We start from the raw sequence: 121,913 nt of genomic DNA, 5'->3' as shown, positions 1-121,913 counted from the left end.
CAACGCAGGTAAATCCTGAACCATGACGGTCATATGTCAGATTATCAACGACCGTCATGTTTCAGGGCTATACATATATATGACCTCTAATTGATTGTCTGATTGATTGATTAAGTGAGTGAGTGAGTGAGTGAGTGAGTGAGTGAGTGAGTGAGTGAGTGAGTGAGTGAGCGAGTGAGCAAGGGAGCAAAGGAGCAAAGGAGTGAGCGAGCAAGTAAGAGAGTGAGCGAGTGAGTGATTGATTGATTGAGTAACCTGCAAATCTGTTGAAGACACATTCTGATCCTCTGCACCCGTGTCATCATCTTACCGTCACTCAATCTAAAATGTTCTCATTTTAGATGCTTAGTTCAGTTCTCTCTCTGCGTGTATGACTGCGGGCTTGTGTGTGTGTTGTGTGTTTGTCAGCAGGCTTTAGCCTCAGGTTTCTGTGGTGGATCGGTTTCATACAAGGTTTCATCCCGTCTGGAATGTTCTGGAATGTTGTGTAATTCAGCCTGCTGATTGAGACACCGAACCAGACACTCTGCCTGGTTATTAGCGGCTTGGAAACGGACCAGCACATTATTGCTGGTGGGTCCACTATTACCCAGCGCCATTACACGGCTTATTTGAGTCCTCGATCCCAATTGGTCAGTCCCTGAAACCAACGGTGTATTTTGGAATAATGACCGCTGAGCAGAGCTCAATAACAGGCCCCGCTCTAATCAAAGGCTCAGAGCACCTGGCGAATATCCACTGTGTCGCTTGAATTTTGTTGCCGTATCCAAAATGGCAGCCATGTAAACAAACACACAATGTAATTTACAGCTAAACAGTGCCGTCAAGAATGTTTCTGAGGTCTTGGGTTCGAATCCCACCGGGGACGCTGTGGGCGCTGCAGGCGTGTTCTTTCCTCCGCGTCATCAGTGCCCACATCCTAGGTGGGGTTGGCGAAAGGGTCTTTCTGTGTGGAATTTACATGTTCTCTCCGTGTCTTCTATAGGGTAGGTACCCTCACAAAAAACATGCAGTAATCCTGGTCTCTATACTGCCTCCCCTTGGCCAGCCGGGGCGCCTGATGGAGGGGAAAGGAACTGGTTGGAATAACGTGTTTCTTCCACGCGCTACGTCCAACGGGACCGTACCTATGTTCCCCAGGTTCTATGTTCCCCACTTTCTTACCACCTAACCCTACCCCTAACCCTAACCCTAACCATAACCTCACTAAACTAATGCTGTGAGGTGGGGAACATAGAACCTGGGGAACATAGGTTGGACCCCCGTCCAACCAGGGAAGCTCAAATGTTTCTGAATCTAGAACACATCACTGATCATGACCTATGATCATGGGTTGTGATAAAAGATAATCATTTTTGTAGTTGCAAGCTCCAGTTGTCCTGTAGACACCTAAACAACCTCTGGTGAGTGTGAGGCCGGTGAAGATATGGCTGAGGAGCACCTCACCAATGTGATGCCTGCACCCAGACCAGAGCAGTGGCCTACCAAGTGAGAGCTGGATGGCAACGCAGGCTTGATTGAGTTGAATGAGATGGCTTGTGTTTGATGCAGTGGTGTGTCGAATACCATGTTGACAACCTGGTCCGCACAGCACCAGCCCTGCAGTATAGCTTGCATGTCAGCCGGGCATCCATCTCTCCGCACGCCTCGTCTTTCCCCTTTGTGGATGGTGGCACGCAAAGCAGTTTGAGCTGCTCCGCATCTCCAACCACCACAGTCAAATGCTCCTCCAACTGACGTACATTGCTGAGCATCACCGTCAACTTGCCGTCACAGTGCAGAGTGCACATGGGAGCTGGTGTCCACTGCATAGGATGCTGAAATGTTTGCACAATTACCACCCGATTCTGTAAGCAGGCCACGCGTGAAGGCAGCCTGCTGCATCGGGGTGATCTTCAACCGACTAGCCAGTGACATGAGACTCTGTGGATGGCGGCTGGAATAAAGGCTGTGGTGCCAGTCTTCTTACTAATAATCAAAATCTACAAAGTATCCTAGTAAGCAGTGGTGTAAAGTAACTACTTAATTACTTAACTATGTAATTGACTTAAAGGGGAAGACCACCCATTTTCAATATTGAAAATGGGTGGTCTTCCCCTTTAAGCAATGTACTCAAGTACAATTTTGAGGTATTTGTAGGCCTACTTTACTTGAACAATATGTCCAACTTCCAATACATTTACTTCTACTCCACTACTGGTCCACTACATCTCGGATCCAAATATTGTACATTTATTTGAACACTTTAGTTAGTAGTTACTTTGCAGATATAAATTACAATATTGTAAAACATATATTTTACTTTAGCCCTATTTTACTGTGGTCTCCAGTCAGACTATAGAGGGTATGCATGTCCACTGGGACCCGCCCCCCTAATCTAGACTGAGTGGCAAAACATTGAGCAGCATGGAGCATTGGAGTTTGTAAGTGCTAGTTGCAAATCACCCAACGGCCCTGCATACCACCTGTTTCTAAATTGCACATAATGCAGGAGGCAGCTGGATGTTGTGTTGTTGAAAACGAGTGCTTCCAAACTCTGACACTTAGAAAAATCAAAATCTGCACAGAATGTATTGACAGAAAGTAGCTCATAACATGCCTATGGTGGATTTTTATGAAACAAACACTTTGCAGATAGAAAGAGGACAATTCAAGCTTTCAGTACTGCCGCAATGTTGGTGAGTTTAACTTAGTTTAAACAATCAGATAGGACTTTTCTGTTTGGATGTATGGGCTGTCAATGGCATAAATTAGTTTTTTGCCACTCAGTAGGCGTTCCCACATAACTTCCAGCAACAGTGATATCATGCGCATACCCTCTATTGCTATTTTATACCATGGCTATATCATGTCCAGCCACCAGGTGGCAGTAAAGCGACACTAAGGACGCAAGCTGCCCTCTGACGCCAAAGAAGTCTGTCGCCAAAGAAGCTTGACCCGGATGTTGTTCCTTCCAGTAGCTTCTTGAACACGAAGCCGCGCGTCCATGGTGAGTGTTGTGTTTTATATTTACATTATTGACTTCTAAATGAATGAATTCACGCAATTATGAATGAATGGACGTCTCGTGCGTGTCACCGAACACCTTAACTCTTATTTAATGGTTGTCAGAGCAGTTCAACGAGGGAACAAAGCAACTGGAACCAACTGCGTTACGTTAGCTAGCACGTTAGCTTAGCTTATAGGTAGACTGAATTCATTTCAATGAGAAACTACATTTAAAGTCGTTTTCATGTTAAACATAGGAGTGTCGAGGTACTTGAGTTAATAAATGACACGCCTGTTAATGTTGAATTGTGTAAAAGTTTGATAGAATGCATGGTTTATTTGAGCCATTAACTGTTCTCATGCTGTGTTTACATCACTCTGCTACATTGATTGATTGATTGATTGATTGATTAGAAGTTTGCATAGGAAAAGGTACAGTTTCATCACAGTACAGTTCACTGATACAAGGCAGGGTTCCCACGGTCATGAAATTCCTGGCAATATTTTGAAATTAGAACAAATATTTTTCCAGTACTGGAAAAGTTTTGGAATTAATCAATCCTGGAAAAAATAGCTATGCATCGTCTCTGGTTATTGATTTTGTTAATACCTCTGAAATGACAAATTAAACATGGGCCAAATTGTCAAATATTAGAGGCAGAAATTGTGAAAATAGCAGATCTACATGCTCACAACGAGGCATTGTGAGCATGTAGATCTGCTATTTTCACAATAAAACTGTGTTGTACAAAATTCCTCTACTCTTAGTGCTCGTCAGGGTGCCCGGGTCCCCAGTTCAAATATGATTATTTCGGGGGCCAAGGCCTGAAAAGGTTGAGAACCACTGTCTGGCATACACTACCTGTCTTTGGGCATTGCACATAGGAGTAAGCGACTCGTTATTGAGCTGAATTATTGTTATATAGTCCTGGAAAATGGGTTAAATATTCTGGAAAAGTTTTGGAACTTAAATTAATTGGTAAAGATGTGTGGGAACCCTGCAAGGTCAACTAAAGGGAAACCCGTTGAGATCCTTCTCATTAACTCAAAACATTGAATGACAGACGGATAGAACACAGTACAATACAGTAGATATCTTCAGCAAAAAAAGGAAGCACTTGTAAACAGAAGAAGAAAAATAAACTGAGATCTATACTCTCTGCGTCGCCTACAAATGACTTCATCTTTTTTAACACAGGTTCCACTGATCTAAAGCTATAATTATATTGTTTTCCTCTCTTCACATTTTTTTTTTTATTACAAATTTGGAGTAGCCAAGATATAAATGCATTTGTGTCTCCATCCCGAATCAATGGAGATGGAGACACAAATATAAAACAGCAATAATAATTAAAAACAAATGTAGGTAAACAAAAAAATTAAGGGACCCAATAAAAATGCGCCCCGGAAAACAGGGCTCTACCTCAACTTACGTTGTTGCTAAAAACGAAATTCTTTCTTTTCAAGATGTGCTAGTTAATACAGGCAGGTTCTACACCTCAATAGCAGCCACACATATTCTCAGAGAGGTTATGTGAAAATGTAAAACAAATACCATTGAACTGAACCCTAATGATGACCTCTGACCTCCCCAGAACCATGGAACCTGCAGAGACCACAGCAGAGGAGAAAGGAGTGAAGAACAGGAGGACCGATGAAGATGAGGAGGACTCACCTACAAAGAAACCTGTAAGTAGAGGACACTGTGTGTGTGTGTGTGTGTGTGTGTGTGTGTGTGTGTGTGTGTGTGTGTGTGTGTGTGTGTGTGCGCACCAGTGTTATTATTGTAGACGAAAATTATGACAATTTTATCAACAAATAAAAACTAGAACATGTTAGGGAGGGTCTAGTGGAGAGGAAATCCAGTAGACAAGTTATGTTTGGTTGTGCTCGGGTGTGGCACTGAGTATTTTATTAGACAAAAGTAGAGAACAAAACAAGTATAGTCAATACATTAAAAGAATGTGGTACAGTACAAGTACAGTTAAACACCCTGCCTAAAAGGAGCATCCCATATAAGTCCATTTACAGTCTTTTTTGCATCGGAAGTCCTTGGTATTCAACTCATGGATATAACAAAAATAGAAAATAGCAGATCTAAGAGCGCAACGTGTTGTGAGCTTGTCGGTCGTCTATTTTCAGCATGCAAATAAGTGTAAAAGTAAGCAATTTACCCCGAGTGAGAGGACATTATGCTCTCATAATGTCCGCAGTGAGGTTGCGCCGAGTCCGATAACAACCTCACTCAGGACATTATGAGAGCATAATGTCCGACCCCGAGTGGTAAATAGCTTTTCTACCACTTTTTCCCGTATACATGAAAGAAAACACATAGTTGTAACTTGCAAGGATCTTAAGTTACAATCATTATTGCCTATAAAACTTCCGCGAGACAGCAGATAGTTCCACAAACAACATCTTCTACTCACCAACAGATGGCGCCAACTCCATACTAATCCATGCGTCTAGCTTACAGCTAAGCTAACGTCAGTTAGAAGTACCGTTCCGGCCGTAAATAGAGGCTGTTCGCTTCCAGAAAGGCATAGGTTCAGAGAAAAGGGGCTTTAACGTTGGCGGATTGCATTGGATCCAAATAAATCGGCGACTATAGCATGCACGTTAGTAAACATAGGACCGTTGCCACCGTCATTTGTTGGTTGGGGGAAGTCCCCGGATGTACACTGAGGCGCATTGATCTCGGACACACAACTTTGCGGCAGTTGTCCTCTGATAACCTCCGGAATTTAGCCAATCAGAATCCAGTATTTGAACACGTGACTCGAAAAAGTGGTAGAATCAGGCATTACGACGCCACCAAGGCCTGCCAAAATACATTTTTGTATATATTGATCGATTAACCTCTCTCTCTCTGTACCTTTCTGTCTGTGTGTCAGTATACAGGTCACAGTGAGAAAGTTGCCAGTCATTATAACAGCCTACAGGAGACAGGGTTGGCGGTTCGAAGCCACAGTCGAATCTTTCACATGAGAAACTTCAACAACTGGCTCAAGAGCGTCCTGATTGGTGAGTAGCAAACTTCACAAACATCACAAGAGTCTAGGACGTGTGGAGCGTTGTCCAAGGTGTTTTAGAGAAGGGAGAAGAGTCTAGGATTTGTGTAGCGTTGTCTAGGGTGTTTTAGGGAAGGGAGAAGAGTCTGGGACGTGTGGAGCGTTGTCCATGGTGTTTTAGGGAAGGCAGAAGAGTCTTGGATTTGTGTAGCGTTATCCAGGGTGTTTTAGGGAAGGGAGAAGAGTCTAGGATGTGTGGAGCGTTATCCAGGGTGTTTTAGGGAAGGGAGAAGAGTCTAGGATGTGTGGAGTGTTATCCAGGGTGTTTTAGGGAAGGGAGAAGAGTCTAGGACGTGTGGAGCGTTATCCAGGGTGTTTTAGGGAATGGAGAAGAGTCTAGGACGTGTGGAGCGTTATCCAGGGTGTTTTAGGGAATGGAGAAGAGTCTAGAATTTGTGGAGCGTTGTCCAGGGTGTTTTAGGGAAGGGAGAAGAGTCTAGGACGTGTGGAGCGTTATCCAGGGTGTTTTAGGGAATGGAGAAGAGTCTAGGACGTGTGGAGCGTTATCCAGGGTGTTTTAGGGAAGGGAGAAGAGTCTGGGACTAGGCCTGGGGCGGTATCGACATTTTGTTACCGCGATTACCGTCTTCCCATTTACCGCCGGTACTGCGGTAATTACCGCACCCCCGTATCTATTAATTAAGGTTCGGCGATAAGCCAAAATATTGCAATCATCTTCCCAAAAGTCGCCTCTCCACAGCCTGACTGCCCGAGTTATACTTCTCCGTACAGCACAGCGGGTCTGGCTTTAAAAGGAGCAGATCTACAAGCTCAGAACGCGTCGCGGATGCGACGTGTTTTAGATCTGTGCCCTGTCGGGTTACCATAGTAACATAGGCTCCGTACTTTTCACACAGCTGCGTGTGAACAGGGGCGTCAATTGGGTATGGCAGGGATATGCAGCTGCCTTACCCTGGGTCCAGGGGGGGGGAAGATAAAAGTTAGTTCTAAATGTAAATCCATAAATGTCTCTTTGTCTATCTGTACTGGTTATTATGTTGGTAAATTACAGTAAAATAACTACAAATGCAAAATGTAACAAAATGGTCACTTTAACAAGGTATTATAATTATATTATAGGTATATATATAATTATATATTATATGTACTTCTTAAAATAAATATATCATGCCTGTTGCTAAGGTATGGCAACACCAGTCATGTTGCCATACCTTAGCTTTTTCTGAACTGACGCTACTGTGTGTGTGAACAAACCAGAAGAGAGAGACGGGTAGTCAGGATCGTGTAGGCTACAGTGATTCTGTAAACTCCATAACTCTATGGTAAACTCACGTCTCAAAACGCAGTGATTGAGTGCTGATACAGGTTTTAGTTACAAGACTTGACAGAAAAGGTTATAAAATCGCCGACGGGGCTCATCGCGCGTCGCGGTTGAAAAAGTAAAATAGTTTCGTTTTAGTCCACGCGGCCCGCGCTTATGGGATTAGATTCATGCCAATAGTCCAAACCTTGAAAGTAGTATTTCAAGACTGTAAAATGTTTTTGAATCTCTGAAAAAAAAGATTGAATCTCTGAAAAATATTTTTGAGTCTCTGAAAAATGATTTCGAAACTCTGTACAATGTCTTGGCAGAATTTCTTCAGAGATACAACACATTTTTTCAGAGATTCAAATCGGTTTTCAGAGTTTCGCCAACACATTTTCAGAGTGTCAACTTCATCAGAAACACAGTTTCAGAATATGCATTTTGGCACTTTTCTCCCTCTGTGTTTCATGTTTGAAACCTTGTAAACTCCTAAGGTTTCAAAACCTTGAGAGTTATTTTCAATCTCTGAAAATATTTTTTGCAAGACTGAAAAATGATTTAGAAACTGAAAAAATGTGTTGTATCTCTGAAGAAATTCTTCCAAGACATTGTGCAGTGTTTCACTTTTTTGCCAGACCCATGAAATGGGTAGGCCTACATAAGCAAATGTCGGTCCGGGTTTTCTATATAAAGGGTATATATGATGATGACATGATGATGACATGCCTACAAAAGGCATGATGTCATAAATGATGATGACAGACAGGGGGTCTGGCACAACCAGGTTGACCTGGTCTAGTTTTTTTTTCAGGTATTATTTTCTGAGATCTTATTTTTACAGATTCAAATAATTTTTTTTCGGTTTCAGATTATTATTATTTTTTTGTGCTTCTTACTTTTTCAGTTTCAACATGAAAAGTTTCAAGTCTCAAGTTTCAAGGTCCAGTTCTGGCAGTGTTTATGGCAACCATGCAGGGTTGCCATGTTTGCTCTTACTTTTTCAGTTTCAACTTGAAAAGTTTCAGAGTCTCAAATCTCAAAGTGCACTTCTGGCAGTGTTGGCATGGCAACCAGCTAGGGTTGCCATGTTTGCTAGAAGTGAGTTATCTGGGCTTTCCTATCCATAAGTTTAGCTAAATCCATCACCAGTCCCTGTCCCTATGGAAGAGATATACATGTTCTATAGATCTATGGAGTCATCATATGTTTTACAGATCTACAGGCCCATCCCCATGTTCTATAGATCCATGTTTCTAAGGTCCCATCCATATGTTTCACAGATCTATGGGCTCATTCCTAGGCCCATCCCTATATCCTACAGATCTACAGATTTACTAATACATTCTATAGATCTATGGAGTCTTCCCTATGTTTTACATATGTTTTACAGTTCTACAGGCCCAACACCATGTTCTATAGATCTATGGAGTCATCATATGTTTTACAGATACAGGCCCATCCTTATGTTCTATAGATATATTGAGTCATCCATGTTTTCAGATCTACAGGGCCATCCCCATGTTCTATAGATCTATGGAGTCATCTTTTTGTTTTCAGATCTACATGCCCATCCCCATGTTCTATAGATCTATGGAGTCATCCATATGTTTTCAGATCTACAGATCCATCCCCATGTTCTATAGGGCCAATCCATGTTTCTAAGGTCCCATCCATATGTTTTTTAGATCTATGAGCTCATTCCAAGGCCCATCCGTCCCTATATGCTACAGATCTACAAATGTACCCATACATTCTTTAGATCTATGGAGTCATCCATATGTTTTCAGATCTAAAGGCCCATCCCCATGTTCTATAGATCTATGGAGTGTAATAAGTGCAATAGTGTAATAAGTGTAATAGTGTAATAGGTGTAAAAGTGTAATAGTGTAATAGGGCAATAAGTGTAATAGTGCATTAAGTGTAATAGTGTAATAAGTGTAATAGGTGACAAATGTAATAGTGTAATAAGTGTAATAGCGTAATAGTGTAATTGCAACCGTCAGGTCGCATTTACTATCAAAACCTCCACCGCCTGTCTATCCGTCAGTGTGTCTGTCACGTCACGTCACACTTTTGCCCTGCTCATATCTCCGCAACCGTTGCCCCGATCCATGCCAAATTTTGCACACACACTCCTTGCCTGCCAAACCACAACCTCCACCAATTCTCACATGGCCCTCTTCTAGCGCCACCATGAGGTCGATTCTTGCAAAACACATTTTTGGACACTGCTCCTACAATTTTTGCCCTAAAATCACACAAATCGGTACACAGTAAGTCTACACTCATCTCATCAACATGGATCTGTCCCATTTAGCGCCACCTTCAGGCCATTTTTTAAAACACATTTTTGGACATTACTCCTACAGATTTTGACCTAAAATCACGCAAATCGCTACACAGTATGTTTACACTCATGTCATCAACATGGATCTGTCCCATATAGCGCCACCATCAGGCCGATTTATTCAAACACATTTTTGGACACTGCTCCTACAAATTTTGCCCTAAAATCACGCAAATCGCTACACAGTATGTCTATACTCATGTCATCAACATGGATCTGTCCCATATAGCGCCACCATCAGGCAGATTTTTTCAAACACATTTCTGGACACTGCTCCTACACATTTTGGCCTAAAATCACGCTGCGACCTGACGGTCGCTTATCTCCCGATTAGGGAGTCTTACTGGTAGGTGTAAAAGTGTAATAGTGTAATAGGGCAATAAGTGTAATAGTGTAATAAGTGTAATAGTGTAATTATTAAAGCTGCTATTACACTTATTACACTATTACGCTTATTACACTATTACGCTTATTACACTATTAAACTTTTACACAATTACACTATTACACTTATTACACTATTACACTTATTACACTATTACACTTATTGCCCTATTACACTATTACACTATTACACTATTACACTTATGACACTATTACATTATTAACGTATTCCACTATTACACGTATTGCCCTATTACACTATTACACTTATTACACTATTACACTATTACACTTATTACACAATTACATTTGTTACACATATTACACTATTACACTTATTACACTATTACACTTATTACATTATTACATTGTTACACTTATTGCGCTATTACACTATTACACTTATTACACTATTACACTTATTGCCCTATTACACTATTACACTTTTACACCTACCAGTAAGACTCCCTAATCGGGAGATAAGCGACCGTCAGGTCGCAGCGTGATTTTAGGCCAAAATGTGTAGGAGCAGTGTCCAAAAATGTGTTTGAAAAAATCTGCCTGATGGTGGCGCTATATGGGACAGATCCATGTTGATGACATGAGTATAGACATACTGTGTAGCGATTTGCGTGATTTTAGGGCAAAATCTGTAGGAGTAGTGTCCATAAATGTGTTTTAAAAAATCGGCCTGAAGGTGGCGCTAAATGGGACAGATCCATGTTGATGACATGAGTGTAGTGCAAGTGTGTACCGATTTGCGTGATTTTAGGGCAAAATTTGTAGGAGCAGTGTCCAAAAATGTGTTTGAATAAATCGGCCTGATGGTGGCGCTATATGGGACAGATCCATGTTGATGACATGAGTGTAAACATACTGTGTAGCGATTTGCGTGATTTTAGGTCAAAATCTGTAGGAGTAATGTCCGAAAATGTGTTTTAAAAAATGGCCTGAAGGTGGCGCTAAATGGGACAGATCCATGTTGATGAGATGAGTGTAGACTTACTGTGTACCGATTTGCGTGATTTTAGGGCAAAAATTGTAGGAGCAGTGTCCAACAATGTGTTTTGCAAGAATCTGCCTCATGGTGGCGCTAGAAGAGGGCCATGTGAGAATTGGTGGAGGTTGTGGTTTGGCAGGCAAGGAGTGTGTGTGCAAAATTTGGATCGGGGGCAACGGTTGCGGAGATATGAGCAGGGCAAAAGTGTGACGTGACGTGACAGACACACTGACGGACAGACAGGCGGTGGAGGTTTTGATAGTAAATGCGACCTGACGGTCGCAATTACACTATTACGCTATTACACTTATTACACTATTACATTTGTCACCTATTACACTATTACACTATTACACTTAATGCCTGTAGATCTGTAAAACATATGATGACTCCATAGATCTATAGAACAGGGGTCTTCAACGTTTTCAGGCCGGGGACCCCCAAACTGATGGGGAGATGGAGCAGGGACCCCCTACCACCTCGTAGGGTGGGGGGGTCGGGGCTACGACATATTTTTTTATTTTAAACATGTACAAGTTACAGCGAGCAGGGTGGGCCGTACCACTACCATTTCTAAACATACTACTTATTAACTGAGAACCAATGTCAATAATATCAACAATCTGTCAATTGCATAGTAATCATGTATTCAAGCTATTCAAAATGGATAGAATCATGATTTATAAAAAAAAAAGAAGAAAAAAAAACATTTTTTGAAATCTTTTTTTTTTTTAAGCAATAATTTCGTGGACCCCCTGCAGTACCTCCGCGGACCCCCTAGGGGTCGCGGACCCCCTGTTGAAGACACCTGCTATAGAACATGTAGATCTCTTCCATAGGGACAGGGACTGGTGATGGATTTAGCTAAACTTATGGATAGGAAAGCCCAGAGAACTCACTTCTAGCAAACATGGCAACCCTAGCTGGTTGCCATGCCAACACTGCCAGAAGTGCACTTTGAGATTTGAGACTCTGAAACTTTTCAAGTTGAAACTGAAAAAGTAAGAGCAAACATGGCAACCCTGCATGGTTGCCATAAACACTGCCAGAACTGCACCTTGAAACTTGAGACTTGAAACTTTTCATGTTGAAACTGAAAAAGTAAGAAGCGCAACAAAATAATAATAATCTGAAACCGAAAAAAAATTATTTGAATCTGTAAAAATAAGATCTGAGAAAATAATACCTGAAAAAAAAAAAGTGAAACTCTGAAAATATGTTGGCGAAACACTGCACAATGTCTTGGAAGAATTTCTTCAGAGATACAACACATTTTTTCAGTTTCAAAATCATTTTTCAGTCTTGCAAAAAATATTTTCAGAGATTGAAAATAACTCTCAAGGTTTTGAAACCTTAGGAGTTTACAAGGTTTCAAACATGAAACACAGAGGGAGAAAAGTGCCAAAATGCATATTCTGAAACTGTGTTTCTGATGAAGTTGACACTCTGAAAATGTGTTGGCGAAACTCTGAAAAGTGATTTGAATCTCTGAAGAAATGTGTTGTATCTCTGAAGAAATTCTGCCAAGACATTGTACAGAGTTTCGAAATCATTTTTCAGAGACTCAAAAATATTTTTCAGAGATTCAATTTTTTTTTTCAGAGATTCAAAAACATTTTACAGTCTTGAAATACTACTTTCAAGGTTTGGACTATTGGCATGAATCTAATCCCATACGCGCTCCGCTCGTAATCCGTATGAATAAAAAAAGAAACAGCCACAACACAAGGTATGTATTAACATACTTGTGTCGTGGATTACAGAGAAAGTTTACTCTGTTCCGTATTCCCCTACGACGCTGCTGCTGCAGGGGCCAGGGCAGCAGCCAGTGGCCACTCGGACAGTCACGAGTGACGTACACTGTATGTGGCTTCCAAACTGTGGTATACGGCCCAGAGCAGAGCGGCATGGAGCGCATGCGGTCCTCGCTTCTCCCCCGTCTTAAAACTCGCTTGTTTTCAATAAAAAAATATACTATTTTTGTCTTTTTTGACCGCGGTAAGGACCATGACACCGCGGTAGGCCTCGGTTTACCGCGGTACGGCGGTACGGCGGTTACCGCCCCCAACCCTATCTGGGACGTGTGGAGCGTTGTCCAAGGTGTTTTAGGGAAGGGAGAAGAGTCTAGAATTTGTGGAGCGTTGTCCAGGGTGTTTTAGGGAAGGGAGAAGAGTCTAGGACCACCTGGTTCGAATGATATCAACGCACTTAATGCGAAATATTCACGTGCTTTCAGACTCTTCAATGCAGAAAGTATCCAGGATACTTGGATATCCAGTATGCCAATGCAGAGATATTAGTAGTAAAATGTCGACATCTAGTGGTCAACCTCAGAGGAGCGCAAAAATAAAACCTGAGGTGAAACCCAGCCTCGAACCAGATGCCAAATATGCTCTGTTCCCCGGTGTAACGCTCCACGCCACAGACCCCGACGGAGCGGCGCGGTATTGGGCGCCGATGACCCCCGTGAGTCGCCACCGAGGCGAGCGCTAGCGAGCCGAGTTGCCGCGACGAGCGGTGGGAACGGCGCCCAATCCCACTCAGCCGCGTTACCGAGTTATGTGCCGTTATGGACAGAATAGTAAATATTCAGTCCCTCACTATCCACGCCTACCCCACTATCCACGTCATAGATAAATGCACAAAAAAGGAGTCACTTCATCCGTTCATTAGCTCAGTCAGTAGAGCACGGATGCAACAAACCCACGGTTTGGGTTCGATTCCCCTGAGGGGAATAATATTCAAGGCGAGAGATATCGGCGCATGCGTACTTCAAAGTGCACGGAGAACAGGATACCGTGGATACTCCTCCGTGGATACCCAGTGCATACTCTCTGCATTCAAACGTCTGAGAAATGGTGAAAAAGTCGGATTGAATGCGAAGAGAGCAGTCGAAGCCGGTGCTAGGACGTGTGGAGCGTTATCCAGGGTGTTATAGGGAAGGGAGAAGAGTCTGGGACGTGTGGAGCGTTATCCAGAGTGTTTTAGGGAAGGGAGAAGAGTCTAGGACGTGTGGAGCGTTATCCAGGGTGTTTTAGGGAAGGGAGAAGAGTCTGGGACGTGTGGAGCGTTGTCCAAGGTGTTATAGGGAATGGAGAAGAGTCTAGAATTTGTGGAGCGTTGTCCAGGGTGTTTTAGGGAATGGAGAAGAGTCTAGGATTTGTGGAGCGTTGGCCAAGGTGTTTTAGGGAAGGGAGAAGAGTCTAGGATTTGTGGAGCGTTGTCCAGGGTGTTTTAGGGAAGGGAGTAGATTCTAGGACGTGTGGAGCGTTTTCTAGGGTGTTTTAGGGAAGGGAGAACTCTAGGATGTATGGAGCGTTGTCCAGGGTGGTTTAGGGAAGGGAGAAGAGTCTCTAGGACGTGTGGAGAATTTTCCAGGGTATTTTTTTTTTGGGACAACAATTGTTTTCTTTACGTCGGTACCGATGTTATGGCACCATACCGTCTGTATAGTGATTTATTACCATGGTAACTAAAATCCATACCGCCCCAGCCCTAGAGTCCAGTAACGATAACACTGTTATCCATCTCTGTGTTGGATGTAGGTGACATATTGGACAAAGTAAGGAGAAGCAGTACAGACAGAGACATGTCTGTGTTGGATCTGGGATGTGGCAAAGGAGGCGACTTGCTCAAATGGAAGAAGGGGAACATCGCACATCTAGTCTGTGCAGGTAAGCTGTGTATGAGTGTATATTATGTTTGGAAACGTGTTGTTGGGTAGATTAGTTATCCATTGGCTACCAGTGCTCTTGGCAATAGCCTGTATGCTGCTGGAAAGCCTGTTTATTTTCATTTTAACCAGATAAATTCTTCTAAATCCTTACGGTTTTCGAAAAAAACAAACAAAAAAAAAACGTGTTTCTATATCAGTGGTGCTCAAAACTTTTCATGTCAAGGACCCCCAAAATTAAATGCATTTGGCCGCGGACCCCCAGTAAAAGCCATTTGAATGTGGCTTGTTTGCACCAATGTCAGAGTTGTTAATATTTTGTGTATATTTGTAGACATTGCAGGGGTTTCAGTAGAGCAGTGTCAGAGTGTTAATATGTATATGTGTAGACATTGCAGGGGTTTCAGTAGAGCAGTGTCAGAGTGTTAATATGTATATGTGTAGACATTGCAGGGGTTTCAGTAGAGCAGTGTCAGAGTCGTTACAAGGACATGCAGAGGAAGTGTTACCGCGGCGACCGGATGTTCAGCGCCGACTTCATCACGGCTGACTGCACCAAGGTAACCTTTGACCTCTGACCTCCAGTGTTTCTCCGATATGCGTTCAACAGCGGTCGCCCTGCCTCTGATGAATGTTAATGGCAGTTATTATAATATCTTTTACGATTTAGATCGGCTACTTTTGATGCTTTTTTGTGACACTAGTATGAGCAAGTAAGGCATTCATTTACAAAAAAAAAACACAAAGTTAAAATATGGAGATACAGTAAGAGGTTTCTTCCCGACGGCAATGATTGCGACTGTCAGGTCGCAAGTTACTATGAAAAGCTCCACCGGCGGTCTGTCCGTCTGTCACGTCACACTTTTGCCCCTAGTCTAATCTCAGCCACTGTTGGCCCTATCGATGCCAAACTTTGGACACACACTCCTTGGATGGCAAATCACAACCTACAGCCCTGATTTCTCACATGGCCCTCTTCTAGCGCCACCATCAGGCCGATTTTTTGCAAAACACATTTTTCTTACAGATTTTGGCCTAAAATCACGCAAAGCGGTACACAGTATCTCTAAAGTCATGTCATCAACATGGATCTGTCCCATTTCCCATATTTCCTCCTGATTGGCTACGATTGCTTTCTAAAGTTTGTGTATGCGACGTGACGGTCGCTTATCTCCCGATTAGGGAGTCTTACTGGTGTAATGTTGTATCCAGGGCATGACATTAAGCTGGCTCTTGGTTTCACTTTTTCTGTGACGCTCCTGACGGCTGTGTGCTGTATGCAGACTGTGGACTGCCCGTACTATGGAGTGGAAGGGGGCAAGGGGATTAAAGTATAATGTTTGCAGTGTTTGTTTGCAGTATTTGCACTTTTGTGCACTGGCAAGTGTGAAATGTCTCACTTTTATCTGTGATTAATGTTTGTGTGTGTGTGTGTGTGTGTGTGTGTGTGTGTGTGTGTGTGTGTGTGTGTGTGTGTGTGTGTGTGTGTGTGTGTGTGTGTGTGTGTGTGTGTGTGTGTGTGTGTGTGTGTGTGTGTGTGTGTGTGTGTGTCTGTCCCTCGGTCTGCAGGAGGTGTTGACAGCCAGGTTTAAAGAGGACAGGCTGTTGTTTGACGTGTGCAGTTGTCAGTTTGTGTGTCACTACTCGTTTGAGTCGTACCAGCAGGCCGACACGCTGCTGAAGAACGCCTGCGAGTCCCTGAAGCCTGGAGGCTTCTTCATAGGGACGACCACCGACGCCTTCGAACTGGTGTAAGTTATTCATCAATGGTAAATGATGCATTTATATAGCGCTTTTATCCAAGGTGCTTACATAGATTGTGTGTTACATTCACCCATTCACGCACACATTCATACACCGGTGGCAGAGGAAACCACGCAAGTCACCAACCTACTCACCGGGAGCAATTAGGGGTTCAGAGTAGGGGTGGGTGATAATTATCGTCTCGACGATACAGCTTTGCCACGATATGCCTTTTCAGATTATCGTTTCTCTCGTGATACAAACAGTCATACAGAAAAGGCTCTGGATACAGCGAGTGCACGTTCTATGAGTCGCTGCTCTATTGCTTAATTTATACTTCTATTGTACGGTGGTGTAATTCACCAAAAAGAACAGATCTACAAGCTAACAACGTGTCATATGGCTTGAGGATCTGTCCCTTTGCTTTCACGGCCCCGCCCCCTGGCAGCACGCAGACAGGCTCCGAGTGTCTACACTCTACAGTGACTGACCGGAGCACCGAGCAGCACGGCACACTGGTCCACGACCACGATTTAGTTTCACTTTCACGGGACTTTATAAAGCAGTGATGCAGCTTGCCCTGCATTCTTTGAAGCATATTTTTAATAATGGATGCATTAAACTAACAGGACGCAAACTATTTTATCCGACCTGCTATCGCTATCAGCCATCTCACTGCAAACTGCTGAGGTGTGTGTGTGTGTGTGTGTGTGTGTGTGTGTGTGTGTGTGTGTGTGTGTGTGTGTGTGTGTGTGTGTGTGTGTGTGTGTGTGTGTGTGTGTGTGTGTGTGTGTGTGTGTGTGTGTGTGTGTGTGTGTGTGTGTGTGTGTGTGTGTGTGTGTGTGCGCGCGTGCTAGAGTGGAGTCCACAGCTGTGTGTTCTGGCAGTATTGATGAGGTGATTTAGATCGACTTGTAAATGCATGCTTCTGTTTTTATTAACTACAAACAAGTAGCTATAAAGTGCTTTGTTTGTTATGCTTTCACCGTTGAAGCATGCGTGTGTTTCGCGGTGAAATCGTAGCGTCTATTTCATAATTGGCTTAGTTATAAAACCATGCCATTTTTGTTTAGTAGAAAAGCTAAAAGCTAGGATGATAACATATAAGAAAGCTTGTATCATAACAAACCTCCTGACTTTGGTTGGTCGTAGGGTAATTTGTTTTCCCCCAAGTTTCAATGGTAAGGCATGGGTTGTTGTCAACCTGTGGGTCGAGACCCCCAGAGAGGTCCCGAAATGATTTAGCCAAATTGTTTTGAAAATAGCCGATCTACAAGCTCACAACACTCAAAAACATTTTATGGGAACCCATAAAACATTTCTTGGACCCATTTGAATGACCTGAACCATCATCACACCAACTAGTAAATATTTTGAGGTAAAAGATGTTAATTGTTTAATCAAAAATCTAAATGTTATCATTAAAAAAATCATCATAGATTAGGATATCTATCTTTCTATATGCAGCATAACAATGAATAGATTATCAATAGAATATCTGTGTGGGTCTAATAATCATAATAAACCTAAAAACTCGCATAAAACAGTATCGTGATAATATCGTGTATTGTGATACTGCATGAAGAGTATCGTGATAATGTTTTTTTCCAGTATCGCCCACCCCTAGTTCAGAGTCTTTCTCAAGGACTCTTCGACACTAACTCTGGGGGAGCCCGGATTCGAACTGGGAACCCTTTGTGCTCTAATGACGGTTTCGCTACCCCTGAGCTATTATTATTCATAATAATAATAACAACCTCATCATTTATCATCATTTATGTTCCCAGTCCGTGACTCATTTGTGGGTTGCGGACCAATTTTGGACTTTTTCCTGATTTTCGGTGGCGCTGTGCACCCGTTGTGCGCGGCCGGCAGCTCCCGTTCACGCTTGTTCAAAGTCTTTTCTTTCACGCTGAGAAGAAACAATACAACCATGATGATCTCTGTGTAAGCTAATGGTCCATAGAAAACAGGCTGTTCTGACCAAACAAGCGATATGGGAAAAGAAGTGGAGATATATCCATGTTTCTGCAGCCAGGATGTATACAATGCAATGGGGAAACGGAAGACACCAAAAGCGGCTTCCGCAAGGCATGGCAATTGAGTGTTTTTCTCTCACTAGCGGCCGCCGCAGCGCGGGGGCTATTGATATGCCTGTCACAATTATTACATAATCGTCTAATCGTGATTATTTGACACAATGGCAATTATTTTGTCATAATCGTCATAATCGTTTAAATGTTGAAAAATGTTCAAAAATAGTGGAAATAGCCGATCTACAAGCTCGATGCGACACGTTGTGAGCTTATAGATTGGCTATTTCCACTATCAATGTTCTTTTTTTAAGTATAAAGTTGTTAAATATGTCATTTAATTGTACTAGAAGCTGGGCCGCCCTTCGGGCGGCCCAGCGTCTAGTCGGCGACCTGGCCAACTCGGAACAATGTAAATAGGGAATGAATGCCCCGCCCTTTAATGCAAACCCCATTATACCTGTTTTCATAGGACCCGTTTTGACCATTTGTCTGCCTGTGTCCATTTATGCCCATATATGGAGATATCTGTATCTGTCTGTCTGTCGGTGTCCATTTTATGTCCATATATGGAGATCACTGCAGTTATAGTTCTGGGTCCATTTTATGCCCATATATGCCCATATATGGAGATATCTGTCTATCTGCGTCCATTTTATGCCCATATATGGAGATCTCTGTATCTGTCTGTCTGTGTCCCTTTTATGCCCGTATATGGAGATCTTTGTGATTCTGCATCCATTGTATGCCCATATATGCCATATATGGAGATATCTGTTTATCTGCGTCCATTTTATGCCCATATATGAGATTTCTGTCGCTTTTTCAAACAGATGGTCAAAACGGGTCCTATGACAACAGGTATAATGGGGTTTGCATTAAAGGGGGAACCGGCACTGTGTCTGCAACACAGTCGGTGGCACAGACAGATACAGAGATCTCCATAATGGGAATAAAGGGACACAGACAAACAGATGGAGGAGGAGACAAACTTAATGCAAACCCCATTATACCTGTTGTCATAGGACCCGTTTTGACCATCTGTTTGCCTGTGTCCATTTATGCCCATATATGGAGATATCTGTATCTGTCTGTCTGCGTCCACTTTATGCCCATATATGGAGATCTTTGACCATCTGTTTGCCTGTGTCCATTTATGCCCATATATGGAGATATCTGTATTTGTCTGTCTGCATCCATTTTATGCCCATATATGGAGATCTATGCAGACACAGTGCCAGTTCCGGAAAATCCTGATGTCAGACATCAGAATCCGAACCTTTCGTGCTGGTTCCAGAAAATCGTGTATCGGGTCGGGTCGGGTCGAGGCCGAGCACTGCACTACCTGCTGCGGTGGGGAACGCACGTGCCGAATTTGAAATGGGGAATGAATGCCCCACCCTTTAATGCAAACCCCATGAATGCCCCACCCTTAAATGCAAACCCCAATATACCTGTCATAGGACCCGTTTTGACCATCTGTTTGTCTTTGTCCACTTATGCCCATATATGAAGATCTCTGCACACACAGTACCGGTTGCAGAAAACTCTGATGTCAGACTTTATGCCCATATCTGGAGAACGCGCGTGCCGGTGGGAAGAAGGGTTCTCGAGATACCCGGATTACATACATACATACACATTCACAGAGATTTTGTGTTGACTCATGTGGCGTACGTGATGTCAGAGCCTTTTATGAAGTGATGTCACAATGACTCAGCGCTTGCGCCGATTTCCTCCGGAACAGCCTGATGTCAACAAAGGAGATTCCGAACGTTTCATGGCATTGTATGCCCATATATGGATATCTCTGTATCTCTCCGCATAAGGAGATTCCGAACGTTTCGCTATGGAGATCTATGCATAGGAACATCAGAATACGTAACCATGGCATTTTTTGTTGACTCATGTGTTGTATGCCCATATATGGATATCTCTGTATCTCTCCGCATAAGGAGATTCCGAACATTTCGCTTGTATGCCCATATATGGACATCTCTGTATCTGGAGATCTATGCATAGGAGATCTATGCATAGGAACATCAGAATACGTAACCATGGCATTTTTTGTTGACTCATGTGTTGTATGCCCATATATGGATATCTCTGTATCTCTCCGCATAAGGAGATTCCGAACGTTTCGCTTGTATGCCCATATATGGACATCTCTGTATCTGGAGATCTATGCATAGGAACATCAGAATACGTAACCATATATGGATATCTCTGTATCACTCCGCATAAGGAGATTCCGAACGTTTCGCTATGGAGATCTATGCATAGGAACATCAGAATACGTAACCATGGCATTTTTTGTTGACTCATGTGTTGTATGCCCATATATGGATATCTCTGTATCTCTCAGCATAAGGAGATTCCGAACGTTTCGCTTGTATGCCCATATATGGACATCTCTGTATCTGGAGATCTATGCATAGGAACATCAGAATACGTAACCATGGCATTTTTTGTTGACTCATGTGGTGTACGTGATCTCAGAGCCTTTTATGAAGTGATGTCACAATGAGTCAGCGCTTGCGCCGATTTCCTCTGGAACAGCCTGTTGTATGCCCATATATGGATATCTCTGTATCTCTCCGCATAAGGAGATTCCGAACGTTTCGCTTGTATGCCCATATATGGACATCTCTGTATCTGGAGATCTATGCATAGGAACATCAGAATACGTAACCATGGCATTGTATGCCCATATATGGATATCTCTGTATCTCTCCGCATAAGGAGATTCCGAACGTTTCGCTATGGAGATCTATGCATAGGAACATCAGAATACGTAACCATGGCATTTTTTGTTGACTCATGTGTTGTATGCCCATATATGGATATCTCTGTATCTCTCCGCATAAGGAGATTCCGAACGTTTCGCTTGTATGCCCATATATGGACATCTCTGTATCTGGAGATCTATGCATAGGAGATCTAACGTTTCGCTTGTATGCCCATATATGGACATCTCTGTATCTGGAGATCTATGCATAGGAACATCAGAATACGTAACCATGGCATTGTATGCCCATATATGGATATCTCTGTATCTCTCCGCATAAGGAGATTCCGAACGTTTCGCTATGGAGATCTATGCATAGGAACATCAGAATACGTAACCATGGCATTTTTTGTTGACTCATGTGGTGTACGTGATCTCAGAGCCTTTTATGAGGTGATGTCACAATGAGTCAGTGCTTGCGCCGATTTCCTCTGGAACAGCCTGTTGTATGCCCATATATGGATATCTCTGTATCTCTCCGCATAAGGAGATTCCGAACGTTTCGCTTGTATGCCCATATATGGACATCTCTGTATCTGGAGATCTATGCATAGGAACATCAGAATACGTAACCATGGCATTGTATGCCCATATATGGATATCTCTGTATCTCTCCGCATAAGGAGATTCCGAACGTTTCGCTATGGAGATCTATGCATAGGAACATCAGAATACGTAACCATGGCATTTTTTGTTGACTCATGTGTTGTATGCCCATATATGGATATCTCTGTATCTCTCCGCATAAGGAGATTCCGAACGTTTCGCTTGTATGCCCATATATGGACATCTCTGTATCTGGAGATCTATGCATAGGAGATCTAACGTTTCGCTTGTATGCCCATATATGGACATCTCTGTATCTGGGGATCTATGCATAGGAACATCAGAATACGTAACCATGGCATTGTATGCCCATATATGGATATCTCTGTATCTCTCCGCATAAGGAGATTCCGAACGTTTCGCTATGGAGATCTATGCATAGGAACATCAGAATACGTAACCATGGCATTTTTTGTTGACTCATGTGTTGTATGCCCATATATGGATATCTCTGTATCTCTCCGCATAAGGAGATTCCGAACGTTTCGCTTGTATGCCCATATATGGACATCTCTGTATCTGGAGATCTATGCATAGGAGATCTATGCATAGGAACATCAGAATACGTAACCATGGCATTTTTTGTTGACTCATGTGTTTTATGCCCATATATGGATATCTCTGTATCTCTCCGTATAAGGAGATTCCGAACGTTTCGCTTGTATGCCCATATATGGACATCTCTGTATCTGGAGATCTATGCATAGGAACATCAGAATACGTAACCATATATGGATATCTCTGTATCTCTCCGCATAAGGAGATTCCGAACGTTTCGCTATGGAGATCTATGCCCATATATGGATATCTCTGTATCTCTCCGCATAAGGAGATTCCGAACGTTTCGCTATGGAGATCTATGCATAGGAACATCAGAATACGTAACCATGGCATTTTTTGTTGACTCATGTGTTGTATGCCCATATATGGATATCTCTGTATCTCTCCGCATAAGGAGATTCCGAGCGTTTCGCTTGTATGCCCATATATGGACATCTCTGTATCTGGAGATCTATGCATAGGAGATCTATGCATAGGAACATCAGAATACGTAACCATGGCATTTTTTGTTGACTCATGTGTTGTATGCCCATATATGGATATCTCTGTATCTCTCCGCATAAGGAGATTCCGAACGTTTCGCTTGTATGCCCATATATGGACATCTCTGGAGATCTATGCATAGGAACATCAGAATACGTAACCATATATGGATATCTCTATCTTTCCGCACAAGGAGATTCCGAACGTTTCGCTATGGAGATCTATGCATAGGAACATCAGAATACGTAACCATGGCATTTTTTGTTGACTCATGTGTTGTATGCCCATATATGGATATCTCTGTATCTCTCCGCATAAGGAGATTCCGAACGTTTCGCTTGTATGCCCATATATGGACATCTCTGTATCTGGAGATCTATGCATAGGAACATCAGAATACGTAACCATATATGGATATCTCTGTATCTTTCCGCATAAGGAGATTCCGAACGTTTCGCTATGGAGATCTATGCATAGGAACATCAGAATACGTAACCATGGCATTTTTTGTTGACTCATGTGTTGTATGCCCATATATGGATATCTCTGTATCTCTCCGCATAAGGAGATTCCGAACGTTTCGCTTGTATGCCCATATATGGACATCTCTGTATCTGGAGATCTATGCATAGGAACATCAGAATACGTAACCATGGCATTTTTTGTTGACTCATGTGGTGTACGTGATCTCAGAGCCTTTTATGAAGTGATGTCACAATGAGTCAGCGCTTGCGCCGATTTCCTCTGGAACAGCCTGATGTCAACAATCAGCTCCGCATAAGGAGATTCCGAACGTTTCGCGCCGCTTCGGGAAAGCCGCGAGTCGGGTCGGGTCGAGGCCCGGCACTGCACTCCGCGCGGCGGCGGGGAACGCGCGTGCCGAATCTGAAGCCGGTGGGACGAACGGTTCTCGAGATACGCGGATTACAAACAAACAAACAAACAAACAAACAGACAGAGATTTGTCGCATTTATAGATAGATATTTAGGTTATGTGTCATATCTGCCATGACGTGTATCTTCAAAGACTACAAGCCAAAGAGAAATGTAATTGTCAATGACAAACACAATTAAATCGTTAATCGCAATTATTTGAGTGACAATTAATCGTCATGTAAAATGTCATAATCGTGACCCCTAGCTATGGGTTAAGACTAGACTAGTTAACACATCCCTGGACCAGTTAACACTTCCAGAAACGCTTTTTTGACTACAGTATGGATGTGTCTATATATCCACTATAGCTGATGAAATCATGTAAAACATTTGTTTCCCTTTGTCCTCTTACTCTCTCATCCCTTTCTATATGTCTCTGACTCTCTCTCTCTCTCTCTCTCTCTCTCTCTCTCTCTCTCTCTCTCTCTCTCTCTCTCTCTCTCTCTCTCAGGAAGCGTTTGGAGCTGTCGGACGGCTTGTCCTTTGGCAACGAGGTGTACAGTGTTCGTTTTAACCACAAGGGGCAGTATTCTCTGTTTGGATGTCAGTATCACTTCAACCTGGAGGGCGTTGTCGACGTGCCGGAGTTCCTGGTTTACTTTCCTCTGTTTGAAGAGTACGTACCTGTCTGTCTGTCTGTCTCTGTGTTAGAATCATATGTCGGGCCCCACGCTGGCCTGGTGGTCAAGGCGCATACCACATACCAGGCTATGATGCCTGCTGGCGTCGCCGGTTCGATTCCCGATCCGGACGACCTTTGCCACATGTCATTCCCATCTCTCTCCCCATTTCCTGTCAGTCTACTATCCTATCAAATAAAGGCATAAAAAGCCCAAAAGCAAATCTTAAAAAAAAGAAAAAAAGAATAATATGTCAGTAATAGGGGTGTAACGATCTTAACAGCAATACGATAGGTGTGAAGCGAGCGGTGCTCAAAACGTCACATGATGCAGGGCCAAAGCCAAGCTGTGCGGGACATACAGACATACACACAAAGCCAGGTGTAGGTTGCGCTTGGACCGCTCAAAATGTAATTTCTGTTTGCATGTTAGGCTTGGTAACATATGACAAATAACTTATTACTTATATACAAAAAATGATTTACATATTTACACTTGGTGACGCGTTGTATGCTTACATATCAGCTATTTCAGCTTTTAGGACTGAGCCCGATTCTGGCCAATTTAAGGTTTCTGAAAAAGTTACAAAAAATAAATATGTTGCTACATACTGTACTACACAAAAATGTGTCCTCAGCCTGAGGGGTAAAAGCACAAAATTGTGTTCCCCTCCATAATGGGTTAAATATTCTAAAACGTGTGAACATTTTTCACCTTGGAAACAATTTTGACAAACATGCAAAAAAAGAATCGCGATAATCTCAAATAATTGCGATGAGACAATTGTGTAATAATTGTGACATGCGTAGTCTGGAGACACTGTTTGACAAGGTATGTGTGTGTTGTATATTCCAGGATGGCTAAACGCTATGGGATGGAGCTGAAGTTTAAAAAAAGATTCTCTGAGTTCTTTGAGGAGAAAGTCAAGGACCAACAGAACCGAAACCTGCTGACCAGGATGATGGGCCTGGAGGTAACCATGACAACCACTTAGCAACCACTCAACCACTTGAGGCAAAAATTGAAAATAGACGGCCTCCCAAGGTTGAGAACCACTGCTTTAGAAGATGATCAGAGGTGATTTGGGGTGGGGGATTTGGGAACAACTTTCCTGGCCTATCGGGAGGGACGTTCCATCGCCAACGCCATTTCAAAAAGAACATTTCATAGTGGTTTTTAGTAGACTAAAACTAAAACTTTTCAAATGACTAAAACCAGAGCAGTGTAAGAGTAGCAACACGCTTTGATCTCGCCTCTGCTGATCTTCAGCCCTGTCCGCCCCCATTATAACCGAGGCATTTTCACTCGCTGGTAAGTAGACTAAATCACGTCTCCCCCCCCCCCCCCCCCCCTTTTAACGCATTCACGGGCCTCTCCAAGGTAGACAACATTATTAAAAGGGGGGAAAAGACGTGATTTAGTCTACTTACCAGCGAGTGAAAATGCCTCAGTTATAATGGGGGCGGACGGGGCTTAAGAGCAACAAAGGCTCGCTAAGAATGAGAACAGGCTCCAGTAAGCTAGGCTAAGCTAGCTTTTCAACATAGAGTAAATAGGCTTTCCACGCTTACAATAGGAGTCGACGTAAGTGTCATAACTCTCTCTCTCTCTAGGGCAGGGGTCTTCAACGTTTTCAGACCAGGGACCCCTTAGCTGAGAGAGAGATGAAGCAGGGACCCGGACCCCCACTACCCATAGATACCATATGGTTTCATCGTTTGACGGCACAATCATCAGTGTATTTTGGATTCATGTCAATGTGTGTTTTCAAATATTTAACCACTAGAACCGTCAATACTTATAAAATGTGACCTTTCACTGTGTACTTTGTCTGCTTTTTTCTCCCTCTACACCAAAGCTCTTTGCCAAAAATAGCCGATCTACAAGCTCACGTTGTGAGCTTGTAGATCTGCTATTTGGCTAAAGTTCTCAGAATATGGACGCTAGGTGGTTAATATAAAAAAAGAGAAACAAAAGATTCTATCACACAAAGATTTGGAGGACCCCCTAGGGGTCCCGGACCCCCTGTTGAAGACCCCTGCTCTAGGGGTCTGACTAAAACTAAATGGAATTTTATTCAAAAGACTACGACTAAAACTAAATCAAAATTTGCTTTCAATATTAACACTGCTCTCTCTCCCTATCTGTCTGTCTATCTGTCTCTCTGTGTGTGTGTGTGTAGTCATATCCATGTGAAGGCAGCAACACTCCAGCCACAGAGGCAGCAGGAGAGTACGACCACGCCGTCAAACACAAGGACTCTGGAGCTGCACTGCCTCTGGTACACACACACACACACACACACACACACACACACACACACACACACACACACACACACACACACACAGTGGTGACAGCCGTCCTATCCACAACATCAACAGGTATTCTGTGTACCACTTACACCTTAGTGTAATTCATCAACATTAAAACGCTTGCTGGGGTCGCCAAAGAAATGTCCTCATATGGGGTTGTGGTATAAAAAAGTTTTGAGAACCCCATGTCAATGTGCACATGCACTTTACATCACTATCAGATTTAATTTCAAAATGAGTCGATATACATGCACTATATTCATTGGCGTGTCCAAGGCTACTCTCGGTTGGGGGAGAAGGAAAAGACAGAAATGTATGCATTTTCATTGATGCAAAGATTCTGATGTGTGTTTTGTGTCTGTCTGCAGGGAACATTGAGCAAGTCGGAGTGGGAGGCAACAAGTGAGTTGAATGTTTGACTCTGTTGTGTCTGTGTTACCATTAAACATTTTATGCTTGATAGATGTATTGGATAGCTCAGTGGTTCTCAATTTAAGACCTCTTTAATACCTCAAAGACAAAAAGACCATAACTGACTGCATCAAAAGTCATCAAAAAACTAAAAACTGGTGAAAACATTAGCAAAATTGTCAAATATAACAAAGAAGCAACGATCTAGCCGATCTACAAGTTCACAACGTTGTGTGTAGATCTGCCATTTTCACAATATTTATCTGTGAAACATTCAAATTAAATTGAATGGCCCAACTCCAACAATTCCAAGTGCTTGTTGGGGTATGTGGTCCCCAGTTCAAATAGGATTATTTTGGGAGGTTATGGCCTGAAAAGGTTGCGAACCGCTGGAATAGCTGACACTGTTATTTCTCACAGAACATAACAAGTTGATTTGATGCATTTTCATTAACAAACAACCAACCCTGTGAGGTTTTGGTCAACTACAAAATCTCTCTCTGCTTCTCGAACTGCCTGCTAGTATTGTTGTCTTCTGTCTCCTGTATAACAAAGCTGAGGTGATTTTAATAATGCAATACACCACTAGAGGTCGCCATTTACTACGTATTTTATAATATGGCTGATGGGCATAGTGAGACACAAGGCCTCGGACCCTCAACTCCCTTTCAGCGTTAGTTTTGTCGATTTAAGAGTAAGACTAAAAATATGTAGTCAACTATACTAAAACTAAACCATTTCAGATGACTAGAACTGACTAAAACTAAATGGTGTGTTATTCAGACCAGAATTTGCTGTCAAAATCAACCCTTTCAACTTTTCCGTCTCATGCTTTCACATAGCGGTTATTGTATTAGTGGCAGTTAGTGGGTTTTAAATGTTTTTCTTCTTATTATTTTTTTCATCTTGACTGTGACGTAGCGATCATTGCTGTCCGACCAGGTCTCTCTCTTGAGAACGAGACCTTGGCTCTCTATAAGATTACCTTTAGAAATAACGGATTAATAAAACATATTATTTCCTAATTATATTGAGGGTTTTTTTTTTTTTTGTATTTATTGCGACCACTATCAAAACCTCCATCGGCTGTCCGAACTTTGCACACTTACACCTTGACTGGCAAACCACAACCTCACATGCCCCTCTTCTAGCGCCACCATGAGGTTGCTTATTGCAGACCTGACGGTCGCTTATCTCCCGATTAGGGAGTCTCACTGGTGTTATAAATAATTATCACTGAATATAAAGACTTGTTTGCTGACAAATGACTGGCAATTTGCTCTCCATCTCTCTCTCTCTCTCTACCTCTCTAGGTATATACCTGGTGTTTGCCTTCCAGAAGGTTTCCTGACTGCCAGACAGATTGATACATGCAGAGTGAATGACAGAATCCAGATGGATCCATAGAGTGAATGACAGAGAATCCAGGCACTGAGTGAAAGACTTGTTGAGTTGAGACACGTTTTTGTACAAGGAAACATTGAGTTGTTTTTATTTGAATATTTCTGTGCGTTTGACTAGAAAAATTAAAACCACCTAAACACAGGAAGTTTGTTTTCATCTTGTTTTTTCCATGCGACATGTTTTGAGCTGTATTAAAGAAACAATTGAAAGTATAATCGAAAGCAGAGACGTGCAGAGAATGTTAGAGAGGCAGGGGCTAAAATCTCTAAAAGGGCAATAGCAGACCTCCAAGCTCACAACGTGTCGCGCTGCGAGCTTGGAGGTCAGCTATTTTTAGTGAGTGATACCACACTGAACTAAGCATAATCCAAGTCAATACTGGAGACAGCGTAACTGCATGGGTTTCTAATTCTAACAGAGATGGCAATTCTTTCAACATAAGATGCTGCATTCAAGTTCAGGAGAGTTTGGACAATTCTCTTGAATGCTGCCTTCAGGTATGGCTTGGAAAGGAGGCATTTGCGTTTCTTTCACCATAGTAAAAACTGCATTCATGGTCGGGAGAGGGCATTCACGGTACTGTTCCATCGTACGATGAGCTCGGAAGCATAGAAGTGATGCATTGAGCTTGTAGATGGGCTACTTTTGCTGTTTTTTTTTAAATATATATTTTCTAAAATAATGTTTTCTGTATAACATTACGAGAAATATGTAACAATTTGTTTTTCACTGAATGTGCAGATCTACAAGCTTCAGCGTGACTCATAGTTAGCTTGTAGATCTGTTCCTTACAACCTGTGCAGAGGCGCCGAGTCGTATCGAGCGCTTTTCAGGCTGTGACCCCCCAAAATAATCATAAACTGGGGACCCCCACCCTGACAAGCACTTAGTTGGAATGTAGGAGTTGAGGCATTGTCATTGGCTCTGTTCCACAGATACATATTGTGAAAATATCAGATTTACAAGCTCACAACGCCTCGCAACAACTTTTTTCTTTTTTTCTTATATTTTACATTTTGTTCGATATTTGACCAGTCTGTATAGTATCGTTTGTTGATTACTATTGATAAAGCGATGGTCTATTTTTCTTCAAAGACCTTAAATTGTTACTTCACTCACTGGGACCCCCCACCCCTAGCAAAGTGTCTTTATTGGCATATATGACACTGTAAAATAGCTGTGTAGCCTACTATTAAAAAGAAAAGAAAACACATACAGTCATACACACACACACACACACACACACACACACACACACACTATAAACATGATCCCATACAGTATTGGGTTTTGCTATCCATTTTATTAGGTTTTAGAAGTCTAAATAAAAGTCATATTGATTTCATGATGTTGCTTATAAAAATACATTTTTTTCGCAGGCACATTTATTAAAGAAATAAAGGCTTTTACAGACATATCAAAAGCGTAATTAAGGTCAAGTGTGGAATCAATATAATTAGCAGAATACCAATCCCCTGGACAATTTAAAGTACATGTCAATGTTATCAATTTTGTCTAAATCATCTTATCCATTTTTACACTAAGGATAATCATCATAGTAAGAAAGAAAGTAAATTCTTATCACCCTATCAAAGGTTAGAGAGACGGTTGATCATTTCCATTCCATACTTTCTTTTACAGAATTACATTTGTTAATTCCGGGGGCTCTCTCTGTCAGATTAGTGCAAGAGGTCTTATGGCGTGTGACCTCTCACTGGGGTTGAGAGCCCAATGTGCCTTCTGAAGGGGACGGTACATAGACACTAGCCTGACACTTCAGTCCGCACATCACCACCCCCTGCTGGTGGGTGGTGTGTAGTGTAGTGTGGTGTGAGTCGGACGCTAGCAGTCAGGCAACATAGACACCTCTGCCAGTCTATTGCGTTATTCATTTCCCCATCACTGCTGTCTGCTGAGTGACCATTTGTTGTTTGTCATTTCAAATGACCCTTCAGCCAATCAATGCATCTCTATCCCTTAACCAAATTATCCCATTTCATCACAGGTATTGTAGGCTACACTACACATATCATGTAGTCCATTTTATATATCAGCAGTAAAAATCGGTCTGAAAAGTCACCTATAGACGGCTGCTACTTGAAACTTGTAATAGACGAAGCCCATACTTACCTCCCCCTTTCCACTGTAAATATCTTCCCTTTCTTTTAATTTTATTGTCATTTTATCTTTTTGAATGCTGTTTTCCCTTTTGTTATTGATATCCTATGCAAGTAGGCTACTGTGTTCTATCCATCTGTCTTTCAGTATTATATGAGATACATAAAGTAAGTGGTTCCTGTGAATAAGCCAAAAAGCTTAGGATCTCCTTTAAGTTGACTTTGTACCAGTGATTTGTATACCTGCTGTCATGAAACTGTATTTTTTCCTATCCGACCTTGTAATAAATTCTTCCATCACCATCAATCAAAAGTATGATCAATACTGTTGCTATAACTTACATTATTCATATAATTATAACATCAGCATTAGACCTGCAACTCTGCGGCCAAGTTCCTCTTTCATGAACACCCCCGTGATTGTGTAATGGCCCAGTATAAGCATGCAATCTGTCTGCCCAAGTGTGTGGTATTCTGTCTTGTCTTGTCTTGTCTATTTCTCTGTACATTTATTTCCTCACCTTTTAGCAACCCACAATTCAGATTTACACACACACACACACACACACACACACACACACAGAGAGAGAGAGAGAGAGAGAGAGAGAGAGAGAGAGAGAGAGAGAGATCATTTAAATAGATAGGCTATAATAGAATTGTGCTTTTGTTGTCAGAAAGAGAACAAAACATAAAGATATGATTACCTTAGTAATACGGTGATAATAACAACAATGTGTAGCCTATGTTATTTATGCACGAGGTTTACTACTCTCTCTCACACACACACACGCACGCACACACACACACACACACACACACACACACACACAGTCACACACTGAGTGAGCAGCTGTTCATCAGCTCCAGGGGACAGAGAGAGAGAGAGAGAGAGAGAGAGAGAGAGGAAAGCAAACCAAATCAAAGCAAGCAGAGATGGACTGCAGATGGCGACACACTGTGTGTTAGAACAGAACACAGCTCATCATAACAACATCTAACAAGCTTTCATCTCCTCTAAACAACCACAGTAACATGATGTACCGTTACTGCGTCACGTGACCAGCCTCCTGCTAGCTGGGTTAGCTCCATGCTAGCTCCTCCTGTAATGTATTGTTGTTGTAGCTCAGGGAAACTAAGCTTAGCATGCTAACGCTGCTGCTCTGCAGCCAACGTTAACGGGTTGTTTTTTATTAGTCTTGTTATTTTGTTTACCCACTATCAAGTCATAATGGACGGTTTATGACGCTACGCGTGTTGTTTGCCTTACGGCGGGGTTGGTTGTTTGTGTTTTGTTGTGTGTTTGTTGTAACGGTTACAGCTAGCCTAGCCTAGCCGTTAGCCTGCTAGCCTTTGTCTTTAGTGAGGATGAGAAGGATGTGAAAGGTAAACAGATGCGTTTATAACTGTAGGAATTAACCAACTAACTAGGTTTACTGTAACACTACAGGATTGAAACTGTATAACCTTACTCCATGATGACTGGTTGAAATATTACTGGACCTAATTTATACTGTAACTGCCTTTGTTTTCTGGAAGAGTTGGATGGATAACCAGTAGATTAGATTGTTTACCAGTTAATTACATAGTAGTTAACCAGTATAATACTACTACTACTAACAATAACCAGTAGAATATACTGCTTACCAGTTCATTACTTACTGGTTAATTTGTATAATAATAACTGGATTTGTATAATAATAACTGGTTAATTTGTATAATAATACATTAATAATAATAACCACAACAATAACCAGTAGTAAATACTGCTTAGAAGTTCAGTACATACTGCTAACCAGTTTAATAATAATAACCAATAAAATATACTGGTTTAATAGTTCATATCATACATGTTGGCTGGTTTATTGATAACTAGATTAGATTTGATCAGGTTTCAGACTATTAGATGAATCTGTTATCGGGGTTATTGATTGGTTAATTGTTAATGAAATGGATTTGTTGTCAAGGTGATTGATTAATTGGATGAATCGGTTATCGAGGTGACTGGTTGGTTAGTTGTTTAATTAGATGCATCAGCTATCCAGGTGATTGGTGGGTTAATTGTTTAATTAGATGCATGAGATATCGAGGTGATTGGTTGGTTAATGAGTAGAGAGGTGGTTGGAGGTTAGTTATGGCCTGGAGCGAGAGCCTGTCACCATGGAGACCACTACTCATCCTGCTCCTCTGCGTCACCGGTAAGATATTATGGGATGTTGTACAATCTATATATCTATAGTGTTGTCTATATAGGCCTACTACTGTTAATCACTTTTAAAGGGGGGGAAAAAGCTACTTTTTAGGAAGACAATCTAACATTTTTAAAAAGAAATTAATAAAATCCAAGGATCTCTACGAAAAAAAGAAAAAGGAAGTAGTGAAAATAGCCGCTCTACAACCTTGTAGATCTGCTATTTGGGTCCCGGGCGAACTTCTATTTTCTCTTTTGGGTTTCGAGCTACCAAGGACTTCCGACGTAAACAAGACCGTAAAAGGATTTATTTGGGATGCTCCTTTTAGGCAGGGTGTTTAACTGTACTTGTACTGTACTACATTTGTTTTGTATTAACTATACTTGTTGTACTGTTTTCCATTTTTGTCTAATAAAATATTCAATCAATCAAAAAAGCTAAAAGGTTTGGGAACCATTGGTCGACTCTATACTATAGCAGTGGCCCCTAATAATCTACTGCAATATCCCAACTCTGAGAGTGTACCAATGGAACCAAATGGACCCTTACTATTTGTACTCTCACAGTTACAGACCTGTAACCTGGGGGGCCCCGAACCCCAGTACATAGCAGGGGTCTTCAAGGTTTTTCAGGCCAAGGACCCCATAGCTGAGAGATAAATGAAGCATTTAATTATAATATCTTTCCATGGGACAACACTGAAGCAGTGACACTTTGATACAATGTAGTAGTCAGTGTACAGCTTGCATTACAGTGTAATTGTATTTATTGTCCCCTCAAAATAACTCAACACTCAGCCATTAATGTCTCTAAACCACTGGCAACAAAAGTGAGTAAACCCCTAAGTGAAAATGTCCAAATTGGGCCCAGGTGTTAATATTTTGTGTGGCCATCTTTCCACCACATGAAATATGTGTTCTATTTATGGATAAGATATATCTTTTGAACATTTCTGGTGTGTGTGTGTGTGTGTGTGTGTGTGTGTGTGTGTGTGTGTGTGTGTGTGTGTGTGTGTGTGTGTGTGTGTGTGTGTGTGTGTGTGTGTTCTTTCTCTCTCAGGTCAGTCGGTTGGTTCTCAACATAATGACAATGTGTACGTGTCAGGACGATCTACTGGTGAGTCAGTTCGTTAAAATGCTGTCATATTGGGACAAGTCAATATTTTGATCCGCCCACAGGAGTGTTCAGAAGACGCCCACGGCTGTGCTAGAATCGGAGAATAATCCTGGTCCATACGTGAACCATACATTTGAACGATAGAGGCTATTGGTCAATCCCGCGTCCAGCTTTTTGTGTTTCTGGTTACGCCATCAAGCGAACGGCGCCATCCAGGGTCAAAACACCGTAACTCATCAAACTCATCGGTGGCAGTCGATGAGTCAATGAACAATGCTTGCTTATTGTTAAGTCACTGTGGATTAAGAGGATCTGCTGAATGCCTAAATTGTAATTGTAATGATTAATATTAATTCACGTTAAATATGTGTGCAGGCTGTAGTGGTACAGTGCAGATGGTGGCTAACAGCGGGGTCATCACCAGTCCAGGATGGCCCTTCAAGTATCCTGACGGAGTCAACTGTTCCTGGAACATCCGAGCGCCACCAGGAGACGTGATTACTATCAGGTACACACTCACACACTAGGGATGGGACGATATGAAAATGTCATACCGCGATTATCGTGACCAAAGAAATCGTGATTTACGATATTATCACGATAGTCAAAAACCATTATCCTGGGGGAGAACATTTGCCAAAAAATAGCAGATCTACAAGCTCACAACGCGTCGCAACGCGAGCTTGTAGATCGGTTATTTTTTGGTAAAGACATTTGATAGAGAGTGAAAAAAGACTGTATCAAGTATGTATATTATAAGTATCTTTTACCAATTATAGAGGATTAAATGGTACCGGATAGGCAGCTCGGCAAATAAAAGGTGAATTGAACCCAGTGCATGACGGAGGACGATATCGCGATAAATTATATCTCCACGATACAATTATCTATCGTGAGTGTTTTTTATCGCGATAACAATAACATTGCTTATCGTCCCATCCCACACACACACGCACACACTCACACAGCATTAACGCATGACAGGGCGGCACGGACGGGCAGTGACTCAGCAGGTTTAGGGAATCGGAAGGCTGCCAAGGTTCGATCCCAGGCTCCCCCTGTGTTAACTGTTGTTGAAGTGTCCTTGATCAAGACACTGAAACCCTGACTGCTCCTGAAGAGCAGGTTGGTGCCTCGTGTGGTTTCCTCCGCCATCTGTCTGTGAATTGATGTATGTAAAGGCACTGTATGAATTATTATGCAGCATTTATGCAAGCACACACAGAATAGTGGTACACATCGGCCTGTCACTGTTATTACATAATCGCCTAATCTCAATTATTTGAAATAATCTAAATGATTTGGCATAGAATCATCATCATTTCCACGTTGAAAAATGTTCAAACATTAAAAAAAAAAAAATTGCATAAATACCTGATCTACAATCTTACAACTTTCGCTGTTGATCAGCTATTTTCCCAATTTCCTTTTGTAAAGTAGACGATTATTACATGTAATAATTGATGACCGGTTCATCGGTCAGTAGGAGACTATTTGAGACTCTTTGAGTCTCCGACCTACCAGAGAATCCTCCGCTCATCGAATAATTGGCTTATAGAATTAAAAAATCTCATGAATTCAAGGCTTCAAGGGGTGTGTAAGTGATGGAAAGTAAATCATTCTTAGGGTGAACTCTTCCTTTTAACCCATTTAGACCAGGTACGCATTATTATGTATCATTATTTTATGCTTTACTATTAAAAAATAGCAGATATACAAGCTCACAGTGCAGCACCGAGTGCCGCACTGCAAGCTTGTAGATCTGCTATTTTTGAGAAATTGTGTAAATGTGAATTTTGACCCGATTTTGAACCCGATTCTGTAAGTGTCTTCTAAATCCTTCTAAGATTTTTTTTTTAAAACGCATGTTTTCACGTCAGTGGTTCTCAAACTTTTTCATGTCAAGGACCCCTAGAATCATGTATTTGGCCGCCGACCCCCGTCTCAAAATATTATGTATCAGGGACCCCCCAGAAGCAAATATTTGAGTTACAAATGTTCGCTTCAAAAAAAGATATATTCAAATATTTGACCACATTTTCACGATTTTTCAAAAATAGCAGATCTACAAGCTCGCAGCGCGGCACTCGGTGCCGCGCTGTGAGCTTGTATATCTGCTATTTTTCAATAGCTGAAGCATAAAATAATGGTTTAAGTGGTGAAAATCTAGAGTGACACGATGCAGGTCAAATGGGTTAAATGTAGTAAAGGTAACAGCCCTGTGTACACCCACCATTCACTTTCCTACTCCTCCTCTCCCCTCCTAGCTTCCAGGACTTTGACCTGCAGACGTCCCATCGCTGTGGCCTGGACTGGCTGTCCATGGGCAGCTACAGGAACCTGGATGCCTTCAGGGTGTGTGGCTCCTCTCTGCCCCAGCCCTTCATCTCCTCCCTGGACGTGTGGATCCAGTTCCACTCCGACCGCAGTCTGGCCGGCAAGGGCTTCAGGCTGGTCTACGTCACGGGTAATTCTCCCTCAAAGGCTCTAGTTCAGGGCTAGGCAACCTTTGGCACGGGTGCCAACATTGGCACAGGGGAGGGTGATCACTGGCACACTGGCAGAAGTGTCAGAGAGAGGATTTTTATTTTAAAATCAAATATTGTTTTAAACGTGGTCAATTAAATTAAGTCGCCTATTTTGCAGCAAATTACATCCTGCACATAATTCTACATTCATTCAAACTCTGAACTTTGACTGGGGAGGGAGTAGGGGAGATAGGTGGGTTATGGCTATGAGTCTAATGATCGTTATAATAATGTCCCGACATTCAAAATATGTCAGAATGTTTGAAGGCGTGTCATTACTGACATGGCACATCTAGAAAATAAAAACATGGCACTTCATTTCAAAAAGGTTGCTGAGCCCTGCTCTAGTTTATACATGGTGTTTACTTTATTATTATTGTGGGGGAACGTGTCGCTAGGGCTGTGTGTGACTTTTATTTATTTTTTGTCATATTTTAGTAATATCGGAAAAGTTTTAGTTGACTAAATACAGTATCATACAATTTTAGTCAACTAAATCTATTGCTTTTGTAGACTACAATGTATTTAGACACGCCTTGATGGTGTCGTAATAGCAGATTCGACGCTTGGTCGCATGCAGAAAATAACATATCTAGCAACAAGCTCATAACGCTCTGCAACGTGCAAGATTGTAGATCTGCCCAACCAAACATAAAATGACTTGTCTTTTAGTTCTACTGCATCTCTTCTCCACTTGTCCCTCCCTAACATTTTAGTCTACTTTTTATTTGTTGATGAAATTGTCATTATATTTAGACTTCGTTTTAGTCATCATACTGTAGCTTAGTTTTTGTTTAGTTAGTTTGTTTAGTCAGTGAAAATAGGTAGTCGTCATATTTTGTCATAGTTTTTGTCGACGATATCAACATATTACCAACTGTCCATCATTTAGCTGGGGACCACCTGGAACCCTCTCAAGGACCACTGGTTGAAAACCAACTAAATGAACTCTCTCTCTCTCTCAGGTAAACTGGGAGAGTCCAGTTGTCTCTCGGACCAGTTCCACTGCTCCAGTGGGAAGTGCATTCCGTTGTCGTGGCGATGCAACTCTCAGGATGAATGCGGAGACAACTCTGACGAGGAGCTCTGCGGCGACCTGTCGCAGGCCGTCGCCGCCGCTTTCCACCAATCGCAGCCCTCCGCCGCCGACCTGGACCAACCGGAGCCTGCCGCCGCCGCAGCCTTCGACCAATCGCAGCCCTCGGCCGCCTTCTCATTCCAGCCGTGCGCCTACAACCAGTTCCCCTGCCTGTCCCGCTACACCAGGCTCTACACCTGTCTGCCTGCCAGCCTGAAGTGTGATGGGAGCATAGACTGTCAGGTAAGAGACAGACTTAAACCAGTAAGACTCCCTAATCGGGAGATAAGCGACCGTGGGGTCCCTGGGGCTCCGGGGGTCCTTGGGGGTTGTAGTTTGGCAGGCAAGGAGTGTGTGTGCAAAATCTGGCATGGATGGGGTCAACGGTTGCGGAGATATGAGCAGGGAAAAAGTGTGACGTGTGACGGACGGAGAGACAGACAGCCGGTGGAGGTTTTGGTAGTAAGTGCGACCTGACGGTCGCAACAATGTGATATATTGTTTGGAAAAAAGAAGTAGTAAAAAAAAAATGTCACTGGTAGGTGGGTTTCTGAAATGTCCACAGTCCAGAATCCGTCATCTACCCATCCTACCTGGTTCACATATTCTTTTCCCCCGATTCTGAATTCCCATAGACTTTTTTCATATCACGTCATTTTCCAAACATAAACAAATTATCTAAGCGGTTTGACTCTATTCTTCATATGGATATGATGGTGAGAATGGTGAGAAAACGCTAATGTTACTGTCGCCGAATAAGTTACACCAGAAACAGACTGTATCAAATAATAGTGACTATCATAAACCATACAGAGCCACCTCCCCGACAATAACACAGAGACCGTTTGTTTATTTTTGAACCCTAATGCTTATGAGACGATTTTAAGATGACTCAATGTTATTCTCCATAGAGAAATTACTTCCGTGAACCGAGGGATGAGCGAGTGCAGTCATGACTTTGTTACTCTATAGATTATTGCGATTGTGTCCCTCCGTTTTGTAAGACGTGGGCGATGTCGATGTTTTACGCTGTGTCGTCTTGGTGACGTGTAGGACCTGGGCGATGAGATCGACTGCGACGTCCCCTCGTGTGGAGAACGCCTGAAGAACTTCTACGGCTCCTTCTCCTCTCCCAACTACCCTGACTTCTACCCTCCTGGAAGCAACTGCACCTGGACGATCGACACCGGAGACCACAGGAAGGTACAGAACCAAACCACCACTGACCTAGTCTGTGCCTAGGTACAGAATAGGGGTGTAACAATATAGTAACTGTATCGAAATATCGTTTTTAACTTAAAAAATCGAAGTATATTGAAATGAAAACAGCTAAAATCGAATCGTATCGTTTTATTTTGTATCGTATCGAATCGGCAGTGCAAAGAATCGATTGTATCGATACTACCTACTTGTGCATTGTATTTAGCATCTTTAAGAAGAAAAAATGAAAAGAAGGGGTTTAATTACTTTTCCTTTCCATATCTATCGATAAATGTGTGTAATCTCTGGATTCATGTCAAGGTGCAGGTTTGTCAATATACAATGTCCATGTATTTGGCAGATAATCACTGTGTTTACTTATTTATATCCATAATAATACATGTTTCCCTTAAAAACCTGCACTATCCACACCTTTCACACAGATTTAATTTCTTTGCTAAATAGTTACTATATCGATTTTAAATCATTGAATCTAATCGTATCGTATCGCCATGAATGAACCAATATCGTCGGCATGTATCGTATCGTCAACCATGTATTGTGATATGTATCGAATCGCTATTAAAATGTATCGTTACACCCCTAGTACAGAATGTATGCAGTGCATCTATATGATGTGTGCATATTTGGTACCTAACACAGAATTTGACCATGACTGTACAAGTGGCCTAATTTCTATGATATTGGGGGTTTTGACATTACAACTGTAGACTTAATCCACCGAAGATAGGCTAACTGTGCGAACAGGGCTTGGTTTAGAATAGCCAATATACACTAAAATAATATATTGAACAACATAACTTTAATATTTATTTAACCAACACACAGAAATAGAGGGTATTCACTTGCAAAAAAGAAATGTATTCAAAGATGTTCATGACTTTTCAAAAACAGCAGATCTACAAGCTCATAGCGTGCTACCAATCTGCTGTTTTTGAATAGCTCAAAGTATAAAATAATGGTTAAAGTGGTTAAAATCTATAGTGACACAGATGCTTTCTAGTATTAAGGCGTATGGCGGTCCGGATGTGTGTTCGCAGGTGATCCTGAGGTTCATCGACTTCAAGCTGGACGGTACAGGTTACGGGGACTACGTCAAGGTGTACGACGGCCTGGACGCGTCCCCTCGCCGCCTGCTCCGCGTCCTGACGGCCTTCGACTCCCGCGCGCCGCTCAGCGTGGTGTCCTCGGCGGGACAGCTCACCATCCACTTCTACGCCGACAAGATCAACGCTGCGCGGGGATTCAACGTCACCTACCAGGTACGAGGCCCCGTCGCAATCGCCCCACGAGTACTTGAGATGATCGCGATTGCCTTTGCATGATTTTGCATCACAATCGTTCCTATGTACTTTAAAACTTAAAATGTGGGAAATAGATGTTGCATTGTCCTGTTATTATGTTTACAATTAGAAAGAAATTCAGGCTGTTAGGCATTAAAGGAGTAGTTCACCCACAAAATAACCTTTTTTTTCTATTGATTACTCAACACCATACATAATATTTTTTGTATTTGTCGCATTCCTAAGACTAAGAATTGACTACATTAAATATCCCCCCGTTGATTCCGGATACATTCGGGTCCCCAGGGGGCACATTTACATTTACCCCCCATTTTTATCATTGGGGTTACATTTACTATAATAAATCTTTTGATCGATCACGGACACAGATTTTGTGCTTCCGTGGGGTAAAAAAGCATTGTTTGAGCCATGCATTCGCTAGTTATGGCTAATTGAAAGCACTGTTTTGACAAACCAGAAAGCGGAGAAGAAGGCATTCCGTGAACAAATTCAACAGGAAACAAATGGAGATCCGCTTTTCCGATTACATCATTTCATGTGTTCCGGTGGGGCTGTTATTCAGTAATTATTTTGTAATGATGTTCGCTGACATCTGAAATGCCATGTGTCTGTTTGTTGCTCAGGTGGACGGCTTCTGCCTGCCGTGGGAGGTCCCGTGTGGGGGGAACTGGGGCTGCTACACGGAGCAGCAGCGCTGCGACGGCTACTGGCACTGCCCCAACGGCCGGGACGAGCTCAACTGCTCCTCCTGCCAGGAGGACGAGTTCCCCTGCTCCCGCAACGGGGCCTGCTACCCCCGCTCGGACCGCTGCAACTACCAGAACCGCTGTCCCAACGGCTCCGACGAGAAGAACTGCTTCTTCTGCCAGCCGGGAAACTTCCACTGCAAGGTAAGAGACTGCAATGGGAGCTGTAGCAATGGAGCTATGTTTTCGTCCCTAAACTTCTTTGCCTTTTCTTTACTATTTTGAAAAACATTTTAAAATATTCAAATAGCCAATCTACATCGACACGTTGTGAGCTTGTAGATCAGTTGCTCCGTGGAGAAGGGCTAGTTATAAACAAGAACACAATCTGGAGATTCCGAGATGAAGCCATTTTGCTGCAGATCATTCCATTGCTTCCAACGGTGGATTACACTTCCTGATTCCGTTTTCTCCCGATGGATTATGGGGATTTGAGTTTTTGCTTCAGTGCCACAGAGCGCACGCTGCGGTTTACACAAGGAACCGCTATATCCCGACTTAAGTCAGGAAAAGCACTAAACTGTCGGATTTGAAATCCCGATTTTAGTCAGGATAGGCACCCTGTGTGTTAATTGTCCAACCCTAGGCCTGTTAGAACTACACTCTTGCCTCTTGTTATTTTCTTCACCTTTTCTTTGTTCTCTCTCCTACCCCTTCTCCACCATTCTGTCCATCTCTTCTCTTTCTCTCTCATTCACCTGTCTTTCTGTAGAACAACAAACATGTTTTTTAATTCTCCTTCTCTCGTCTCTCTCCAGAACAACCGCTGTGTGTTTGAGTCGTGGGTGTGCGACGCTCAGGATGACTGCGGCGACGGCAGCGACGAGGACAACTGCCCCGTCATCGTCCCCACCAGGGTGATCACCGCCGCCGTGATCGGCAGCCTCATCTGTGGCCTGCTGCTAGTCATCGCCCTGGGCTGCACCTGCAAGCTCTACTCCCTGCGCATGTTCGAACGCAGGTAAGAAAGCCTTAAACCATCCAATACTAGCTTTAACCTAAACCTGCAAGCTCTACTCCCTGCGCATCAAGACAGCCTTAAATCATCTAATACTACCTTATCCTGCAAGCTCTACTCCCTACGCATGTTCGAACGCAGGTAAGAGAGCCTTAAACCATCCAATACTAGCTTAGTACCTAGACCTTAACTTGCAAACTCTGCTCCCTGCACATGTTCGAACGCAGGTACGAAAGCCTTAAACCATCCAATACTAGCTTTAACCTAAACCTGCAAGCTCTACTCCCTGCGCATCAAGACAGCCTTAAATCATCTAATACTACCTTATCCTGCAAGCTCTACTCCCTACGCATGTTCGAACGCAGGTAAGAGAGCCTTAAACCATCCAATACTAGCTTAGTACCTAGACCTTAACTTGCAAACTCTGCTCCCTGCACATGTTCGAACACAGGTACGAAAGCCTTAAACCATCCAATACTAGCTTTAACCTAAACCTGCAAGCTCTACTCCCTGCGCATCAAGACAGCCTTAAATCATCTAATACTACCTTATCCTGCAAGCTCTACTCCCTACGCATGTTCGAACGCAGGTAAGAGAGCCTTAAACCATCCAATACTAGCTTAGTACCTAGACCTTAACTTGCAAACTCTGCTCCCTGCACATGTTCGAACGCAGGTACGAAAGCCTTAAACCATCCAATACTAGCTTTAACCTAAACCTGCAAGCTCTACTCCCTGCGCATCAAGACAGCCTTAAATCATCTAATACTACCTTATCCTGCAAGCTCTACTCCCTACGCATGTTCGAACGCAGGTAAGAGAGCCTTAAACCATCCAATACTAGCTTAGTACCTAGACCTTAACTTGCAAACTCTGCTCCCTGCACATGTTCGAACACAGGTACGAAAGCCTTAAACCATCCAATACTAGCTTTAACCTAAACCTGCAAGCTCTACTCCCTGCGCATCAAGACAGCCTTAAATCATCTAATACTACCTTATCCTGCAAGCTCTACTCCCTACGCATGTTCGAACGCAGGTAAGAGAGCCTTAAACCATCCAATACTAGCTTAGTACCTAGACCTTAACTTGCAAACTCTGCTCCCTGCACATGTTCGAATGCAGCTATGATGGCCAGGGGTTCTAAAAAAAATGTTTATGAACAGTTAAAAACAGTTTTGTGTCTGCTAACCTCGCGTCACCACCAGTCTTTCCAAAACTGTTCTGCTAGCCTACTTATTGTTATTCACAGCCTCACAGGAAGTAATTTGTTTGTCATCTATTGTTAAATATGTCCATATTATGATAGTCTTGCGTAGCCAGACAACTATTCCACAATCTCAGAATGCTATATAGAGTCTGGAACTACAATTCCTGAACGTCGAGTATCGGAAGTAGTCACTGCTGCACGGAACTGTAGTCCCATTGGAAACATAACAGAAACACACTAGCACAGAGTCAGTCAAGCGGCATATTCTTGTTATGTGTGTATAGTTTAAAAAAACAATTGAAAACATCATGGAAGTAACACCAACAACACCAGAGAAAGACGAAATATGCACCAAGGGAGCAGGTGCGTCACATTAGAACTTCGGTCTCCCAGACCAAATCGCGGGAGTCAACAGTCAGACCACACATGTGCTCTTAAAGTGTGAAAGACATATTTTTCATTTCACTAAAACCCTAGCATCCCTTATGTGCTTAGCAGCTCTGTTTAATTTCTGGCCCTGTGATTGGTGGTTTCAGGTCATTTGAGACCCAGCTGTCACGTGTGGAGGCAGAGTTACTGCGGCGAGAGGCCCCGCCTTCTTATGGTCAGCTGATCGCCCAGGGACTCATCCCGCCCGTAGAGGACTTCCCAGTGTGTTCTGGAAACCAGGTAAACACACATCAATGCATTACTAATACACAACAACACACAACTAAAGCTGGTCGTACGCTGCACGATTTTAGACATTGTCGCTGTTGGGTAGAAACAATTCTTTCAAACAATACATATTTTTTTAACCCATCATTTCCTTCGATACCAACAAGTTATCTGCGACTGGAGTAGTGTGGTGGCGCACTCTCCCTTTATTGAAGCAATAAGCCAAAAGAGGCGAGTGGTTACCTGGTATTTTACACCGGCTGAGAGGCGTAGGGAGACACGAGGCGCAGCTGAGTGTCTCCAACCCTCTCAGCCGGTGTAAAATACAGGTAACCACAAGCCTCGCGTGGCTTATTGCTTTTCTAAAACGGTTACAATATGGCAACATGAAAAATCATAGACATGTACCAATTAAAACTGTTCTATTTCACTAATAATTCACTATAATGTCTGGTCTGCAAGAAAGTATTCCCCAGCTACAAAAAAGTAGTTCCCAGCCTGTGGAAAGAAATAACACACCTGGGTTTGATATAAACTGATTCAAGGTGTGGGTTATAGTCTCATATACCACAGCAATTAAGGGAAACCAGCCAATCAGAATCAAGGAATGGAACTAGCTGTTTTAGAATTGGTGTTTTGGATGCCTGAAGAAGGTCTTTGACCAAAACGTTGCATTCCTAATAAAGAGAAAGTTGAAGATGGTGTGCGGGTCCTATGTACATTTTGTGCATGTTTGAAATTATGTTGACCCCTGCATACGCACCCATCGCTAAGGTGTGCATAAGACTTTGTTGCCTTGTGTTTTGGTTGGCCAAAACATCCCCTTCTATCAAAACACCAACATACAGCGAGAGGGAGAGCTAGCCTTTAAGAAATTGTGAAAACAGCCCGATATACAGTACATGCTCACAAAGCTATTTTCATGACTTTCGTGCAACACTCTTGTATGATGAAATGGAGCATTTAAGGAGTAGTTCACCCCCAAAATGACTCATTTTCTTTCAATTTACAATACAATAATTAATTTTGACGACCAGCAGAGGCTCTGGTGGGAGACTCAATTGAAGCCCATACTTAGCAGCCAACCGTAATGTGACCAAAATGTTAAAATCCATGAAAAATACCTAACATGTCCTCTAAATCCTAATGGTTTTCTGAAAAACGTCTGTTTCTTTATCTGTGCTGCTAATGTTGAGGACCCCCTAGAATGTAGAATGTATTTGACCACGGACACCCCATCTCAAAATATGTTGTTCCAGGGACTTAAAAATGCTTTGCTTTAAAAGAAAATATATAAGATTTGCAGAAATGTCAAAAATAGCAAATCTACACGCTCATAGCGTGGCACTCGGTGCCGCGCTATGAGCTTGTATATCTGCTATTTTTGAATAGCCAAAACATAAAAGTTTTAAACATAATGGTTAAAGTGATTACGTGACACACACATTCTATAAATGACTACTACTCATACACCAGCAGTACCAGAGGTACGAATGCTAAACGTTGTGTCTGTGTGTCTGTCCGTCCGTTCCAGGCTTCCGTATTGGAGAACCTCCGTCTGGCCGTTCGCTCCCAGCTGGGCTTTACCTCCCTCCGCCTCCCCTCGTCCTCATCATCCTCCTCCTCGTCAAGCCGCCGCAGCGGCGGCAGCAACCTCTGGAGACGCCTGTTCCGCCTCTCCCGCTCCCGCCGCTCGGGCTCCCTGGCGCTGGTCTCCTCCAGCGACCCGGAGGACGGAGGAGGAGTGGCAGGGAGCGTGGGCACCGGGAGTGGCCGGCGCGGCCCGTTGCCGCTGGACTCGGACGACACGGACACAGAGAGCGACCGGGGAGGAGGAGGAGGGACGAGGGACGGAGAGAGAGAGAGGGAGAGGGAAAGAGGCGGGGGTGCGGCGTCGGCAGGGGGACCGGTGGCGCCCCCTCTCCCCCAGAAGACACCCCCGGCCGTGGCAGTGGAAGCCATCGTCTCAGTGACGTCGTTGTCGACGGCGACCAGGGACACATCCCTAATCGCCGTCGACGTCGTCGCCGATCCCACTTCTGACACCACGACGGCACGCGGCCCCACTCGTGACACCACGGGGTGTCCCACTTCTGACACCACAGGGGCCCGCGCCCCCTCGCAGCTCCACGCCGCTCCGGCCGCGGGCGGCGGTGGTCAGCTGAGCTGGGCGCTGGGCCGGCTGGCCCGCAGCCTGGCCTGGGCTCCTCGCTGGCTGCGGCCCGCCGCCCACACCGACCTCCACCAGCAGCAGCAGCAGCAGAACACCAGCCCTCTGCGCCACCTCGCGGACAGCAACGGCGGCGCTGCGGACGCCAGGAGAGCCGGCGGAGATGACGAGGACGACGTGGAGCTGCTCATCCCACCGTCGTCGTCCGACTCGGACTCGGCCTCCTCTGCGTCCTCGCTGGCGGGCGGCGCCAGCGAGGTCTGCCGGCCCCTGCTGCCCCTGCCCGAGCCTCGCCCCGCCTCTTCCTCCTCAGGCCACACCCACCGGCATCATCATCACCACCATCATCATCATCATCACCACCAGCACCGTGGCGGCAGCAGCAGCAGCAACAGGGACGGGCCGTGCGAGCGCTGTGGGAAGGTCCACACGGCACAGATACCCGCCGAGTGCCTGGGGGAGGCAGCCAGCGACGACGAGCTGCTGCTGCTCTGCTAATTAAAGACTTATTAATAATTAACCCCCAGCTTTTTACTAACGAACTGAAACACACTCTGTGGTTCCCCTGTCTGGTCCGTCCTTTAAATCCCCAAATCCCCCTTTGCTGAAGAATGGAACCATTGTGATGTCAAATACGGTTCCAACCCCTCGGTACGAACGGCTGCAACATTTCAAGGACCCCCGGCTTGATAGTGTTTTGATCTCTGGGACCCCAAATCTACACTGTAAGGTCCTCAGTGTTTATTCAAGGGTCCATTTAGTTCCATTTGTACACTCTCAGAGTTACAGACCTGTAAGGAAAAAAAACACATTTCAACAAATCCCACAGGTTGAATGGAAAGACTGGTTTCTGTCACTGACTGACTATTGTAGTTCTCTTGTTGACTCACAGGGCTCTGGTTTTTGGCTTGTTTTCCTATTTTATTTCAACTCTGGAACGATCCCTGACGCCCATCGGTACGGCTACACAAACACGGTCACTTAATTTCTCTGCTGGTCCGTCCTTTTTAATACGGTCCCCCCTTGTTGCTGGGCGGGGGGGAACCATCAGTGACTTGGACCCCCCGCCCCCAGTGGTACGATCACCTGTGTAACACGGTGACAAGTTAACACAGTCATAAATGATTTCTCTCCCCTGGGGACTCTGGTACGAACAACTCTGGTACTTACTTGGACCTGGTACTGGACTGACGCTGTTTACTGGACTTGGTACTGGTCTGACTGGTCTATTGTATTAATGGGAAAAAGAAAAGAAAAACGTTTTCGTTCACGGCAGTGATATGTTCAAATGATTCGTTCAGCGGCACTGTTGTCTAGCGGAAAAAAACCGCTGTCGCAGGAACGAGCCCACCCTCCCGTCCTGTGTACGGGGGGGTAGGGGACGGGGGGTTTCAGGAAGTGTACGGTTCCGTTCCCGTTTAATGGCAAGGATAGGAGGATGGGAAACACATGACCATCGGGCATGCGCCATGACGCTGCCCGGAAAACTCGCACCGGAAGTGCGATGAAATACAGGACAGTGAATGGAGCTGAGCTAGACCAGCTCATGAACAAACACTATTTATAAACGACTGAGACCTTTGTCATATCATCTGTTCAGGAATATAAAAGAAAACTTATCACAGGTATTTTTACAATCACTTGCTTTTTCGATGTGCACAGTACATAATGAAATAATAATAACAGTAAATAATAATTGTTTCTGTCTCGGAAGTATCACGAGATTTGGTTCCCAGACAGGAAACGGTGGATAGTCTCGCGATACTTGGCATGTTTAGAAACATACTTTTTGCTCTTTAGATACTGCTATAAAATGATACAGTGCACACATCGAAAATCAACACTGTGTGACATGCCTTCTTTTATTTTCCTGAGCTGAGAATGTTATAAAGGTCTCAATTGTTCAGAAATGGTGTTTGTTCAGGAGCTGCTCCACAGGCTTCCACTGACTCCAGTGCATTCTACCGAATTTCCGGCTGCAGTTTGGCACGCATGGTTTGATGAATCTATCATTTGGAATTGCGAGATAGCGAAAATGACGTTGGTTTCTCTTCCTTCTAAAAGAAAATCCTTGTTTCATGGCAATGAACTCGCTCTTTTGAACGAATCGATCACGAACAACCCATGATGTTGTTCTCCCTTCTTTACCAAACTGTCCCCTACACGGCCGTGCCCTGCTGTCTACTGCAAAAAAAACAAACAAGAAACATCCAGAAGATATTGATATTACTGATCCTGGTCTACTGGTTGAGTGGTCAGCCAGTCAGTCCAGTGTTTCCCAAACCTCCAGACCCTAAAAGTCTCTTGGAACAAAATGCATCATGAATGACCTCGACTTAAGCCCTGTTTATAATGGTGAACATAAGCCTTGTACGTAGGTTGGCCATTTTCACAGTTTATTTATCTATTTATTTATTTATTTTTATTCTGAAATACTTCTTCTGCATTTATTTTTGCTCGCCCCCCCGCACCCCCATATGTGTTTGATAGGAAACAAGGCTTAAAGGGAATTTTAACTCGCACGGAAATTAGTCCTCGACCCACAAGTTGGGTCCCCGGACCCACTGTTTGGGAAACACTGTACTAGAGTCCAGTGGTTTAACAGAACTGTTTCACTGCACTGTTCTACACATGACTTCTAAATACAGTTTTCTATGCCAGTGGTGATAAAAGATTTGAGTTAAAACATTCGCTTATATATTTATATATAGCGCTACAATCTTAAAATGACACGGATGCTTCCCTGGTTTCAATGGGTTAACTTGTTGACCACTGGTTAACTAGTTTCTCACTGGTCAACCAGTCCAGTGGTCGACTAGTCCCGCCGTTCTATTTATTTGGTTTGATACATTTTTGGTACTCAGATGAGCTGGTGCGAGTGTGTATATTTATTACTATTATTATTATTATTATTGCTATTAATTTCAGTAGCTGGTACCTGAGATGCATGTCCCAGTTGTCTTGTGCTCTATATTATTATTATTGTTCTCATTACTGTTGTTATTATTTTTTTGTTAAGTGATAAAGGTGTTAAAACAGCAGAGATGCCTGTTATAAAAGTAAGGATGATGCGATGATGTCACTGATGGCAAAATGATCAATTGAAAAAAAGAAAAGAAAAAGATATTTATGAGGGAAAGATGTTGAAACAAGGAATGTTTCCATATCTTCCGTTCCACTTCTTTTAAAAAAAAATGAAAGAGAAAACTGTAAACATAATAATGTTGAGAATTCTGTTGTCTGTGATAATAAACATTGAAATGAGCTGAACACGTTCAGTTTGCTTTAAAATGGTCTGATACCTATCAGTTGTAACATTGATTATGGCCTAAGTCATTTGTTATTTATACAATTTAGAATTTAGGCTCTTAATCTAGAGCAATTTACAATAATATAATGTCCGCTAACATATGGTTTAAATAACTTTAAGCAATTGTAAACCTGATTTAGGCCAAATTATTTGTGGAGTAATATGACTTAATCCAGACTTGGGCCTTTTTCTTTTTTTTCTTTCATGTCACTACAAGGATAGGCCATTCTACTAAGAGGGAATGGAACGGCACAATCCTTTTCAATTAGAATATTTGCGATTTTACTGGAGGTGGTCAGATTTAGGCAAAAAATTATGAATTTCCTCAAAAAGTGACATAGGCCATTATTTTAAGAAGGTGACGAAATGTGTTTTTGTGCAAGCTCCATAGTTTTGAATTGTTTCCAGCAAAAGAAAGAAAATAAATGGGACAGGCAAGAGAAGGGGAAAAAATGGGAAACAAAATCAAGGTATCTATCTAGTATCTACACATGTACTCATAGGATATCCATCCAAACATGTATGTGACATCAGCGTGAGAAGGCTATCTAGTGCACACAGTAGGCTACATGAGAGGTGCAAGTGTCAAGTTCAACCATAGTCCACTAAAGCTTGCTTTATTGCTATAATCCACAGGTATAAGGCCACGAGGAGAGCAAAAGTCCAAGGCTTCATTTATTCAGAAGGTGAAACCAGTAAAGTCGCTGCTGGGCCTTTTTCCTCACGTGTGTGTGTGTGTGTGTGTGTGTGTGTGTGTGTGTGTGTGTGTGTGTGTGTGTGTGTGTGTGTGTGTGTGTGTGTGTGTGTGTGTGTGTGTGTGTGTGTGTGTGTGTGTGTGTGTGTGTGTGTGTGTGTGTGTGTGTGTGTGTGTGTGTGTGTGTCCCACTCGGAACTCACTGACCAATTTCTCTCCAGCTCCATCAATAAAGACAGGCGCATGCTCTCTCCTCGGCCTCCTGAAGTCCATCATCAGCTCCTTGGTCTTTTTCTTTTGTATTTATTTTTACAATGCTCTCAATGTCATTACTGAGGAGGGAGTAGGTAGGTTGCACAAACACATAATCCTTAAATAAGGATTACAGATTTTCTTTTAAAACTCTGATCCGAACACAAAAGTGCCCTAAATTATGTCAAATCATCAGTTGCCAGAAACGTACATGTCTGCCTCAACACAACCCTTTTGTGTCATTGAATATATAACTGTCTACAACACATAAGTGAATACACTTAGTCAGTGAATACTTATAGTCAGTGAGTGAATACTGAAAAATAAGTCGGTCAATTCTACATCAGTGAATACTAAATGAATGCTAAGTCAGGCCCTCCCACCAGAAAATATCCTTATTTTTCTACAGTCTGATGTTGGCAGGTATGGTTCAGTATGTACTCAATGTGCCAATGGGAGTGGGCAGGGGAACACATACAGCAGGGCATAGGCGATTTTAAGGGGTGTCCTAGGGTGCACGTGCAACCCCTGGCCGCCAGGCGGCCATTTTGATTTTTTTTTTTTTTTGTAATGTAACTTTACATCCACTCAGACCGAATACAACAACACCCCCTAGTGGTAGTGATAGAGGCTGGCAGCTCCAGGCAGCCCCCCCCTCCCCTCCTGATGTGATGTCATATCCACGCGCCAGTATTGAAATTGAAAACAACATCTGTTAAAAATAAAGCATGGGGTTCGAGCTCTTCACTACTATGGACGTGACTACCGGTAGATATTATAATATAGCTGCTTGCCCTGAAACATCACATGGAGAGGATCATTTTGTACCTGACTTTCCTCTACAAAACACAGACCTCAGGCTCTATCAGCCAGGACTCTTGTCTCACTGTGCGTGACTGAACCATTTCCTCCTGACCAGCCCAAGGTAAGACTAAGACAGTCAGATCATGCTTTTATAAACCCTATTATATGAAGCCCAAAATGGTTCTGCCGCCGTGTAGAACCGAACCGATTTTAACTTGAAACCGATAACCGCAAGTAACTTATTTTTACATTTGGGTACAAAATTAACTGCAGAAATCCGCTAAAACAACATTACAAAACCGCTAATATCCGCAATTTTTTTCGCGCACGCGAACGACGTACACGCGCGCTGCGCGCGCGTGCATGAGGTAATAGAGGTTGTGCACCCCTTGCTGGAAGAGGCTAGAGTCGCCTATGATCAATACCACTGTTGTGGAGGAAGCAAACACAGGTGATAACAACAGAGGCAGAACCGACCCAACCTCCTAGACCTGCAGTTGAAAGGAGACTAGCAGAGCATAGATTGCATAGATAGTGCCGTGGATAAAAAGCTCTGGGAAACTATCAATACTGATCTGACTCTGTCTCTTGAGCAACATGTAGGGACAGTGGAAAAGAAGCTGGAGAGAAAGGGGGATATCATCTACCAATATGAACACCATGAAATCCGCCCAGTGGAGGTGGGATGCAGAGGGTTTGTGTCAAGATCTACAACCAAGCTCTTTGAAGACCTGGGAATTAGAGGCCAAAGCCAGCGTTCAGCCATCAAAGCTGTCGGGTAAATGTATTGGCCACAAAAGAGTTGAAAAAATGTAGTAAGCCACAAAGCTACAGCCAGCTACAGCCACGTCAACGGGCCAAAAAAACAGCAAATATGTCCCTGTGGTTGGAGGAAGGTTACAACCTATCTGGGGTTGAGAATTCATCAGGGAAAGATGAAGTGTTTAACAGAAGAGAGACAGAGGCCTCGCGTTGATTACCTTCTGCGAAAGGAATCAAATCAGTCGAATGAAGTACAGCAACTGGATGCAAACCATAGCTTGCAGTACATCAATACCACTGTTGTGGAGGAAGCAAACACAGCTGATAACAACAGAGGCAGAACCGACCCAACCTCCTAGACCTGCAGTTGAAAGGAGACTAGGATAAATGAAACAGTTTTACGACACCACCAGAAGGATGTCGGGTAAATGTAGTAGGCCACAAAAGAGTTGAAAAAATGTAGTAACCCACAAAGCTACAGCCAGCTACAGCCACGTCAACGGGCCACAAACAGCAAATATGTCCCTGTGGTTGGAGGAAGGTTACATCCTATCTGGGGTTGAGAATTCATCAGGGAAAGATGAAGTGTTTAACAGCAGAGAGACAGAGGCCTTGCGTTGATTACCTTCTGCGAAAGGAATCAAATCAGTCGAATGAAGTACAGCAACTGGATGCAAACCATAGCTTGCAGTACATCAATACCACTGTTGTGGAGGAAGCAAACACAGGTGATAACAACAGAGGCAGAACCGACCCAACCTCCTAGACCTGCAGTTGAAAGGAGACTAGCAGAGCATAGATTGCATAGATAGTGCCGTGGATAAAAAGCTCTGGGAAACTATCAATACTGATCTGACTCTGTCTCTTGAGCAACATCTAGGGACAGTGGAAAAGAAGCTGGAGATAAGAAGCTCTGGGAAACTATCAATACTGATCTGACCCTGTCTCTTGATCAACATCGAGGGACAGTGGAAAAGAAGTTGGAAAAGATGGGGATATCATCTACCAATATGACCTTCTGGGTTTATTTGTCTTGTACATGCAATAGGTCCCACCTATTGCATGACAAATAGCTGCATAAAAGCAAAAGTAAAGGCACAATAAGAATATACAGATGCTAACAGAATGGTAAAAAGGAGCATTAAGGCAGACAAGAGTAAATACATTGAATATTTAGCAGAAAAGCAAAGGAAACAGCAAGAAACGGATAAATGAAACAGTTTTACGCGTTGATTACCTTCTGCGAAAGGAATCAAATCAGTCGAATGAAGTACAGCAACTGGATGCAAACCATAGCTTGCAATACAAAAACACAATGTATGTTACCTTATGTCCATATATGGTCACTCCAGGCCAGAATGAACAGGTTTTTCCTGTCCCATACGTGTAAAATATCAGTCCAGAATGAATAGGCTTTTTCAAAAAGCAAAATGTGTGTCCCATGTCCATATATGGTCATTTCAGTTCAGAATGAATAGGCTTTATATGTCCTGTACATCTAGAATATGTGTGCGGTGTCCCTCCCGGTCAGATCCCTCCCATATATGGTCATTTCAGTCCAGAATGAACAGGCTTTTTCAAAAACAGAATGTCCGTTTAATTACCATATATGGTGATCTCAGTCCAGAATGAACAGGGTTTTTCAAAAACACAATGTATGTTACCTTATGTCCATATATGGTCACTCCAGGCCAGAATGAACAGGTTTTTCCTGTCCCGTACGTGTAAAATATCAGTCCAGAATGAATAGGCTTTTTCAAAAAGCAAAATGTGTGTCCCATGTCCATATATGGTCATTTCAGTTCAGAATGAATAGGCTTTATATGTCCTGTACATCTAGAATATGTGTGCGGTGTCCCTCCCGGTCAGATGAATGGATACTTTGAGGATTGGTCAAGCTTCACATGATAATTTGGCCTTCAGGGTTTATCTGTCTTATTTAAACACTTTATATTTATTTATGTATTTATTTAATTACAAATTCTTATTTTAATGTGTTTTAATCTATATATTTTTTAAACCTATTATACCAACTGTCATACCAGCTCTCCAAATACATTCAGAATAGAAGTTTTATCTGTCCACCGCTTCACTTCGAACCGAGGTTTGATTTTTTATATTTTATTGTTGATTGACTGTCACGCTCTGACATCACTATGATGTCAGGGTAACCACACTAACATAATCCCTTTTATGCCCATATATGGAGATCCCTAATGTCAAGGGATATTTCACTTTAAAAAAAGCTTTTTGTCATTTTATCGTCTAATCAGGCTTTTGGGAACACCCAGGGTAGTTTTTGAATTTCTTCATTCAGTATTTAGATATTTGATATTCATTTCCCCCCATTTTCCCCCTTCCAGGACCTTCCTATACAAACCCATTATAACTTCAAACTCCATTTTAACCATGATGGATTCAATGAAAACAATTGTCCTTTTTTTCGGGTGACTTTTCGTGTGTCCTTTTACGTGAGCAGACCATGTTTTTTTGATAACTTTTTTCATTTGTTTTATATAATCTGTTATTGTATTTAATAATAATTTTCATATCACCAAAAGATTAATAGAAATCAATGAAAAATCTAAATCAATGAAATCATGGGTTTGTATAGGAAGGTCCTGGAAGGGGGAAAATGGGGGGAAATTAATATCGAATATGGGAATGCCCCTATATGGAGGCCACATCAGCCACATACAATCCCTTTTTTGCCCATATATGGAGATCTCTTTCTGTAGAACCAGCCACGCTGGTTAGACTGACATGTATAGTAATGTAAATAGGTTTGAAAAGCTTTTCGCCCTAAGCGTCTTACTAGTAATATTGTAATTCTAACTCATAAAGTTAACCTGCCTGTAACCTATAATGTCTACTCTGGCTTTTTGTGTGCACCCCAGTCAGTTAAGCTTGATTGCATATTTAGATCTTTGATTTTATCAGACCCTGTTACTAATAAACCATCCTAACTTACGCAGGCCTATATATCTACCAACTACCATGATAACGCACAATAGTGACTGATGTTATCCTAATGGGGAACCTAATGGTTCCTGTTATTGGTTGAGACATGCTTAGGCATGTCAGCCTACGGATGTTGTAAGCTAGTATTTACAGTACCTTGTCTAATCTAATTTCAGGACGGTGATCTCAAAGGGGAATCTCATGGATTCCAGGTGATCCTGGAGGAGTTGAGAGATCTGGAGAAGAACCTGGGTGTGTTCTTTAAAGGGGAAGACCACCCATTTTCAATATTGAACTATCTCATTAATATAACTTAGAGAAGTTGTGTGGAAATGGAAAAAAAGTTCCCCCCCTTCTGTGTTGTCTAGAACTGGAGGATTGATTTGGGGGTTTGTATTGTAAAGTACAATGTGTGATGTCATCAAGTTGTACTTTACAATACAAACCCCAAAATCAATCCTCCAGTTCTAGGCAACACAGAAGAGGGGGAACTTTTTTTCTATTTCCACACAACTCCTCTAAGGTATATTAATGACATAGTTCAATATTGAAAATGGGTGGTCTTCCCCTTTAAGAGCACCAAGGAAGATGGAGGCAGGCCTGGTTACTGGACCACAATGGCCACAAGAATCAACAAAGCTTTCTTCATGTTCTATGTGACAACTGTCTTTCTGTTTCTGGCTGTCATCTTTAATGAATGGAGTCCTGAATACTGAAACTAGACAACCTACTGCAATACTGTTGATTTCTTCCCTGTTGAATGTTGTCTGTTGAATAGTCTCGCACTGCCAGACAACTATTCCACACTCTCTGAATGTTATATAGAGTCTGGAACTATAACTCCTGAACGGTGAGTAATGGAAGATGGCATTTCCATTCATGAAAATATATTTTAAAATGTCATTTCTGATAGCAGCAAGCTAAATATGCATAGATGATTTTTATTTATATTAGGATAAATGTGCGTGATCTTAACAACTCATACAGTGCCAGGCGACTTTTAGAGCAACTTTCTCACTATGGAGTTCCCTGCCAAGCGACTTTGGGCGACTTTTACTTAGATTTTTTTTTTTTTTTTTTTTTTTTTTTGGACCCAATTAAATCTAGTAAACATGATTTCAATCGCGATTTTGCATGTTCCACCCCCCATACAACCCCATCTTTCAAACATGGCAGCCATTTTTGTTTACATCTGAAGAAAACATTATGGCTGATAAATCATGAATGCCTGAACGGATTTCCAATCTTTTTTTTTTGTTTGAAAGCTGTGAACAGCCTGCACAAACATGGTGCATGATCTGTGCATGGGCGTGCATGATCTGTGCACTATAAATTACATGGGAGTCTATGGAGGCTTCTGGCACTAGTGCCACTCGAGGGGCATTTTAAATTGGCAGTAAGTGAGTTAACTCATACAGTGCCAGGCGACTTTTAGAGCAACTTTCTCACTATGGGCTTCCCTGCCAAGCGACTTTGGGCGACTTTTACTTAGAAAAAAAACAAAAAAAAATTTTTTTTCAAAAAAAGTCTTTTTTTCAAAAAGATTTTTTGGACCCCAAAAAATGTAGTAGGCATGATAGAAATCGCGAAATTGCATGTTTAACCCCCATAGCAACCCCATCTATCAAACATGGCAGCCATCTTTGTTTACATTATAGGAAAACATAATGGCTATTATCTCAAGAATGCCTGAACGGATTTCCAATCTTTTTTTTTTGTTTGAAAGCTGTGAACAGCCTGCACAAACATGGTGCATGATCTGTGCATGGGTGTGCATGATCTGTGCACTACAAATTACATGGAAGTCTATGGAGAGGGCTGGCACTAATGCCACTCGAGGGCATTTTTAATTGGCAGTAAGTGAGTTAATAATGCAAGTGGGGAGAAGGCTTCACTTTTGCTTTAACCGGGCACTCATCATTTTAAAAGAACTTCCGTCCCCCAGACTGAATGACGGGAGAATTTGCAAATCGTGGAGTCAACGGTCTGGTTGAATTAGTCCCATATAGAATCTCACCCGTCGCTGCATACTGTTGTGTTCCGAGATGAGGTCCTATAAAGGTATACCACCACTTTTTCCGAAATTGTATCCAAAAAGTAAAGGTAGTTCCACACTCCCAGACTATGGTTTCCTATGCCAGGGTACATAAAACATGCACCAGGGCATGAAACAACCGCTTAAATCGTTAGTTGCGATTTGCAACTGCTCCCTGGCTACCCTGGCTACGCGAGACTACTACTGGCATCTGCTGACACTATATTATTTTTTAACATGTTGAATCTAGGGTTGCAATACCTCCCATTGGCAGCCAATGCATCAAAACCTTTTTTTTGCTATCCGATTGTATTAAACAAAGGCAAACTCACCAACATTGCGGCTGTATAGAAAGCTTGATTTCTATCTTCAAAATGTTTGTTTCATAAAAATCCACCCTAGACATGTTATGAGCTACGTTCTTCCATTCAGGTGATTCCTTTTCTAAGTTTGGAAGCGCTCGTCTTCAATAACGCAACGTCCCGCTGCTTCCTGCATTATGTGACATTTAGAAACAGGTGATTTCCCACAAGCACTTGTACAGTGCAGTGCAAGTACAGTGCAACTCAGGTCTGTTTTACTAAGCATAGATAGAGGGTCTAAAGTGGTTAAACTGATATATTGATGAATTCCAAAACTATATTTGCAACACTTGCAACTGTGTGTTGCAGGTCTTAAGAAGAGAGATCAGTGTGGAGATATTTTAACCGATCTTCTAGAGGTAAACTTGCCAAGTATCAGCGTCGTGAATCAGCGTCTTGTGATCAGCGTGGGTGGGGGTTTCCCAGAACTCATGTGTGTTTCCAAGTACACCAGCGCCGCCGCCGTACCGTACCGCGCATCGCGTCGCGCTAAAATGCGGTAAAATGCGATCTCGCTATGAAACAGCAGTAGCAGGCATGTTATGTTGTGTTTGATTACTAGTTCGTAGTGCTCCTATTCTGACTGTTTCTTTGGTTAGCAAGTAGCACTAGCACCAACAGGCTAGCCACTAGCCAGCCAGTCATGTGTTGGTCGGTGAACGCTGAAGACTGCCTCTTTTTGGCAACGCCCATCCCTGCAATCGCCCTGGGGGGAATCGAGTTCAGACTGAATAATGAAGTGAAACGAAATGTCAATTCAGGCTGAGTGTCAGGCTAGGTGGACTCATCATCCGAGATGAACTTTTTTTTTTACAATGAGAGAACACGATTAAACGATTAAAATCCGAAGCAATGTAAATACAATATCTTGTGCCAATCCACGAATACCGCGAGCAGTCTTTTTACTATGAACCAGAAAGTTAGTAGCTGTCACAACATATAGACTTGAGTGGGATGGTGTTCATAAGTAATTAGCGTTCGAGATTTGACCTTTGTTAGGTGCCAGATGGGTGTGGGGATTAATAACTTAAATAAAGAAAATTGGATTAATTTAACTACATTCATACTGGCGTCCCTGTTTTGGGAATATTATCCAAGTTTTAGATTACAAGATCACAACCTGATTGTAGATTGGGTTGTCGACTCATTGTGTGCTTGTACACTCATCTCATCAACATGGATATGTCCCATTTAGCGCCACCTTCAGGCTGATTTTTAAAAACACATTTTTTGACACTACTCCTACAGATTTTGCCCTAAAATCACGCACATCGCTACACAGCATGTCTACACTCATGTCATCAAAATGGATCTGTCCCATATAGCGCCACCATCAGGCAGATTTTTTCAAACACATTTTTGGACACAGCTCCTACAGATTGTGCCCTAAAATCACGCAAATCGGTACACAGTATGGCTACACTCATCTCATCAACATGCATCTGTCCCATATAGCGCCACCATCAGGCCGATTTTTACATACACATTTTTCCACACTTCTACACATTTTGGCCTAAAATCACGCTGCGACCTGACGGTCGCTTATCTCCCGATTTGGGAGCCTTACTGGTAGTTAAGTTACAGCTTGGGATATTTTGATTTTCTTGAAGTTATTACAGAGTGACTATAGTTATAGACATGTCTCAGAAGGGAAGATGTGTTGTAAGTCTTGTGTTGTATTGGTGTGCTACCATAGGCTACCGCCTAGTGGTGAGAGACTGTCATTAAGAGACCGGATGTCCTCTGGAGTTGAGTAATAAATATGCGACCAAGCTGAGCAGTACTACATGTCTCCGTCTTATCTATTATTTCAGTTATTACTTATCAGCGTTCCTATAACTAACAAGACAGTTAAAGCTTTATTGTGAATTTCTGATCATTGCAATGTTTAGGCCTATAGGCTACCAATATGAGGGTTACTACCAGATCTGGAATTTTGTCGTTCTAGGGGCAAGGACACATGGCCTTTAGTGTTATGTTTTTTTCTTTTAGGCCAAATGCCGGGGCTGAAAGGCCTTTACATAAATAAAGCAAGATTTTAGTCCATTGAAATAATGAATTCAATTTAAGGGTTAACAACTACAATGCTGACTGCTGACTATAGTACTGACCATGGATAAAGACCAAGACTCACTATGCTTCTGTGGCACCAGAGCTATGTTAGTGGTTTGTAAGCTCACGGTTTGCGGTTCTTGACCACATTTACAAATGTTCACTCTACATCTAAATTCTACAAGGTTAGAACTACTCTTGCTGGGATTGAACTGGGGACCTCCTGGCAATAATTAAGGCTCATATCATAACCAGACTACATCAAGGATAACTCAATGAAACTAATCTTGTAAGTTTTTAAAGGGGCCCCACCATGCTTTTCAAGATATATATTTTATATAAATATTGGTCCATAACACAGTTGTATATAGGTTTGTGCATAACCAACCACTCGGATATTTGATTTTCATGTTCTGACCTGTCTCTAATTCCAAGCCATTTCAGATAGAATACCAAAATGCCCTTTGTTGGCAACAAGGCACTCTTTGGGCTTAAATTAGAACGATAAAGAAAAGATTAGCATCGTGCCTCAAAGAGAACCATATAGAGTCAATCCATTCAACCCAATTGTAGTACCACTTAACCTCATGGTTCCACCTCATATATATAATCTCAATAGAATATAACCTCCCAAAAAGTACCGCCCCCTTCTTGAGGGGGCCCAAATATGAAATGAGCCCCTTTGTGACATAAACAATGGCTTGATTTAAAAAGAGTACCATTCAGACACGCCCATTTAGAAAATCACAGAAATGAAAGGCAAGGCTTAGAGTTAATGAATGGTTTTTTGGGGCTGGAAGAGACACTGGGAAGACCAAAAACAAGAAAATAATGATCTATGTAAGGTCTTCAGAATTGCAAACTCTAGATCTTTACCACTGCACCAACTGTAGGCCTAGTTCATACTCATGATTTGTACTCACGGTTCTGTTGCATGTTCTGCAGTATAGGATTAGATAAAGATAAAAGATCCAGGTAAAAGTTAGAGACAATTCAATGCCATTTTTAAGGACTGGCTTTTAACTACTCTACCATTGAATTTATGAATTTACTTTGTAATTTTAGCAAAAACTGGGTTCCAAGAGCCAGGTAAAAACTTGGGAAAATATTCTTGCTGGTTTACTAATTCTATGCCTGTACTACTGCACCACCTGTAGTTTGTATTTCATATGTTCTCTTAAGTGCTCTTCAACATAAGTCATATGATCCACAATTCAACTTGTCTTAAAGGGATATTCCACTTTCAACAGGGAGCAGTGGTAGGGCTTCTCTCCACATACACACCCATTGTAACTTCAAACTCCATTTTAACCATGATAGATTCATTAAAAACACACATTATTTTTTCTGGAGACTCATTTTACCTTCCTAATACGTGAGCAGGCTGTGTTTTCTCAATAACTTTTTTCATTTATTTTTAATAATTATTTGGAAAAATGGGAAAAATGAAATACAAAAAAATAATTATTAAAAATAAATGAAAAATGTTATCGAAAAAACACGGCCTGCTCACATATTAGGAGGGTAGTAGGCTATGAGTCACCAGAAAAAATAATGTGTGTTTTTAATGAATCTATCATGGTTAAAATGAAGTTTGAAGTTACAATGTGTGTGTGGGGAGAGGCCCTGGTAACAATTTCATCAAATATCTAAATATTCAATCAAGCTAATTAAAAACTGTTCAGGGTGTTCATAAAAGCCTGATTAGATGGTAAAATTACCAAAAGTTTTTTTGAAAGTGAAATACCCCTTTAAGTTTAATTTCAAGGGCCAAATCAAAGTATATGCATTGTTCCAATTTAGGTTTTATTGATAATATCACATATCGTCGTTGTCGTGTGGAAACCTTGTATGTCCAAAACCGTTCGTTTTGCATTTATCATTTTAAAAATGATTTAAACTAGAGAAAACAGCCGATCTACAAGCACACAACGATAGATAATTAACTTTCAAACCCCACATCTGATAACTTTCACACCTCACTGTTCCTTCATACTTTAACTTAGCAACTTGATTCACTATTCAAAAATTCAACCTTACTGTGGACATGTATGGTTGAGATTTTTACATTGAAATAATGTGTAGTTTTTGAAATATTAAACTTTAAGGGCCCAATGCATTGTCAATGGAAAAAGCACAAACTTTAGCAGGCTACTAGAGCTACAAACTTACACCTAGAAACACCGTTCACACTTTATCGTGTTCAGCTTACTGTGGAAATGTTTGCCTGAAAATGAATATTTGAAATGTTTCGTGGTTTTAGAGATATAGTCTTTACAACATTCTGAAAATTAACATGGGGCTCAATGGCAGATGTGCGCGCCTAAAAAAAACACGTTCACCTCGAAACTCCATTCATACTTTTTATAATTCACCTAACTGTGGACACACATGCTTGGAACGTTTTACTTTGAAATGTTTTGTAGTTTTGGAGATATTTAACTTTTAAATCTTAAATCTGAAAACTTTGGCACCTCGCTGTTCCTACATACTTTAACCGAGCAACTTGATTCACAAGTCAAAAATTCCACCTTACTGTGGACATGCATGCTTGAGATTTTTACTTTGAAATCATTTGTAGTTTTTGAAATATTTAACTTTAAGCGCCTAATGCATTGTCAATGACAATGGACATTAAAGGAGAGAAAAATCAATCCATCAGTGTCAATTGCTCAGATGCAGAGGTGCCATCGCTGGGATTTGAACCCATGCCCTTTTGAGGATGAGTCAAGAGCTTTTCGAACTAAGCCACCCAAACACACATACCACTGGTGCCCAGTGCTTTTCTAAAGACATTTTGAGGTACTCATGCATATCTTAAAGAACATTCCAAAGTACTCCATCATCAAACTACAGACCACTCAGGGACGGCTTAACCCCCGCGAGATAATCTTTTAGGTCCCTCCCACCCTCTCGACGTGCACTTTGAGTAATTATTTTGTATTTAACCTTGAAAAGATCCAAGTAATGATCTGTGGGAGGACTGGGATTTGAACATGCAAGCTCTGCACTGAGAGTCAGATCTTTAGACCACTAGACCATCTCCCACCACAGAAGTCTTCAGGTGCTTCAGGTTATTATTTTGCACAGATGGCTCATTTCAATTTTACTCTCCTTTAAACGACCATTGTCATTGACAATGCATTGGGTGCTTAAAGCTAAATATTAATAGAAAAAAATATATATATACCGGTATATATGTGTGTGTATTGGGCGCTTAAAGTCAAATTATTTCAAAGCAACAGACAACCAGGGCACACACAACCGTTTGCAGCAGACGCCATCCATACGACGTCGAGACCTCTGTATCTTCATCACCTGTCCTAGGTCAAAGTGGCCCCTAGTGCAGGGACACTAGGGGTTCCAGGGGGTGGGGGCCGGGGGTCCCCAATTTGTTAACAGCTCAGTCAGTGTATTATACTTATACAATGCAAACAGATTAAGATAAACAATCAACTAAGTGTTCTTTATAATTTGCTGCTTAACTGCAGTTATACCAACCCTGAGTGAGCTGCGCCTTGAACTGCATTGCAAAAAGACGTTGAAACGACGCCCCTGCAATGTCGAAGTCAGACCTCACCACCACACGCATTTTGCTGCCTTGCAATTTGCAACCAAAGGACCAGTGAAATACAACATCAACACAACCTAATACAACATGAATAGGTCTTTTACCAACATAGCCAATTGTAGGTGTACAGAAAATGATTTGATTACTGAAGACACGTCATTCATTAAGTGAATATCTGTATGCTATTGCATGCAATGCCCACACCTCCCCAAGCGAGGGGTCTGGGGGTCCTCCCCCAGAGTTATGTTTTAACATAGTTAGATGTCATTTCCTATGTTCTGGTGAATTTGGGGAGCTTGATATCAAATCCAGCCAATGATCCATGCGTCGACAGTTCAAATTCCGGCTCCTCCGATCATCATGTTGAAGTGTCCTTGGGCAAGACACTGAACCCTGCGTTGCTGCCTCCAATGGTGTTAGCTCGCCAGTTGCCACCATCGGTGTGAGGATGTTGGAGTTGACTGTTGGCCGCTTCATTTCCCAATGTATGAATGGACCATTGTAAAGCACTTTGAGTTCACAACTTGCTGAGAAAAGTGCTATAAAAATGCAGAAACACTACAATTCAACACAGAACTTTGCTCTGAAGTAATTTATTTGTACATATCAGTGATTGCATGAACATGTTAGACTAGATTGTGTGTGTGTGTTGTGTGTAGCCTAGCTCAGATAGACTCTGGGCCATATTATGATCCAGGTCTTATTCCTTAACTTCTTTACCTTTTTTTTCACTATTTTGAAAAACATTTTTAAATACTTCAAATGCTGATCTACATCTGCACGTTGTGAACTTGCAGATCAGCTATTTGAAATATTTAAAAAACAAAAACAAAATAGTAAAAAAAGGCAAAGATGTTAAGGCATAAGACCTGGATCATAATAGGGCCCACAATCTGCCATTATGCCAACACAAGGCAGCAGATAGGGTCTAGAGCTGCTCAGCTCTGTAATTTTTCCTCAGCTCCCAAGGTGAGAGGGAACCAACCAGGGCCCAGTATGTAATTGTAGGGCGGGCGTATCACCGTTGCGCTACTCTGATTGGTTGTAGGGGAGGGTGTATCACCTTTGCCGTTTCCACTGATTGGTTGTAGGTCTAACCCAGAGGTCTTCAACAAGGGGGTCCGGGACCCCTAGGGGGTCCTCAGAGTTACTGTAGGGGGTCCTCAAAATCTTTGTGTAATAGAAACTAGTTTTTTCCCCTTTTTTTATATTAACCGCTTGAACCCTAGTGTCCATATTCTGAGAACCTTAGCCAAAAATAGCAGATCGCGCTGCGAGGCGTTGTGAGCTTGTAGATCGGCTATTTTCGGCAAAGAGCTTTGGAGGGGGAAAAGAGCAGACTAAGTACAGTGAAAGGACAAGTTTTTATGTATTGACCATTCCAGTTGTTAAATATCTGAAAACACACATTAACATAAATCCAAAATACACTGTTGATAGTGCTGTCAAACAATGAATAGGTTGTGGGGGGTCCCTGCTTCATCTCTCTCTCTCAACTAAGGGGTCCTTGGCCTGAAAACGTTGAAGACCCCTGGTCTAACGAATAGAGTCCATTTGAATAGTCTTTGTAACCGCACCCGGAATAATCTTTTTAATGGCTTAGCACCAGACTATATCTACGCAGTGTCATATGGTCTGGATATGCGAGGCTATGTTATGTGTGTGTGCGTGTAGGTGTGTTATGTGTGTGTGTAATGTTGAATAAAGTTGGACAGGGTGAATATTTGACCAGATCCAACGCTGGAGTCCATGCTAATGAAGTCGTCCAGATTCATCGTGCAGTCTGAGGAACACGCACGCACGCGCGCGCACACACACACACACACACACACACACACACACACACACACACACACACACACACACACACACACAGAGAGAGTTTGACACACAACAAAGTTAAAACCAAGAGGCAAACTCCATTCGCTCTCGTTCAGTCTAGTAGTAAAAAAAAAAAAATGTATTTTGACAAACTCACAATGTATCACACTGCGATGTGTCGTGAGCTTGTAGATCTGCTATTTTCAGAGTGCAACCAATCATGAAAAGACTTGTCTTGTAGTTCTAATCTTCTCCACTAGTCCCTCCCTAACATTTTAGACATTGTCATAGCTTAGTTTTTATTTTGTTTGCCGAAAATTAGCGCAGTGGTTCTCAACCTGTGGGTCGGGACACCCAGGGGAGTCCCTAAATGATTTTGGGGATTCCCCAGATGAATAATGTGCAACATTGTTATCTCACTCAACAGTAAACAAACCAACATAAAGTTTAAGTGTATAGAGGGTATATGCACATTTCTAAAGTGACAATTTAAGGACCTTTTAATACCTCTAAAATGACAAATTAAACATTGGCCAAATTGTCAAATATTAGAGGCAGTTGCGAGACGTTGTTAGTATGTAGATCTGCTATTTTTACATTAGAACTGTGTTATACAAAATGTAATGCCTCAACTAGTGCGTCAGGGTGGGGGGGAGGGGGGTTCCCAGTTAAAATATGATTATTTTGTGGGGTCACGGCCTGAAAAGGTTGAGAACCACTGCTTTAGCGGACATAATTAACACATTGGATGCCCAGAATTATTCAACATTTAATTTGCTGGTGCCCATGGCAACCCGCCATTTTACCTACCTTCGAGGTACTGGCGAGAAAAGTAATCCGAGTAAATGTAATCCAAGCATGTCCTGTTTATTTCGCGAAAATCTTTTCTTTCAGTCAGGACCGGTTTTTATCAATCCTAAGCCACAGCGTTTGTGTGACGGCCGGTAGAAGAGGCCGCCGTTTTGAACATGAAAGTGATTTAAAAGCTAGCTAAAAACTGCATTTTTGTGCAGCAGCTTTACAGGGCAGTGAACGAGGCAGACAGCACTTCCCGGTCATTTGATCCCGCGGTGCATTAAGGGAAATGGAGTTTGTTTCATCACCTCGGTAGTACAGTACAGGTGCTACAGTACAGTATAGTTTACTGTACAACGCGGCGAACGCGTCATTGGGCACACGTAGACAATAGACATCAAAGAGATTGACGCGTTGCCACCTCGTGGGCACCCGTTGAGTTAACACTGGTGTGTGTGTGTGTGTGTGTACCTGCTGTGCGTATACAGGGGTAGGGTGGGGGGGGCATGCGCCACGCCCCCTCATCGTCCTTCATGTGGGAGCGGTCCGACGCAAACGTCGACAGGAAGCTGTCAGCGGGGTTGACTCGAAACTTCCTGTTTGAGAGAAAAAAATTACGTATTCGACAAATGTACACATAATAAATACTGTGAACTATTACCAGCAACATAATAAATACTATGGAGTAACATCACCTCTGATGGGCAGAAACCTCTTATTTAAACTTATTTTTTCATACAGTTATGTCCTACTACAGTCTACTCTAGATCTACAATCTGCTATTTTCTTTTATATTATTCTTGTCAAGGCGTTTTTTATAAATATTGAAAGGATGAACAACAGTATTAACAAAAGCTTGTGACTAAAAGATGTCCGATATTGGCATTCTTTTTTTCCCCTTTCAATTTTATCAGATATCCGACGTCCCAAAATTGTCCAGCTCTTATTTCACCAAAACTAATGTGAGGTGACAACATCACAACAGGGCTTGACATTTAGGCTTGTCGTGTTGTCCGGGACAAGTAATACATCCTTCCAGACAAGTCCATTAAAAATGTACTTGTCCGTTGGACAAGTGGCTCTTGGTTTCACTTTTTCTGTGACGCTCCTAGCAGCTTTGTGCTGTATGCAGGGCTTAACCCATTTAGGCCTAGAATTATTGACTGCTTTAACCAGTGAAAAATAGCAGATATACAAGCTCACAGCGCGGCACCGAGTGCCGCGCTGCGAGCTTGTAGATCTGCTATTTTTGGAAAAAGTCGTGAAAATGTGTGCAAAATCTTTGCTATTTTTCAATAGTTAAAGCATAAAATATTGCGTCATAATGTGTTCAGGCCTAAATGGGGTTTTAAGTGCATGGAATTGTGGACAGAATCTTGTCGTCCAACGACAACAAAATATTCTACGTTTTGGGTCTGAGCAATCTGGGAACCCATCGTCAAAGAAAGGGCGACACCTATCGGTGAGAGATTAGGGTCTGAGAGGCTAAATCTCATTAAATGGTGGTCATGGCTCAAAAGTCGAATAAATAATGGACCTTGATATGAAAAGGGTTGAAACCCACTGCTTTAAGTGGATGAATAAAACAATCCAGGTACCTGTGGAAGGAGGGTTTTATATCTCGGTCGGAGCGGAAGGCCAGTTTAGCGTAGAGCGCCAGCGGGCAGGGGAAAGGCAGCTCCGTGTCCAGGTCATAGACCCAACTCTGACCCCTGCTGGCATGGAGGAGAATCACATGGTAGTCCTGCAACCATGAAAAAAAAGAAAGAAAAGAAAACAAGGTGGCTCTCAACTCACTTTCAAAATGCTCCAACCATACGTTTTAACAGCGGGCAACGGCCGGCGAATCTGGGCGATGTCGTTCAAAAGATAAACTACTTTCTTGGTTTTTGGCAACGTTTTCCAGCATCGCCTCACCGCCTGCTATCGCCAGTAGTTGCCGGGTCCCATTGACAAATAACGCACTTTCCATGCCCATGATGTTGTCCTAGAGACAAATTGTACAGCCTTTTTATTTATTACCTTTGTTTTGCATTGTTTTGGTCTTTTTACTGTATGGAAAACACTTTGTGAGCCCTCTCTGTGAGAGGTGCTATATACATTAAATTTACTTACTTACTTCTCACTACTCCCATGTCTGTCTGTCTGTCAGTGTAATAAACGTGTGTGTGCGTGTGTGTGTGCGTGCGTGCGTGCGTGCGTACTGTATGTGCGTGTGTGCGTGTGTGACCAACCCAGATCACAGGCTGATCCCCATGGCCGGACTTCTGTTTCCACAGAGGGATCTGTTGAAATACAAACACACACACACACACACACACACACACACACACACACACACACACACACACACACACACACACACACACACACACACACACACACTTTTACTCAAGTCGTAACCCATAAAAAATGGTCCGTTACCCATAAATGGATCATGACCCGCTGTTTGGGAACCAGTGCGTTAATGCATGCATAAAGCCAGTATAGACAAAAGCCAGTGTCTGACATTCCAGTCTCCGGGTTTCCTTCAGAATAGGCAGGACAAGGACACTGACTTGATTCATATATTAGTATAGTACACATTCAGGGCTGCGTCCATGTGTTTCTGATAACATCATATTGAACCCACCATTCTGTCGTCATTGGAGATGAAAACAGCGTAAACTTCCCCCAACATGTCTGGCTTCTCTGCCTTGATGAACTCACACAGCTTCCACACATTTTCTTCACTACAATGACAATAAGAATCACACACACACACACACACACACACACACACACACACACACACACACACACACACACACACACACACACACAATTACAGAAGATGTACAGTAGGTTGTTTTACTTCAGCAGATGTATGCAGCTTTGTGTATTTACTTTTTACTACGCTAGAATGGCTGATATCTCATACATTTACATGTATTTTCTATAATAACACTACAATGGCTGATAGTTGACACATTGTGTGTATTCTAATATCTCAGCAGCCATAACACAGGCTGAACACTCATAGCCCTAGGATGTCAGAACCAACATGTGCAACAATAAGCCAGAAGGCAAACATAACTATATCCAACATCATAACTTGTATCTTGTATTGTTTGGATTCAATCTCGAAAGAGCCAGTCCCTCTATGAAAATGCATCTATTCAGTGATGTATGTCTTAATGGATGGAATATGCTTGGAATACAAGCATAATCCATACATAATCCATTCCTTGGATCAAGACTACCATCATGTATTATATCGATTTTGATATTTTTTTATACATAAAAATGGCAAAAGTAATAAAATACATGTCTATGATAGTCTTGTTCCAAGGCTAATTCTACTGTACACCATGCATTTGGCGTTACAGTTACACAGTATTAACAGTATTTTATTTGACCATTTACAGTACATTGCTGTGATAATGTGATTGTTCAGTACCAGTAACAGCTGGTGTAAACGCATTCCTCCTTGGACGGCGTGATGTGAGTGTAGTCTTCATTCATTATGACTTTAATCTAAACTAAACAACATGAAAACTGAGGAGTCTAGTTTAGGCTACATAAAAACACCCAGAAACACAACAAACACCCGTTCCGCCTGCTCGGTGTTACAGTGAACGTGCTCCGGCGGATGTAAACACGTTGCATGAGGTAGTTCCTTTGCCTTGTTTGAGTGGTGGAGAAGGAGTACCCCGAGATAGTTTACTAAGTAGCAATACCAGAACATAAAGAATATTCACAAGTAAAAGGCCTGTGTTAAAAAAATGTTCTTCAAAATATACTTAAAGTAACAAGTGTAAAAGTACTTAAACAATGAAAATAGTAGCCTGTGTATCAACTAGGGCTGAAGTGGTTAATCATGTGTGTGTATATGTATATTGGAGTAGAAAGTACAATATTTGCCTCTGAGATGCAGTGGAAACGTATAAACATTTGGAAATACTCCAGTATTAAAGGGGGAAAAAATCTCTCTCTCTCTCTCTCTCTCTCTCTCTCTCTCTCTCTCTCTCTCTCTCTCTCTCTCTCTCTGGACACACAGAACCGTGGCGCCCTCTTGTGGACAACTCTCCAAACATCAGAATAAAAACTGCTTTCCTGAACAGTCCTCCTGTCAGCTGAATAATGATTACAAAGGCAGCCATGTCATGTCAGAGTCAATATATGAATTGACATAATCCTTTCATTATCTGCATATTATCTGTGTAAGCCTACAGATAGAATGCAAAGAAGGAAAAAAATGATGCAGGCCTGCCCTACATGTAAAATGACTGCTGGATTCCAGTCTCCCACACAAGACAACAGCCATACTGCAAGCTATGGTTTGCATCCAGTTGCTGTACTTCATTCGACTGATTTCATTCCTTTCGCAGAAGGTAATCAACGCGAGGCCTCTGTCTCTCTTCTGTTAAACACTTCATCTTTCCCTGATGAATTCTCAACCCCAGATAGGATGTAACCTTCCTCCAACCACAGGGACATATATTTGCTGTTTTTTTGGCCCGTTGACGTGGCTGTAGCTGGCTGTAGCTTTGTGGCTTACTACATTTTTTCAACTCTTTTGTGGCCTACTACATTTACCCGACATCCTTCTGGTGGTGTCGTAAAACTGTTTCATTTATCCGTTTCTTGCTGTTTCCTTTGCTTCTTCTGCTAGGTTTTCAATGTATTTACTCTTGTCTGCCTTAATGCTCCTTTTTACCATTCTGTTAGCATCTGTATATTCTTATTGTGCCTTTACTTTTGCGGCTATGTACAAGACAGATAAACCCTGAAGGCCAAATTATCATGTGAAGCTTGACCAATCCTCAAGGTATCCATTCATCTGACCGGGAGGGACACCACACACATATTCTAGATGTACAGGACATATAAAGCCTATTCATTCTGGTCTGATATTTTACACGTACAGGACAGGAAAGACCTGTTCATTCTGGCCTGGAGTAACCATATATGGACATAAGGTAACATACATTGTGTTTTTGAAGAACCCTATTCATTCTAGACTGAGATCATATGGTAATTAAACGGACAGCCTGATATTTTACACGTACGGGACAGGAAAAACCTGTTCATTCTGGCCTATAGTGACCATATATGGACATAAGGTAACGGACATTGTGTTTTTGAAAAACTCTGTTCATTCTGGACTGTGATCACCATATATGGTAATTAAACGGACATTCTGTTTTTGGAAAAGCCTGTTCATTCTGGACTGGATTGACCATATATGGGCGTGATACACACAAAGCCATTCATTGGAAGCGGTTTTCACCGCTTCAAAAAAGAAATACCCAGACAGACAGATATATCTCAAGATGTGGCGCTTCTCATACTGAACTGTGACCTACGGTCGCGAATACTGTCTCGTTCGTTCACCTTGCACCTTGGTGAACTAAGAGTCTAAGCTTATTCTTGGCGTGGGATAAATGACCAACTCTTCTTCTTTGGAGAACTGCCCCCTGTGTTTAAAACACAATTTTGCAGGCCTCTGTAAAGTTCAGAGAACACTCAGGAGAGCAAGGCTGCAGTTCTGTTCAGTTTAATCCAAACGTGTGCACATGAAAAGTATACAGCAGTGGTATACAAAAGTATACAGCAGTCCCTGGTGGTTAATCTCCCAGCTACTGTTTGTGTTCCCTCACTTCCCAACTCCCAGCATGCTACCGAGCTGAGTATAATGTGTCTGCACTAGATGAGCTGCACTGCCCTCTGTTGGTTGGTAGTGAAGTGCAGGAGAATACTAATGTCCAAATCTGTACATTACAGCCTTGTCTGTTGGAATGTAACGCCACCACCTCATCCGTGGCAGGCCTCGTCTCCAGGAAAAAGCTGTTATATTAAAACTGCTGGAAGCTTCTCTAAAATGTTGGGAACCACTACCATGTACATATATGGTGATTATGTTCCGACCTCACATGTGATTGGCTGAGAGGCATAACTGATGTCACACCTCGGTGTGACATCAGAGTGTTTAAACTCGGACTGCTCAGGCTGTTGTGTGTGTGTGTGTGTGTGTGTGTGTGTGTGTGTGTGTGTGTGTGTGTGTGTGTGTGTGTGTGTGTGTAGCCTGTACATCCTAGACTTAAATCCTAGTCTGAAGACGTTATGCAAGCATGACCACCGCTCACATCACACTGGGTGTGATTTTTATTTATTTATTTATTTGCCATTTTATCATCAACATTGGTGAGAACCAATTATAGGAAGATAGTTTGAAAAGTGGTGAAGTCGTCCTTTACTGTAAGTGGACAATGACTTGTCTAGGAGTGGTATGTTTTGACATTTGCTTTTTGGGGCTTATTATACTACCGGTAATTATTTCCCATAGGTTACACAGATGCTGACATGATGCTAACCTCTTCAGCTGCATTTAGAGGCTGATGGGTTGCCTCTCTATCGCCCTCCTCTGGGACATCGTAGAAGAAGGGACACCACTTGCATCTCTTCTCTGAAATGACACATGCAGTAGGGTTGGTGATTCATTAGTGTGGTTGCCCGACAGGGCAACACACTGTAGTTCTTCTGGGGAAACTTTATTTTCTCCAATGTCTCCTTTTGCACAAAGTAGTGCAATGCAAGATAGAGGGCGCCAGATCCCTTTGTGTCACACCCTACCACCACTTCCTGTTCATCCACAGAGCATTGATTCTAGTTGTTTTCTCCATTCGATTAAAGTGCTTTCTTTTCACTTTTTTCAACTTTTATTACTTGTCAAAATACATTTTATTTGTCTGCCTCATTTTTTTACCATCCCAAGTTGAAAAAAGTGAAAAGAAAGCACTTTAATCTAATGGAGAAAATTACTAGAATCAATGCTCTGTGGATGAAGAGGAAGTAGTGGTAGAGTGTGACTCAAAGGGATCTGGCGCCCTCTATCTTGCATTGCACTACTTTGTGCAAAAGGAGAATTGGAAATTGAAGGAAAAACATTTGAGGAGTGGTGCTAGCTTGAGTATTGGTGGAGCTTCACATGACAGTTAACTTGCTGCAGAATAGAGTCACAGCAACCACACTTACAATTTCCAATTGCATCTTTATTTTATTTCAAATTATTTCATGCAATCAACCTTTTGATATTCCCAAGCGGCTACTTCCCAAACTGCTGCTCAGATGCCTAAGATATTTTTATTCCAAAGACTATATGACTACGACCAACATTCTTGGTGACGTCACCATCAACAAGTGCGACCTGATAAATAACAAGGCCATACATGGCCACCAGTGCGCAAGAAGCAAGTTGGCACCTTGACAGAGTGCAGTCCTAGTTGTCTCTGTGTTGTGAATGTCTCACCTTTGGTCTTGTCCTCCTTCTCGTTGAGGTCTTTGTCCGTCTCTGTCTTTTGGGGGACAGAAGAGTCTTTCTCCAACAGATACGTCGCCAGAATCGTCTCGAACAGACTCAGCAGCATCAGGGCAAAGCTCCCCATGCAGTACAACGCTGTGAACAGGACACACTTGGATTAATGTAACCATGACATCTAAATTATATTGTGTATGTATATGAGTGATAATCCAACAGATACAAATCTCATGCAGGGCTGGCAATTAAGGTCCAAAGCGATGTTCTGACTGTTGACAAGATATAAAAGCCTAGACATCTCATTCACCATAGATATAAAAACCTATAGACACCTCCTTCTCCACTGCAGTTCATTGGAGCGGCCTGTAAAAAAAAGCGATAGGCCGAAGTGTGGAACGCGCACTGCCACTGAAAGTGATACTACTGGCCATTCCTGGGAATTAAATTCAATTGAAAGAAGCTTTAACGGCACATGGAAACAAACGTTTACATTGCCAAAACAAGTGTCTCTGGGAAGGAGGGAGATTGGCCTACCGAAACACCCCCTTCTGTGACGCACACGGAAGCGTGCTTCAGAATTCCGGAAGCTGCTTGCTTTCCATGTTGCCTTCCCTTTTTTAACAGACGCCACAGAGCCGGAGGAGGCATCTACCTTTTTATGTCTATGGTTGACAAAGCTGCCGTATTTGACGAGTGGCAGAGACCATATGAGTAGAATAGAGGGCGGTGTGGGGGCCCAGGGCAGTTGGTGACGTCACAGTAGGGATGCGTACATGTGTGTGCATGTGTATGTGCGTGCGTGTGTGCGTGCGTGCGTGTGTGTGTGTGTGTGTGTGTGTGTGTGTGGGTGTGTGTGTGTGTGTGTGTGTGTGTGTGTGTGTGTGTGTGTGTGTGTGTGTTTCAAAAGTGAATAAAGGGCCCATGTTGGGGTGTATTGTTTGGTGTTCATTCTTAAAGACAGTGGGTGTTTTATTGTTTTTCTAAAGGATGGCTTTAGCGTGTCTGTAATTAGTGAATGGACAGGATGAGGTTCCCTTTATGGGACGGGAGCTGAGAAGGCTTTTGGAGTGTGATGGGATACTGTACACTAGTTCCAATGCAGCTAGAACAACAGGAGACTGAAGTGTATTGAATAGATCTTTCTATCAGTGAGGGCCGTGACCACAGGCAAAAGGGCAGTGAATCTTATACATTTAAAACAAAGATAGGCTCAGGATGGGGGTGGATGGTGAGCTGGAGGGTGAGGGCGGTTTACAGATCAGCATGGGGGATTCTGTTCCCTGTAGGATGGGGAGATGACATGGTTTTTGGATTAATAGCATTGTGACTCCCCTGTCATAAAGGTTTGTGTACACATTGGTGAATGAAGGGTCACCGTGTTGGGGGGAGATTGTGGCTCTTATGTATGACTTTAGTCTCATTTTGTATTAAGACTTAGTGGGGGGACAGTGGGTATGGCTGGATGGACATGCTGCAACATGTTTGATGTTGTCAACAAGGAGAGAGGATGGATCACATTACCTAACTATGTTCCTGTACCCAGCATGGGTTAGGCTAACTATACAGTAGGTCCAAGCCAGTAGAAGAATGGTCACACATCAGGGGGTGGTGTAAAACAATGATAGGCCTACTGTTAAGCTCAGTGACCACAACACAGGGTGTGTAGAAACAGGGCATGCACTTTTTAGTGGACAATGCACTATGTATTTTTCCAGTATGCACACGTGGATATATTATAGACAGCTATTACCTAGCCAAATGTAAGAAATTCCATACATGAAAATAAAAGAATAAATAAGTAATGAAAAACAGCCGATCTACCTGCTCACAGAACGAGGCGACATGGAGAGAGAGAGAGTAAGATGTGACAGGGGGGTAGGCGCTGACAGATCAACAGTACAATTATGGCTTTTACTGAGGCTATGTTGATCGTTTTGAGGGGGCAAACATATCATTTATCGATTGGGTCTCGAGATAAATAAATACCATTTAAATAAAAAACGTTTGGTAGCAATTAGTATACACAGAGTTTTAAAAGGTTATAGTGCAAATAATATTAACAGACCAGTAAATATTTAGTTATTATTTGTTTTTACATTAGCAAGCCTTAACTAACTATGCCATGGTGTCTGACATGAATTTCGTGGTCAAACCTTAACACAGTTAATGGTTATTACCAACAACACTCATTAGTTAAAATTATATAATGAAATATTATAACACACACACACACACATTTCATCCTTCAGCAGGATTTGAAACCTTTGAAAAAACTATGTAGTACTGTATTTAAAGAAAAATGCGTTACACATGCTCTTACAGAAATTATACGAAAACAACAGATCCACAATCTCACAATTAGTTTACTCTTTACTGTCACTTGACAACAATAACAATGTCTGAGGGATGTAGATTCTTTCTGTTTTTTTCTTCCTATTTATATATTTTCAATACATGATATGGCATGCCGTGTAAGGGGACGATAGTAATTAGACAACTTATTGTTTATTATGTTGTGTAGGGTAAGTACGATTGTAATGAGCCTGTACCGTACATGAACCTCACACCATGTACGGTACATTTACAGTAAAACATTTAAGCCCATGCATAAGCATACTATTTAGTGTTTTATCTATGACAATATTGTATTTCACGGGCTGTATAGCGGACAAGTATAGAGGATCAGCTATTCATTTACACTGTAGTTATCTATTTTCCTCTCACTACATATTTGTTTTCCCACTACGATTAAAAAAGCTCACCCTCATACACATCGTCACAACTACAAAAGCCAGTACATCAACAAAACATCAGCACCCCTACACATTACAGCAGGACAACGCCAAAACACATGACAAAATGCAAAACATGAAACCGAAAAGTCACAATATTTTACAAACAATGTGGTCAATAGACTAGTTTCAACAACAATCGTTAATCCTATAAGACATCTGGTAACATAAGGCTATAATATAGCCAGTTTGAATAATAGTTTGACTGAATGACTGAAAGCTTTATTAGAAGATTGCATATACGAATGGGTGCAGTTTCATAACAGTACAGTTAATTCACTGATACAAGGACAACTAAAAGGAGATCGTAGTATGGTTTTTGGCTTAGTTTCACGGGAAACCTTTCTTTATCTTTTATAACATTGAATAACAGGCAGATAAAAGAGTAGTTCCCATATTGCAATTCCTACAAACTGTACACAGTATATCAATCATAAAGTGTAGAGGACCAACTATACAACACAACTATGCAACATCTACTGGCCTGCATAATACCTACAGTAATCAACTATTGTATATTTAGCACAAATATACACCACCAACAGAAACCATCAGCATTGTCACTGCACATTGGGAGTAGCACACAAAACATAACACACAAAACATTAAAAAACATTAAAGACAAAATACACAATATGTTCTAACAATAAAGTGTTCAACAGACTTTTGCTCAACAACCTTTTAATATCAATTGACTGTGTAAATAACTGAAAGTTTTTTTTATTATTATTTTTTTTTGCATAGGTGATGAGAAAGTATGGTTTTTTCAATGTATAGTTTGGATATTTGTTTTTGTCATTTTACTGTTACTGTTAATGATAGGATCATGGTTTACCTATAGTCATAGCGATGGATATGCATCTTTATGTATAACCTTGTTTATCTGAACTGAAGTAAGAGTGTTTTCTAAATGCAAAAACAGTTCACTAATACCAAATGTGTTGATATCCTAGAAAACACATTAGCATCAAACATCAACTATATCAAATTTGTCTACAGTACACTATCTACAGTACAGTATACTGTGCATACTAAAAACCTGTAAGATTCACCATTGCATTTCGTGAAATGAAAACCTACTGTACGTTTTTAGAAGCGTGAATAAACTTTAACTATACCTATAACAACATAAAAACATAGATGAAATTTTGTTGCAGTCACACACTTATCTCATGCACGTTTCTATATGCTACACGTCACAGTAGGTGCTTCTAGTGGCAGTGGGTCCTAGCTAGTTAGTTGTCAGGCAAGTGAGACAACAGCTGCTTTCAGCACATTTTGCAAATACATCTAATATTTTTAGAATATGGTCACAAGACTCTTTTTTTTTACTGTCATATTGGGATCCCCCAACATTAATTTGACATGGGACTCTGTGGCACAACGGTAGCGCGTCTGACTCCAGATCAGAAGGTTGCGTGTTCAAATCACGTCAGGGTCAAAGCTTTATTGATCCCCGTGAATAAATTGTTCTATGCTATTAACAGATGTAAAATGTAATTTAAAACAAATAGTGCTTCACGGGATTAATATAATATGGAAATTTGGTGTCACACTGATAAGAACCGGGGCCAAAATAAACCGACCGCTCATTAGATGCAATGTAAAAGTGGTCACAGGCAGCACTCGCATGTAAAACTGCGACGATCAAAATCTGTAACTTATGTGACAATAAAGCAGCATATGATTCTATAAACATATGTCATTACTACCCATTTAAGTGAATAACACATTTGTAATTCATCTGATTTATTAGATGATGTTTATTATACAGGGGGAAATGCAAGTCATTCAAGGATTGAAAATGTTTGGTGTAAAATAGTAGCTGGTTTTGACTACACACACAAATCATTTCTTTTATCTCCCTGAAATTTATGATGTTCACATTAAAATTGTACACACTACACTCATACGAGGCGGTTTAGCCATATGTAACAGTACTAGAGGTATATACATTTGGTAAAATATAAAATATAATATACAAGATTGCATGAACACCATAGCTACTGAAAGTGGTGTACAAATATATCCATAACAAATCGAAAATATAATTTATTCACAGTAACAATGTATGCATCAATTATTAAGGTGTTTATACTTTATCTAATAATTATATAGTTCTACAGATGGTGAGTTCCTCCAGAATGTAACAAGCTCATTCAGAACTGCACACGTTTTCTTGTCTTTACCCAATACCAGATTGGCATTAACAATCGCCTTGATATATCCTGGAATATCTTTAACACCCTTCAATTCGTGTAGAAAAGTTTCACCCACTCCTTGCACGCTAGGTGTTGTTGTAATAATACCACGAGTTTCCAACACATGCATGATTCCTGAAATAAATCGCTCAGTCCACATTCTTTTCATTAATTCTTCAAAATGATTGAAAAATATCTTGATGGTTGGGATAGACACTGGTGATGGGGTGGGCTGGGGTGATCTATTTCACAACCGTCACAATCCTCTTTCCATAGATCAGTTATTACAGAATCCACTAGCATTGCTACGCATACTTTTATAATACGCAGAAAGCGTGAACCGAGCAAAGTTGCAGGTTGATCCAGATCCAGTGGTGATGTCACTGGGGAGGGCCATGAAAACGTTGGTGATGAGGAGAAAAGAAGAATTTATTTCCAACTTTAAAATATGAATATAACACACTTATAAACAGTATATATATATATATATACATTATATACGGCAAAACTATTCTCTCAAACTACTTTCTCAAAAAAATTCTGGAACACCTCATTTTGTGATTCTTATCCTATCCAAACTTATATTAAAGTATCCAATCAACCAATCAATGCTGAATCATTAGTATTAGTTTTATTCACCTATTTTAATTACAAACATTATGCCAACAACACTTTTGGCTGCATAAGAAGTGAGGTAAAATGTACCTGTCTAGTGAAACAAAACAAATTTCAACATTATTACAATATAACCAACATTCTTTTAAAAAAAAACTATTATGACCAAATATTTAGTATAATGTAGTTGACATTTTTTATTTTGAGAAGAAAACAGGTACACATATATACAATGATAATGATAAACAACATAACTGGCGGAATCATCATACAAAAAAAAAAATACTATGTGGTAAAGCTACGTTTTTCTTTTTTAATGCTTACAAGATTGTATGAACAGTGTAATGAATGCGGACACTATACAATATAGGCTATGCACTTTCTTCCATGTAACATTGTATTTTAATAAATGATTCATGAATTCTCTAGCAATACTATAGCTCAGTACTTGGTTCTACAGATGGTGAGTTTATCCAGAAAGGAATGAGTTTGTTCATTACATTATGATGTGTCACATCATCACCCATTTCAGCAGCTGCGATATCTAACCTCAGTTCATTAAGAAAGACTTCGCAGACACCTTGCACTCTGTCTTCTGTAGTAATAATACCACGAGTTTCTAACACATGCATGATTCCTGAAATAAATCGCTCTGTCCATAGCATTTTGATAAATTCTTTATAATGAGCAAATACATAATAACGTGACACCGGATAACTAGTTTGCGCCCCATCGCACCAATTATGTGTCAAACAACAACAAACTAATGTAAGATCCCGGTCATTACTTAGTACAACAGTTAAAAGCTTATCAATGCATGCTTTTACAATATCCATAAACACGGTGCTAACCAGTCCATCGGGTTGGTCCAGAGCCAGGGGTATATTTGTTGGAGAGGGGTGGGAATGCACTGGAGAGGAGGAGAAGTGGTCAAGAAAAGAATACCTTTTAAACATGAATAAAACATACAATATATGCTGTAAAACTATTGTCTCTACTTTCTCAAATAATTACCAGCGTCAGAGCTTGGGGTATCAGGTGGTGTGTTACTCCAAAATGTAACAAGCTCGTTCAACACATCACGCTTCTTCTTGTTTCCGCCAAGCACATGATTATTATCAACAGCCTCTTTGATTTTTGTCTGAATTACATCCACATTCTTCAGCTCATATAGAAAAGCTTCACATATCCCTTGCACTCGAGATGTGGTAGTGACAGTTCCTTGGGTTTCCAGAACACGCATGATCCCCGAAATGAATCGATCAGTCCAGAGTCTTTTCATTAATTCTTTAAAATTTATGAAGACATAATATTTAGGGATTGGATTGAGGCACTGGTGTTGGGTCTGACTAGGATGATCTGCTTGGCAGCCGTCACATTCATCTTTCCACAGATCAATTATTACCACATTCAGTAGCTTGATGATGCATACTTTTATAATTTCCAGAAGCTCTACATTGCCCAGACCATCTCCGTGATCCAGAGTCAGGGTTGAATTCACTGGAGATGGTGGTGAAAGCGAAAGCATTGGTGAGAAGGAGTAAGGTGTAGAGTAATTCACCGGTGAAGACGGTGGAACAGGATCTAACGCCAGATACTGAAAAAATATTGGTGATGATGGAGGTGAAGGACCACATGCAAGGGCATAGTATTCAGCGTCCGTGTCGCTGTCATTGGGTTCTGCCCATGGCTCACCTTCTACAGTTTCCACTGGTAGAATACAGCTAGAGTTGGGTTTGTCAACTTCTTCGCTTCTTTCAGCAGATTCCTCCATGATGACTGGTAAAGACCACATTACGAGCAATAATACCCTTATATATTGTGAGAGGAATAGGCGTGGTGTGTCTTGCGAGAGGAAGAGACGTAGGAGGGTGGACCAGTAAGGGGTATGAGGAGGAGGGGCAGAAGCAGATTGAAAACAAAGAGGTTTCTTTGTTTAGACATAGCATTATTATTCTATAGTTCAGTACTTGGTTCTACAGATGGTGAGTTTATCCAAAAAGTAATGAGTTCGTTCATCACATTATGTTGTGTCACATTTTCTTTTCTTTGTTTCTGGCTTCATGGTGTTGCCATCTGATTTGGGTGTATGCCCATGCTTCCTTTTTTGCTGTTGTTTCACATGGCCACTAGATTTGTCCCATGGGATTGTCTTCAGAGCAGGAAACATTTTTATTACATTTCTTGTTTTCAGAATATCCAGGAAAGCATTGCAGGTTGATTCACCCTTGCCCATAATTATGTCCACAAGTTCAGTGGCCGGGTCGGCTGAGATACGATGTCTATCCAGTTGTGTGATTAGTTTTCGTTCACAGATAAGCGAAATAAGCTTGAAGAGATTGTCAATATCTGACATCAGGGTGTTTTGAAGTGTTGACTTGTTTTTTCTTATACTGTCTTGTGCTCTTCTGACTGCATCTGTGCAAACCATGTATCCAGGGCGTCCTTGGTGTTGTGCTGCATAAGGCAGTGCCTTCAATTCAGGTCTAATTGCTGTTACTTCATTATTTTGTAGCATAGCAATGAACCCATAACAGAATTCTTCGCCCTTGCACAGCATTTTGTCCAAAAGCTCAACAGCTGCTGTGTACGGCGAGTGAGTGTCCCTGAGTTGTCTGTAGCCCACATTGCCAACAAGATCCGATTGGAAAGCACAATCGATGAAAAATTCCACATCTGACATGATGATTTCTTGCAGTTTTGGCTTGTTTACCCTTAAAATCTCTGTAAACGACATTCCCGGCATGAAACGAAATCCTTCCCTCTCTGTTTCAAAAACCATTGGTGGAAGACCGTACCAAGGCATTTTCTCCAGATCAGGAAACCTGTCTGTAAGTTTTACGTGTTTTAGCAGAGACAGGAACACTTGGCAAATCTTTTCACCCTTGTTCATTATCTTATCAATGAGCCTATATGATGCATCCGAATAAGACATTTGCATGAGGTCCCGGTACTCTCCAGACACCAGTAGGCTTTCGTCAATTTCGAAAACACACTGGATGACATATTTGATATCTGGAAGCAGTATTTTTCTAAGTTCTAAACTGTTTTTCCGTATCATATCTTTTGCTGTCACACATCCATTGCCAATCACGTTTGGACGACTGTACCATGACATGTGCTGTAGATCAGGATATGTTTCTATTGCATTTGACGCTTGTAGCAGACACAGGAACTCGATGCACGCAGTTTCACCATTGGCGATAATTATTTCCAAGAGTGCTTGAATTGTCTGTGAACTATCTGGGTTATTGTACACCATGTGCTTGATCTTATTGTAGTCCCCATGATCCATCAAATGTTCTTCATGTCCAAAAGCCAACTGGAGGAGATAAAGTATATCATGCTCCAGTATGCATTGAAGTTTTTTAGAGTTTTCTCTGATCATATCAGTTGCTGACCATCCATATGGTAAATTTACCCCATTACTCCCGCTGGGAGCTCCTTCCTCGATCTCACTTGACAACTGCACAGCCTTTTCCCCCATCTCTGGATAGGGTGGTGAAAGCGGTGGTGAGAAGTAAGGTGTAGAGTAGCCCAGAGGTGATGGAGGAGGTACACCCGGGCATGGACAATATTCATCATCAGTTTCAGATTTGGAATCGTGCATAGGATCGCATTCTACAGTTTCCACTGGTAGAATACAGCTAGAGTTGGTTTCATCCCTTCTTTCAATAGATTCTTCCATGGTGACTGGGGAAATCATAATATTCTACTCTCTAAGAGTCCCTTATATCTTGTGAAAGGAATAGGCGTGGTGTATCTTACGGGAGGAAGAGGCGTAGGAGGGTGGACCAGTAAGGGGTAAGAGGAGGAGGAGCAGAACTAGATTGAAAACAAAGAGGTTTCTTTGTTTAGACATAGCTAACTATAATAGGTATAATTACTGTAGGATGATGGAAAAATGTCATGAAAAATATATGTTTTTATATGTTTTATTTTGACAAGAGAACATGATACATCTTTACAGACATGTTACACGCATGTTACAATTAATATAATATGGAAATAAAATGTGGATACACAATCTAGGGAAACACATTGAACATTCAACACATCATATGATTCTAGCAGACTATGATGCTCTCAAATCAACAGGAGAGGACACATGTATGGTAGGCCTATTGTTACTATGACCCATCGGTTTCTAGCTCATGATCCAACACAGGTCTTACAGTATTACAGTTGCCCCTTGACCACTGCGTAGCTTCAGGTGGTTTTATAAAATCAGCCCACCCTGGTTTATTGTACATTGAAAACAGAGTAGCTCCAGATGGTTGTGACTTTTTGGAATTTTCAGGTACTTTTATGGAAGCAATCCAACCGGGCTTATGGTCCATTGAAAACAGAGTAGATCCAGAGGGATGATTGTGATTAGGTTCATTCAAGAGTTTTTTATCGTGCACCAGGGGTACGCGTCTTGGTTTCTTTGTAGAGAGGTAGTTCGTACGATTTACACCGTTCAGGCGATCATCCAGCAACATCATCTTGCGAGTCTCTTTTGCTTTGCTGAAAAACCCATTGATTAATTTCAGCACGTCCTGCAGAAGCCACAAATCACCAGCATGAAAGGCTAAACGGATTGGAAAATACAATTCTTTGGCCATTACAGTCTTCGGCCTTTCACAAGTTGGTCCCATTGACTTGAATCTTATCAACAACCATAAATATGATCGTGAACAGTCGATAAGGAAGGCTTCTCCGCCTGATAAACGAGTAGGCATCGCTTCATCCACTTTCACCATATCCGATGGTTTGATGTAGTCATCTTTGGCCCATCTCCCCCAGAGCAGATAATCAGTGAAATCCATGATGGCAGTCTCAAACCTCTCAAATTCACATGCATATACTCTCACATGATGCAAATCTGCAAACAATGTTTCCCCATCTTCCACTGTATACAGATCAACAAATGGAAAAAGGTGCATGGGTGGCGAAAAATGGCATCGTAATTTACGTTCATTAGACAGATTCCATATCAGCTTATCCTCGCCCTGGTAATTCAGGCGGTGAGAGTCCATTTTTGGTGGTAAGAATTGGTCTTCCTCATATTTAAAGAAAAAGGATCCCGAGAGAGGCGGGTATTAGAGAGACCGAACGTTGGCCAACCAATGAAATTTAATGTAGGAGGGATCTGGATAATTGGAATAGGTTAAACTGACAACTGGTAGAATAACTGGTACAATATATTTATACCTTGATACCATCTAGTTTACATAAAATAAGCCTATTCGCACACAAAATAAAAATACAATACATTAAATAAAATATGAAAGAAGTTGGCAGCTATGGTGTTCATGCAGTCTTGTATACTATATTTTACCAAATGTATATACCTCTAGTACTGATACATATGGCTAAACTGCCTACACATGTTGTCCTAGGATGAGTGTAGTGTGTACAATTTTAATGTGAACAACATAAAATTTCAGGGAGAAAAAATAAATGATTTGTGTGTGTGTAGTCAAAACTAGCTAGTGTTTTACACCAAACATTTTCAAAAACATCCTTGATTCACTTATACAATTTCCCCCTGTATAATAAACATCATATAATAAATCAGATGAATTACAAATGTGTTATTCACTTAAATGGGTAGTAATGACATATGTTTATAGAATCATATGCAGCTTTATTGTCACATAAGTTACAGATTTTGATCGTCGCAGTTTTACATGCGAGTGCTGCCTGTGACCACTTTTACATTGCATCTAATGAGCGGTCGGTTTATTTTGCCCCCCGGTTCTTATCAGTGTGACACCAAATTTCCATATTATATTAATCCCGTGAAGCACTATTTGTTTTAAATTACATTTTACATCTGTTAATAGCATAGAACAATTTATTCACGGGGATCAATAAAGCTTTGACCCTGACGTGATTTGAACACGCAACCTTCTGATCTGGAGTCAGACGCGCTACCGTTGTGCCACAGAGTCCCATGTCAAATTAATGTTGGGGGATCCCAATATGACAGTAAAAAAAAAGAGTCTTGTGACCATATTCTAAAAATATTAGATGTATTTGCAAAATGTGCTGAAAGCAGCGGTTGTCTCACTTGCCTGACAACTAACTAGCTAGGACCCACTGCCACTAGAAGCACCTACTGTGACGTGTAGCATATATAAACGTGCATGAGATAAGATAGTGTGTGACTGCAACAAAATTTCATCTATGTTTTTATGTTGTTTTAGGCATAGTTAAAGTTTATTCACGCTTCTAAAAACGTACAGTAGGTTTTCATTTCACGAAATGCAATGGTGAATCTTACAGGTTTTTAGTATGCACAGTATACTGTACTGTAGATAGTGTACTGTAGACAAATTTGATATAGTTGATGTTTGATGTTAATGTATTTTCTAGGATATCATATTTTGTTATGTATTACTGAAGTGTTTTGGCATTTAGAAAACACTCTTACTTCAGTTCAGATAAACAAGGTTATACATAAAGATGCATATCCATAGCTATGACCAAAGGTAAACCATGATCCTATCATTAACTTAACAGTAAAATGAAAAGAAAAAGAAAAAAAAAATCCAAACTATACATTGAAACCAAACTTTGATTACTTTCCAATCACCTATGCAAAAGAAAAAAAAACTTTCAGTTATTTACACAGTCAATTGATATTAAAAGGCTGTTGAGCAAAAGTCTGTTGAACACTTTATTATTAGAACATATTGTGTATTTTGTCTTCACGTGAATGCAAGAGTTGTGTTTTTTATTGTTTTGTGTGTTATGTTTTGTGTGCTACTCCCTATGTGTAGTGACGATGCTGATGATTTCTGTTGGTGGTGTATATTTGTGGTGAATATTCAATAGTTGATTAGGTATTATACAGGCCTGTTGATGTTGCATAGTTGTGTTGTATACTTGGTCCTCTACACTTTATGATTGATATAGTGTATACAGTTTGTACGATTTGCATCCCATATGGTCTAGCGGTTAATATTCCTGGTTTTCAACCCAGCAGCTCGGGTTCAGCTCCCAATATGGGAAGAGATAAAGAAAGGTTTCCCGTGAAACTAAGCCAAAAACCATACTACGATCTCCTTTTAGTTGTCCTTGTACCAGTGAATTAACTGTACTGTTATGAAACTACACCCATTCGTATATGCAATCTTCTAATAAAGCCTTCAGTCATTCAGTCAAACTATTATTCAAACTGGCTATATTATAGCCTTATGTTACCAGATGTCTTATAGGATTAACGATTGTTGTTGAAACGGTACTAGTCTATTGACCACATTGTTTGTAAAATATTGCGACTTTTTGGTTTCATGTTTTGCATTTTGTCATGTGTTTTGGCGTTGTCCCGCTGTAATGTGTACGGGTGTTGATGTTTTGTTGATGTTGTACTGGCTTTTGTAGTTATGTTGATGTGTATGACGGTGAGCTTTTTTTAATTGTAGTGGGAAAACAAAATGTAGTGAGAGGAAAATAGACAAGTATAGTGTAAATGAATAGCTGATCCTCTATACCTGTCCGCTATACAGCCAGTGAAATACAATAATGTCATAGATAAAACACTAAATAGTAAGCTTATGCATGGGCTTAAACGTTTTACTGTAAATGTACTACCGTACATGGTGTGAGGCTCATGGATGGTACAGGCTAATTACAAACGTAGTTACCCTACAGAACACCCAGGAAATAAACAATAAGTTGTCTAATTATTACTATGGTCCCTATCATGTATTGAAAATATATAAATAGGAAGAAAAAAACAGAAATAATCTACATCCCTCAGACAATGTTATTGTTGTCAAGTGACAGTAAAGAGTAAACTAATTGTGAGATTGTGGATCTGCTGTTTTCGTATAATTTCTGTAAGAGCGTGTGTAACACATTTTTTCTTTAAATACAGAACTACATAGTTTTTCAAAGCTTTCAAATCGTGTTGAAGGATGAAATGTGTGTGTGTTATAATATTACATTATAGAATTTTAAGAATAGCATGCAAGAATGAGGTTTTGGTGAACAATTTGTCACTGACATGGATATACTGTATATCATCTATTTTGACTAGTTTGAACCCCTGGATTTACAGGCCTGTCCCCTGACACGTAAATGCTTTGAGAGTCCACTAGTGATTATACGTACAAGCCTAACATTACACATCACACTCCTATCAGTCACTCTTTGTGACTTGAATCATTTGGCTTCATTTGAGGGTTAAATAGACTCTGATTTTATGTAGTGTAGGAGCACAAAACTCAACTAATGAGTATTGATAGTTATAACCACTGTAACTATGTTAAGTTTGACTACGAAATTCATGTCAGACACCATGACATAGTTAGTTAAGGCTTGCTAATGTAAAAACAAATAATAACTAAATATTTACTGGTCTGTTAATATTATTTGCACTATAACCTTTTAAAACTCTGTGTATACTAATTGCTACCAAACGTTTTTTATTTAAATGGTATTTATTTATCTCAAGACCCAATCGATAAATTATATGTTTGTCCCCAAAACGATCAAAATAGCCTCAGTACAAGCCATAATTGTACTGTAGATCTGTCCGCGTCTATCCCACTGCGACATCTTACTCTCTCTCTCTACGTCGTCTCGTTCTGTGAGCAGGTAGATCGGCTGTTTTTCATTACTTATTTATTCTTTTATTTTCATGTATGGAATTTCTCACATTTGGATAGGTAATAGGTTTCTATAACTATATCCATGTGTGCATACTGGAAAAATATATATATTGTCCACTAAAAGTGCATGCCCTGTTTCTACACACCCTGTGTTGTGGTCACTGTAGGCTATCATTGTTTTACACCACCCCCCTGATGTGTGACCATTCTTCTACTGCCATGGACCCATATAGTTAGCCTAACCCATGCTGGGGAATAGGACCATAGTTAGGTAATGTGATCCATCGTCTCTCCTTGTTGACAACATCAAACATGTTGCAGCATGTCCATCCAGCCATACCCACTGTCCCCCCACTAAGTCTTAATACAAAATGAGACTAAAGTCATACATAAGAGCCACAATCTCCCCCCAACACGGTGACCCTCCATTCACCAATGTGTACACAAACTTTTATGACAGAGATGTCACAATGCTATTAATCCAAAATCATCATCTCCCCATCCTACCCTATAAAAATGCAATCCATTATTATTATTATTATTATCATCCTACAAGGAATAGAACCGTAGGCTGATCTGTAAACCGCCCTCACCCTACAGCTCACCATCCACCCAACCTCACCCCACTACGGGTTCCTGAGCCTATCTTTGTTTTAAATAAGATTCACTGCCCTTTTACCTGTGGTCACGGCCCCCACTGATAGAAAGATCTATTCAATCCACTGTCTCCTGTTGTTCTAGCTGCATTGGAACTAGTGTACAGTATCCCGTCAGGAAAAAAGCCATTGGTTTCCCCATCCCACAAAGCTGCCCTCATCCATTCAGTAATTACAGTCACGGTAAAGTCACCCTTTAGAAAAACAATAAAACACCCACTGTCTTTAAGAATGAACACCAAACAATACACCCCAACATGGGCCCTTTATTCACTTTTGAAACACACACACACACACACACACACACACACACACACACACACACACCCACACACACACACACACACACACACACACACACACACACACACACACACACACACACACACACACACACACACACACACACGCCCGCACGCACACACGCACGCACATGCACACACATGCACGCGCCCCTACTGTGACGTCACCAACTGCCCTGGGCCCCCACACCGCCCTCTATTCTACTCATATGGCTCCGAGGCCAGCCCTAATCCCATGAGCGTTCTACCTATGATGGGCATCCTGTTGGAGGTGGCAGGCAGGATGTCGTTGAGAATGAGTTGTAAAACTGTGACGGCCAGCAACACAGTGACCTTGAAGCCCAGCTTCTCTCCTTTGCCGTCCGAGATCAGGAAAGACGCCATGTCCAGACCCAGGAAGCACAAGACGGGCAACAGGAAGTTGACAATGTAGAGGACGGCCTTCCTCTTCATGGTGATCTAGGAGGAGATCAGTCAGAAGGTCAGACTAGCAGTTCAGATTGGGTCCTCAGAGTAACTACAGGGGGGCCGCCAAATGTTTGTGTGATATGATATTTGTCTTTAAATTTTTGAAGCGGTGGAAACCGCTTCCAATGAATGGCTTTGTGTGTATCACGCCCATATATGGTCATTTCAGTCCAGAATGAACAGGCTTTTTCAAAAACAGAATGTCCGTTACCTTATGTCCATATATGGTCACTCCAGGCCAGAATGAACAGGTTTTTCCTGTCCCGTACGTGTAAAATATCAGTCCAGAATGAATAGGCTTTTTCAAAAAGCAAAATGTGTGTCCCATGTCCATATATGGTCATTTCAGTTCAGAATTAATAGGCTTTATATGTCCTGTACATCTAGAATATGTGTGCGGTGTCCCTCCCGGTCAGATGAATGGATACTTTGAGGATTGGTCAAGCTTCACATGATAATTTGGCCTTCAGGGTTTATCTGTCTTATTTAACCCTCTAAGGCCCACTGTTGTAATATTACAACGTTTGCATTTTATCCAAAAAAAGGTTTAAATAATTTTATTTTAGCTCCCCCTAACACCTAAACATCACCATTGGATTCTATTGTTTAGTATTACAATGCCATTGGCCACAATATTTGCATATAAATACCCCCCACAGGGGCTGACATTCACACCCGCCACACCCGCTGACATTCCAGAGTTTTGACAAACAACATCTCACTTTTTCATGGAAGCTATTCCTCACAAAAACATAAGTAAAATGCCTGTACTATTTTTTTTGGTGATCATTAGAATGTCTAGAACATGTACATATGTTATTATTGTGAAAAATATCCCCCATATGTAAATTAGAGCATGATTTATGATTTATGATTTATGGCTATAAAACCTTACAAAAACATTTTTTTGAAAAAAACATTACATTTTCCTCTTATTAGGACTCCTACAACACCATCTGATTTTTTTCAAATTTTTATTTCAAGTATTTCTATATTTGGGCCTTAGAGGGTTAAACACTTTATATTTATTTATGTATTTATTTAATTACAAATTCTTATTTTAATGTATGTGTTTTAATCTATTTTATTTTTTAAACCTATTATACCAACTGTCATACCAGCTCTCCAAATACATTCAGAATAGAAGTTTTATCTGTCCACCGCTTCAATTCGAACCGAGGTTTGATTTTTACATTAACCACTTAAACCCTAGCATCCCTTTTCAGAGAACTTTAGTCAAAGATCTACAAGCAGCTTGTGTTTTCAGCAGAGGTAGAGGGGAAAAAAGAGAAGACCAAGTACATAGTATAAGGTCAGGTGTTGACAGTTTAAGTGGTTTTAAGGGGAACACTGTCGAAGGGGAAATTATAGACTTTCATCCTACAGCTGCTGATGACCACCTCTTAAACATTAACATGAATCCAATAGATAGTGCTGTCGAACAAGTCTATGGAATCTATGAAAAAGTGTAATCTGCAACACACTTTCATACAATATGTAGTAGGGTTCATCTGTCTCTCAGGGGTCCTTGGGGCTGATGAAAACCTTGAATACCTCTTCCCAAGCAGCCTGTGTGGACAACACCTACGGTGTAGACGATGCGCTGGGGTCGGAACTCAGAGGCGTTGTGTTCGACGTACGAGAAGTTGTCGAACATCCAGTTGTACTCGTCCCTGAGCATCATGGTGGTGTAGAACCTGGTGGTGTTCTTGTCGAAGGCCGCTTTCAGCTGCAGTTCGTCCGCTGGTGACAGGAACGGGAAAGAAAGATCATTCAGACGTCACCGGCCAGTCAAACGAAACATATATGGAGATATGGGCATATTGTTTGGAAAGGTGGTTCTACAAAAACATGTTGATGCCTCTATGCCCATATATGGAGAAGGCTGACGGCATCAGTAGGACTAAGTCCATCCGTGTCACTAGCTTTTTACATGGACACCTTTTTTTGAGCGGTGCTAACCGCTCCTATAGACCGTTTTTTTACCAAAACTATGATGTCACAAATGATGATGACATGAGTTCGCTAGACCAATGAAACACTTCGATTCTGTTGATCTGTCCATGATGTCATAGTCACAGAGGCACCCGATTGGTTCACCCTGCTTTAGAATGCGTTTAGGCCGCGTAAAATACGTCATAAAAAATTATTGAGCGGTGCTAACCTTGAATTTCAAAATTGTATTAGATGAATATCACTTATAAGCGATAAAATAACCACACTTTTAGACAGACTGTGGAAAATCTTACAGGTTATAAACGATAGGCAACTAATACAAGTTTAAAATACAAATAAACAGCTTTTGAAAAAAATAACTAATGAAGATAACATGAATTAACTAGACCAATGAAACACTTCAATTCTGTTGATTTGTCCATGATGTCATAGTCACAGAGGCACCCAATTGGTTCACACTTTAGGCCATTGACTTTGAATTTCAAAATTGTATTAGATGAATATCAGCGAAAAAATAACCACACTTTTAGACAGACTGTGGAAAATCTTACAGGTTATAAATGATAGCCAACTAATACAAGTTTAAAATACAAATAAACAGCTTTTGGAAAAAAAAATGATGCTGTCACTAATGATGATAACATGAGTTAACTAAACCAATGAAACACTTCGATTCTGTTCATTTGTCCATGATTTCATAGGCACAGAGGCACCTGATTGGTTCACTCTGATTTAGAACGCGTTTAGGCCGCAGAAAATATGCTATAAAAAAGTGATGTCATAGACACGGAGGCACCTGATTGGTTCACCCTTTAGGCCATTGAATTTGTTGACGAACAGATCTTGACAAACTAAAATATTCATCTTCTGGCCTCTGTCGTTCTGCACCATCTTGAAGAAGGATCTTTTTTCTAGAACATCCTGACTCAAGGTCTGTGGTTCTGGAATCTCCTTGACAAGGGTCTGTGGTTCTTTTGTATTCTTGCCCAGGGTCTGTGTTTCCGGAGCCTGCTCTTCGAGCACTTACAGAAGGTCTTCTTGAAAGATTCAGTCAAGTCAGTGGTCTTGAACATAGCTGCCAGCTGTTCTACTTGGCCCTCGCCCTCTGAGTAGTCTTTGGCGGTTCAGTTTTGGCCCTATTCGGCCTTGTTTTCCCAATTTCCAATAGGATCTTTTTGCAAAAATTGATTTGTTTGCTGTTTTGGCTTCTATAGGGACCAACCTATCAGTAAAATGATGGGGGTCAAATTTTCAGACTCCTAAATATGCATAGATGCTGCCGTTTCTCGGAAAGGAATGTTTTTCGTGCAAAACAAATGCTTGCATTGGATTCAGAATCCCAAATAACACCTAGTTTGACCCCTCACATGCTACTTAAAGCATATATTTTTTGTATTTATTTGACTCTATAGTAAAGTCTATGAGAGCAACTTTGATTGGCTCCCACAAGTTTCCCAAGACAAATCTGCGATGCCCCTATAGCCAAAAATGTTCCATATGGCATGTTCTAACTGTGTGCCAAATTTCATGCTTCTTTCATAAAGTGCACGATGTTTGCCTGAAACGCTCTGACTATTTGGAGAGGCTTATTTTATCGGAGGGGTTTTTTCTATCATTGTTTCACAATGCATTAAACCTCTGGGAGATCAATGGACTGCTGAGCAGTGGTGAAAGTGAGCCGGAACGGCCGGAACCCCCGTTCCGTTAAAACATTTGGGGCCGGAACAGAGTTCCGTTAAGAAAAGGAGAAGCCAGCTGTCAAAATCCCATGATATATAACCTGCCACAAACGCACGTCCAGGAAGTAACATACAGTAGGCTACACAAGTGTTACTAGTTAGACTATATTTTCTGATAAAGTGCTTCTAAATTATTCCCGTGGGTTTGTGTAGGTCAGTGTAATCGATTTCTTTTTGTTTCAGTGTTTGACACGGAGCGGGTAGAGGTGGGACGTTCGTGAACGAATCGAGTCGTTTGAACGGCTCTTTGAAATGAACGATATAGGATTCGGTTCACAGTAGGGAGCCGTTCCTTCGAATGAGCCAGTCTTTTGAACGGCTCTTTGAAAGGAACGGATCCTAGAGATCCGGCTCACTTCAAAGAGCCATAAATCCCATCTCTAGGAGAGACTCGTGTCTGTGGCACTGTGCCTGCCATGGTGCCTGCATGCGATGCAGCCTTAAGCTGCAGAATAGACCAAAATGATTCTATTCTGCATCTTTGGAAATACCCCAGTAAAGTAGGCTAGGCTATACTTAAAACCTGTACTTAAATACAGTACTTTAGTAAATGTAGACTACTTAGTTACTTTAGATAACTGGTTATAATAATATTAATAATAATATATTATATTATCTGGAATGTATAGAGCTTTCAAACATGCTTTACATGTGTGTGGGGGCCTGGGGAGACAACAAATAAGAGCGCAGGATATTGTGACAGGATAGAATAATGTTGCTCTATCAGCATTTCTTTCTTTGTTGATGCTGCTATACTGTATGTGTTTATGTGGATATACTAAACAAAATGTTGTTGTACAGTGACCATAAACATCTTATCTTAGGTGATTCTGCTAGCCCTACTGCTTACCCTTCTGTATGGAACAATGAACAATATGAAGAGTCTTATTATAGATAGGCATATTTCCTTTAGGATTTCAATCATGTTACAGTTAGTGTAATGCCGTTGCCTTTCAGGTGTAGGACCTGTAGTGTTTTTATTGTGTGTATAACTATGCCAAAATGCAGTTTTCTATGCATTTCAGGGGTTTTGGGGGGTTAGAGCCTCCCAATTTTTTCCGGCCGCGCAGCTTCGCCGCGCGGCCAATTTTGGGACAGTTCCGGCAAGAATTTCCAACCACTTTCACCACTGCTGCTGAGGTGGAGGCTCTCAGTACCACATGGCTTGCAGCTACCAAGCCGTGCTACTCGTACACTGAGGTGGTCGTGGCCGGGATCGATCCCATGGCCTGGTGGTCTAAAGGTGAGTGCTCTACCGACTGAGCTGGAAACTGAGTGGAAAGATATTAGCCTATAATATTGTTAAAAAAAGCCTTTAAAGGACAACTTTTTACAACAAGGGTTCATATTTTAGATTGTAATTAAAGAATATAAAAGATGAGTGTTAAAATTATTTAATTTACTTCTTTCTATTGTTTTAGAGATTCTTATTTCAGTGTTTGGGGGCATGCGTACAAGTGGCTAAATATGTCATTTTACACAGAATAAGCCCATTCCCAAGATACAACGCAACTTTCATGGTTGGATGTGACTTATGGTCGCTAGAAGTGTTACTGTATATAGCAATAAAGAAACTGCTGGCTTATTGTGTCTAAAAAGACATATTTAGCCACTTGTACGCATGCCCCCATGTGTGTACGCATGCCCCACATTTTAGCACGGTAAACGCGATAAAACAATAGAACGAAGCACATGAAAACATTTTAACACTCACTTTTTATTTTCTCTAAATTACAATCTAAAATATGAACCCTTGTTGTAAAAAAACAAAGTTGTCCTTTAAGCAGTGAGCACAATAAATGTGCCGCTGATCGGTCCAGTGATTTGAGAGATGAACTGGACAAACAGACAGACAGACATACATTACAGACTCACAGACTGCAAACCTCCTGCAAAGCCACGCCATATACGCTGTTCTAAATGACCTTTAATTAGATAGTTTTTTTTTTCATGATAATATCTCTATGCAGGGTTTTAAACCAGAGTGTATGATGAGGCCATTTGATCAAACGACACCCTAAGTGGTTTTATTATGGTGTTCCGCTGGACAACACACCGTAATACGTAACCATCAGCAGGGACGTGCTGGCCATTGAGAAAAGCGGGACAACTCCCGAACGGCCGGTTCATTCCCGGTCCAGGCCGGCCATTAGGAAAAAAATACAAATAAAATGTCGGCCTTCATTCCATTTTGGGGGCTGGGCGGCCAACAAAGTAAATCGTCACTGTGGGGCAGAAACATCGTATCTCCAAGTTTCAAATGTGTAAATCTTTTCGCAAAGCAAAGCCCTGCTTCATCATACAAGGCCGTCGCACAAAAGTAGTGAAAACAGCAGATCTACAAGCACACAACGCCTCACGGTGCGAGGCGTTGTGTGCTTGTAGATCGGCTGTTTTCACTAATTTTGATTTTGCCCACTCCACGCTCCTTCCACTGATTAATGTCCCGTTTTCCAGCGATACAGCTTGGTCCGATCTTTGAAGAGGATCTCCTCATCTTCCTCACCAGACTTGGTCTCCACTCTTTGCAGTGACATAACAGGTTCAAAAGAGATGTCTACATTACTGGATGTTTCCTCTTTGTCACTGCCATCTTCCTCTCCGCCATGCTTTGGTGGCGGAGAGGAATCAGAGAAGAGAACTCAGACTGTGGATAATTTCACAGGTTATAAATGACAGGCAGCTAATACAAGTTTAAAATACAAATGAACAGACTTTGAAAAACTAAAATATTCATCTTCTGGACTCTTCTCGCCTCTCTGGAGATCGACTCTCTGTAGCTCTACTTATTTTGGAAAAGATAAGTATCCACACGCTTCCCCTCTGCTCCAAGGCTCCACCATGGTCACCTTGCCCTTTGGTTTCCTCTCCCAGTAACTACCACAGATATAAAGAGCTGGATGCCTCGTTCGCCTCCACAGTTAATTAGAGCGATGTGCAAAAGTTCTAGTCCGGACTTCCTGGAAAAACGAAGGGAACGCTGTCAGTCAAAGTACTATATACCATCTATTGTGATGTAGATATGACATCATGTATATGATTGAATAGAATTGGTTTATATTGATGATGTATATTATGAATGTTCAAGATTCAAGATTCAAGATGTTTATTGTCACAAGGGGATGTACAAGTACATGCACTGTGAAAAACTTGCGTTGGGGGGTGCGCCACAATAAACATAATTAAAAACGGTAAATAAATAACAATAATAAATGTATCTAAAGTTAAAAACAGTTAAAAATAGTTTAAAAGAACCTACAGTATAAGAACATACAAGACCTTAGCACCACAGAAAAGTTCATTTCATAGACTTGTTTAGCAGTCTTACAGCCTGGGGTAGGAAACTGTTCTTCAGTCTACTAGTGCTCGCTTTAATGCGTTGATACCTCTTCCCTGAAGGCAACATCACAAAAAGTCCTTTGTGGGGGTGTGTGGGGGTGTGTGGGGTTAACCTATGTCAACAAATATTATTTAATATCTTCAATTTAAAAGCATTCATGATTGCCAGACCCATGAAATGGGTAGGCCTACATAAGCAAATGTCGGTCCGGGTTTTCTATATAAAGGGTATATATGATGATGACATGATGATGACATGCCTACAAAAGGCATGATGTCATAAATGATGATGACAGACAGGGGGTCTGGCACAACCAGGTTGACCTGGTCTAGTTATTTAAAGAAAAGGCTTGAAAATCGAAGTCCACAGTATATCATACTCCCTAAATATTTTTGCACCGCTCACTTCGCACGGGTGCCGCATACTGTATGGGCGCCGCTCTCTGATTTATAGGGGTCACCGGGATATTTTTGTCCTTCATGTTTCCTCCCATGATTCCAAAAGGATCTTTGCAACAATTGCGATTAGATTGTGTTTGTCAAACATGTGACTCGACGACCTATGAGATCTTTCAAGCAATTTGTCATGGCGGCGGTGCACCATCGGAGCCGATGATCTCTCTTTCACACACACACACACACACACACACACACACACACACACACACACACACACACACACACACACCTACACACACGCACGCACGCACGCACGCACGCACACACGCGCGCGCGCGTGCGCACATGCAAAATGGAAGGAGAGGGGCTCTGGTGTTTGTGCACCGGGACTCCTCTGGACCTGTCCCCGCTCATACAATCTGATTGGTTGGTGACAGGAAAGACTAGCCGAGGTTAATTCTGGGAAAGGGATACATCATGGTGCAGTGCAGGAGCCAATGCATTTCAAATGATGTGTCCTTGGTGTGCAAGGTCATATCACTGGCTTCTCTCGCTGGGAACAGGCAGCTGTGGGATTGTGGATATATATTTGTGGTGTGTGAGCTGAGCCCTGATGATGAAAAGGGCCTTGCTGGCGATACGGCTGACCTTTGGCCTTGTTGATAGCAGTGTTGATTTTGTCCACTAAAACTGTGATGGAAAATGTTCGTCGACCATCTTTTTTTCACTGTGTGGAACTTTATTCAAAAGACTAAATCAAAGATTTCTGTCAAAATCAACACTAGCTGATAGGCTGAATTCACCCAACCTTCAGCAAAGGGGGCGAGCCGTCTAGAACAGACAGTGGTTCCCAAACTTTTTAGCTTGAGACCCAAAAGAGAGATTAGACGTTTGCTCTGGGACTAGGGGTGGGCGATATGGTGATAAATGTCTTTGAGAGTCGATACAATGTCTCCATGATATGCCTTTTTAGGGATATCGTATATATTGTGATACAATGAGGGATCCTGTTTAATTGTTGATACAGAGATTCATTGCATAACTCATTTAAACCTGCATTTTGGTCTGAATCAGTGGTTCTCAAACTTTAAAATGTCAAGGTTAACTTAACTCTGACTCTGACAATATACAAATGAAACCAAATGGGCCCTTAAGGGTCCATTTGGTTTCATTTGTACACTGTCAGAGTTACATACTTGAAAGGGTTCATTTAGACCTCCAAAAAGGAACCCAGAGAGTCCCTGGACCCCACTCTTTGAGGACCACTGGTCTAAATTGTCTGTTACTCCTTTTTATTTTAGTTTCTGTTACCTTATAATAGTTGTACTGTTAAGTAACTTGAAAAATAACCATAAAACCAACATGAAAAAAAGAGAAAAGAATCGTGATAAGATTGTGTATTTGTGATACAGCTTGTAAAAATGTTGAGATATTGTATTTTTCCATATTGCCCACCACTACCCAGGGCCCAATTTAATGAAAATAGCCGATGGGGATGCTGCAGCCAGGTGAATATCAATTTCACTTTCACTTGTGAATATAGAGCATCGCAGTGAGGTGTCGGAAGCAAGCTGGCCATTCATATTTACCATAGGGTTTTTCATTATCAGCCACAAAGTCGTAGCAATTCAATGTACACTTACCACTAGGCTGTTGGTTGTAAAATGGTTCCATATGCTCCTGTAGAACTCCCGAGTATGTATGCAATCACTCTAGTTTTAGTAAAAACACGTTTTAATCAAGATCGCACGGAGAAGAACTGCATTTCCCATACTGCTAAACGTAAAAACGACGTCTGTGATTGGTCTAGCTTCTTCTTCTTTCACATATCTTGCGGTTACCGTGGAAGTAGCTTACTGCCCCCTGTCTGCCCAGCAGATTATTGCAGTCCAGCAGAACTCCGTGAGCGAATACTTTCTTTTACAAATATGATGCACTGTGTTAAAGATGACGATAAGAGAGTCCACAGAGATGATAATCACTACATTTCAGGCCATATGCTGGCCTGGATAACTAATTAAGGGCTATATTTCAGGAAACAAGACTGTCATTCGCAATGCATTCTGGGAGTGTAGTTTCCGCAATTTTAAAAATAATGATGTACACAGTCTTGTACCCTGCCCTTTTTAAAAAAAAAAAAAGGATTTGCAAAACAATCCTATGGGAGATTGGGAAAACATAGCCGAATAGGGCCAAAACTGAAGTGACCCGCCCCCAGGAAATAAGGGAGGGGTCAGAAAATTCTGGCACAAAAATTCTACGGGAGCTGTATTTTGGACATAGCATACCACACTATTATAGTTCCTTGGCCATATTTGTCACTAATAGGTCACTGAACACTCTCTGTCTCTCTGTCTCACCATCACACGTCGCGCACCATTTTCGCGTAGACCAGTCTGTAGGCGCTTAGGACCTCTTCTGCGGAAGGCCTCATCGCAGGGTCTGTCATCTTACACTGTGTGTGGATGTGGGACATTTGGAACAGGACCAAGTCGGCTCCAGGCACGTCCGACATTAAGTACTCTGTAACCTGCGGGATCTTCCAGATGTCTGTCTTCTGGTCGTATGGTGGCATGAGCTCGTCGTTGGCCACCGCTGTTCTGGAGAGACAAAGTCGCCGGACAGCTCAATGTCGGCACATTTCACCAGGAGGCCTCTCGACCGGTCCACTTCCGGCAGCCAGTCCAGATCATTGACCACAACATCAAAGTCGTTTGTAACCAGGAATTGGGTGAGGGTGGATCCAATGTTAAATGTATCGCACATGACCCGGTGGTTATCGTGTAGCCAGCTGATGACATTCACGTAGCTCGTGGCCATCCGCAGGCGTAACTCCCAGGTGTTGTGGTGTCTCTGCCCTGCCAGCACACTGTCCAGATGATATAACTGGCCGTGTGGATGGAATTCCGTGACCACGGTTAGCTCCTCTGGGCACAATCCAATGAGCTGCGTTACCTGTGGAGCTTGAAGGGCCTCGAGCATGCTGATTCCATGGAGGACTTTCTGCTGGTGCTCCGTAGCGTAAGATCTCGACAAAACAACCGTCTGATTCCCCAACTCCGACAAAAACACCTCCTTCATTTGCCCCTTCTAAGTTCAATGGGTGCACCTCTGTCCTTATGCGTTGACAATCGAGCCAAGCAGAGCAATAATCCATGGCGCCGAGTTTGAACTGCCCGGTCGGACACCTGCTGGTGTTGGCGTAATCTCCAGGCAGGGGTGACGCCGTCTCCGGGGCCGGGCAGACGCAAATAACACCAAAAACGCTAAGCGCCATTAGGCACACAAACACGATGGTGGAGGTCTAGCTCTGGTCCATCGCTTTCACCTCCCGCATTGCTCCCGGTGAAGCTCTGACAGACCCGTCGGGAAACGCATGGACTCGAGATTGTCGGCCCCGCCGAGCGCTCAATACTAGTGAAAATAAACAAAACCGTTTCACTACTCACCAAACTAAAGGTAGTTTTGCGTTGTTGAAAGTCTATTCTCCGTGGTGGTAAACCTCTCAGCACCCCACCTACTCTGTAAAATACATTATTTTTGTCATGAAATAAAACGCACACACCTCAGGCCACCTAGCGGCCACCGCAGATACAATGGTTCACAACCCGGAAATAAGCGGCGGTCGAGTTGGATGCACTTTATTTCATGCCAAAAATAATGTATTTTACAGAGTAGGTGGGGTGCTGAGGGGTTCACCACCGCGGAGAATAGACTTTCAACAGCGCAAAACGACCTTTGGTTTGGTGAGTAGTGAAACGGTTTTGTTTATTTTCACTAGTATTGAGCGCTCGGCGGGGCCGACAATCTCGAGTCCATGCGTTTCCCGACGGGTCTGTCAGAGCTTCGCCGGGAGCAATGCGGGAGGTGAAAGCGATGGACCAGAGCTAGTGGAGGTCGCTTGAACTGGAACCAGTTTCAGTTTCTTCATTATCTTATTAGATTCTAATAAGATCATCATCCTAATAATTAGAATGACATAGGTTTGGACTGTCTCTCTATCGAAATCTCTTGCAAAGACATTTTATGATAGGAGCCAGTTATTATGTACAAGGAGATCACGTAATGATTACGTGATTGATGAAGTCAAAGTTACGTCACTCTTAACAGTACATACATGGAGAGTCCCTTTTATGTCCATATCCTATGTGGAGCTCTCTGTATCAGTTAACAAGTATCAGTCAGGGACGTGCTGGCCATTGGGAAAAGCGGGTAGTGATTAACTCATATGCTGCTATTTTAAACATAGGCTGAACTGTTTTCCTGCCAAATTGTCCTTACCTTTTAATGTGGGCACGTGCACGCATAGTGCATGATCTGTGCGCGACTCATGTAGTAGACCCGTAGACAAGATGACAGCTTTAGAATAAAAAAAAATCCATTGGAATAGACAAATCCGTTGCCAGGCAACGGATGGTAACACGTGGGCACGTTCGCGCACATAGCAGACGATATGTGCGTGGATCATATGCCAGGCGGGTAGAGGAATCAAAAAGCTACCAAATAAAAAAATAAACACGAAAAAAAAAAAACATTCTGCCTATTGACGATCAGAGAGAAGAAACCCACTTAAAAAATAAATAATAATAATAATAAAATAAATCTACTTTTCTCCCCCTTTTCTAATCTCAGTCCTTCTGTAATTACTTATAGCAAACTGGTCTCAAACATGATTTGTCTGAGATGTATCAGAAGTAGAAATCCAAACTACCCAGCAAACATTTTGAGGTATATTAGACATCTAATATACGTCTAAACTTATACTAGACTGTGATTTTTCTAGTTCTTAGCTAAAGAAATCGGTATCGGAAAAATCGGTTTTGGCAGGTCAGACCTTCATAAAACCGTTGGATCGGTATCGGCCAAGAATTTTGCAATCGGTCCATCTCTAATAGATATGCAAGTTTTTTAGACGTCTAAACTTAGACTAGACGTCTAATATATGTCTAATAGACGTCTAAGTTTATACATGGGTCTAAATTTAGACTTCTAATAGACGGCGGCTGTTAAGTCTAAATATAGACGTCTATTAGACGTCTAAATTTAGACCCATGTATAAACTTAGACGTCTATTAGACGTATATTAGACGTCTAGTCTAAGTTTAGACGTCTAAAAAACTTGCATATCTATACCTCTGGTAGACCATTTTTTATACGTATAAACTTAGACTTCAAGTTCAAATTGTTTAGTGGGTATATAAAAGTAATTTAACAAAAGAGGAATGTTTAGCCTTTACGTCATTACAATCTAATACTGAAATTGTGATCAAGCCTGCTGATAAAGGGGGTTCCATTGTTGTGATGAGCTCTGAACAATATGACCGTGGTATTAAGAGTCAACTCTGTAATCACCTTTTCAGATTCTTTCAAGTGAGGGATTTTATTCGCAGACGTACAACATTATTACTAACTAATGTAGATACCTCTCCAATTGAGAGAATATTAATGATGGATTTCACAAGGGGTTTCATTAGCACTCTTTATGGCATGTTAAGGTCTAATACAACGGTTAATACCCAAGATACTAAGAGAAAATGGGAAAGAGACCTTGGGGTTGATATTGATGATGATGTTTGGTCTGAAATATTTGAAAATGCCAAAAAACTTTCTGTGTGTAATAGGGCCTGGTCGATTCAGTTAAGAACCATACACAGATTACAGATTTCACCTAGCCTTCGCCATAAAATGAATTCTAATTTATCCCCCCTTTGCCTTAAGTGTAAGACTGAAGAAGGAGACTATATTCATTGCATATGGTCATGTCATAAGATTGAACGTTATTGGTATGATGTTGTACAAGAACTGAATGAGATCTTTAACATAGAGCTTGAACTTGACCCTTTGTGTCTGATTCTGGGACTTCCTGATAATAAGATTGTCAACAAGTTCCACAAACGTCTGTTCAATCGTTTAACATATGCTGCAAAGAAAAATATTTTATTGTCTTGGATCAATGAAAAACCGCCAAAAAAGAGGCTGGGATAAAATAATCATGCAGTGCATGCCTTTGGAATATCTGACTTGCCTGCTGCGCTCTACAACCGATACCTTCTATAAAATTTGGGACCCATATTTAAGTTTTATTGGTCCTCAGTTAGCTGAGACCTTGACAATAGGGTTCCTTAACAGAAGTGATACTGCTAACCTTGATGGATAAGATAGGAACATCACTTTTTGTCTCTTTAACACCGTGGTTTTGTTTTTCATTTTGTGTACATAATGTATGTATGTATATGAGTCAACTCTGTAATGATACATTTTACTCACCTCTAAGCTCTGATCCCACTGTGAAATTAAAATCTGAAATTGATACATTTATTGACTCCTCCCTACAGAAAGGTTGGATAACTGAACAAGAAAAAGATTTTCTAACTACTAAACATCCTATTTGCCCGGCTTTTTATGGGTTGCCAAAAATCCATAAAACAATTGTAGACCCTCCACTTAGACCTATTGTGTCTGGGAATGGTAGCCTGATAGAGCCCATGTCCCAATACATTGATTTCTTTATTAAAAAATTGGTACCAGATTTGCCAGCCTATTTGGGAGATACCACTGATATTTTAAATGCTGTTGACCATCTCAAAGTGAGTACAGACTGCATCCTAGCAACTCTAGATGTTCAGAGCCTATACACCAACATACCCCATACTGGAGGTCTAGAGGCCTTAACACATTTCCTAGAGAAACGACCTGAAGGTATTTCTCCTCCAAATCCCAGATTTACCACACCTCATTGCATGGCTAAGAGCCCTGCCTTTGTACTGTCTGCGACGGAACTCACGCAATGGAACATAATATATATTATATTTAAATATTTAAGATATTACTAACTCTGCTATGGTTGGCATAGAGCCAGAACGATAAAGAAAAAAGAAAAACAAATCGCACCCGTGCGAAGTGAGCGGTGCAAACTAATTCCTACGCGAATCAGTGTAGATAGGCAATTAGGCATGCATGGCAATATTGTTTTTGTTGTGTATGATGTCAGTCTAGAGGTCTGCTCAGACTATATAAGTCTTTATCGTAATTTCTCATCAGTTAGTCGACCAAGCTCCGGATTGTAACTTGTAAGAGTGTCGTAGTGTAATGATAAGTGACCTTATTTACCTCCAGAGAGGCCTCCAGAGAGGCGAGAAGAGGCCAGAAGATGAATATTTTAGTTTTTCAAAGTCTGTTCATTTGTATTTTAAACTTGTATTAGCTGCCTATCATTTATAACCTGTAAGATTTTCCACAGTCTGTCTAAAAGTGTGGTTTTATCGCTTATAAGTGATATTCATCTAATCAATTTTGAAATTCAAGGTTAGCACCGCTCAATAATTATTTATGACGTATTTTACGCGGCCTAAACGCGTTATGACGTATTTTACGCGGCCTAAACGCGTTATGACGTATTTTACGCGGCCTAAACGCGTTCTAAATCAGGGTTAACCAATCGAGTGCCTCTGTGACTATGACATCATGGACAGATCAACAGAATCGAAGTGTTTCATTGGTCTAGCGAACTCATGTCATCATCATTTGTGACATCATAGTTTTGGTAAAAAAGCGGTCTATAGGAGCGGTTAGCACCGCTCAAAAACCCTAAGGCCTCCGACTAACATGAATGCTCACCCATACATGCATCGTTTTCTGAGGCCATTTATAGCCTAAGGAATGTTCTTTGTGAAAAACAAATGCTTGCAATGGATTCAGCATCATGACAAACCCCTGTTAGACCCGCATGAGGAGTATCCATCGCGCCTCTAGCCTAGTTCAGGCCGGTCCGGTGCCCTAGTTAGACCCCTCAGATCCTAATTAAATACCCAGAAAAAAGAAAATCTGGGTATTTTCCTCCTGTATAGAAAGTCAATGGGAGCCCAACTTGATTTGGCCGCTGTGGCGACACCGAAGGTCGCCGACTCGGGCGCCCTAGCTAAATCATTAGAGCATGCCCTGAGCTACACTTCATGCCACGCTATGAGCTTGTAGATCTGCTATTTAAATATTATTCCTTGAATATATCTATCAGTAGACAACCCACAGAGCCTAGACCTTCCACGCGCCAGATTGGTTTACCTCCCAGTCCCGGCAGAGTGGTTCCGGGGTTATGTGGTAAAATTATACGGCAGAACTCATGTGAAGCTCAACCAATACCCAAGCTAACACCACTCCACCACTTTTCCACACCTCAATTACACCTCATTGGCTAAGGTCCCTGCCTTCATACTGTCTGCGGCGAAACTCAAATAGGCCTACAATCATGCCACCTCATTATAGTGGCTCTGCCTTTCTACTGTCTGCGGCAGAAATATGCGGCGGAAATATGCGGCGGAACTCACTCTATAAATAATGAGGATAACATAGTAGACACCTTTTTTTATATATATATTTTTATTGTTTTTGAGCGGTGCAAACCGCTCCTATATGTGGCTTTACGTGTGTCCGTAGCCTTTTTCCTCAGCGTTCTGCCATAGTAAAATGTGTGTGTGTAGCATAGCCTGTACATCCCATGTTTTATCGTGTTTGATTACTAATTTGTAGCGCTCCTATTCTGCCTGTTTCTTTGGTTAGCAAGTAGCAAGCAACAGGCTAGCCACATAACAACACTACGTCATCTGCTTTGCTACTGTTGTGATTGGTCAGGCGGTGAACCAATCGCAGAAAAGACTACCTCTTTGGCAACACCCATCCCAGAAACTGCGGTGGATGGAAGCAATTTCAGACTGAATAATGGAGTTAAACGAAATGTCAATTCAGGCTGAGTGTCAGGCTATCGCTGTCTCTGATTCTGGGTAAAAAAATGATATAGACATTGCAGTCTGCAGGTGTGTCTCAAACTTTAAATATGAAGAATTGTAATTGTAGGCTTGTTTAAAACTTCTGTGTACTTTTGTGTTACCATATGAATCTGCTTGAGAGTGATGGGCTGCAGGTGTGCTTGGCTGATTGAATGTTGCAGGATGAAGCAGTGAGCTGATTAGTTCCAGGAACTCTAAAAGGCTGCTTTTCCTCCTTATCCTTCAACCAGACTGACTGCTCTTGTAGAATGTTTGCTAATAGATGTTCAGCCTGGGGTTTTTCATTGTGTTTTGTCGTTTGGTTTCTTTGGCTTTGATTAGCTAATTTTAGGTAATTTGTGTTCCCTCTTGCGTATTGTTTTTGGAGCGGTGAAAGCGCTCCCAATAGACAGGTATGTCCGTGGGTATGTCCGTGGGTGGGTGGGTGGCTGGGTGGCTGGCTGGCTGGCCGTGTCCGTAGCCTGGCAATACCTTGAGTGGCCACACACAACACACTAGTTAAAGGAGGGGCGCTGTTTTGTGCAGGCCAGGCACACTCACCACTCACTCACAGGCACAGTTTACAGTTTACAGTTTAGGCATTTAGCAACACACACAGAATCAGAATCAGAATCAGGTTTTATTGTCACTTCCACAATACACACTACAGCATACAGGGGAGCGAAATACCGTTCTCCTCAACTCATGTTGCTTAAAACAATAGACACATTAAAAAGAGGCACAGCCTTTAAAAGCATTAAAAGGTAAAAAAGAGCAGACAACATTGTAGGTAAAAAAGTGCTGATGCATTCAAGTGCAAATAGATAAAGTGCTATTGTCCCCTGTTCACAGTATTGTTTTTTGGTGGCAATATGTGAAGAGCATTCAGTGTTCTGATGGTTTTAGGAAAGAAACTGTTGGCAGACCTGCTGGTTTTTCCCCCTAGACTTTTGAACCTCCTGCCAGATGGCAGGAGTGCAAATAGATGGTGGGAAGGGTGGGAGGGATCAGACATTATGGTAGTGGCCTTCCTGACACACCGGTCGGTGTATATGTCCGATATCCGGGGGAGTGAGACACCAATGATTTTTTCCGCTGCTCTCACAATCCTCTGTAGGGTCTTGTGGTCAGCGTCTGTGCAGCTCCCATACCAGGCAGTGATACCGTATGTGAGAATGCTCTCGATGGTTCCTCTGTAGAACGATGTCATTGTAGAGGGGGGGGAGTTCACTTTTTTAAGTCTTCGCAGGAAGTACAGGCGTTTCTGAGCTTTCTTGGTGACAGCTGAGGTGTTGGTGGACCACTTTAGGTCATCAGCAATATGCATCCCCAGGAATTTGATGCTTTCTACCTTTTCCACAGCAGTGCCGTTGATGGTGAGTGGGATGTGGACACTGGGGCCTCGGATGACCATCTCCTTGGTTTTATCCACATTTAAGGACAAGTTGTTGTTTTTGCACCAGATGACGAGTTTCTCCACCTCCTCTCTGTACTGGGTCTCCTCATTATTCGTGACTAGACCCACCACTGTCGTGTCGTCAGCGAATTTGATGATGTGGTTTGAGCTGGACCTGGCAGAGCAGTCGTGGGTCAGGAGGGTGAACAGAAGTGGGCTGAGCACGCAGCCCTGAGGGGAGCCGGTACTCAGTGTGATGGTGTCAGAGCTCTGTCCTCCTATTTTGACTGACTGCGGCCTGCAGGTGAGGAAGTCCAGAACCCAGTTGCAGAGAGGTGTGTTGAGGCCCAGTGAGCTCAGCTTCCCTATCAGCTGCTGGGGGATGATTGGCAGCTGCTGGGGGATGATTGACACACAGGGTATAGCTGCTCAGATTCACCGCTCCACTTCGAACCGAGGTTTGATTTTTATTTTATTTTCAGCTCACCCTGAAGTCAATTGACTGATCAAAAACATGAAAAAGGGTGAACCTTCGTCATTGCTGGTGATTCTTTGCTAGCTGGAAAGAAGGGAGTCCCATTCTGTACATGTTACACCCAGCCATGGCGTAACAATTATTTACGTCATTGACACGTGTATCTGTAGGCTGTAGGCTAATGTAGGCAAATAGCCGTCCTGTAATTTACCCACCAATAATTTGTTTGTGTGCAGTTTTAAAGCTTTGTACCCATTGAAACTCCCCCCTATCAGCTGGCATTGCCAGGCCACACAACTGTCCCCATTGCCTTTAAGTGTAAATGTAGGCAGCAATGTATAGTTGTCTGTGAAATGTAGAAGTAAAAAAAGTTGTTATTACCTTATTTGTAATTACTTATCTGAGCAGGTCCTTATAAACAGTGTCAGTTATTCCCTACACATGCACGCGCGAGAAACACACACACACACACACACACACACACACACACACACACACACACACACACACACACACACACACACACACACACACACACACACAAGTCAGACAGACAGACAGACAGACAGACAGACAGACAGACAGACAGATTAATGATAATAACCAGTAAGACTCCCTAATCCCACAAATATCACAACCTCCACCTCTCACGTCATACGGGCAGCCATAGTTACACCTGGAATGTTGAATCTCCATATATGGAGATAATCTACGCATCACACAAAGTCTGACCTCACCAGCCCATACTTGGGCATGGACGACTTATATCTCCATATACGGAGATGGCCATATATGGAGATCCGATGACATCACAGAGTCCACAGCTGATGATGTGGCGTGATGTCATACAATACACAAACAAGCCCTATATAAAGGGGCAATTCTCACCAGGGAAGAGAGCATTCCTCGACTCATTGCCTGCCAATCCACAACCTCCACCTCTCACGTCATACGGGCAGCCATAGTTACACCTGGAATGTTGAATCTCCATATATGGAGATAACCTAAGCATCACACAAAGTCTGACCTCACCAGCCCCTACTTGGGCATGGACGACTTATATCTCCATATACGGAGATGGCCATATATGGAGATACGATGACATCACAGAGTCCACAGCTGATGATGTGGCGTGATGTCATACAATACACAAACAAGCCCGCAGGGCAAAGGTGTGACGTGTGACGTGTGACCGACGGACGGACGGACGGACGGCCGGTGGAGGTTTTGATACTAAACTGCGACCTGACGGTCGCAATAAAAAGGCATTTACAGTGAAGGCAGAGTATGATCATCTATAACATTGAAATATTACAAAACACTTACCGTAATGCAGGTAATATTTTGGGGGGCAAATACCCTACGCCAGACTCAACCATCATGTGAGCTAAAACACTGTTCCTGATATATGTATGAATAAAACCCACTCTCTTTGAAACCTATCATGCTTATCAAAAAATTGCCACAATGGAACCGTGTACCCTTCCTTCCTTCCGTACAGGAAGTGATGTCACGTGACATCACCTCATCAAAGATCAAACCCTGGATATTCATACTGTCACTGTGACATCACAGGTGATATCACAGGGACAGTCCATATATGGGTATCCCTTTTATGCCCATATACCGTATGAAGATCCCTGATGTCATTGATATATATCATTGGCCAGATGGCAAAGGCATGGCCCATATCTGTGTGGCTGGTTCAGGGATCTCCATGTATGGGCATAACATAATAACCCCAGGCCAAAAATGTTAATATTAAGTCCATATATGGATATATAATAATAAAGGATAAAATAAATAAAATGTCCATATACAGTATGGGCATTCCCAGATGATGCCCTGTTAGGGTACCCCCTTATGCCCATATATGGAGATCCCCAAGCATCAAACCCAGGCCCTAACTCACCAAGGCCCTGTTTGGCTTTACTAATTTATGTTTTGTGCCCATATATGGAGATTCCTATATTATCAATATTAAGGACATAGTATATTATGTTATCAATATTAAGGACATATGGGCATGTTTTGACATAACATTTTTGACTATCATGCAGGGGTCTCCATATATGAGTAACTGGTCCCATATGCATCACTGGCCAGATGGCCATGATATTGGCGCGACCTCGCATGTCACCCTGAGGTGACACTAGTAAGACACCCTGAGGTGTCTTACTAGTATGATCAAAAGACAAGGTATTTGTTGTGTAATATGCAGTTTACTATCAGAACCGTCACATCTTGACCGTATCTGTCTGTCTGTATGGGTAACGTTTTTTTGTTGATTGACTCTCACACTCTGAAATCAGGCTCTGACATCACTGTAATGTCATGGGAACCAAATGCCTTTTATTGCCGTATATGGAGATCCCAGTGATGCCAGGGGAACCTAATCCCTTTTATGCCCATATATGGAGATATGGAGATCCCTGTGATGCCAAGGAAACCAAATCCCTTTGGCCAGATGGCGTGACCTCGCCCTAAGCTTTTCGGCCTTAGGCGTCTTTACTGGTATGCATTTAGTATGCTTGTAGCCACAGCATCAAAATGCATTGTGTTTATTAGACACAAATGATCGGAAATGATCATAGACAAGTGCTTTACTAATAGCCTATGATTTGACCAAGGAATTTAAATACACAGGAAATAAACATTTATACAGAAAGAACTGTGGCACCAAAATGACAATATTTTAGAGCTCCCTCTAAATGTCTCAAATTAAGCTTTCTGATAAACATGTCTCTTTCAGGGGAGCTGAGCTTCCACCTGTATTTAAGTATACAGCCCAGCTACTTTCTAGAGCAGGGGGTGTCGAACTCGTTTTGGGGTGAGGGCCGGATTGGATGAAAGGCGACTCGAGGGCCGCGGATCGGATGGCATGCACACTCGCGCACATGTTCTCTCTGTTTTTCGTCTCAGCCACTGCTATAGCTAGCAGGATAGCAGTATATCATTTTACAAATTGTGTTAATTACCAGTAAGACTCCCTAATCGGGAGATAAGCGACCGTTGGTCGCTTATCTCCACAAATAGGCCAAAAGTTTGTTTTACCAATTATTACACTCTATGTGAACATTTACATCAACAAATCCCAAGTACTGGTTTTTAGGGGTGTAACGAAGGCTCTCAATTGCGCTCAAGACATACGGGCAGTTGACAGTTTGCCATGGTTACTCATTGAAGTTGAATCTCCATATATGGAGATAACCTACGCATCACACTAACTCTGACCTCACCAGCCCATATTTGGGCATGAGCAACTTATGTCTCCATATATGGAGATATGATGACATCACACAGTCCTCAGCCGATGATGTGGCGTGATGTCATACAATACACAAACGAGCCCTACAGTTTAAAGGGGCAATTCTTGCCAGGAAAGAAGCTTAATTATTAAGTAAAATAGCTACTTTCATTATTGGTATTACAGTTGCAGTTAGGTACGAGAGATGCTATTTGTTTAAAGGAGTAGTTCATCCCCAAAATGTCTTTTTTTTCTTTGATTACTCACGCCATGGAGACTTGAGTTCAATAATATATTTTTATTTTATTTGTCGCATTACTAAAACAACAATGTGATAATAGTACACTTTCCCCCATTGATTAGGGATGGGGACCCAAATGCATTTGGGTCCCCATCCGGAATCAATAGGCATGCATTTATTGTAATCAAATTTCTGTTTTAGGAATGAGTCTACATTGGCTCCATGGCATTTTGGGGGTGAACTACTCCTTTAAGAAGTGCCAATAAGAATAAACCATTTGATAATAGAATAATTCAATTCCTGATAGTCTCTGCTATAATTTGTAAATGGCTAAAAAAATATTATTGATGCAGGACAATAATTATTTTTATTGTATTTTATAATAAAAAGAATAAAAGTAATGAACAATAATGGCATATTCAGAAAATATCTGAATAATAAAACTTTTACATTTTATTATTATTATATTTTTTAAATAAGTTATTTTCTTAACAACATTAATTTCCATGTCTAATATGTGTAATCTTTGAGTACAGTTCGAATATTGTAGATATGTTCAGGTATTATTCATAGCCAGATCCCCCACCCCAGAGAGCTGGTCACTTAACATTCCAATCAATCAACTCAATCACTGCCAGCTGGTGGGAGAAACCTAGCCTGCAGTTTTTAAAACAATCATAACTCTTGACAGGAATGGGCTAGAGACTCATCTCTGGCCCGCGGGCCGTATGTTTGACATCCCTGCTCTAGAGGAAGAGTATAGCACAGTATATTGGAATACTTTTTTGTAGTAAAACGTCTAAGATGTGGTGTACTGGGACAAAGTCAGTAATGAGAAAGTAACTGCAGGACTGTGTGTCTCCTTGCCACTGAAGCAGTAAGGCTGTAGCCTCGGAAACCCAGGCTTCATGCAGCTGCAGTGAAATGAGTTGGAAGATGTCAACTGAAATGGGCCCTTATAAGCGCTGTCTGCCTAGGGCTAAAGAACCTCTGGGAACTCAGATTGGCCTAGGGCTGCTGATTTAAGCCAAGTGTAGATCAGCCTGTCTGCAACAACACTCCTCCTTGCCAACAGAGATCTTGACTGAGGCCAAGCATTCTGTTTTGCAAACACATTTGTCATCCTGCATGCAAATTATTACATTCAAAACAGTGAATATCTGTTTTCATGAATAGTGCAATCAGTTAATCACGGTTTGCCTCAAGCGTGAACAATCACTCACTGAAAAAGGATGCATGCACCTGTTCTATGTGTCGGGGCACATACCATACCCCATAGACTCTGATGTTCTATGTGTTGGGGGCGGGGCACATAGCATACCTCATAGACTCTGATGTTCTATGTGTTGGGGTGCATAGCATACCTCATAGACTCTGATGTTCTATGTGTTGGGGGCGGGGCACATAGCATACCTCATAGACTCTGATGTTCTATGTGTTGGGGGCGGGGCACATAGCATACCTCATAGGCTCTGATGCCTGACAGCGTGTCGCGGGTTCGAGTCCCGATCCCGGCAGCCACTGCTGCGTGTCACTTCCTGTCTCTTTCATCCCGTTTCCTGTCTTTATCTCCACTGTACAGTATACTATCAATGGAGGCAATATAAAATGAATAATTATTAATAATAATAATAAAAAGGAAAGGCCATCCGTCGACCCAGCTGGACCCCTGCTGTGACATGGTGTGTTTGAGCAGCCACTCAAACACTTGGGATGTCTTGAATCTTGCCTACTAGGCCTACAGTACCAGATAAAAGGCTGCATGCTACTGCATAGGAGTCGCAGCAGGGGTGAGATGCCATGGGCTTGTGTGGGCTCGGCCAGCCCACACTTATTTTGCTGTACGCACGCGTGCCTCATATGCACTCACTAATTAACAATAAAAACACTAATAACAATAAAAACAGTGTGACATCATGAATTTAGAGGACCCACACTTCTAAAATCCATATCACACCACTGAGTTGCAACAGATACATATTTTATGATTCTTTCTGAAAACAAGCAGTCTTCCCCAAAGACACTTTGACAGGAAAAACATTTCCAAAGGTGGATTTGAACCTGTAAACGTTCTGTGTGGAGTTTGCATGTTCTGCAATCTGCATGTGTTCTTGTGGGGTTTCTCCAGGTGCAAACCACAGCATGCATGGGACATACTTTTGCCAATGCTCTTGACCAAAAGCACTCGCCTTCGAGTTGCTGTTAGGATGAGTTAAAATAATAACTTAACCTATTTAACCTAATAGCCTATTATTAGGTTAAATACAACAGTATCTCTTTCATGTGAATTATTGGTGCTGTAATTTGTCATTGAGAATGACACTCATTTATTCACTGAATTCTGCATAGGCCTATAGCTCCTACACTGCTGCCACTTACCTTTAAAAGGAGCTTGGCCTAAGCTTAGCCCCAAAATGTAATATGCATAAATTCACTTAAAAAAAGACTATCGAAAATGCTAATTAATAGGGAGAACATAAAACCACAAATGAAAGGAACCTGCCAACATGCTAAACTTAGCAGCGTCTGTTGTTCCATTGCCATTAAAAGATGGCTCAGCCTCCTTAACTGTCAACTTCCTGACTCTATATAATATATAATATTTTTTGCAGAGGATTTCCCTCTGCATCGTGACCTGGAGATATCAAATGGAATTCAGTATTTTGCTAACTATATAACATGTGATAGTGGTGGATAGTACTGTGTTCTATCCGTCTGTCATTCAATGTTATATGAGATACTTCAATGGTTTCCTATGGAAATAAGCGTAGTCTTTTCTAGGATCTCCTTTTAGTTGACCTTGTACCTGATAGCTATGAAAATTAAACCTTTATATCACAAACATTATCTAAAAAGGAAAGGACGCAAGGCCAGCTATAAGGAGGGTTGAAAGTGTTCCTTCCATGGTTTATTCAAAGTCAGTTCTGAGGCCACGACAGCCAGTATTCCTTTTACATAGGAATAGCAAGTCCCTCCCCAAGGGAGAAACCCAAAGACAAAAGGTATTCACATCAACATAACAGGTCCTGAAACACCCCCACGTCATAAATACCTTAACTCTAACGAAGGATTTTGGACTTCATGTTAGGTTTAGGGTAGCTTGTAGTTGCTTACATAAAAATCATCAACTTGATCAACATGCAAATGATTATAAGAGAAACACACTATAAAAATCCATTTATCAACTCCCCCCTTTTTTTTTCTTTTTAAGCATTTGTATGTTGCTTACGTACATATGCAATTTGCGGAGAGGGAGTCCAACTCATCAGGTTGGTAGGTTATAAATACATTTCATGTCTTCAAATTTTTCAAAAAGGACTGTATCTTCAAAGCTTTTGAGAAAACATGACATCTCCAAGACCCCCATTCATGACAATAATCTGAAAGATAATGTTCTAATAATATTACAGTAGATTTGAATTCTTCCATGACAAAACATTATATTTTCCTTTTACTAGTACTACAACAGCACCGAAGATGCTACAACAGCATACCTTTGATCCTTCGGTCAGCATAGATCTTTTCAGAGTTTTAGATCCGGTACACACATACCCTTTTAGATTGGTAAATCAGTTTTACCAGTTCTTGACCAGTTTATTTCTGGCAGTTGAAGCTTGACAGGAGGGTTGATGTACTGTATATTCTCCCCGGGGAGATGAGATGCCAACTGTTGTCTACTTTGTACCAGAATGAGCCAAAATATATAATATTTTAAGAGTTTTGTCGTGTCTAAAATCAAATCTCTTGGAACTTAATAGTGGTTACATTTACGCTGGGAAAAATACTGGAGGTATCAATTAAGTCAATTAAGTCATTGAAAATGAATATGACAGGCGATGTCAATAAAGTCATTGAAAATATATATGACAGGCAACGAGGTGTCAATAAAGTCATTGAAAATAAATATGACAGGCAACATGACACCCATTTCCCCCCTTTGACACATGGCTTGGTCCATGTGTCAGGAGAGCTATAGAGTATAACAATGATTCAAGAAGGGTGTATAACAGTTAACATAATAAAGTTGCACATCAGAACTAGGTTGGCTCAAGTTCTCAAAAATAAAAGTAAAACAATAAAAAGAATTAAATAGAATAAGTATTGACATTACGAACATGTGGACACTTTAACAACTCAGTGGTCTCTTTTCATGACTCTGGAGAAATGGGGGAAGGAGATTTTGTTATTGCCCCAGAGCATCTAAAACATTCGAAAAAATCATATGAACAGAGGAAACATTTTTGTTTGGGAAACTGAATTAAATGTTGAGATCCCAAACTACGTACATTATTGACATTTATAAAAACCACACAACACATAACAATGGTCCAATAGCAACCTTCAGTTTTCAAGGAGAAAATGTCAAATACTGGCCACATATTTGACTGTCAAAACTGAAAAGAATGCCCAAACATCATTTGGACTTTAATCAATAAGTAACACAAAGATAATTCATTCTTAAAACTCCCAATATGAAAAAGATGTACCTGGAAGAACATAATTATAATTATTTGCAAAGTAAAATTCTTTCCCCATTTTATCAAGTTCAGTTAGTAATTAGTAGTTAATCATTAGTCATTAGTCATAACACAACACACATCATCATGAAACTCAGGAGATAAGTGACACAAATTTAAATTGGTGGAAATAGTAAAAATAAAATAGTTCAAAATAAACAACATGAAAATAATTCCCCAATGGCCTGTAAACAGCTTGTAACGGGCGTCCCCGCCAAACCTGAAAAATTAGGCCCCTCAAATAGAACCCAACAAACATTAAGACTGTCTCCCTCTCTCTCTCTCGTTTCCACATTCTGTGTCTCTCTTCACTGTCCCTTCACATTCTCTCTCATATGGACTCATTCAAACGTCTTGTTTTTAACATCTTGGACACATATAGCTTAGACTATATATATTCTATTAATTTGCTTGCGTTATCAGTCTGCTCACACTTTACATTCTCTTTTCACATTCTCACTTCCACTTTTTCATCCTTCACTCTCTCAGACAGACAGACAGACAGACAGACAGACAGACAGACAGACAGACAGACAGACAGACACTTACACATATACCGGTATGTACACACAGACATTTAAACCAAGACAACACATGACAGACAGGAATCACAACAGTACTGTTGTACAATTAAAAAGATATACATACGCATACACTTAAGGTGTAACACATACGTGTTAGATAAAAAGAATAAGAATCAATAATAATCACAACAGTACTGTTGTGCAATTAAAAAGGTATAAATACGCATACACTTAAGGTGTACTACATATGTGTTAGATAAAAAGGATAATAATCAATATTGAAACATCAAATCAGGTAACAATCTTGTTTTTGGCATCTTTTATTAATAGTTGGTTAATAATGGTGAATGGAGCATTTTCTATCGCGCCTTCGTTTGTCCAAGACGCTTTATATTTGCCTTCCACTCACCCAATTATCTACCATATCAATAACGCCAATTTGCTTGCTTGTCATACTGAAATATGAAATCAATAAAAATAGTAATCAGCACACATCTGTGCAAAAGTCATATATAATATGACACAAATAAGAATAATCATTGAGGCCTAAAGTAATCAGCACAATAGTGTGCGAGAGTCATATATAATATGACACATTGAGGCCTACATCAGCACCATAGTGTGCAAGAGTCATATATGATATGACACAAATAAGAATAAAATAATTGATCGATCAGTAATCAGTAATCAGCACAATAGTGTGCGAGAGTCATATATGATATGACGCAAATAAGAAGAATCATTAAAAAGGGAATTTAGGCATTAAAAAAGGAATTAGGCGATACTAATCTAAAAAAGAAAAATAATAATAATAATAATAATAATAATCATTTACATCACATCATCCATTTGTTTTCAATCAGTGGACAGAAACTCTCTCTCGCTTAAATTCCAGGTCTAATACCAAAATCTAAAAGAGAAATTAATTTCTGCATCGACACTGCAATATCACAATACCATATTGGGATGAAGCTAAATAAAATAATCGATCAGTGTTAGATAAAATAATAAGCACAATACTGTGCCAAAGATCCAACACAAATTAGTGTTTAGATAAAGATAATAGATAATCAAGGTCCAACACAAATTAGTGTTTAGATAAAAATAATAATAATCATAATATTAAAACAAATTCAGGCATCTTGCACAACTGACGTCAAGCTTACAACGTACTGAAAAGTTGGCAAATAAACAAATAAAATACAATTGTGACAATTTAAGTCTGTTCTAAACATATCCTAACATAATACAAGCATAAATGTGAAAATAAACCTTAGGTAAACGAATAATTCTTCCCATGAGACTAGTGTCTAATTTATATTGCAAAAGTGGTTTTCCTACATAGTGAACGCATTACTTCTCCGAGTCAATCTAAATACTTTGAAGGGACTGTAGGGATTATCGAATATTTATTGCAAACCTATGGAGTAGTTCTAATAAGAAGCGAGATTTCATAACCTCTGTTCCTTGGGTCGACTTCCAAGAATAAGAAAGCTACTTCCTCTCCAGGGTGTCACTAGCCTGGCATAGCATATCACAGGTAACTGCAAGAATATACTGTGTTAACATTGGTTGATGGTTTAGCTGTGCCCAGGCTACGTTGTCACCTTCTGAGCCTCCAGCCATATGCCTACAGCAAACAACTATCAATACATTGAATCTACAGGGGTTATTTCGGATACAAAGACAAGGTGTTATTAGAAAACAGGTGATGCTAATTACTTAGCCTCGTAAACCAGGCTCCTCTTACAAGGCAGAGTAGAAATACTCCATCCCCTCTTGGCAAATATTCATAATTGCCACACATAATCTCAATTGAAGGCATATTGAATAAAAATAAAAAAATAAGCAAAATAAACTAAAAAACTAATAATGTTCAAAAAGAAATGTATAATAAAAGTTCACTGTCCCATCTGGCAGTGAGGCTATGGTGGAGGAGCCCTAAAAAAAATGTCGTTCAAGGGGCCCTCGCGGGGTTAATCCGTCCCTGTCTCTGAGCGTTAGAAAAACTGCTAAATATTCTATGACCATAAAACAAGCTAAAGTACTGTATATAAAATAAGCAAAAGGACTGTATATTCAATAATAGTGAAAATAATAAAAATAAACGAGTAGCCAACCTATGATGTCATACATTTTTGAAAGTTTAGGGTTCCCTTATTTTGAAAATATCCTAGACAAATAATTGTTTAATCTGCTTCCTTTTAATTTGAATTGGTGCCTGTTCAGTGGTGGAAAGTACTACATTCAATAGTTTATTTGGGAACTTGAGTTACTAGTTAGATATATCATTATAAACATGCCTCAGAAGCATACTTAGGCTCTTTGACAAGTGAGAAATGTAAGGTTGTAGATCTGTTATTTTCAAAACCATTTTTATATACTTTTTGAAACTTGTGGAATGGTGTGTTCACACATAGTGAGTACTTTTACTTCTTAGTTACAAAATGTGAGTGCTTTTTCCAAGACAAGTTACAAAATGTGAGTGCTTTTTCCAAGACAAAAGACTCCCACCCGTATAATAGGCCATGGGTTAAAAATAGCCATTTTGTCACCCCTCTCCCCACCCCTCCCCCCATGTAGGGGAGAGAAAGAGACAGAGGAGTTAATCCATTGAGAAAAAGTTTAAAATGGTAGGTTTTAATGGACATTGGCCGGTGATCTTTAGAATAACCAGACAATTAAACATTTTAACGATCAATGGCCGGCAAATAGCGGCTCATGGTAACTCTTGATATAGATTAACAATGAAGATATTTTAGTGCGCTGGTGAACAGATAGTTGAACGGACCGGCAGAACAATAAACGTATTGATGAAGAAAAACAAAGTTAAAATAATAGTAGATGAACCAACAGAGAGGCACAATTGAATCCTCTCATATTTACTCCAGTCAAATCCGAAATATCAAGATAAACTTCAGTTTCTAGATCAAAACATCTCTGCTCCGCCAGCCGATTAGGCCTATAGGCTACTCAGAAGTGTAAAACAACTAGACAAGGCATATTGAAAACCTATTAACAGGTTTGGCTATCATAATTGTAATATTTTTGTGAATACAGAGCGGTTTAACAAAAACTCAGACAGACAGTGTCTGGAATAGAATATTATGTTTAACTTAACCAATATCGCGCAGATGTACCTATTTAATGTAATAAACCCTCAAAGTATACTGACCGAAATGGAGCGTCGCTGGTTCGGACATCTGTCCCTCTGGTGCAGCTGGTATCATTGGCCAGTCGCCTGAGAGAAGTTTTTTCCAAAAAGCAATCCATCATCGACAAAGCCTCTACCGCTGGCACCCAGAGTTCTGACGCCGTTTCGAAGGACCAATTTGATAGCTATGAAAATTAAACCTTTATATCACAAACATTATCTAAAAAGGAAAGGACGCAAGGCCAGCTATAAGGAGGGTTGAAAGTGTTCCTTCCATGGTTTATTCAAAGTCAGTTCTGAGGCCACGACAGCCAGTATTCCTTTTACATAGGAATAGCAAGTCCCTCCCCAAGGGAGAAACCCAAAGACAAAAGGTATTCACATCAACATAACAGGTCCTGAAACACCCCCACGTCATAAATACCTTAACTCTAACGAAGGATTTTGGACTTCATGTTAGGTTTAGGGTAGCTTGTAGTTGCTTACATAAAAATCATCAACTTGATCAACATGCAAATGATTATAAGAGAAACACACTATAAAAATCCATTTATCAGTACCAGTGAACTGTACCATCATGAAACTGTACCTTTTTCTATGCAAACTTCTAATAAAGTCTTCAATCAATCAATCAATCAATCAATGTAGATGTATAGCATATTGACATGCTATGTGCAACTTTGGAATAAACCAAAGTAGGTATAAAATCCCACTTTGATATCCAATGTGCTACAGTATATACTATATAGCTATATCTAAATGACACAGATGCTTTCGTGGTTTTAATGGGTTACTATGATTCCTCTATTAGGATATCACAAGTCAGGAGCAGCCAGAATGCTAAACAGACAGATTGAGGGACTGCTACTTCTGCTTAGATGGTTATGGTCAGACTAAAGAAGACTTTTGTTCATGAAGATTTGGTACAAAATGTAGAATCTGACACAATCAGACACATTTCAGTTTTCAGTTCAAATCCTATCGTAGCCTATAGCTATGGCAGGCAGCCACCGTGTTACAAAGCTGCAAACTGCACTATTGATGCCTTGTGCACATGATTCAAGGAAATAAGGAACCTTGTGCACTCACCAGTCATCAACCTTACCTTCATAAAAGATCAGGTCATTATAAGATGGCTCAATATCTGTCTGCTCACTCTGTGTCTCATTATCATCAATGGGGAAGCTTATGGTCAGGCAGTGTTTCTGCACAGGCAAATGCAGCCATGAATATATATATATACAGTATATATGTTTTGAAAGACAAAACTGAAAGACAAACTGAGAAGCGTCACATCGAGATGCATTATTGTGTGCTTGTAGATCGGCTATTTTCAAATAGCCGAAATCTATCTATTAAACCAGCAAACTCACTCACACACTCACGCTCTAACGCTCTAACGCTCACGCTTATCTACGTTCATCTATTCACTCGCTTCAGCAACTGATCCCAAAGTTCACATGGTATTGGCCATTAGCATTATACCAACGGTGACGGAGCCCGAATTTCATTTCTCCTAAATTAAAGCTGTTTATTAGCGTTTTCTTAGCCTGTTGTCAGGGTTACTCTCTCTCTCTCTCTCTCTCTCTCTTCTCTCTCTCTCTCTCTCTCTCTCTCTCTCTCTCTCTCTCTCTCTCTCATCTTCCAACGGGTATGAAAAAACTATGTGGAGCAAGCGCATACATTATGCCTTACATTATGATGCTCCCACATATTCTCCCACATATTCTCACGCACGCACCAGTTACCGTAACTTTCCCCACAACCCACACTCTGCACATATTTTGGAGCACATATCTTCGAACGGGTAAGGTCTAGTGTATATAAGGCTGTAATCTCTCAAGAACAGATTTAATGCTACACTAGGAACAAAACAGAGAGAGACCCGTTTTCCCCTTTTCTTTGAGATTGATAAGGCCGGTTGTTGCATGTTTTGTAATAACTATTAGAATTTACAAAGTAGATTAACTAGTAACTAAAGTTTTCAAATAATTGGAATAAAAGTAAAAATGTTGCCTCTGAGATGTACAGTAGCGGGTAGCTGAAAATCGGCCTGTGCCCACTGCCCAGGGCCCAGTTTAACATTAATATGGCCCTGCTTATGGAAACTACAGCCTTTCTCTTCCTGCTGAAATAGAAGCCATTGTTCCTGCATCAGTTCCAAACTGTCCCTCCTCTGAGGCACAGAGTGGCTTCACAGAGATATCACATTCAGTGTTTTGCTAGCTATATAACCTGTGAGAGTGGTGGTGGAACCTGCAGTATAGCAGCTTTTCAGGTCTTAAGAGGTTTTAAGAGGTCCAGCAGCTTTACTTACTTTACTTTATTTATTTATTTGGACGGGACAGTGTATATTAATGGACACTACATAAAGCAATGTAAATATACCGGATTTAGCAAGAATGATAAATTCAATCCGTAGTCCCCACATTAAACACAAAACAAAACATATACCAACAACAACAAACTTACATCAAGAGAAGACACCTAAACACATACATACAAGTACTATACTATTCCAACAGTAAGAACCCTACATTTGCAAAAAGGACGATTAAAAACTATACTATACATACATGTTCTATACTATTAAGACTATTAACTGACTTAGCGCCGAGCGACTCCTATATCGACATTGTTAGTATGGGCGTCCCTGCCGAGCGACTTTTAAAGTCGATTGGCAATTTTTAAGCAATTTATTGGATATTTTTTGATAAATAAATGGTCTTGCCTGCCGTGTATGATGGTAGCGAGTTACCGTGTAAAGTAAGGATTGGTTCGTGACGTCACCGCTAGCTCAGGCCTCCTCTGTGTAAAATCGCCCATGCTAGCCGTTGGTTTCAATACACACTACAATACATAACGCCGCGTCATTACGTCGGATTTTGACCCGGTTTGAAGTGTCTGTGGCGTGGGTACATGTCCCAGCCGATGGGTCATCATAATATTTACACCATCAAGCGCGCGCGTGGTGTACATGGACCCCCGGTAATGGGTTACCAACTGTGGCCAAATGCTCACTCCATCCTTGAAAAGCATAGATGTGTGTTGAAAGGCTTATCGTTGGCGCACTCTAGTGGTATATTAAAATCAACACAGCCTCTAGCCATTCAAAGCCATGTTTCATTTCATTTCATTTCATTTCATTTATTTTAGTTTCGCACATGTAGTGTACATTACAGTTATATTATACTTATACTCAGAATTTCAATATTTTACATTACACACCGATGAACGAAAAGGAGCAAGCAGAAGACTAAATTCTTATAAATACCTGCCCCCTATTCAAAAAAAAAAAAAATATATATATATATATATATATATATATATATATATATATATATATATATATATATATATACTATTGATCGGCATACAGCCTGTTCATGCCTTGAGAAGTGTAAACAAAACCAATCTGAACCAAACAAAAAACAACAAAAACAACAAAACAACTAAAAAGCAAAACAAAAACAAGCATCAAGTGAACCATTAAATAAATAAGCAAAACAGAATAACAAGAAAACTCCAAGGTCATATATGCTATTCGGATTCTTCATAGTATTTAATTATTTTATTTTTATAGCATCTTTTAAATTGATAAATATTTGAGCAACTTTTTAATTCATTGTGGAGAGAATTCCACATTCGTATTCCTATAACTGAAGGACACATCTGTCTTTGGTCCGTGCAATTTTATGTTTAAAATCATATTTCTTCCTACTTTCACCACTTTCAGAACTGACTTCAAACAGTCTTTGAATTTTAAATGGCAGCGTTTTTTTTTTTTTGCCCTAAACATTATTAATGTCTGTAATTTTATAATTTCTTCCATTTTTAAAACTCTCGATTTTATAAATAGGCTGTTTGTATGTTCTCTATAATG

The 121,913-nt window shown here is 41.3% G+C and overlaps 3 protein-coding genes across 3 annotated transcripts; 2 read left to right on the top strand and 1 right to left on the bottom strand.

The window, feature by feature from the left end:
• Nucleotides 1–2,960: 2,960 nt before the first annotated feature.
• Nucleotides 2,961–28,775, top strand: rnmt (RNA (guanine-7-) methyltransferase). Its single transcript, XM_080735777.1, has 11 exons — nucleotides 2,961–2,989; nucleotides 4,584–4,677; nucleotides 5,883–6,012; nucleotides 14,603–14,731; nucleotides 15,175–15,290; nucleotides 16,300–16,481; nucleotides 24,332–24,496; nucleotides 25,356–25,473; nucleotides 26,683–26,781; nucleotides 27,184–27,217; nucleotides 28,540–28,775. The coding sequence occupies exons 2-11, from the start codon at nucleotides 4,588–4,590 to the stop codon at nucleotides 28,575–28,577; spliced, it is 1,101 nt and encodes a 366-aa protein (XP_080591903.1). The 5' UTR covers nucleotides 2,961–2,989; nucleotides 4,584–4,587; the 3' UTR covers nucleotides 28,578–28,775.
• Nucleotides 28,776–31,660: 2,885 nt separating this feature from the next.
• Nucleotides 31,661–49,094, top strand: lrp12 (low density lipoprotein receptor-related protein 12). The gene is made up of 11 exons (XM_080735717.1): nucleotides 31,661–32,942; nucleotides 33,996–34,052; nucleotides 34,428–34,560; nucleotides 36,320–36,519; nucleotides 37,546–37,901; nucleotides 38,712–38,861; nucleotides 39,920–40,141; nucleotides 40,807–41,073; nucleotides 41,688–41,890; nucleotides 43,632–43,764; nucleotides 45,287–49,094. The coding sequence occupies exons 1-11, from the start codon at nucleotides 32,879–32,881 to the stop codon at nucleotides 46,418–46,420; spliced, it is 2,919 nt and encodes a 972-aa protein (XP_080591843.1). The 5' UTR covers nucleotides 31,661–32,878; the 3' UTR covers nucleotides 46,421–49,094.
• Nucleotides 49,095–63,376: 14,282 nt separating this feature from the next.
• Nucleotides 63,377–68,922, bottom strand: ntaq1 (N-terminal glutamine amidase 1). Its single transcript, XM_080734565.1, has 6 exons — nucleotides 68,781–68,922; nucleotides 67,974–68,073; nucleotides 67,576–67,626; nucleotides 66,940–67,085; nucleotides 65,813–65,937; nucleotides 63,377–64,508 (listed from the first exon to the last, which is right to left on the bottom strand). The coding sequence occupies exons 1-6, from the start codon at nucleotides 68,843–68,845 to the stop codon at nucleotides 64,405–64,407; spliced, it is 591 nt and encodes a 196-aa protein (XP_080590691.1). The 5' UTR covers nucleotides 68,846–68,922; the 3' UTR covers nucleotides 63,377–64,404.
• Between the last annotated feature and the right edge of the window lie 52,991 nt (nucleotides 68,923–121,913).

Source organism: Nannobrachium achirus (assembly GCF_963921795.1).
Source record: "Nannobrachium achirus genome assembly, chromosome: 10".
Taxonomy (NCBI): domain Eukaryota; kingdom Metazoa; phylum Chordata; class Actinopteri; order Myctophiformes; family Myctophidae; genus Nannobrachium; species Nannobrachium achirus.
The sequence above is the reverse complement of the archived record's forward strand: the minus strand, read 5'-3'. Positions and strand labels throughout refer to the sequence as shown.

What these genes read in the sequence shown, in the direction of transcription:
- lrp12 (XM_080735717.1), top strand. Translation starts at nt 32,879, where the DNA reads ATGGCCTGGAGCGAGAGCCTGTCACCATGGAGACCACTACTCATCCTG. An exon ending in CCTGCTCCTCTGCGTCACCG is followed by an intron (nt 32,943 to 33,995) that starts GTAAGATATTAT and finishes TTTCTCTCTCAG; the next exon opens with GTCAGTCGGTTGGTTCTCAA. An exon ending in ACACCGGAGACCACAGGAAG is followed by an intron (nt 38,862 to 39,919) that starts GTACAGAACCAA and finishes GTGTGTTCGCAG; the next exon opens with GTGATCCTGAGGTTCATCGA.
- rnmt (XM_080735777.1), top strand. Translation starts at nt 4,588, where the DNA reads ATGGAACCTGCAGAGACCACAGCAGAGGAGAAAGGAGTGAAGAACAGG. An exon ending in ACTCACCTACAAAGAAACCT is followed by an intron (nt 4,678 to 5,882) that starts GTAAGTAGAGGA and finishes TCTGTGTGTCAG; the next exon opens with TATACAGGTCACAGTGAGAA. An exon ending in CTGGAGCTGCACTGCCTCTG is followed by an intron (nt 26,782 to 27,183) that starts GTACACACACAC and finishes GTCTGTCTGCAG; the next exon opens with GGAACATTGAGCAAGTCGGA.
- ntaq1 (XM_080734565.1), bottom strand. Translation starts at nt 68,845, where the DNA reads ATGAATGAAGACTACACTCACATCACGCCGTCCAAGGAGGAATGCGTT. An exon ending in TCTCCAATGACGACAGAATG is followed by an intron (nt 67,627 to 67,973) that starts GTGGGTTCAATA and finishes GTATTTCAACAG; the next exon opens with ATCCCTCTGTGGAAACAGAA. An exon ending in GGGATCAGCCTGTGATCTGG is followed by an intron (nt 67,086 to 67,575) that starts GTTGGTCACACA and finishes TCATGGTTGCAG; the next exon opens with GACTACCATGTGATTCTCCT.